The 144179-nt window shown below is 42.3% G+C and overlaps 1 protein-coding gene and 1 long non-coding RNA gene across 3 annotated transcripts; one reads left to right on the top strand and one right to left on the bottom strand.

Annotated features, from left to right (window-relative positions):
* Nucleotides 1-82782: 82782 nt before the first annotated feature.
* Nucleotides 82783-121452, bottom strand: GPAM (glycerol-3-phosphate acyltransferase, mitochondrial). Of its 2 annotated transcripts, none has more exons than XM_014594667.3 (21): nucleotides 121372-121452; nucleotides 119218-119348; nucleotides 117597-117719; nucleotides 113842-113915; nucleotides 108280-108393; nucleotides 107170-107319; nucleotides 106461-106557; nucleotides 105313-105449; nucleotides 103962-104061; nucleotides 102985-103197; nucleotides 102472-102585; nucleotides 100047-100132; nucleotides 98820-98935; nucleotides 97927-97997; nucleotides 96290-96554; nucleotides 95470-95612; nucleotides 93851-93928; nucleotides 89532-89672; nucleotides 88398-88587; nucleotides 88210-88268; nucleotides 82783-86125 (listed from the first exon to the last, which is right to left on the bottom strand). In XM_014594667.3, exons 2-21 carry the CDS (start codon nucleotides 119317-119319, stop codon nucleotides 86012-86014), a joined length of 2487 nt encoding a protein of 828 aa, XP_014450153.1. In that variant the 5' UTR covers nucleotides 119320-119348; nucleotides 121372-121452; the 3' UTR covers nucleotides 82783-86011. The 2 variants fall into 2 exon arrangements, with proteins under 2 accessions (XP_014450153.1, XP_006278024.1); XM_006277962.4 differs by having other exon boundaries at nucleotides 121321-121409.
* Nucleotides 121453-121540: 88 nt separating this feature from the next.
* Nucleotides 121541-143336, top strand: LOC109282823 (uncharacterized). The gene is made up of 3 exons (XR_002089843.2): nucleotides 121541-121662; nucleotides 133868-134592; nucleotides 141669-143336. It is a non-coding gene; the product is annotated as an uncharacterized LOC109282823 (long non-coding RNA).
* Nucleotides 143337-144179: the final 843 nt, after the last annotated feature.

Genomic DNA, 144179 nt, shown 5'->3' with positions numbered 1-144179 from the left:
CTTAAAGCAAACGCAAAAAAACAAGTTACCCCTGCAAAATCTTCTGTGCTGATTAAAGCACCATACATAAATAGCATAGGAAGAGATATATCAGGACAGGTTTATTCAGTAATGGTCACTGAATCATGAGGATCGGGCCCAGAAAAGTTTGGTTGGGCGACAGCTGGCAAGTGTGCTTTTCCGGCAGCTACCCTTGAAACAATAACGGTCAGGATGAAGAGATATTTTTCATGAGTGGCCATGATATGCCATAAAGCCCCAGCTGGATATTGAGCACCAGGAAATGCCCTGCATCAAGGTAATTACTATTGTTGTAAGTAGGGCATATGAATAATAAGATTAAAATAATATAGCTGCACAATGATTACAATTTCTATTCAGGGCTCCTACTCTGCTTGAAATGGTTACATTTTGAAGAGGCTGCTGCACAAAACGGATTCAAAACAAGGATAAAAACAAAATTCTCATCATAAAAAAGCCCTGAGCTACATCTAAGTTGTAAAATAGTGTCTAAAATTGCAGGCTTATTCTGCATTCATTTGTACCAACGGTACCTCCCTCCACTTCTTTGTAATATTAAGAGGCAGGAAAACAATAGGTATATGTACATACACACACACACGAGTCTTCTTTTCACCCGATTTTTGTATAGTTTGTGGCATGGATATCCAGGCCAGTCACTTTCAACACACAGGGTCTGTCTGAAGGATTAAAATTTGAAGCGGGCTGATGACCAAGCAACTTAGTCTAATTGTTCACTGGCTGCATACTCATTTGACTCAAACCCTGTCTTCCCATTTTAAGGTTCCTGTCATTTTTAATTCCTTCTGGGTCTCCAATCACTGTGGTCCTTGCACTTGCTCTCTAGCAGTGGTGTTTCATTAGCCTGAAGTGGCTTGCATAACAGCTGTAGCTTCTTAGCTCCATCATCTTATGATTTCAGCAACTTAGCACCCTCCACCTTTCCTATCCCCTTTCCTTCCAGCTCAATGATCCCAGACAGTTGCTTATTTTAACCACCGAAATTTCTTTAGCATTTGGTATTGCTGGGATTCCCCAAATTTAAGCAGAAACAAACTAGATTACTGAAGTATACTCTTTGTTCCTTTAAACTGAATGTGTGCATACCTAACCAACAGGTCTCTCCATTTTTTTCTACAAAGCCCAGTGCTGCAGTATTGAAATGCTGCTCAGATGTCATCTCTCCTGCTCGTGTCTGTGGAATTTATTGATACATGCAATAAGGTTTCTGTGGGACTTGTTGATACAAATTTTGACCCAGCTGAAGCGATGCCCAACAATGCAAGTTATGCTGAATGCTGTGTCTCAGTAAAGCTGTAGAAAGAATTGGGTCATACCTAACTTAAAAAACCATCACAGGACTCTAGGATTAGCAGACCTGATTTGTGCAAAGTCTTTTGCAGTCTTTAAGAGACATAAGAACTGAAGACCCTGGATTAGCATATCATTTTAAGACAACTGTCCCTACTGAAATCAATGGGTGTTTTGCTGTTGACTTTCAGGGAGCCAGAATTTCACCTTCCAAGCAGCCCCAGGGTAGCTCCAAAACACTGGATTTGTGGAAAGGCATAGCTACAGTTATCCATGCTAGCACTGCAGATTGTGAACACATGCCTGACCACCTCTGAAACCCACACATCCTATCTTTGAAGCTATGGGAAAACTCAGAGCCTCTATTACAACGAGACTCCTACTGAGAAAGAGAAAGAAAAAAAAATCGTAAATGTTAGTTATTTCTGATTTGCAGCATTAGATCAATAGTTTTCCAAAATCTGAAAGAAAGGGTTGATTTTCACAGCAGTTTTATACACCAAAGGGTTCTTTTATATGATGAATGTAGTCATTGTGGGAGATGATAGATTGTCAACTCTAGAAAATAAACCTTAATTTTTTTTTTCCAGAACTAGACACTGCCTGTGCTGCTAGCATCTCCACGCCAGTAATTTACAGTCACCGAGTCTAGGTATTTTTATTTTCTATGCACATTAATTCACAGAGGAGCCTTTTGGGTGGAAAAAGCACTTAAATCAGACAAATTACAAGGTCTATTCAAGCAAAAGTGGCTAATTATAATTATTGTCAAACCTTATATTATGAGCAGTTACAGTACATCTGCTCGTTGAAATGACAGAAGTACTTTATAGTTAAACATTTTTGACTGAAATGGCTTCCAAAAACATTTTTTTTGCAGGATAATAGTGTATTATAAGTATTATAGTGGTCTCTAGAGGCCCCAACTTTATGCCTTATTGTCTTAATCACATACAAACACACACACACACACACACGTTGTAAGAGAGAGTCCCTGACCCAAAGAACCAGGTAGATGATAAAAGCAAAAGATGAGAGCTCAAATGATATCATCACCATTGTACAAATGGCAAAATGCACATGGTGAGATTCAGTGACTCCGGGTATGCCTGGACAGCCTGGTTGCTGCTCAAGGCTGGATCAGGTAGATAGCTTGGGTCCAATTTGAGATAACTGGATAAACTTTTAGACCACTGAGCTCCACGCTGGTCCAACAGCACTGCCCTCTGCAGCTGAGCAAGCTACGTTAAAGGTAGCTCAGATGCATCTGCATGAGTTGAGATCAGTCTCTTGGATTGCAATGTAGATGTAGCCTTCATTAAGGTCACACGAGGATTGTACGGCGAAGCATGGAACTGAATCTAGACCTCCCAAGCCCCAGTTCTCAAGTCAGCGCTTCGTCCTTCACAATATTTTAACAGAAGCACTACAGGAAGTAGTATGTTGTATTTTTCAGTTATTTCCCCTACTGAAAAGTCCTTTGCCACCACTTTTTGCTTTGTTTTGCCGTTACAGTATATTTCCCTTCTAAAATGTTGGTAGATGCCACAAGAAATACTGTATAATGATGCACCTTCAATAGAACAGGTTCAGAATCACGATATACACCTGATCCATTAAAAGCAAAATGTCTGTACAAACTAGTGCTGGAAGCACTCCCTTTTAATGCTTCAGTTACACAAGTGCTTCCAGGCTAAAGGACATGATCATCATCTTCTTGGGCATCTATAAAAATGACCTATGTTGCCAGACTTACTGTCTCTCTATACACCATCAGCGGTGAACCATTCTTGGTCTAGTACTTTCATTCTCTTTATAAAGTCCTGTAATATCCCCTGAAAGTCCCTGTCCACATGGAATATGCTTAAGTGGTCTGTAGGCAGGGCTGGATGCTGATCACAAGAGTCTCTTTAAACAGCTGCTTGCAAATAACAGCCTGCTTGATTATCTTCCCCGCGTCGGTCTAGCCACAGTTTAAGAAAAATATCTCCATGCAATGCTTTTTTCATGAGCAGACTCCTAAATGAACTGCAGGAGTCAGAGGGCTGAGAATAAAAAGTTCAAAGCAGAATTCTTAATGGAATAATTACCAAGTCGTGCATTGCCAGCTCTGCTGCTGGGGTGGATGGAAGACGTAATGACATGAGGTGCATGGGCAACCTAGAGGGGCGATGCCAGCCAAGAAGTAACCACGTGAGCTGCAAACCAGATCTGATCTCCGTTCCTAACACATACAAATCACCTTGTTCGCCAGTCTTTCTGATCTGAGTTTAAACGCTGCCATTTTGCCACTTCCTGTATTTGCCACTACAGGACTGATTTGGATCCCAGGCTGGTTTCACGCGGATTTGTCTCCTTTACCTTCAATGGATCTATTTTTACTTGCATCCATGTCATCCATTTATATCACCATAACTCATCTTATATGCTACTCATGAGATTAATCTCATCCTTCTATGTATTTAACATCACAGATCCAGTTAAATCTACATTGTTCTACTTAATTGCTTAGACCCTGAATCAGCAAGGTACTTAAGCTTTCTTGGGAGGTGCGCGGGGGGCGGCAACTTTCTTACTTAAAGTTTTGCGAAAGTAGTCAGCTCACTCAATAAAGTACTGCTTCTGATCTACTGAAGCATCCGATAATCCACTGCGCCTGTCAATACTGCCCCTCAAGTCTTTACAAAGGCTTTTTTCTCCATCCACTATGATTACGTTCTATCAAAAGCAACTGCCAGTTTTTGTCTAGCAAAATCTGACCTGTATACATCCACACAGCTTATTGCTTATAGCTAATAGTGTCCAGTGCCAATTTAATGAATTCTTCTCTGGGCATTTGTTCCAGTATATATATTTTTGGATTGCAGGGGACAGCTAGCTTTAGCAGACAGGAAAATCACTGTCTCTCTCTCTCTCCAACATAACACAGCTCAGCATTACATTTGCCTTTCCGATTCAGAGGGAACTCCCACCCCCCACACCCTATTTCCAATGGTTTTCCAAAATAGGATTTGCAAAGTGAAGTAGTATCTTTTATTGAACCAATGTGTTTGCTTGGCAGAGGTGTCAGACAAGTTTCCAAGCACCCATTAGGAGGTCAGGAAATGAAGCACTTACAGCCCAGCCAAGATGATGGAGTGATAGTCTTCTCCGGCAGTGTCTCTGACCGCAGTCCTTGTCCTCAAAAGAAACCAGCACAACGTCTTCAGAAGATGGATCTGGAAAAAGAAATTCATTACTTTACTGGGCAAGTTTTAAAACAGAGGTAGGGTTTTATGGCTCATTATAGCTCTTATTCCTTCCTCTGCTAATTCCTCTTTGCTTCACAGGTGTGAAGTGTCCACTTCCCTTTGAAGTGGTCAAAGACATCAAGTAAATTAGGCCAAACTAAAACATTTTTTGTTTTACTGATGTTTAGTTTGAACTGTGACTGTTTCTTTCCAACCCTGATGAAGGGCACTTGATGCATATCCCAGCTGTACAAGGTAACCCAATAAAAGATATTACCTCCCCTCACAAATCTTATATCCCATCGGGGCTGCAACACCACTACATTTTTTTAAACAAGTTATGAGCTGTACCATTTAATTAGCTGCAAATTCATTAGGATGAACACAAGCATCTAGGCAAGGAAGCCCGAGCGTGTGTGTATGTGCACACGCGCATATGTGCACGTGTGTCTTGTGAGACCAGTGTCTTTTATGCCTTTCTACCACTACCTAGATCATAAGTAACATGAAAGAGCAGCTTTTGTGCTGCTTCACAGGAACAGGTTGGGAAAAATAAATTCAGCATCACAGGTTTTCCATTGCAAAATGCAGTTCTATCAAAGGTCAAAGTATTTCACAGAAAAGTGTTGTTATCAAAGGGATTTCAAATAGGAGAGTGTCAAAACAAATAGTCTCTTCTAGGGAAAGTGCAGTAATATGGTCCTGCCTGTGCAGGGCTCCTGGCAATGCCCGGACCGAGTCGTGCATGCTCAAGTTGCATAGCACAGAGGTGTAACTAGGGGGTGGGGAGTGGGCGCCAGTGGGGAGGGTGGGAATGGCAGGAAAAAATGCTGCTGCCAGAGTGGCACAACGATGCCCTGTGTGCAATAGTTGCCCTGGGCATTTGGCCGTATCATTACACCTCTGAAGCTGCATTCATTTTTCCTCGTGCTTTATGAGAGTTGAGGGCAGTCCTACAGCTCCACATAATTCAACGTCACCCAACTCCACTGAAATTAAAAATGCAACCCGTGCCTTAGCTCCACTAGGATGTTTAGTGAGAAAGCCATCTCCGGTTGGCTATCACATGCTTTTTTGGCACGGGAAATGTAACTGGCATTACTTTGCTTAGCATTTTCACCTGCTTTTATCTTTTCCCTGGAATCCTTAATTGACTGGCATTCTTGCCATTGCCATTTTTCCCCACCTTGATAACATTGTATGCATGTGAAAGAGAAACAGAGGCAGGTCTCAGGAATTCAGGCTAGGTACAGACATTCAAAAAGGCCGGGTTAGATTCATACTAACTTTTGTGGCTTTTTCTAAGTGCCCCAGAATACATTGGGAGTGGACGGACTTATGTTTGCTCTTTGGGGATGAGTAGGTGGCCTGCGCTAGCCACGGGCAGGAGGCTGGGGGTGTTCTCACGCCTCCCCGAAGGCTGCTGGAGAATCCCGAGCCCAGCCGAGCCGCTGAGCAGCCGGACACACTTGATGGGCCAGCGTGGCCCCTCTCCCCAACCCTGCCCCCTGCCAGCTGTGTTGGGGGGGGGGGCAGTTCCTGGCCCGTGAACAGCCACAGCCAGGAGCCATGAAGCTACACGACTGTCAGGCGGGTTGGGTGGGGGGTGCACGGGCCCCCCAGCTGTGCTGGTTCGGGGACAAACCCACACTGCAGGGGGGTCTCCCCTCCCTCCACACAACCCACCTGACATTGGCAGCCTGACAGCTCCCTCGGAGAGGGGAGGGGGCAAGTGGTGCCCCCCACTCTGTGGACCTGGCCCAGCTCCCCCACCCAGACCCAAGACAAAGACAGCAAGCTGGGGGGGCCTACATGGTGGAGGGATCGCTCCCCTGCCCTCTCTGCACCCAGTTCCCAGCACCAGGAGTTGTCAGGAGCATCAAGCAGGGGTGGGGGAATGTAGCCGTGCCCCAGCATACTCCCCTCACTGTGCTGGCTCGGGGCCTGGGCCATGCAGTGTGGGGCTCCATCCCCTTCCTCCCCTCCTCCCCCAGCTGGCCACGCAGGCAGGAGACAGGATTTTCTGACTTCTGTCTGTAACACCCTGGGGATGGGGCTGGCCTGGTGCTCACCCAGAGCCAATGAGCACTGGCTGAGGGCAGCATGCCACCCTGCAAGGGGCATCTGGGATGCTGAAGGACAGCAAACTAAAGTGATTCACTATGAGTTCTGGGACAGAAGTTCAATATAGCACTCTAACCTAAACCAGTTAAGTCTCATTCTATATCCATCCAGATCTGTCTTAGACTGGGTTTTGCCATTTCCAAACCAGTCTGTGTGTGCTGAACTTTTGTTCAGTTACAGGCTTAGACCAGTTTCCCATCACTGATACTGGTTTATGTGCAATGTCTGCACCAAGCCTAAGGGTGCCTGTAGACATGCGGGGATGCTACACTGATGTGCTGTAATTACTCAATTAATTGAGGTTGCTGGAGTCTGTTAATTAGCATGCTCCAGCAGCCTCTGGGTTTTTTCCCCCCCACACTTCAAAATGGTGGCCAGGGCATTTTGAACAAGCTTTAGTTAAAGTGCCCCCACCATCATTTTGAAATGCAGAATGCTGAATATATGAGATGCTGTGGGTGCTTTAATTAGAGTCCCTTTTATTAGCATTAATATTAATATTATAATTAATAATAATTAAAACATTGTTTATTGTTAATCATTCATATTAATCATTCAAGCAGCAGTGCATGGCAGAGGCAATGAGGAAACGCATGGCCAGGAAAACAAGGACCTCTCATGTCCAGTCCTCATCGCTCCTCTGCCCCTGCTGCAGCAGATTGTTTAGGGCAAAGATTGGACTTATAAATCACCTACGTACCCATGCAACCTAGCCCCTACCCCTCTCCTCTCTCTCGCCCCTCCTCTTTCCTCCCTCCCTTTTCTTTCCCACTTTCTTTCTCTCTTCTCCCCCAACCTTATCCATTGAGGTATCTTCACTCACAAAGGATGAACAACCAGACCAGTATTAATATTAATACTAATACTAATACTCACTAATAATCTAGAATCACTGAAGTATTCTAGGGTTCTAATACTAGATTTTACTCACTAGCTAACTAAACAGCTCTAAATGTATCTTCACTAGGCGTTCCAGTGTAGCTCTGACTACTTAAAACTTTCATCTTCATTTCAGCAACAGCTGCAGATTTCTTTTTTCTTTTTTTTTTTTTTTTTTTGAAATGAGGGATGTGGAATGGAGAGTAGTTGTATAAAGAAAAATCAATAAATACAATACCTCATTTCTTCTCCAGTCCTACTGTGTCATATCCTGAATGTTACACTTCTACACCTTAAACCACAGCTCCAATTGAAAATAATAGAATCTTATGATACTTTTCAATGTCTGCACTAGTATTTCTTGTAGCCAAGTTCATGCCCTGCCCCTCCCCACACCCGCCCACCCCTGCATTGCCATGTAATCAGCACTTGTTCCTCATAGGGCTTCCAATTTTGGCCTTTATTAAGATTTGTGTTTGAATACTTATTTGTGACGATAAATGACAACTGACCCCAGTGTTCACTTGCCTCCTTAGAAGGCCAAACATAGAACTGAACAAAAATGTCAATATTTGCCCCCAACATTAGTCCCGTTGAGATTTCAAGGTTCAGAGAAAGCTTCTGATTGAGTGATGCACAGTCTACCTGTTCCTGATCTGTAAAAGGGAGAAGAGTATTTCTCATGTGAAACAACCTTTGTTTGCTTTTAATTTCTCCTCTTCAGATGAAACAAGGGAAGATGAGGGGCTTGCTTCTGGCTTATATAAGTGTAGCCATTGCCTACAGCCTGTGAAAGTCCCTGTCCAAACTCTAGCTATAGAATGGAGAAAGATGTTACTGTTTCCTCTACAGTGGGGAATCTGCTCAATGGCCAACAACATTCTTTTGTCTGGCCACCAATATGTTGATGCAATTGTCACGGGATGGGGTCCTGCAGGATGGCCATGATCTCCCCAAGGCCCCCTTACTATGCCAAGTGGGCCCAATGGGCACCCTATATTCTCGCCCGCCACATCTTTGATCGAATGATTGATAGGGAGGCTGCCTTTCAGTCCTCTTGGACACAGTCTTGCTTGACTCTCTGGACCCCGTGGGTTTCCAAACCCCTGACAGGTCCTGCTCTAAAATAGATGTCACAATGGGTGTTTCGGGGCACCCTAGCCTTATGGGCTATGCGTGGCACCAACCACCCCTTTACCACGCCCCAAGCCTCGCAGATGGTACCGACATTGTTCGGTCTGGCCCTTATTGCAATTTGGCTCCTTTGTCCTCCCTGGGCTCTCCGTGGCCCTGTCTCGCTCGGTGCCTCACTGGCGCTTGGGTTCTCCATGGCCCTGAAAAGTGCTACACCCTCTCTGGCGCCTGGGATTTCTGCAGCCCTACAAAGTGCTGCATCCTCTCTGGTGCTGGGGTTGGTGCACCCCAAATGCTGCGCCCTCTCTGGCGCTGGGGTCCCCATGCTGCTGTGGGTCCCCTATGAGGCCTCCTCCTTCCCCTAATAGCTTCACCCAAACCACCAGGGTTATACAACAATAAACAAAATACAAGTCCCTGGGCTGTAACAAACTTAATCCGCCCTGCTATAACGTCATTCAAACCCTACCGGGGAATACTCCATCCCACAAGAGTATCAGGAGCTGCTCGTGCAGTCAGACCTCTCCCCTTTGCTTGCTCTGGGAGAGCTCCTTCCCCCTTGGCTGCCAGCAGGGAACTGCCTTCCTGGCCCCAGCCCTGGGGTTTATATATGAGCCAGGCCCTGCCTCTTCCGGTCAGCTGACCACTGGCAGGTGTGGGCCACTAGCTCGTTCTAGCTGTCCTGGTAACCAGCAGCTGGGGCTCCCCACTCACTGCTAGGGCTCTTCCCCTAGCAGGTTGAGCTCTGTAAAGGAACAGGGCACCCAGGTGCCCTGTGACACCAATACCAAGTGTTGTGTTAGGGTATCCACACTTAGAAATCACTGGAACTGAACATCCATCTTCGTTTCCATTAGATGGTCAGTTCGAGAGTCCACAACACCTGACAAAAAGAATCACATGAAAGTGGGACGGCTCCTGGGACAAATTTGGCCTCAGGGATTGGGAAATAAAGGGTGTATCCCATCTAGTGGCTTAGAAGCAAGCAAGAGTGTTAAGCAGATCTCCATTTCACTTGTTTAAAAAAATTATAATAATTATCCAATAATCTTATTTGTCATGAGCAGGGATCCTGGTTTTCTCCAATTTAAAAAAAATCCCCAATTTTCAGCTGAAAAAAAGTAACTTAAAATCCACATTTTTCTGTGATTAAAATGAAACACCACTACTATACCATCACAGGATGGGGTCCTCAAGGATGGCTGTGTGACCTGTAAGGCCCCTCGACCGTGCCAGTTTGGCCCACTGGGGCACCCTCTATTCTTTCCCACCACATCTTGATGTAATTGTAATGACTAGGGAGGCTGCCTTTAAGCCTGCTTGGGCACAGTCTGAATGGACTTCCCTAAACCCCATGGGTCCCAGACCACTTGTGGGTCCCATTTCAAAATAGATGTCCTGGGGCACCCCAGCCTTATGGGCTATATGCGTGGCTCCAAACCACCCCTCTACCACGCCCCAAACCTCACAGATGGCACCGACATTGTCTTGTCTAGGCCTTGCTGCAATTTGGGCTCCTTTGTCCTCCCTGGGCTCCCTGCAGCCTGGTCTCTGCAGTCCTGTCTCTGTGCCCCTCATGCCATGCCCTCTCTGGCACCAGGATCTGTGCCCCCTGAAATGCCACACTCTCTCTGGAGCAAGGGTCTGTGCCCTGCCCCCCCCAATGCTGTGCCCTCTCTGGTGCTGGGGTCTGTGCCCCCCCAAATGCTGTGCCCTCTCTGGTGCTGGGGTCCCCATGCTGCAGTGGGCCCCCAATGAGGCCTCCTCCTTCCCAAAATAGCCTCACCCAAACCACCAGTGTTATAAACAGCAAACAAACGTATGCCTCTGGACTATAACATAATACAAACGACCAGGGTGTGCTCTGCCCCTTTAAAAGCATTGAACCTCATTCCCGGCACTAAGTGTCTAGTAGGCAAGGGTACCTGCAGAGCTCATGGAGCCCCATTAGCCCTAGGTGCAACATATCAGGCAGTTGCTGCGTCACTGGGCACTTCCTTCCTGGAGGCTCCTTCCCCTCTGGCTGCTAGCAGGGAATTGCCCTCTCTAGTTCCAGCCTGGGGTTTATATGGGCCCACAGTCCTGCCCCTTCTGGTCGGCTGACCATGTGCAGGTGCAGGCTAATTTGCCCTCTGGCTTGTTGCCCTGGTAACCTGCACCTGGGCTTCTGTCTTTCTCTTTGGGCTCTCTCCCCAGGCAGTTTCTGCTTTTCTAGGAGCGGGCACCTTAATGCCCTGTGACATATACATATAGCTATATATAGTAGTGGCGTTTCATTTTTTCCCACTTTTTTCATTTCACCGGAGAAAAGGGGATTTTTTTTTTTTAATTGGAGAAAGCCAGGATCCCCGGTCATCGGTGTGAGACATGTGACTGTGTTGAATTTGCATGTGTGAATCTTAAATTACTTTCTGTTGAAAATGCTGATCCCAATGTATGTATGGTTTGACTTTATATCTACAAAACGTTCTATGTCTGCTCATCTGGCGGTTTCCCACATTTGTGGCTGGAGTTATTTATGTGTGAATGTCTTGGACAAATGTACCACTGAGTCCCACAACTCTCATGGCCAGGCTGACAAATTGAAACCTAATACAAGTGGCCATCAAAGCAGAACAGAAGCACTGCACTTCTTGATGGAATCAACACAATGCAAGTTGTCATCACAGTTATCTTTTTGACTTGCAAAGCAGAAAAATAAGATCTAGGAGCCTTATTGTATTATCATACTGCAGCCAAAAGTCAAATAACTGATCTGTCTGAGGTACTTTCTCCCCTACATATTTGACAAAATTAAATGGGACATCGTTTCTTGTAGTGAAAGCTCCATCTGTTCTATTGCTAGCACAACACAAACAAGTGCTTTCATAGGGTAAGGGCAATATATTCAAGGAACCAAGCCAATTATACCTGAACAAGTATAATCTATCCCGATACCATGTATGGGTCCTGTCTCATTTCCAGTATGGTAATGTAGCCATTTACACCCAATTAAATTTTTGTCCTGACATCTCTAATAGATAAGGAATGCGTCTTCCATTTCTGTAATGAACACTTATACACAGTTGCAGTGCACCGGGACAGCTGTTTAAATGTTGCAATCCCTCTATACATTTCTATATAAAATCATTAGCATCGCCACCAAAGAGGCTCTAACAAAAGCACTAAAATGTAAGGTTTGTCAGCTGCAAGGCTCTGCTGCCTCTGATGGGTTGGACTACCTGCTCCAAGTTAAAGCCACACCCAACCCGTAGGGCTAGTGTGGTTAAGACGTGCCACCAGCTACAGAAATTGGCATGCAAGAAATCACTGTGTTCATGATGAGATCCCAGCCTGAATGACCTGGCATTGATTTACAATGGGACCCTCTGGAATAAATCCAGTACAGGTCTCAAACTCCTGCTTATGCACCCATAGCGAGACGCCTTCAACACCATAACAGCCTGGCAGTAACCATTCAGCAATCTACTAGGGCTGGCAAGAAAGGGAAAGACTTCAAATACCCTGGGGGTAGCAAGTTAAGCAGTTACAACTCCAAATGAAAAACAAACACCAGCTCTCATTTGGGCCCCAACAGCCCTGTCTAGTAGGGGATTGGGGCTCTTCAGGCATGCTGGTCTACTGAAAGCACATGGAAATCTCCAGGTCAGAATCAGTCAGTGGTGCACTTCACTGGGGTATCTCTGCCACTTCCCCCAGAAGGCCTATCAGCTGCAGCATCCAATAAATATATCTATTCCATGTGCAATTTCCTTACCTTCTTCCCCAGCCTGATCTGGATTCATGTCCTTGACAATTTCTTCTGTATCCAGCTCCCCTGCCAGACCTGGTTCCTCTTTCACCACTATTTCACCCCAGGAAAAGAGGACATACCTGCGAGATTACAGAGAAACCATAGATTACTAGAGTTGCAATTTTTGGATATGCTGGTTTCTAGGGCTGAGCAAAGCTTTGAGTGCTGATTCCATTCGGAGGAGATTCGACCCGATTTGGTGGCCAAATCTCCAAATCCAAATCGAATCGGGGACCAGTAAAAAGGTCCAAATTGATTCGAAGCTCTCTGAATCGATTCAGAAAAGATTCATTGAGCTTCAACGATTCGGGCAGTCCCCCGTTGCTGCAGCTGGGAGCTGGAGTGGGACTCTGAGCTGGTAAGTAGTGGGCAGGGGAAGGGAGGCTGGAGAGGGGAGAGAGGACTATTGGGGGGCCCCTGCCAGGCCCCATCCCCTGCCTGCTCTCCCAGCCCCGCTCATGGCTGCCCCACCTGCCCCAGCTCCTAGCCCTTTAAATAAAAGCCTGCACTCACCGGGTGCTGCCTGGTGGGGGGTGATCCCTGTTGCCCCTCACTGCCCCATGCTGCATGGGGGGCTCTTCCATAACCCCCCCCACTGGCTGAGCCCCCCCATGGCTGCCCCGTCTGCCCCAGCTCCAGGCCTTTAAGGAAAAAAACCCCCCTGGACTCACTGCCCACTGCAGCAGCCTCAGGGCTTTGGGAGGGCTTGTGCAGAGCCCCCATGTGCCATAGGGCAGTGGAGGGCAGCGAGGATTGCTCCCCTGCCAGGCAGGAACCAGTGAGTCCAGGGGTTTGGGGGGGGGTTCTTAAAGGGGTAGGCGGGGCAGCCATGGGGGGCTGGGAGAGTGGGCAGGGGTCAGGGGCTCGTGCAGAGCCCCCCCACGCAGTGTGGGGCAGTGGGGGACAGCAGGGATCGCCCCCCTGCCAGGCAGACACTGAGTGGGGGGGGTTCAAAGTGTGGGGAGCTGGGGGGGGTGAGGCACCTATTGCCAGGCTCGGAAAGCAGGTTGGGGGTGGGCCTGGGTGATCTGGAGATTCGGACATTTGGCAGCAGCCGTATCTCCGAATCACATTTGGCCGAATTGATTTGGGACAGCGATTCGAATCACCGAATCAAATCACAGTCCCCCGAACTGGCTGAGTCCAAAGCGAATGCTAGCTGCTTCACACAGGCCTACTGGTTTCATGCCTAGTCTACTGGTCACAACTCTATCTCGAGTACCTGTAACTCAGTCAGTCAACAACCTTGGCCCAACCACATGCTGAGTGCATGACAATGCAGATTGTCAACAGGACAGTGATGAAATTACAAAGGTGTATTGGACTCTCAGCTTGTCTAAGCCACAAGCCCAGAGTCTCTGGAGATTAGTGAGGCTCCCCCCTTCCCCAAAACACACACAGCTTGGACAAAAACAAAGCCTTTGGTGCCAGCAGTCTACAGTCCACCACTGCCTGGCCACCAGTATCTCTAGAGCCATCACATTTACTTTTTTGTTTAATATTACTACTGGTATTTAATTTAACTAATAGAATTAATCACATTTGCAAACTGGGGCCTTTGCAGCAACTGTAGAGAAAAAAAAATTGTTCCTGTTTACTTTTTAAAGTGTACAAGTGCTGCACCCCTACTTGGTCACCACAATAACAGGCCATGAAAGAGAGACTATTGTTTTTTTTGTGGGGGAAACCTGGTTTATCATCCAGTTCTATACATTTCACATCTGTATCATCTTGGCCAACTGTTGAGATTTTATTTTTTATATCATCACCTCACTCACAGCTGGAGGCCGTTCTTTGCTTGTGGCAGAGACAAGTAGCAACATCAACTCTGAAGATCTCCTGAGGAGGAAAGCTGGAGGTAAAGAGGAGATGAACAGAAGGGAAATGTCACACAATGGGGCTTCAAACCTCAGGGAACAGGAGAAGAAGTGAGAAGAAAAACACAAAGGCTGAGGCCCTCGAGATGAAGAGCCAGAACTGAGGAAGGAAACAGAAACGGGAAAGAGAAAGGCGTGTTTCAGGGACAGGAAGGAACATTAGAGAGGGAGAGGAGGGACATCTCTAATTTTTTACCTTCTAATTCTACAAGGTCAGAGAGAAACTAAGCTTACCATCTGCCCATTGAAAAGAGTAAAAGTTGGGTTTTTTTTTTTTAAAACACTCCCTATTATTAGCATGCAAATATTATGCAAATATGCACACTTTTTCTTGGCTTTCCCCTATGTCTAGGGAAATCTGTTGTGAAATTGGAAGTGCTTATTTAAGATCACGGTAGGGGGAAAAAATCCCTGGGGTAACAACAAAAAATAAATTTGGAGAGAAGTGAAGGCTAGAAAGATTTTGGTTTGCAATAAAATCATTTCCACTAAATAAGTCATTCTGTCAATAGTAAATACAATTGATAGTTGTATTTTCAGAGCATCCCAGGAAGAAATTCCCCTTTGAATCCTCTCAGATGATACGTTGTTCTTGGTTCACAGACAACATATTCCACCCTTGTGCAGGGAAATGAAACATCCATTAATGAGGCATGCCAGCCTGAGAGTTTTTCTGTTATGTTAACTTATCTGTAGAAAACGCAGGAGAGCCCATCAGAAAATCCGGAGAAATGTTATTAGTAAAATGCAAGGGAATGCTTTCACTGTCAGCGTCTTGGATTCTTTCTAAGTGTTATTTTCCAGGCTGTGAAATTCAAGAAGCGAAGTCAGCAGTGCTAGAGCTTACCTTGGACTATGTCAGAGGGAGAGAGTTGGGTGCACCAGTATCGACCCTGTCTAATTGCTAGGCTTGGGTTAGGACAAAATGGGCGAGACTGGTGTTTTCATGGCAGTTTGAGGACTGGCGGGGTGCTGCGCAGACATAACTCTGGACTTTACAAAAGATATGTACACTGTAGCCCTGGGAGGCTGAGTTTTTCAATACCGCTGCTTGCATCTGGTTGCTGCTAGCCCAGTAGGGAAGATACCTGCCTTCAAACCCTAATTCCCTTGTAAACAGGCTGGAATAGGGCTGGTTTGACCCTGGCTGCAGCTGTTCTTGTTCTATGGGATGGATCAATTTGATTTGTGGATGGTCTTTAACGATCATTCTCTCAGAGGCAGATACTTTGGGTGCCAGATCATGTATCCTTCATGTAAGAAGTGTCTCTGGAAAGAAGTTCAGCGCTTGGGACCAAGAAGGTACCAATAGAGTGACCAGGTAAACTGAGTCAAACACACGTTTTCTTACCATTAAAAGAAGATATTTCCCACCTCTGCCACAGTAATATCTGCGCCTGGATGAAAATGCCCCCACTGAAGTGGGATGCACATTTTACAAATGAAGAAATGTTTGTTTGCCCCCTTCCATGTTCTTTTATGGACGTTTCTTATTTTAGTCAATATAAGAGCTCTAAATGAGTTGTAAATCATTACCTTCCCAATAGGACTGATATTCTACTGAGATAAACTGGAAAAATAACAGTTATGGTGCAGTTCCCGGCGTAGCCACTGCTGACGGGAACACTATTGGCTCAAATGCAGCTTATACCCGTCAGCGGTGCTAGGGTCTGCATGACTCAAAGAATGTATAGACTATGCCATCTCTTTGCATATTGCTAGGGTATGAAAACATAGGAATAAAGCATGACTCAATGGAGTATTTCGGAGGCAGGATGTTTTTCTGGACATCCCTTGGGAGCGGTGATGCTTTCACATTATGCATTAAGGCTGGGCCTGAGGTCACAATTCTGATCCCATCTATACGGAGGAGTTTCCTACCATATCTGTTCCAGCAAAGCTTCCACTTAGAGTTCACCCAGGGTATTTTCTCACTATATCTCTGCCTCAGTGCCATGCAAATGCATAGAGATCTTAATTTCAAGATGAGGAAAAGGTAGCTTTAAAATGAAGAGGGAAAGAAGGAACAACTGGAGGATTAATAAACAGGGCTGTGTATAAGATAACAGTGGGATTTAGAAGCAACTAATCACCTGATAAGTTGCACATAATTATTTACTGTTATTAAAAAAGGATAGTCGCTATGGCAACTAGAGAAGCTAATGGTTACGATTTCTCTGAGACACAGAACACCTTATGGAAATGCACCTAGTGGATCGCCAAAGAATCAGTGCTTTTTCAGCGTTTGCAAGGAAATATTTCCTTTAGTTTTTCGTTATAATGCTGACTAAGCTGTTCTTTTGCATGACAGCTGTTGTTCCTGACTTCTTTCCCCTTCCTCCTTCCTCTCATCTTAATAAAAAAAAAAAGAGAGAAGCAGGTCAAGGTTGGTAGGTTTATAATTAGACTCATGGTACCAGCTGTGTTTTGGATTGAGCCCAAAAAGAGAGATTACAGTATTTTCCACTAATGACTACCAGTACTGAAGAATACATGAGCCTTTAAGTCAATTTTGGAGCTTTTACTGTAGAATAATTCAGCAAGTAGTAGTTTTTAAGGATAAGACATGTCTTTCTATTATAGTCAAATCTGCCAAGAAGATGCAAAATGATTAAGAGGTACTTAAGAGTCAAGCAGTTGTGCATTTCAAATGGGAATTCAGGATACGAGAGAGCAGCTGGGTCAGTCCCAAATGTCCCAAAATAGAAGGCAAAATGTCCCAAACAGGGGGACTACACAGCTGCCTCCTGTGGACTGGTTTGGAAACATCCCATTCGAAATCGCAGCAACATAACTGAGGGGCATAAGAAAGTGGTGGTCAGATAGCATAGCGAGCCAGTATAGCTAGACACGTTAAAACCCATGAGAAATCCACATCTAGCCTAAAGATGTTTCCCCCCAGCATTTCTTTCGCATCGGTCGAGTCTGCTTATAGATGAGGACTCAGCTTAATCTGCATTTGTTTCAGACCTAGAAAGCAAAGCTCTTCACAGCAGCTCTTCCTGTGAGAGTCTGTCAGCTCATTTTGCACAAGTTTCATATCTTATGCAATTAAGATTTCCTCCCATTTTGAGATTGTAATAAGGCAGAGTACTTGAGAAATTGATGAGCCATTAAATTTGCATCATCTGACCTACTGCATTTGGAATCACCGTTTCTCACGGTCATTAGTAATAAGGATTTGCCTTGCTACTGTCATCTGGTATGTGGGTCCCAAGAATATGAAATTTAGCAGTGGATGAACCTGAAAATGATCAATATCTCAGCAAAAGAAATGTCTAAGGACTCCTATAGACACGCAGCTACGCTGCTTTGATGTGCTGTAAATCCAGCGTGTCGGAGCAGACTCGATTAATCGAGTGTGCTGGAGCGTGGTCATTGCTACTCTCCAGCAGTCTCCAGTGTCATGTGTGTCAGCATCCCCATACTGAAAAATGGTGGTGGGGCACTTTAAAGCTCATTCGATGTGACACGCGTGATTTTAATTAGCATGGCTTGCTAATGAACCTTTCTACCCCCCCACTTCCCAAAGCATGTCTTTAAACACTCTAAGGAACGGTGTGAATAAGCACTATTTTTTATTACAAAAACCTCGGACAATAAGGCTGTTTCACAAAGTGGCCAGTAATTTCTGATTTCTAGCGGGTTAAAAATATTATTAAATTAGCACCTCTGATAAGGATTCTGCTTTACCATATATACTGGAAGTTAGGAAGTGCAGGAGGGTTTGAAAAATTCTGTGAACATCAGAAGTATTCAATTTGGTTCAAAATGGTGACAACGCCTTAATTAAAGAGTTTCTTTAATTTACCCTGATCCTCAGTTTCCTAGTTTTCGATGCAGCCATTTCCTCCCCCTCTCTCTACCCTTCGCTTTACTGGGAAAGAAATAGACATCTTCAACTTACTCAACTTTTTACATCCTCCAAATTCTAAGCAGTAGCTTAACGACAGAGAGAGGATGGTGTATGCCAAAAAAGGTTAATGGCCTTGCTTCTTTGGGTGCTTTTTATATGAAGTACCTTATTGACTAAGAAGCCCAAATGAAGAACTTAATAGATTCTGAAGCTCTGGGATCTATTATTGTTTCTTTTGGATGAATAGCTTCCAGTCTGGCAGGAGGTTTCAGGAGACTAATATAGGGACAGAGTTCAAGCAGAAACAAAATTTGATTTTTTTTTTAATTACTCCTCAAGCCTTTCTTTAATTGGTAGGAAACTACAGAGAAGTTTGGCTTTTTTTCAGAGGACAGCTGCTCAGACCTTTTAGCAAAAAAAATTGGCCTCTCTCAAGATATCCAGAAGTGGTCCCCAAAACAGTAAGCACCATAATTCAGTAGAAGTCTATTAATATTTTGACCACAGTTACTGAAAGAGATACCGAGAGCATCTTTCCTTTTCCTCTTACATGTAAGCACGTAAATGCATTCTACTTATTGTCAACCCCATTTCATCTCCTTCCACCAATTAACAATATTGTGAGACCCTTATTAGAGTAGATGCCAGAGTACCTAAGATGGTGGTGACTCAACACTTATCAGAGCATCAACTCGGCTAGCACCCCATCTAATCTGGAACGCTCAATGTGGCAGAAGGCTACCTCTGTTTCTCCCCAAAAACTCTGCTCTGTGACAATTTGGCTAGGATGGGCCCAGCAGAGGGTACACACCTTACCTTATCTCTTTAGGTAACCTGAGCTGGATAGAGTCCTGCTTGAGGGAGGGGGAAAAATTACTCCCTCTGCCTACGTGACTGGCATCACATACCTGAGTGAAGGGCTTGGGCACCCTGGTGGGCTAGAGACTGCCAGTCTATCCAACAACCAGTGATGCATTTCAACTTGATTGGCTGACAGCCAACAGGTGCTGGCCTCCATTGGACCAGGGAAATGAGGTCATAAGGGCTATATAAGTTAAGGACTGCCCAGGAGGAAGGAGCAGCAGCCATGAGGAAAACTGAGAGAGAGAGAGAGAGAGGAGCTGGACCTTCTGAAACTTGCTCTCTCTCTCAAAACTCATGATCAAGGAACTTCCTGCCTCCAGAGGGAATCTCCACCTGCCTCTGGATGATACTTGTGAGTAAGCTACCTGAGATCTAACTAGATATATAGCTTGCAGTAACTAAGATGTGTGATCAAAGGCTACCCAGCCACCCTGTTTGCAATATGGGATTTCTCTGATACTACTCAACTCTGTACCCTATTCCAACCCTACTCCTTGTAACCAATAAAGTTCTCCTTTGTACCTAGCATGGGAGACTTATTGGGAGTGGGTCTAGATTATGCCTTGGGGTCCCCTTGGTTCGGCTGACTAAGGGAGATTACTACTTGTGCTTCTGACTGAGGGAAGCATCCCAAGTTCTTGAAGTGAGTCAAGTAATCTCAAGGGCTACTAGGCCTCTGTTTCCCAGGAGGTGCAGATCCAGAATCAAGCCCATCCCTGGGTGGTAGCAGCTCTACCCCCCAGGCTAGCTGGTGTGCTCCAGGAAGGGGGTCGGCCAGATGTGAGGCACCCCCAGGGAGGCACTCAGAGCCTGGAAGGTGGTCGGGGCAGTGAGGTGGATGGCTCAATGTAGGAGCACCCCCTACTGGCCCACCGCAGGTACTTCAAGTAAATTTGACCCCCTTATAGCAACAATGGGAGAACCTTTTCACTAGTCCCCGGATGAGAAGAAGGCCAGAAAGAGGGAGCCAGAATCTGTACGAATGTTTGGCAGTAGAACTGTATGGATTACCAATGGGCAGAGTCGACAGCAGTGCTTTATTCTATAACAGAAATTTTAGCTTCTGGATCAGTGATATTAGTATTACCAAGTCTTGTGATTCATTGAACCCTCAGATTAATTTTAGCCCTGTGTGGAGAAACAACCTCTGACCTACTGCTCACTTCACTTCCTTCTTCGCTCGTATACTTCATTTCCCCTTCTATGCATCATGAACATGGTGAAGCCACACAACTGCTTTATCGTTGATGCTTGCCAGGTCCTCATCCCGGGTGCGTGGATGTGCTATACACATGAGGAGGTAGTCAGTAGTCTGTGGTGCATTATCACACTCATATATTGGGCTGTCCTTTCAACTGACCTACTTCATTTCCTGACCTCCTAAGATAGGGGCAATCAGTGCTACCCAGGAAGAAAAGGCAGAGTGCTCCTCAATCCAAATAACAATTTGCCACCATTCATAAGGGAGAGGAAAAGGGAACAGGAATAGCCAAGCAGCTCAGGAGCTCTGCCCCATCTCAGCCAGAGGCAGGTCCTCCACTCCCCCCTGCTTGGAGCTACCCCTCTCTCCAGATAGGAAGGGGAAAGAGGTGCCCTGCTGCAGCCTCTTTAGGACTGGAAGAGTATTATTTCAGGAGAAGCAAAACTGATGCATTGGTGAGCACTGAGAAGATAGGGAAACAGAATTAATTACTGGATACAACACGGGCAACTACGAGGTGTGAGACTTCCTATTGTGCCAAATCACCCATCCCTCGACAAATATGTGAGCAACATAATTCAATCATCATACAAAGTAGGGACATATGAAAGAGAGACCAAAACATTATATCTATACACACAAACATACACAACCTTGAGAGATCAAACATCATGAATGAGGCCTCTAAAAATCATGGGGTTTTAAACAGAAACAGAAATAGAAACTTGATCTCTCGGGATTGTCAGTGTTGCGGTACAGAGTGATAAATCTGAACCATAGATGTTTTTCATGTCACGTTGCAGAGAGGATGGCTTTATTCTCCAGGAAGTTAGAACACTTAACCAAAAGATGAAGCAAGCAAACATTTTGTCCATTATCCATCTATTTTTCACACAGGTTATTGCTTTCACTTCCCATCTGAGACATCTCTCAAGTGAACAACTTGGATGAAAATGACTGTTTGATGTTGTACAACACATTACCGCGTAACGTCAACATCCAAATCTGTTTGTCTCGGGGAGGACAGAAATATCTTTCTTGTATTTGGCCCCAAGCTCTAACTATATCTATTTGTCATCGCTCTCTTTCAGATACTAGTTGTATAGTAAAGAACAGCCTTCTGCCAAAACTGAAAAACAACCCATGGAGAACGGCTTTATTGCCCTTTGCCATATGAACGCCCCAGATCTCTTCTGCTGTGGGTATGGTTTCTCTGGAGCTTACTCCTCCTTATACAGCTGTATAATATTATCAACTGACAAGTGCCTCTGCAATATTAGTTTCATGCACTGGACAGCTGGCCTCAAAAGAATTACAGCAAGAGAATGAACTAGTCAGTCCTCCCTCACTGACCAGAAAAATAGCGTGGAAATGCTACTTGCTTGCAAATACATCTGGAAGAGTCCAGAGGGAAGTCAGAGTTTAGGTGGGAGAAAATAAAATTAATATTAGACATCATTCAGCTATAGAAGCAAACTGAAAGTGTCATTCTGTTTTCTATTTCATAGCTCTACACAACCAACTTGCCCAGTGGAAAAAGATTGACAGGACAATTAATAAGCAAGACACCAGGTGTTATGGTCTTGGTAGCTTTGAACGATGCCTTACCTGATTTTATTGACTGATCACATCGAAAAACTTCTGAAAGTGGCTTTCCTTCTCTGTGGATATCACATCTTCACACACAAGGCCCACTTCTTCCAAAGAGTCTCATGCTCCAAATGTTTGGCACCCTCTTGTTGGAGAATTTGCAATCAATCACCAGAAAGAGGCAGTTGACACAGTAACCCAAAGATGTGTCAACCCTTCCCTCTTGCCCAACCAAAAATAGGGGCATTCCCATTATGTGCACCCCATTTTCAGCAGGCTGGAAAGACCTCCCGCACCAGCCCCAAGGTGGACCATCCCAGCTCCAGAATCTGAAAACCCACAAACTGTTAAAGAATGAGAAGAGGGTCAGCTCAAAAACAGCATGGGAGAGATACAAGCTGTCATCCTAACACCCCCTCAAAGGACCAGTTCCCCTAGCAGCAAATGTTATTGCCCCCCTTCCCAACAGGGCAGCTACAAACCTTCCTGGAATCCACCTTTGTGCACAGCTGCCCGGTGTTTCTTTCTCCTAAATAGATCCATCAGTGGTAGAACTTGTATGCATGACCTTTTGCAACCTGTGAAACCAGTTACAGGAGACTCCAATTTGTGATCGTGGGAATACAGAAGTACAATGCAGAGTGATTTCTTTTTTTGATGGAAAGTGTGCAAAAACATGAACGCTGAAAGCGTCAAATATGTTGCAACCTTCTGTTTGAGTAAGCCATCTGGAATAGTAGCATGTTTGTTTTTCGGAAAGACTATTGTATACTTTGGGTTAGGTTTACAAAATTATTCACCGTAGGCCACTTCTTCCAAGCAAATCAAATAATTAGCAGTCTTTGTGTTCTATATACAATTTCAGAGCTTAAAATCGTATGTATTCAGAGCTTTTTCACCGACAAAAGCTGTGAGAAGCTTTTAAACAGACAAAAATATGGCAAGGTTGAATCTGAATACAAAGCTTCAGCATTAAGTTTAACATAAGCAGTCAGGAGGGTAATTAGTGTTTGTATAGGATTTTGAAATGGGGAACGTGCTAATTGTTGTTATTTCTTTTATGTTAAATTGCTCTAGAAGTAGCTTTGTGTTAAAATACGTCTAAAGATATATTTCAATTCAGGTATTGTTTCAATATAATTGAAATGCAGCCTTAGAATTAATTGCCGCAGAGGGGATTGGTAACTACTATATTATTCTGGTGCTTTTTCTTAAAGAATAATTTCCACAGCTACCCACAAAACAGCCAGTGTTTCTAAACTGCACAATTATCTGCAAATGCACTAATTTATCTGTTTTAAAAGTCATTTCCTAAGCAGTTCTGTTTCCTAAACGGTCCCTGACCCCCAGTGTGAACAGACTTTTGGACTGCACGTAATGCCCTCTTCTGTTCTCTGATCACAACAACTGAAGCATTGGCCAAGGAAATTAATCCAAAAGGGATTTCAGTTTCATGTGGAGATAAAACACATGGAAAGAAAAAGAACTTTCCATTAGATAATGGTTAGATGAAATCTGCATTGAGCACCTGCTCTCAATCCATTGCCCATCAGCACAGCAGATCCATTTCTTGCATGGGGAGCATACAAAGACACACGGGGATGGGTTAGTAGCTCATTAGATGGTGCTCTTCTGAAGCAGTCCAGTGCCAGTAGCCCAACACATGTGGAAACTATGTCACTAGAAGCGCCGCTGCCTTTCCACTTATACATACAACAAGGAATCAGACTCAATGATCTCGGGTCAGACTCGATTATCTGTTGAGGTCCCTTTCCAGCCCTAGCATCTATGGATCTGACTTCTTCTGGCCATTTAAGTTCCCGTGAGAGTTTTCACAAGTAGTAGAATAGCCGGTACCAGTGTTTTGGCCAAATGACAATTTCAGCTAGGTACAGACATTCAAAAAGCTTGGAGGCAGAATCGATTTAAGTTACATGATTCTCTGTAAGTGGAGTAGTTTAGATCAGTAGTGAACACAATACATATTTGCTGGGATGGGAGGAGGAAAGGGAAGCAAATCTTAGACTGGGTTCCACCCATTTAAACCAGTCTGTGTGTGCTGAACTTTTCTATTATGGGTACAGATCAGTTTTGTGTGGAAAACTTCTGTTCTGTTATGGGTATGGATCAGTTTCCAATCCCTTGTACTGGTAAAAACATAATGTCTGTACCTGGCTTTGAATACCATATTCTGCCTGGCTACATTCTTGCTGCAGATTCAGTTAACCTACTTCAGATCCTAAATACTCACTGCAGCTTGTTAAGCAGCTGGCATATACTTCAGGATGTGGAAGAAGTGACACCTCAACAGCTGTAGAATGAAAGCTAGTCGGAGCTTGAACGTGGGAGCTACAATTACAAACTCTCTCTCAGGATTGAGCCTGATCTGAATAAAGGTTGTGACAGTGCGAAGGAGACAGGAGGTTTCATCCCATTCATCTCCAAAAGACAAAGATACTACATTCTTCTCCCCTCGTTTTGTTCACTTTTCTCTTCCCTTCTCTACCCAACTCCACACTGTAGCCATCTACAGGAAACTGAAAGCTGCTATTTTAGATGGGAAGTGTAGGAAGCAACTCAAATGGCCCTGGAAGGGAAACTCTTGGGCTTGGGACAGAAATTACACACAATGGTATAAATGATCGGAAACTGGTTCAAACCTGTAACACGGCAGAAGTTCAGTGCACGTCAACTGCTTTCAGAATGGCTGAAACTGGTTTAAGCTAAACCTGGATGGATGTAGTATCAGACTTCACTGATTTTAGGTTATATTGGTTTGTTACACTTCTGATCCCCTCCAGATTCAAGTTAACTAACAGTCCCCCAGCATCCCAGGATGCTTTGCACCTCCCCCGCAACCCCACTCCCCCCTTGCAGGTTGGGCAGGCTAGCTTTAGTCGAAGCTGTCTACTCCAATCAAACAGAGGGGTGTGCTGCAGCGCCCCCTGATGTTTGTCCTGGGCCACTGCAGGCATATGGCTGCATTCCTGGGATCAAAAGTGAATGTTTGTTTGCTTGCTCATCAGTTCAATCTACACAGCTTAGACTAACCTGTGAAGATTAAATCGATTCAGCCTCAGGCTTTTTGACCATCTGTATTTAACCCTGATGAGTAGCATGTGGACCTCTTTTTGATTTTCTGTGCAGGACAAAAATAATGCATGTAATAACGAGTGCTGTGAGAAGGCTTAGCTATATATACTTACAGGTTCATAATACCCATTTCACCACTGTCAGTAGCTGCTTTCATAAGTAAATCAAAACCAGTTGCCTGCTAATAATTTATGTGCTGCATTTTCAGAGGAGGATATCACTACCACCAAAATATCTGTGTATCTGGAGTGTATACCTCCAGTATGACCTTCAGACCATGAATGTGTCTGATTTAGTCCATCCATTATTCCATCCAGCAAGGGACCCTGATACACAAATTTGTTTGCTATTTATTACAAGTGTCACATCCCAACTAAAAAGAGGATGGCAATCTCACTTGCAAATACATCATAATTAAGAACTTAATCTTTTCTTCTTTAAAAAGGTTAAAATACTTTTCTGCCCCATTTCTCATGCAGGAGAATGGCACGTTATATAAACATATATACTGATTTATGCTTGTTAAAACTTCAGCTCTGTTGTTTAGCTGTTGTTTTGTGCTAATTAAAATACTGTATGCAGTTTGAGTCGACACTGTCAATGATACTACACTGAAGACTTCTTAGCAATTCATCAGACTGCTAAAATATGCAGGTATGTTGCTCAACGGTACACTGGTTCCTTTCTAATTTACAAGTGAATTAGGTGTTGCTGTGTGTCTGTGCTCCAGAGATAATTGCAAGACACTTTGCTTTGCTTTCTGTGTTTTCAATTTATGATTACTGCAACAAATTTAATGTCAGCATTCATTCCACCTGGTTCCATAAGATTCCCTGAGGGCCAAACCAGAATGCAGCTTTCTCTTCAAAGGACGTCATGATGCTACCCCTTGTTTGCTCTCGAGATCAAGGCATAGAACAAACACGGAATAAGATATGATTAAGAACTCTTTTGCAAAAAAAACCATTTCCGTCAGGATGCTAGTCAGGAGTGCTTCAATATAAGTGATGAAGGCGGGTTCGTGGTCAAGAAGCAAGAGAGAAATTAATGGCCCTTGTCTATTGTCTGTCCAATGTAGAATAGACTCTTTAAGTAAAACACAACAGTTACCAGGTTGCTTTATGCATGATCACAATGTTCAGCACACTCCTGGAACCTGCTCGAACAGCCCTGTGATAGGAGCAGAAAAAGGACTTTAAAAGAATGGAAACGGGAAAGAAAACTGAGTGTTGAGTGGATTTTTAACAAAAACTCATTGTTGGTCAGTTTGCTGCAAATGAAATCAATAGAAGTTCAACATTAGCTTGAATCATGTTAAACCGGCAAAGCAAAACAGACAGCTATGAGTCTTGTCATTTGTTTTAAACAGGCACTTATGCTCAGTGATTCAGTGGCTTTTACTGTAGTATACCTATAATGTTTCCCATACTTCGCAATTAATGATCATGTCTTTATGGAAGCAGTGGAAATGTAGGCAAGGTTCTCCAGCTGTTGATGTGGCAGGTCAGAGTCCACCCTGCAGTGTGCCATGTACTATTAGTTAAAAAGAAGACAAGGGCTGGACAACATTATCTTCCTCAACAGTCAAGTAATGGGTGCCAGAGGGCAGATATCTACCGACAGCAGTGATGGCTGGATCTCCAAGAGCCCAGCTGTTCAGCTGGAAGAAACATTCTGATTCGAAGCTTATCCAGTTTCTTTGACGTGAGAATCTCATTGACAAGGCTTTTTTTTTTTTTACTTGTGTTTCCAACATTGTATTTCCTGGACTTTCGTTTCAGCAAACTCAACATGGAGAGTGCTGGAAAGCACCAGGCAAGAGGCACAAGCCATACGTGCGTCGGTGACACAGGAGCAACCTAACAACAGCACTAACCTTGTAATCGCCTCTTCTGAACACCACCAAGAGCTGCTGCTTTACCCTCAGCTAGGAGGCTCAGCCGGTGAGATGAGAGATCTCCTTGTCTGGCCACAGCGGCCTGGTGTTAGAGTCTTATTGTTACCAGTGCATAGACCGCATGGTATGACGTGATCCAGCTCTGTGCTTCTGAAAGCATTTTGCAGTGTTTTTCAGTTGTCTTTCCCTTTGCCTTTCCATTGCATTAACTCTGTTCTGTCAGGCTTCAAACTCTCTACTTTTAGGTAAAAACATACAACTCTCTGTATTCTACATGAAAGAGTATCTACCAGGGCTCTGGCACTGGAGTATCTAAATAATTATGGAGCACTTGTGACATAGATGAAAGAGAGGAAAGGATGAACAAACAATATTTCTCCTTGCAGTCAAGGCAAACGCACATTCACAGAGCAAAGAGCAGCGGTGGGAATAAAGCCCACTGCCAGAGGACTACAACAGAATTATACATCAAACGCCACCCCCGTCAGAACAGAGTGCAACCTTCACCGTGAACACGAACAGACACGCAGGCGTTCCCTCTGAGCCCTCGTCCGAACAAGCTACTCATGGAAGAGTGAGTATAAACATATTTCAAATCTAATCAAAACACAATCAAGAAAATTAGATCAACACCTGCCAGGCCCAGAGAGACTGGAACTGGAATAGAGACGCTCTTGTATTAATACAGAAGAACAGAATTCAGGACACCGGAGTTATTTTCCCTGCTCCCTATGTGATGGTGGGTGAGTAATTAGCACCTCCATGTTGCATTTTTACACACAAAAAAATGAATGCATTTTCATTGGTCTACTCCTTCGATAGACGGCAGCTCACATCCTTAGCTCCAGGTGTTTTCTGCTGCATTTTAAAAGTGCATTATAAATACAGTCCCATAATGGTAATAATGAACTCTCTAATTGGTCTGCAAGCCTGCTTTAAAATGCTCAGAAGTTGTTATGCAGGTGGAAATATTCCTAGAAAGAAATGAGATGGGACTAATTTATCCTGCAGAGTCTTCATTTTCTGATAGTGATCTACAAAACATAGTATCATAGTACTTAGGGTCGGAAGGGACCTAAACATATCATCGGGTCCGACCCTCTACCCCGGGCAGGAATGGGTGCCGGGGTCATATCACCCCGGGAATGGGAGAAGACCTCTCACAACTCTGACGAAATCGGTGCGCTTGTCAAATATTCGAAACACAAGCCTCCCACATTTGACCTGGACTTGTGAAGAGACAAATACAGAACCCTACAGTGAGGTTTGGGTGGAGTGACTTTTGTGACTTCTTAGATACAAAACGGAGGAGTTCGAGAGCCCTCAGGACTGCCATCACTGAGTTTGAGAGAAATACAAAAGGAAAGAAACAGCTCTCTTAAAGGGAAGCGCATTTAAACATGTCTTGGACTACAAGTGTTAAAAGCAAAGGAAATTGTTCTGAGATACATTACAGAGATGGAGATATTGGAATGTAAAAAATAATAAATCCCTTTATGCGAGTGAGAGTGGGTTTTTTTTGTTTTTTTTAATTAAGAAGGGAAGAAGTAAATGAAAAATATATATCTAAAACAGGAAAAAAAGCTTTCTTTAAGCAAATTAATTTCCCTTGGCATAAAAAATGTTATGTTTACCTTTCGCTTTTGCTAGAACTAATTTGTTACTTTGGATTAGCAATACATAGAGTCACGTGGTTGCTAGTTTCATAACGTTGTTATGCAAAGCTTTCAAAGATTTGTTGGAGAACCAAATGCTTGTAAGCCTTGAGTATAAACCTATAGAGAGAAATCAGTAAAAATTAAAATCCCTGGATTTAGTATTTAGCTATAGCCTGATATATTCTAACCAGATACTGGAAAATTTAGCAAGGGATGGCACAGTCAGATTGAATGAAATGCCTTGCCTACACATTGGGTATGGGTTCAGTGTACCCCGCTCGGAAACTATGCAATGAAGACAATGTGCTTAGACAATTTCAAATGACTAAAATAGCTAAATCACTCTCACCAGAAGGATATGTAAAATAGAGATGTCACTTCCCACAGTAGGATGTGATAGAATCATAGATGTATATGCGATGTAGAGTCTCACAGAAAAGTAGGGCTGGGAGAGACCTCATCAGGTCAACTAGTCCAGCCACTTGCTCCGGGCAGGAGCATCCCAAACCTTCCCAGCTCAATGTCCATCTAATCTGCTTTTAAGAACTTCCAAAGATGGAGATCCCACAACCTCTTCCAATGCTCAGCTATACTCAGAGTGAGAAAGCTCTGTTATTAAATCCCCCAGTCTTTTCTTCACCCAAGTAAATAATCCCAGGGGAGCAGCTCATCAATAACAGGATGGATGCAAACAGAAGAAACTTAAGCCAAAGTGGTGGGATTTTACCCTGGATTCTTTCAAGAGTCATTCTTAACCAGTTTGGTTGAAGTTACGCTGGTTGAGAGATTTACATCATCTGTCCGTTCCTTGTTCACACTGGTTTTATGCTAATTTGCCCAATGTAAATATTTCAGCTGTCCACACCTGTCTGCATTTAACTGACCACCGGCTCTACAAACAGCAGAAAGCTTCAACCTATATCAACTTTCCAAACTCTCCTTTCTATTGCTCCTTTCTTTAAATTCCAAGTACCACAGCAGGGAGCCTCTGATAGGGGTGGGTAGCAACCAATTTTCTCATCCCTCTAAGCCAATGGTTCCCAACCTTTTTTTGCCGTGACCCGTTGCTGGGAGTGGAGTGAGGCGGCAGCGGTGGCCTGGGGGTGAGGGAGCTTCCAGCAGTCCTTTGTGTGCAGCGCCACCGGCATTGCCCCCACGACCCTCATTTGGGTCGCGACCCGTGGTTGGGAACCACTGCTTTAAGCTCTGAGATTTCATGACTTCTCTTGTTCCAAATGTTGGCCTTAGTTTCATCCCAAAGATTTGACAACATTGGGAGAAAGATGCCAGTCTCCCCAAATGCTAATAGCCTGGTAATTAGGGAACTCACCTAAGGTGTGGTCTGAACCTGTGTTCAATCCTCCCGAGCATCCCTGGTACAAAAGTATTAGTTATTCTGTGGTGCCCCTCTCTTGCATTTGGTCTCAAAAGTCCCATCCCAGACTTCCTGCAATGCCAGCTTCATACAAATCTGTACGCCACCAAAAATCTCACATCTACATTTTTTTAACAAAAATATCAGGAAAAAACCCTATGAGTTTTATTTCCTCACAGTAAAAATAGTCCTTCTTAAGCCTTATTTAACCCTCTCATGGCACTCAACACTTTTCTAAGGTCAGACACATAAGGTCTCCATTTGATAGCTATCTGCACTGAATCCCTACAGAGTTCATAGGCAAATATATTAAAAGATATATTCAAATACTGTAAAAATGGGACAGGCTAGTCTTACCTGGAGAGGGAATATTAAAGTTCCTCTAATCTTTGTAATGAATAAGCAGGGACTCTGTTACGTATGTTCCCACCAAATGAGCAGAAGTAGGACAGCAAAGGCAAGTGAACAACAGTAGGTTTTCTGTGCGTGCAATTACTAAGAAGCTGACTACTTTCAAAAAGCAGGAGGTCAGGCCGACCCCTTTCTTTGGAGCTTAAAAGAAACAGTTTTATTTAATCTCACATCTGATCCAATGTGCTGCCTAGAAAAATTGCTTTTTAAGTGTTTACTGTGTATGTATTTTTAAGTTCCTAACTCACTCAGTTTGAATCATTTGTATTTCACTGGGAGCTAGCTGTATGTCACATACGCATAAGCTTTGATTGGACATATTTTCCGTGGTAATAAGAACTGTTCCTGGGCAAAGTCTTCTATCTTTAACTTCCATTTTTGTACCTTGTACTCAATGCACGTCTCCACTTTCCCTGATGCCTTCCTCATCTATTTCAGATGTTTTTCAGATAAGCCCCAGTACAATCCCTCAATGTGTACCTCCAATGTTCCTGCAAATAATAAAATTCGTACATTAATCAGGGGTTGCTCAGGATGTTGTTATTTAAAGCAGTGCTGTAACTGTGCAAAGTGCTTTAGAGGTACAGAAAACAAGGTGGCACATCTAATTTAGGAACCAGCGTCCCAGATTTATCCACCATTGCATGGGATGTAGAAGCTAACGACAAGCTTCCCACCTAACACACTCAGAGACCTAGCTGATAGGGTTTGCGCTCTGGATAGCCTGAGAACTACTGGGTTGCACTACTGGGTATGCAGTAGCCCCAGTCATCTTGTCTGCCTCGCGTCTCTTCCCCACTCCTGGGCAGGGCTCACAGTAGAGACGATCTCTATTATTAGACCAACCAGATTTTTGCAAAAAAAAAAAAAGAAGAAGAAATGGAGTTAATTGCAAGCTTTTGGGCACAAACACCCTTCATCAGGCATTGGAGAAAAGATTGTAAAAGGTCTCCTGGGTGGAAATGAAAGTTCAGAGAAATAAAAGTTTCATTTCTACCCAGGAGAACTTACAAGCTTTTCTCCAATGCCTGATGAAAGGTATTTGTGCCCGAAAGCTTGCAATTAAAGAATTTCTTTTGCAAAAATCTTGCTTTATGAGCCCCGATTGCTTTTTCCTCTAGATCAATACGGCTACCGACCACTCCTGGGGAGACACTCTTGCTGCAGAGGGAGGTGTCAGTGCAGCCAGGAAGTGAATGCAACCAATGCCAGGTGCAAAGACCCTCTCACAATCCCCTGCTCACCCGCTTTACCCACCTACTGCGACCACGAAAGAGATGAGAAGCTGACAAGGGACATGGGGCTTGGCCAGCTGTGAGTGTGTCCTGCTCCCTCTCCCTATGGCCAAAGCCTAGGGCTGACTCTGATCTCCACCACATCCAAATGCCACCAATTTTTGGTGGCACTGACAAGGGACACCAGAAGATTCAGCAACCCAGTGCCCCCTTTAAGTCCATTCTGGCTACCTATTTAAATCAGTTCCCAGGACTCATTCTCTGGTTGCCCACCCCTTGTTGTGCTACTGAATACACTGGTCAGAGCGTGCTTTTGCTACATCCAGTTCAAACACAGAGACTCTTAACATCTTGCAGGTTTGTACACAGATTTGTAGCCCTAGGTATCCCCAGCTCAACCCCCTGCAGTCTAACTCTGTAGTTGTCAGATAGGCAACCCAGGGGCAGGGTACTAGTCTATCCTGTAAGGTGCCAAACAAGCAAACAGTGCTCATTAGATACCAGCCCAGCTAAATTTGTGACTAAATTCCCATCTACTTGTGTTACCCAAAATGTCTTTCTTAGCGATCATCATCACCTGTACTCCTACACACATACACCTTGAGGATTAACAGAGGGAAAATAATCCATGTCTTTTATGAACAACCATGACACCCTGGATTCACATTTTCAGAAATATGGACTTTGATGTGATCCCCACACTGTTTCATCCCCCAAGCTGAATTAACCCTACAGTTAAGATGATACTTAAAGACATAACTGTTGCACGTAAACTATTCTAAGGGTATTCGTTTCTTCTTTTCTAAGCTCCTCATCCCATGTCGGCATAAAATAAAATATTTAAAATAAAAGATATTTCACCTGTCATCTTTTGTTTTGCAAACACACTGGAAATATTGGGGTAAAGATTTTTTTTCCCCCATCAGCCAAGAGAGCAATTCCTACTTGATAAAATACAGTCACAAACAGATGCGCACATTTTCTGGCAAGTACATTTTTGTACCACTAGGTCAAGATGTAACGGAAAAAACACTGCCGGTCACATCATTTTATAATTTACAAACTAGAACATGGCTTGAAGGAGAATATAAAAAAATTAGAGATACTGGTTCCTTACAGTGTATACAGGTATTTGGTAGTCTCCGGAAGTTCATTCAGATAACCAAAAGTGCTAGTGCCTATACAGACCTGTCTGAAGTACCCTGAAACTCATGCAAAACAGGGATGATAACACTCTCAAAAACAGATTTGTTGCTGACAGATACAATATTTTCTTCTCTGACTGAGCTGAAATACCATATGGACAGCTGCTTTTACACTATTCCATTTTAAATCCGCTTAAGAAAAGCAACATCAGGATTTATGTTTCCCTTTAAACATGTGGCTTGCTTCATCCCATAATGAATACCCAAATGAAGAAGAAATCTTTTTTATTTTCCCCGTTTTATCAGTCTTTTTTCATGTCGAACATTTGCAGCATGTTCCAGGAAGGCAAAGTGATATAAAAACAGTTACGGTAACAAGCTGGAAGTCAAGGCATACATATGTTCTCTCTCTTGACTGCTCCGGCTTTGCTGCATGATTTTGGACAATTTCCATAGCCCTTAATTTCCCCTGTCTAGAAAATGGAGATAATACTAGCTCCCATCGGTATAGCATGCTCATGGTAGGAAAGGCCTCAATCGTGCAGGTTGATCAGTACTGACAGCCCTCTACGAGTGAATGAGCGCTGTCCAATTTGTATCTCCATAGGTACATCCCTTCCTAGGCAAAGCAGCCTAGTGGATTGGGACAGTTTTTTCCCCCTTTTTCATTGTCAGTTGCTGCCGATGAGTCCTTTTTCTGTATTCTTAAATATACCTCAAGCTCATGCTTACCTTTAAGTGCCTGCTTAAATACTATTACAATCAATGAGGCTACTGAATAGGCATGATTTGCTGAATCAGGGCCAAAAACAGGAAAGAAAAGAATATGTATTTTAAATTTAAAACCTCTCATTTACCAAGATAAGAGGTAGAAATACGAGCACATTAAAAATAGATATCTAACCTTCTACTGCCTCTCCAAAGTGGGTGGGTATCAAAGAAAAGAGATGGCTGTAAGGAGTGAAAGGAAAATGGTGTCAATTATTCATCAGTTCTATTATAGCAAGTGAAAAAAAAATCTGCATAGTCTTAAACATTGCCCCAAGTGAACTGCTCTTGAAGAATTTGATTTATTAGCACATCTAATTAACATCCACTCTTTTATTGCCTTTACACTGCTGTAGAAACCAATGTTGCAACTGGGGTGAGGTTATCTCATTTTTGTTAATTGCCCAGTTCAGCCCTAGCAAGTAATGGTGTCTGAAATAATTCCCTTGTAAGCACTTTATACAGTACTGATTTCTAGTTTAAAACTGGAAGGGTAAAAGGATAAGAGAGAATTCAGATTGGTCATGAATTCCTTTGTAAGTGAAACATAACATTTAAAGACTCCTACGCATTTTAACAAAGGCCGTATTTTCAAAAGATACCTATATTCTGCTGGAAAAATACCCGGGCCCAGCAAACAATTAGCTCGTTACATATCCCAAACTAGCTGAGGCATTCAAACACAGTAGGTGTCATTTCAGGAACAACTTTTTCCAGGATACTTTTGCCACCTTCAGCTCATAACTTTGCCCTTTGTACTAACAAGGCCTAATACTTCCCACATACACACCCTGCTATCCACCGGCCCATATTCAACACTAAAGAGATTTGATGTCTACTAATGGGGGGTTATGACAGATATTAAACTGGCATACAGGTCTGAGCTGTGGATGATGTACAATACAGGAGATCATAGGAATCAGTAGAGAAAATTAGACGGAGGATTTATATTGAACTGTTGCTGGCCAGATCCTGATGCTGGAAAAGATGTACAAATATTTAACAGCTAATTATGGAATACAGGGCCAAGGAGAAGGAAGTTTCCTATTGCTATTCACTCAGAAACTGGTTCAGTCTCTGAAATGCAGAGATTTAGGCTCCTTGTAAAATTACTCATGCTTATCTGATGTGGAAAGCCTCACTATTCACAAGAACTTAGTACATTAAAACCATATTGATAGGTTCTTAACCTCAATAAAATCTTGTGGCAATGAGTTTCATAGGTTATTTTTATATGATGTGAAGCAGTATTTTCTTTTGTTGGTAATAAATATAATCACTTTCAACTTCAAGAAATGGCTCTCATCCTTTATTGTACAACACGTAATTGAGAGTGGCCAAGTTATGTATTCTATTCATTTTATATCCTCTCTTTATGGTCCTTCTTATACGTCTCCTTTTAAATCTATCCCAACCTCTTTAGTCTTTCTGTGTCATTAATCACTCCCCTAGATTATCTTTAAAATCTCATTTATTTCTGCTGTTTGTTTTTCAAGGGAAACTGGCTGGATCTAAATGTAGTACTCTAAGCAATGGCATTTATTCATTCATGGGTGGAACATGTCCCAGTAAGCCAACTTCATCCATAGTGACTTAAATCGGGACAAAAAAAATCTATGTAATATATCTGAATTGTTTTGTCCATGTTTAGGCTATTTGTAGACAAAAGCACCCATTGTGTCTCTCAGATAAGCACCAAGCATATTACCATAAACACCGTATCATGTTGCAGAAAAAGCAGAAGCCTTCTGCTGAAAATTTAGGCCCTGTCTTTGCTGGGTTAATGGATGGCTCTACAATGGGAGAGACAAAATAGTTCTGCTGTCCCTACTCTCTTCAATCAATAGAGGCTTTTGTTAAGGATTTTATAACACAACCCAAATGATCAACTGAGTTTTGGTATTACAGCATCAAAAAGGGTCCAACAACAGAAGAGGCACTTTCTTTCCAACCCGTGCAATGAGAAGAAGGTGCTAATGATTCATAGCTGTTAATAACTTTTCCAATGACTTTTTCCTCCAATACTGTTTTATACCATTTATTGCTTGCAATTTGGCTTGCTTAGCCCACGCTGATATCTTCTTATTTGCTCCAGCATGCAGATTTACACATACTTAGTATCTTTGCTGTTGCATAAGCAGAGAGCTGCCATCTAACCATTAACACTGGCTCGCTTTCTTAGGTAACGAAAAAGCCGGATAGAAAGTTTTAACTGCAAGTATAGCTTAATAGTCTCGTGATTGCTGAAACATTGAAAGGGTTTCTTGTATTAAATATTTAAAGAAGATTACCCAGCACAATTCTGTAGGAAGTCAGTCAGGAGAAATTTAAATTTCCAGGTTGGAAAACCCAGAGAGTAATTATGTGGGCTGAAATGCACATGTAGACGATGACCAGGGCTGGCTGAGGCACGAGGGTGCTAAAGTGCAGGGACTGCCCACTGCCTAGCCCCATACTTTTGCAACCTTGCGCCCCAGCCAGCCCCTTGGCTGCCCGATGCCACCACCCAGAAGCCAGGGCTGACCTCCAGATCCCTCTGCCAACCTGGGGTTGCTCTGCCTTGGCTCAAAGTGCTGCAGTCCTGGGTGCACATGTAGACACTGCACCCAGGAGCAGCTGACTCCAGCCCAAGCTGCGCCAGAGTTTATTTCTTCATCTTAATAGCACTTATAGATGTGCACACAGTGTCTAGAATTTGCCCATAACTATTTTGTGAAGGAGAGTGACTGAGATGCAGTGTTCATCTGATGCAGTTGTCTCCTAAATGTTCTGGGTGGTTTTAACAGCGTATTTTTTTTATGTCTGACTAAAGTCAGTGAACAAAATCTTCCTTTTCTATTTAGCACATTCATTTGCAACCTTGAAAGCTTTTTCATTTGGTGGAAGTTGGACGACAACAGTAATGGATGTAAAGATGTTCTGTATAGAACAATGCTCTATGCGCTGCGTCTTTTTCTTATGAAATAGCACAAATACATTAATTTAGTTACGGGAGAGTTAGCACCATGTGTACAAGGGGATATTTTCAGTCACTTTTTATTATTTTTTTTCATCATTTATTTGGCCAACTTTGGGAGACTGGTGAACTGTCTGTCTTGATTTTTATAATGTGTTTTTTGGGAAGTAAATTACCTGTTAGTTTTACCTGCTTCCATGTGCACCACTTTCACACTACAAAGAAAGGACTTTGCTATGGTAGCGATAAGCATTTAAAATATCCACACCTTTCCTTTGCCGCCATCTCCCTGCTGCACCTCGCCTCCTTAGCACCTGAAGAGGTAACTGAATTGGGACCCAGGTCTTCAACCCACAGCCATGGAGGTTGCTCTCATCAGAGGGGTTCAGTTGCACAAGGCTGCAGCAGCAGTCTAGGGGAGTGTGCATTCCCTACGCACAACCGTGCTCTGCAGAGATGCCCTAAAAGCTTCCCCTCTGGGAGAGGTGGGAGACAGCATGCTTTAACCAAGAGAACAATGGAGCCAGGCCAGAGACCTTGCTGCGATACTCTAGCAGCAGCTGACAAATGAGACCAAGCATGGACAAGATCCCCCTCCCTGGCCACCATTCCAGTCCAGCATTTGGCCCAGGTACAAAGTCACTGTCCGCTTCCCTTTTGTTACCATTCCTCTGGAGAGTTTTGCTGAGCTGTTATACAACAAAAGACCTCCTACTAGGCTAATCTTGTATGAAGCCTTCAGTTCATCTGATGCCGATTATCATAGAATCAGAGAAAATGAGGGTTGGAAGGGACCTCAGGAGGTCACATTTGGATCAACCAGCTGCTCAAAGCAAGACCATCTCCAACTAGATCATCCCAGCCAAAGATTTGTCTACCCAGATCATAAAACCTCCAAGGATGGGAAGTCCACTGCCTCAACCTGTTCCGGTGTTTTACTACTCTCCTAGTGAGAAAGTTCTTCCTAATATGTAAGCTAAACTTCCCTTGCTGCAGCATGAGCCCATTGCTCCTTGTTCTGCCATCTGCAACCACTGAGAAGAGTCCAGCTCCATCCTCTTTCAAACTCCCCCAGTTGAAGGCTGCTACAGTCCCCCTACGGTCTTCTCTTCTCTAGACTAAATAAGCCCCATTTCCCAGTCCCCCAGTTCCCTCCCTACAGTTCTCATACATTTAATATTCCCTACCCCGGACCTCTGACCTAGCCACAAAAAGCATATTATTCATAATCAATTAATGAACTTAAGTGACAACTATACCCCACCTTATACAACATCGCCTTATTTCAATTTAATTTGACTTAACACAGGGTTTTATGAAGGCCATGCAACAGACTTGAGCAAGAGGCACTCCACAGAATTCAACCACTTCAGAAATGTCTTAGCCTAATTCCTAGTAAAGGAACCAATTTAAATAAAAAAGATTTTCTAATCAAATGAAGTTGTTTTCTTCCAAAAAAAAAGGCCCCCCTCCTTATCAGATAACAATTTCCATTTATCTCATACCTGAGGCAAGCTAGTTATGAACATTGCCTGTGACAGCGCACCATCCATTATGTAAAAATCCATAATGCTACAATGTATTATGCCTAATATTTAACATATTCCTTTTCATCTAAGAGTTAGGAATGCATCTGAACATTTCTAATAGCACAGACCTTAATTGAGGAACATGCATTAAATTCTGTTAAGCAATAGTCTTGCTGAAAGTGTTTTTGCTATTAACAGAAAGAAACATTTTTCAAAAGTAATAGTAATAGCCAAAGGTTTCATTTTAACTAACACATTGATTAAGAAGACAAGGGTGGGGGGGCATCTGTTAGAAGTTAAGGATTCATAATTAAGTGGATAATAAGTGGGAGAAATGCAATTTAATATTTGAAAGAGAGACTCTATATTGAGTAATGTGTATATACTGTATATATAGTATATATACACCTATACACACACACACACATATACATATGCACCCCCTATATATATACCTATATATATACACACCTATATCTATCTATCTATATATACCTATATATACACACACACACACACACACACACACACCCCTATATATTGTATATATGCACCTATATCTGAGAGATGATTGAACAATTTGCAGAGAAGGTATTCACTGAGTTCTGCCCTTTCCTGCTTCTGGATCATTGTGATAGGTCAGGAGGTGGGTACTTCCACCCCTGTAGTCTCCACTCTACACAGGAACACCCGGTAGTCTCTCGCCTGATGCACAGGGAAAGTCCCCACTATACCCTAAACAGATATCCCATCTGGCACCATGGTTCGTCCTGCTCCCCTGGGTCTCTGCCCAGAGCCTTGAATGGCAAGGGGGACAAGGCAGGAAGCCTTGTCCCCTCATAGGTCTATATGACCACTTCCAGCCTCACTCCCTCTGGAAGCCTTCACCTCCCGCCCTGTCTCTGGCTTCTCTTTTCCACCTTCCTTCACTGCTGCATGTTTGTCTCTGACACCTCTGGTCCTTGAGGCCAGCCACAGGCCCTCACCTGCAGCCTTTCCGCAGTCCCTTCCAGGGACATCTTGACCTTTCCCGGGAGCTGTCCAGCAGCACTCTCCAGCCAGGAACCTCTTCCTCTACAGCTGCCCAGCCTGGAACGACTTCTTTTCCTTGTCTCCCACTTTTGATAGCCTTAAGGGGGCACAGCTAGAAGTCTTCATAGTCTAAAGGGGTCCTCTGCCATGGCCTGCGTACCTTTGTCATGTTGATGGAGGAACCCCGCTAGAATTTGAAGTTCTTGGCTGTGCCGCCCTCAGTTAGTCACACTTCTTTAAAATCGCGCACACCACTCATTCACATCACTCTGTGATCATCAGGCAAATTATTCTGTGGAATCAACCAGTTGGCACGAGAACCAATTCGATTTGAATCTTAGCATCCTCCAGCTCAAAGCTCATCTTGTAACTTCTTCCAGCTTAGCCCTGCAGGGCTACCTTTTTTTAATGCCAAGCCCTGATTCTGTTTTGTGTTCTGAAACCGAGCTTGTGTATTGTGCAGTGTTTCCCTCCATGACGTCATGCCCTTCAGTTCATTATGGGATTTATTTGATCTTTGGTTCTACTCTCATTCTAGTTGCTTTGTACTCTTTTCAGTTTCTATAAGATCCCATAATATTCCTATAACACATTAATCATGCTTTCTGTGGACAGACTCTTTGATTAAATAACCTCAGAACAGATCTAGTTAAAAACTCAGATCATGTTGCTAGCTGCTCAATGGTTAATTAGAAAACGTGGCCTTGTCTTTACACCTCTACCCGTGTTCTCTCTACCACCTGAATATAAATGATGCAGAGAGGGGGAGGGACCCTAGCAGCTCCTGAAAAGGAACAAAATGACTGAAACTCTCCACCTCTGTTTCCTATAGCTAGCACTAATGCAACAAAATAAAAGGAAACGGTGCCAGGTTTCACCCCCCGATGGGTTGAAACCGCACAAAGAAGACGCTCAAAGAACCGCTCAAAGAACCATTGAGCAGCTAGCAACATGATCTGAGTTTTGAACTAGGTCTGTTCTGAGGTTATTTAATCAAAGAGTCTGTCCACAGAAGATTTCTCACTTGGACTCACTTGTGAAACATTTTGGAAAATAAAGTTGGCAATTAGAGGTCCTATTTCCTCCATCTGGAAGATTACAAAGAGATATAAAGAGTACTGCTACTGTAAGCAAGCTATTGGAGACTTTCCCTTAAATTGTAACGGGCCAGCATTATGGATGAGAAAGCTGAAACCTCTGCATGCGAATAGTTATCTACTTACTTACAGTTAGAGTTGAGAGACAGCTCATGGCTTCCTATAAAGCTTATCACTCACATTTCTGAGGCCTGGAGCTGTACCGAGCAAAGTCCACAGCAAACCTTCTGGAGGGAGCCTTGAGTGTTCGCTGTGAATGACAGCAGAGATCATTAATCAGCATTCCTGGGCTGACAATCTTGTAAAAATAAATAAAAGTGATGCTGTTAATACTCTTACATAGATTCTCACCTGCTATCGCTGCTCATAAGGACATACATCTGTAACAGGTGATCAAGTTTATCTTGAGATGAATTTAATGTGGATGCAGACTCCCTATGAAAGGCCTTATCCAAAAAGGGATTTGGGTACCACAACACTGAGCATTGCAACACCTAACTTTTAATTTCCTGACCCCCAACCTGGAATGTGGAAGCAGCAAAATAGTGGGCTCCTGTTACTGAGCTAAAAAGACCAATTCATAGAAAGCTGATAGCAGGGATTGCTGCTAGTTGACTGATTGACAGTTATGGGACACAGCACATGGATAATTGAATACAGGAGGCCAGATAGGACCATTATATCACCCAATCTGGCTATAATATATCAATCTGAGGAGGAGAAACAAGTAGTGTACAGGCCCACAGGCAACTGCGCACTTCCTTGCTACACAGTCCTGATGCATTTACCATTACGATGACTTACTGTTTGCACTAGCGTGACAAAAACATACATAGAGTCCCCCCATTATCCGACACACCACTTCAGAGGAGATGGTGCACTTTGCAAAGGCCTTACAAACTAGAGTGGGTTTGCAGATGTCTATTTATGTCCATCAATTCAGAGCTTCAATCACACATTTGCAGGCTTGAAGGTTTCAAATCTTTGAAATGTGGATCTGCAGAGCAGGCCAACATTGTTTGTAAAATCTCTTTTAATCAAAAAAGTGACTTTTGAAAACCAGGAAAAAAATGTTGCAAAGGTTTCTAAGATTTTCCTTTTCCAGGAGCCAACAAAATGAAACTTCTTAAAATTTAAGTTTTTCTTTTCTTTAATTTTATTTATTCTCTTTTCTAATTCTGTTGCACAATGGAGGGGCTGGATGGACACTAGCCTCCCCCTCCCCACTACCTGCACAGAATATAAAATAGGTAAAAAAATGTTCCACTTTAAAACCAGTAAGATATTTTGTAGGATTTCGGCAATCTTCCCCATAATTGAAACAGCCGTGACATTTCGTTTGAATATAAATACAAATAAAAATCATAATCAATTCAGCTAGTTAGTATCAGCTTGCTACTTCCTACGGGCATCACAGAAAGCAGTTTCTAGCAAATTGAAATATTGTCTGCAAAAAAACATTTCTACCAGCTCTAATGAGCTTTTTAGTAATAATCATGACCCATAGGAGTAGGAGAGATTCTTTAGTAGCAACAGGAATGAGTTAGGCTGAGACACAGCTGTCTTATTACTTGTGGGTCTTGTGATGCGAAACAGAAATCCATCACGTTACTTTAACTGCAAAATCCAAAGTCCTGGGAACAAATGCATTTCCACTCATCTACCTACCACTCCCAGGTGTGTTTCCCAAAGGAAGGGGCGAGAAGGGAGACACGGGGTTAGCTTTTGTTCTCTAGGAAAGAGTTGATTATGTGCTGAGCTTGAGGGCAAGTCACAGCAGCCTCCGCGTTGCTCCAGCATGGACCAGCTGGCAGCAGCCCTGATCAATAGCTGAACAGAACCAGAGCAGGATGTACTCTGGGCCTCCTCTCCCGGCAGGCATCGAGACCACCACTGAAGGCTGTATAAACTGATCCTGTTGACCCTGTTCTCTCTGGGGACTCTCCCTTCCCAGGACTGTTCCCAATTAAAGACAATTTATACCCCCTTTAAGGCTACAGAAGGAGAACCTGGCCTGTAACGTTAAAAAATCTACAACTCAATAAAACGCGACGCATCTTTTCACAACTTCTGCCAGTTTTTCTCCCCCTCTGGCTTCTAATGCCACCTTACGCTCCTTTTAATTATCTTCCCTATTAATATGAACATAATCTCTGTATACTTTCAGCCCCCCCTGTCAACTTCATGCGTTTCCTCCTTGAATAACTACCAGAATCATTAAACATCTCAGCTCTCTGTTTCTCAGCCAGAATTAATTGCTTTATGTTCTGCACAGGGTTTTTGTTTTGTTGTAGGGGGTTTTTTTTGGCCTAATTAAAAAAAGAAAAGGAATACAGTATTTCTGTTACTGTTTTCAGCTAAATAGCTTTCCATGTTCTGTATATTATCGGGCAAATGGTTGCTTCACTTGATAATTATAAAACAAATTTGAAAATTAATATAAGCTGGTAAATGTGGCAACAAAAATAATTAACAACACTGCAGTAAATGACAAGTAAAAGCCTGACAACCCACACATTGCCCTAGGAGTTATGTTGTCCCTTTTTTTAAAAAGATCTTTTTGCTTAAGATTTTAAATAAAACTGACTTTCAAAATATTGAGTGGAAATGCATCTGATTGCCCTTAGATGGGGAGAACGGATGGAGATTAAGCAATGGCAGAAATACAAATTCAGGTTCACAGCAGACATTTGTATATGGTCATTGGTTGTCTGATGGGTCAAGAAAAAAATAATGGATTCATATTTTACTTGGATTTGGGGCTTCAAATCCAATTTGTAGTTCATTTTTCAAGCAGTTTCTCATAAAGACATATCTCTAAGTACAGGACACGCTATTTTATGGCTTGTAGGTAGGTCACATTCACCCCATAAAGGTGTATCAGCATCTTTTGGCCACTTCTTTCATGCCATAGCAATCCACACCTGACCCAATTGTAAGCTCAACCAATGAAATGCCCTATTCCTAGAATGGCAAAAGCTCTCATTGGCAGAGCTGGCAGGTAGGCCTTTTCAACAAGCCAGAGCAATTAAAACAAATATCTGTGCTCCATTAACCATAGTAGTTCCCCCTCCAGTGCTGATTTAAATCTGCCTATATCTATTGATTTTAGTGGCCCAGTACGATTTACAGTACAGTATCTGCCACAACTGTAGTTCTTACTCTTAGACCATGTTTATGCAGGCAAAAATATCGGCCCCAAAACAAGCCCCAACCCTTCATTTCCATTTTGCATACACCTGTGCCCAGCAGTTAGGTAAAATAAATGAGGTAGAGTCATGTTTCGGTGCCTTCCAAGGCAGAGAGCTTGAGAGCATGCTGGAATAAATAGCAGGGGGATCTTAATTTTCAACAGTGGTTATAAGCATGGCAGGGACACCTGGCCTTTTGGGGATCCCCCCAACTTCGCTTAATGCATCAACCTGCCGCTGCGCCAACACAGGCTGGAATTAGCCAAAGTCAAACACCACGCTAATGCAGATGCGCTGCTTCGGAGATCTAACCTTGCTGGGTACCTCTGCGTAGCACTGCATTGTGCTATTTAGTTACCCTAAATCCTTTTGTGTGCAAAAGTATGGGGTATTTTGAATAAATGTAAGTTGCTTGGGCATCACAGGAATTAGGGATGGGTCTCTTTCTGATTCTGACCACAGGAGCTGTTGGGAAAATAGAGTTGCTAGGTCATTCACAATGCTTTTATTCTAACAACTTCTTTTCATCCCTACATGGGACAAAATCAAATACTGACAATTTTTGTGGAATAGAAAGTGAAAAAGAATGAGTGCAATAAGCTCAAAACAAAACAAAAAAAAATCAACATCTGGGGAGGTTTTTTGTTTTTCTCCCCAGAATTTTCCCATTGAAAAGCAGAAAACAGAAAGCAAGCCAGCCAGCCCTATAGTTGTTAGGGTCAGAAAGGACCTGAGCAGATCAAGTCCAACCCCCTGTGAATGCTGGGATCAAATGACCACAGCTAGGTGATTCTCTAGCCTCCTTTTGAAGACCCCCAAGGTAGAAGCGAGCACCGCTATGTTTTGTCAGACAAAACTTCTTGGTCAGAAAACTTCTGGAAGCTCTATTTGTCATTGTATTTAAAAGGAAATACACTTTCCCTTTCATTTGGTAGAGTTGAATCTTTGCTACGTCTTTCTCAATTATTCTACCCGCTCTAAGTTCTGGAGATGTACGTGGATCCAAATGTTGGAGGGGGCAGGAGACACACTTCCCTGGGTGACCTGAAAGTCATCTTTTGTTTGTTTCTTTGTTCGCTCTCCTTACCCCAGCTTCTTTATTTTAGAGGTAGAGGATTTCCGACTGTGTGTTTTACTGTCACTAGCACAAAAGGAGACCAGGACTAGTTAGGAAGGTGTCGGCATTGCTGTAAAGCAAACGTTGCAGCAACCACAGTGTACATAAAAAAAGGAGGATGCTCTGTAATTAAAGCTGCCAGAGCGACTCTTCGGGCTTGCTCAGTCCTTCGTGCCACTTTTCTAGATCACAAAAGTTAAGAGGGTCCTTTCTATGCTAATGTCTCATGCGGCTGCATAATGCCACTAGACTAATGCCAGGGATGAATTTGGCCCATTTAGTGGCCAATTAGTCACTCCTCCCCCACCCATGCACTTTTTCTTTAATGTGATATAAAACTAATTCCTTGTTCCTCTTTCAATAAAGTGTGAAATTGTTTTCTCAGGTAATTAGCACATGGTGGCTAAAGGAAGGATTAGTTATATCTGCAGTATAGCAATTGGCACCACAAATATGCCCTAAGAATCAGCTGCAGATCTGTTGTTGAACTACCCACTTAAAACATGATCATGGATTGAGCCAAAACGGACAATGAAGCCTGCAATGGAGAACAACAGTAAAAATGATTTAAGTAGTCATATATATGAAGCTACTGTTATTAAGTTTAAAGCCGAGATTATTTTTCTTGATTACGGCCTGTGGTTAGCAAGATACACCGCACAAGTGAGATCTGTCTCTTCAGTGCCTCTAGCTGTCTCCCGTCTGGAAAGTAAGAAAGGAGTTGACTCAGAGATGCACTGGCTTCCCATTGCTACAAGAGAGGCATCAAGATGTTGTTTCCCCCACAAATCCCACTCCTAATCAAAAGCCATCGGGTGAGCTAGAAACAGAGGAGAAGCTCTTCAAAGTCTAAGAAGGCTGCTCAAATGACTATCAGGCCTTAGGCAAGCAATCCCATGTTGTCAAATAGTGCTCCCTCGGCTCCAATTATTGATATGTTGTGGACTACACAGCCATCTGATATTATGTGTGATATTTCATTAACGCTGAAATGAATTATTAGCAAGGGAGGACAAACAAATCTTTTTTTTTCCTGCCTACCCTTTCTAAGATTTTTCACTCCTTCACAGCTTTCAGAAACCTTCCCCTTTTGCTGGGGCCCACTTGCTCTATAATTAAGTTAAGGCTGTTCTTGTAAAGTTGCCAAGTAAAGATGTTCATCTGAATACTTTCTCTCCCCCTCCCCCCATGCTCAATACATCTCTAAAACGCCCTGATTTTCTTTCCAGGAATTGGAAATGCTCTTTAACTAATCAAAATGCACTGTGTTCAGATATGCAGCTGGGGGAAGCTGAGGACGCTGCCCTGACATCAAGGGAATACTTGCGCTCCAATTTAAAATCCAGCGGCGGACACGTATTTGGTCAAAGCCCATTTTTAAGGGGTCACACCATAGCCAGGCAGCATGGGCTTTCTGCAGACCCGGCCTGTGGAGAAGACTGGGGGATCAATAAGACAGACCAAACAACAAAACATTGAGAGAATATTTCATGACAGCAGGACAGTGGTTCTGCAGCAAAATTATTGTGGTTTGCCCTAAATTCATTTAAAGACCACCACAAGAAATAGGTGGGCAGAAGCTCTCCTTCCTTCTTGGCCATTTCAGAGTGTTCTTCTTGCCGGTGGTGTTGCGCTTGTCTCCTTCAGGCTGAAGTTTAACTCTTGGTCTCTTGGGTTTTTTCTATCTCTGCCTTTTGCAATCCTCTGCTATGAACCAACCAGATGCATTTAGCAGCTGAGCTGTCTTTGCTTCTCTGGGGTCTTGGCCCCTCAGAATACTACCCGATATAACCAGTGTATGTGCAGTTGCTGAAACCCTGGTATACAAATACTCCACAACTTCCAAGCTAAGGAAGTACAGGTAGAGAAGCAACTTCCAAGTACAGGTATAGAAGCATATAGAAAACAGCAAACATAAAAAGCAGCACTTCTGTAGCAAGGAGGAGACAGTCCTGGATCTCTCTCTTCCTATGGCTATGGAGTGATGACAGTGTCCGTCTGTTCTGGAAAGGAGAAAAAGTTTTGGGAACTTGGTATTCCCCTCAGAGTAGTCCTATCAAACAGGGGAGGAGCTGAATAGGAAGGACCTAGAACATGCATCAAAGGGGTGTACAGATGTTAGCAGCTTTATGCACTAGTCTTTTGCCAAATCTATACTATAAACCTCTGTTGCTACCAATCATGGATACATAGAAAAGTAGGACTGGAAGAGACCTCTCAAGATCATCTAGTTGAGGGGTGCTCAGCCTCTAACCTATAGGCTACAGTTGGCCTGCAGAGCTAAGCCATTTGGCCTGCAGAGCCCCCATGGATCCGAAAATTTGGCAGCAGGGGAGCAGTGGCAGCAATTCCCGTTCCCCTGCTACCACATTTCCAGAGCCATGGGGCCTGGATAGCACACTGGATCAGTGCACAGAGGTGGTCCAGGACCTGATCTAGGCACACGGGGGCTGACTGAAGGTGGTGCAGGGTTAAGCTAAGGCAGCACAGACCCCAATCCAGCTTGCAGACCGGCTCACACCATTCATTAGGCCGCGGCACCAAAAGGTGAAGCACCACTGATCTAGTCCAACCCCTTGCCTGAGGCTGGATCATCCCTATTCAAACAGTCCCAAGCAAATCCTTGTCTAACCTATTACTAAAACTACCAGGTGATCCTGGCACATGACCACAAGCACAGCACCCTAGCTTGCCACAGGTAAAATAGGGTAAAGCAATATGATCCCTTGCCAACAGCTTGACCAGCAAATCTGTGCTTTTACTATGTAAAGCCTCTGGCTTGTGTCAGGTAGTTTTAATATAGCACTGCAAAGAAGTATGATATGAGCTGCATCTACATTTGGAGTACAGCTGTGGGTACTCCACTACTGTACCAGCAAAGTACTTTTAGCCTGGCTATACGTAACAGCACACTGAAAACAGTTGAATGCATTTGTGGTATTGCTCACAGTACTTGGGAAATGACGTTTTCCCTGTGAAAGCTTTGGGGTTTTCGGCATAAACCCAAACAGAAATGTTTTGAAGGAGATTAGCAAAACCCCAAGGGGTGCACCCAGACAAGCACAGTCGTGCAGTATGTGGCACCACACCTGCCGCACGTGCAGTGTTCCCTGTGCTGCTACTTGGCCTTAAAAAACACAGGGTGGTGCACGTGATGGCAGCACACGCCAACCAAAACCAGAGCCTGGCTGCCCAGAGCCAAGCTCCAGCTGCCGGCCAGGCTCCCTGCAGCAGGAACCCTGTGTCTGCAGCTCCCAAAGGCCCCCAGGACCCCAGTTAGGCTGCAGAAGCCAGCACACTTGCTGGCCCCAGCCTTCCCTACCCCACCTGGGGCAACAAGGCACAAGAGTGCCCGTGGCATGGGTGTTTCCCGGGGACAAGTAGCAGTGAGTGGCACAGGCATTGCTACTTGTCCCTGGAGAAATGCATGTTCCTACTCAAAGAGCTTAAAACATGGATTTTTTTTTGGTGTAGGCATTTGGTAGGAAGCTTTTAACCAACTCTAGTCAGTGTGTGCGTCTTCAACATTTATTATTATTTTTTCTCTTATTTTATTCGCACCTTAAATGAGCTCCATTGACTTTCATGGAGTTACACCAGTGTGAAAGCAGAATTAGGATGCTTTGTATGTGGAACTTCTACCACCCTCTGTGATAGTCCCAGGTCTCCTGATGTGTCGCCGCTCATGGTGCGACTCTTCCATTCACTTGAAAAAAAGAAAATTTAAGTAGGATAACATAGCTGCCAGTTTAAAAACAGAAGACAAATTACCTTAAACTTTATCAGCTCTCCAAGATCTTGCTAACATACGCAAAGGCTTGCTTGGCTGCAACTGCTTCTTATTTTGTGAAGTATATGAGTATTTAGGGAATGCGTCAGCAAATAAAAAATGATAATCAGTTAGACAGATAATACAGCTAATAGTTCACAAAAGCAGGGAGTCCTCATTTCTCATTGTTAGTGCTCAATTGGGTCACCTGTTGACTGAGTTATTGTCTATAAAGGCATTTGGATTGATTAGCTGTTGCACTACCTTCGGAGCTGTTTGAATCAATATACATTAATTACAGGTTCTTTAACACAACGCATCCTGTATTAGGTACACAAAAGGTATGTACATGAAGACCTTACTGGAAATCTATTAGAGATTATCTGTAATACTTAAGTGAGTGCTATTGATCCCTGTGTGTGTGCCTGAGAGGTATTCTAAAGGTACGTGCAACCCCTCTATTAAATAATTGTTTCGTTTTACAGATAAAGACCTGAGACACAATGAGGTTTTTTCCTACAGAAAGTTCTGGCTCAGAGCTGGGAATTCAGCTCAAATCACTTGACTGCTTTTTCAGTAAATGAACAGCTACATTGCAGACTTTAGTAACTGGCAGACCAAGTGTTTACTGCTACAAAATTTATAACATCATTAATTAAGGCAAGAAAAGCAATGTTAGTTAAGAGGACGTTCCCTTTGGCTTAATCCAAGAGACTAATTGATGTTTTAAGCTTATAAAGTCTTAGCCATGTTAATGTGCAAAATAGCACGGGCAGTTTCTAGACTTTGTCAATTGGCTAACTCCATTCTTGGAGCTGACCACCAGTTGAGAGACACTAGGACTCTGAAGGAGGATCCAGGGAACTACAGACCACTCAACCTCACCTCAGTTCCTGGAAAAATCATGGAGCAGTTCCTCAAGGAATGTATTTCTAAGCACTTGGAAAAAAAGAAGGTGATTAAGAACAGTCAGCATGGATTCACCAAGAGCAAGGCATGCCTGACCTGATTGACTTCTATAATGAGATGACTGGCTCTGTGGATGCAGGAAGACCAGAGGATGTAATATGCCTTCACTTCATCAAGGCTTTTGATACGGTCTCCCACAACATTCTTGCAAGTAAGCTAAGGAAGTACGGGTTGGATGAATGGATTGTAAAGTGGATAGAAACTTGGTGGATCATCAGGCTCAGAGAGTAGTAGTCAACGGGCTGGAGTCTAGTTGGCAGCCGGTATCAAGTAGAGTGCCCCAGGGGTCAGTCCTGGGGCTGGTTTTGTTCAGTGTCTTCATCAACGACCTGGAAGATGACATAGAGTGCACCCTCAGCAAGTCTGCAGACGACACCAAGCTGGGGGGGAGTAGTAGATACGCTGGAGGGTAGGGCTAGGATTCAGAGTGACCTAGACAAATTGGAGGATTGGGCCAAAAGAAATCTCATGAGGTTCAACAAGGACAAGTGCAGTCATGCACTTAGGACAGAACAATCCCATTCACTGCTACAGGCTGGGCACTGACTGGCTAAGCAGCAGCTCTGCAGAAAAGGACCTAAGGTTTCAGTGGACAATACACTGAATATGAGCCAACAGTGTGCTCTTGTTGCCAAGAAGGCTAACAGCATCCTGGGCTGCGTTGGTAGGAGCGTTGCCAGCAGATCATGGCACATGATTATTCTCCTGTCTTCAGCACTGGTGAGTCCACATCTGGAGTACTGTGTTCAGTTTTGGGCTCCCCACTACGGAAAGGATGTGGACAAATTGGAGAGAGTCTATCAGAAGGCAACAAAAATGGTTAGGGGGTTGGGGCATGTGACCTCTGAGGAAAGGCTGAGGGAGGGGTGGTTCCAGAGAGGATGGAGCTGGACTGTCATCAGTGGGGAAAGATGATAGGACAAGGAGCAATGGGCTCAAGATTAAGCAAGGCAATTTTAGGTTAGATATTAGGATAAACCTTCTCACCAGGAGGGTAGTAAAGCACTGGAACAGGTTGCCCAGGGAGTTGGTGGAGCCTCCATCCTTGGAGGTTTTTAAGACCCTACTAGACAAAGTCCTGCCTGGGATGATGTAGTTGGGGCTGGTCCTGCTTTGAGCAGGGGGTTGGACTAGATGTGACCTCCTGAGGTCCCTTTCAACTCTAATTTTCCACGATTCTGTGATTGTCAAAGATACTGCTCCGATCGCTAGTGAGGATATATTCCAGGCATTACAAGCAAGAGATCCTGGGTCATTACTGCGTGTCCTCAAGCCAATCATCTGCCTTCTATAGGCTAGTGGTCAGGACAATTTTCTGGGAAATGAAAGATGTAAGCTTGAGTCTCTTCAGGCTGAGGAAGGCCTAGAACCCAGATCTCTCACTTCCCAGCAAAGGTATCCTACCACTAGGCTGTTGAGCAAAAGGTGGGCACCACTGGCTATAACTAAGAGTAAAGGGGGTCATGAGATACTGCACTTTATACTAGATTTGGTGCAAGTCTCTATATGCACTATGTGCCCCCCTTCCAGATGTTCACATAACAGAGGTGCCTGATGTGAAGCCCTCAATCAGACACTCCTCTGAGGAAAGGTGAGCGTTCCTATTATCTATGGGCTTCCTCCACCCACCTCCCAGCTCAATGCCAAGCCATTCTAGGTTGCTCTTTGGAGGTGTCCCAACTTCCCCACTGACTGTGTAAGAACCCGAGGCACCTGGCCCGGCCAATCTAGATCATTCTCCTGGGATAAGTATCTAATTGTCATCACAGATGCCCAAGTAGAGACATCTATAAGAACAAAGTAGCTCTAACCCAAAAATACATAAAGATATATTTCCAGGCCTAACTTTTGTTTATAAAATGATCCTTAATCCTGTAATGAAAGGTACAAAAAAAGTATTACTATTCTGTTCTGCTGTAAAATACTCAGAAAATTGACCTGTACAGAAAAGTTTGTGCAGTTCTTTTCAATGTGTTAAGTTATCACAAAAAGGTATTGATGGAGAAAAATAAAATCTAGCCTTTGGGATGGTTATTGTAAGGTCTCTCAAGGAAGTATAGTAATTTCAACACTCAAGTTGTTTCACAATTAATATGATAATCAAACTTCTACAGATCAATTAAAAAAGAAAAAAAGTGGTCTTATTTAGGGGCCTCTCAGGCATGGCAGAGTCTGTTCAAGTATTTGTTCACTCTCTTGCTTTCATTAATAGGAAATTAGGTTTGTCAGAAACAGTAAAGGAAACAATTTCGTTTAAAAAAACTTCATCTGACAAAAGATCAATATGAAAACTGCAGAAACAAACCATTTTTTCACAGGAGTAATAAAAGTCTCTTTCAACGACAAATGCAAAATACATCTTTAAAATCACCTGTGAAAATAAATGTGTTGCGGAGTAGAGGTGAAAGCTCACAATTTTGATAGGTGGTGTCCTAAGATTTGCTCTTCTGTTTTCTCTGCATTATGCCGAGTGATTTTGAAAGCACTGTTTGTTTTTCCAGCAGGGCCCAGTAATAAAACCTCAGATCAGACATGATCTATTCAAAGCAGTCAGCTTATATTCATATCCCCAACTATTTCTACATTAAATGGATTTGTGAATTCAGTGTTAATTGCTACAACGGGCATCTTAGATTGTGCAAAAGCTACAAAGAGACTGCAATAAGCTTGCCTAGTATTGCACATTACAGTCCTCAGTCAAAAGCTTAGCATTAAAGTGAGACCATTATTTACTAGACTTATTATACATGTCATTATTTCCTATGCTCCCTCATCTGCCTGGTACAGTCTCCCATTGTTTCTCATCTTATAACTTAGATGATTAACTCTTTGCAGCATATTAAGTTAATTTCAGTGGAATAACTGGGTGCCAGAGACTCAACAAGACCCAAGCACAATGCAACGCTAAATAGTTAAGTATCATGTGGGATTTTGAATACAGAGGCCTTGCCCTCCTTAGTCCCGAGGCAATAAACCACCATTAAAAATCTATTTAAACTTAATGAAAGATACAGAAAAAGAAAGAATAACCAATGCATGTATAATGTAAAGTAGTAAGGTTTTCACTTGAGCAATTTCTCTTACGTGCCTTCTCTTTCAGTGGAGAAAGCTTTTATAAAGGAAGAATTGTTTGTCAGTGGTATTAACCATGGTGATAACTGTTCTTTATGGGAAAGAAGATGCGAATTGCAATGGGGCTGCTCTTGTGCCTTCTGCTGTTCAAGTCTGATCCTGCTCCCTTCAAGACAAAACATAACAGGGGACAGAAAACACCAGTAGAAGTTAAGAAAATGCAACCGCTGTCTTTTGACTTGCAACATGGCCAGCAGACAAACACAACCACGGCACATGGTCTTCTCAATCACTTCAGGATCTGCCAATCATATAGCAACAGCACACTCTTAGCTTCCTCGCTAAGATCAGGGGATCACATCAGATTGTCAAGAAAGCTCATCAGACTCTCATAAGAGATGAGATGAGAAAATAGGTGAGGAAAGTAAAAGGTAGGCGTTGAGAGCAGAACCCTACATCTCACGTTCCAGGTGGCATTCAAGAGTTAGTCAACACTGGCAGAGGTGGTTAGGCTATCTGAATCTTTCTCTCTGGTCTGGTCAGGTCGAATCCAGGACAGTGAAAGGCAGTGTCCTGGTAGACTCTGATATCCCTGAATCCAGTGGGGGCGGCAGCCATAAAGGTAGAACATATTCCTTCCAATTCTCCATCTCCCAGCATCATTTTGAATTCTGCAAGGCTGTATTTTGGGAGGAGGGTTTGGGGAGGGAGGGAGGCTGCCCAGGAATCGGAAAAGAAGGATATAGGAAGCAGGCACGTCCTCTCATGTTTTGTTGAGCTAGCAATTATTTATGCTACACCTGAGATTTTGAGCTCAACGTCAAGCACATGGCACTACCATTTCGATATTGGGCGGTGGGATGTTCACAGCCACTTGAAGGCTGTGGCTGTTGGAGTCCTATTCAATGTACAGGGAACAGGGTTACTTCAAAATAGTTCAGCCCACCATAAGGCAAAGCTACACACAAGAGTCGGACACACAAAGAGAAACGTGCTTTCAGGTTTGTGAAAGTAAAACCTCTAGGACCTGGTGAAAGATGTCGATGGGACTGACTGGACTTTCCCATTACTTTAACATAATTATTCCTGCAATTCATATGCTGTTTGGGCTGAGTGAAGATGTGGCAATGAAGCAACAAAAAACTGGGAATACCTCTGAGAGAGGGGAAGTCCAGGCTAGATCCTGTTTGACTTATTAGGTGTTTCCATGGCCCTTAGGCTTCTAATCATGGTCCTGTTTTGCCCACTTGTTCATGTAAAAGGTTCACTGTTTTTTGAGACTTAGTCTTAAGGCCAAGATGAAGGCACATTACAACAGTGGGGGTTTTTTCAAAAGACCAGGGAGCGTGGAAGATGATCACCTTTGCAATAGATTTCAATTGCTGTTCATTGGTTTCTAGAGATTTCAAACAACTTCCCTTTGCCCCAAAGTTTTATGGCCTTCTTTTCTTTAAGTGACCATTTTCACTTCTATAAAAAAGTCATTGTTTTCCATGGTATTCAGGTGGGACTGTATCTACTTCATTCCCAGACTTGAGGAAGGGCATTTTGTGCCCAAAAGCTTACCTAATCTCTCCCCCAACTCCATAGTCAGTGCAATAAAAGATACTAGCAAACAAATCTTACTTCTTGCATATTCCCTGGGCTATCACAGCCACAAAAACACTATAGCAAACTTCAAAGTTTGGGCTTCCAAGGGAGGTGGTGACCTCCCCTAACCTTAGGGGGCTTTGAAAGGAGACTGGACTAGCACCTGGTTGGGGTCATCTGACCCCAGGGCTCTTTCCTACCCAGGGCAGGAGTCGGACTCAATGATCTACTGAGGTTTCTTCCGACCCAAAAATATCTATGAAACCTATGAAAGTATAAAAACAACAGGTCTGCCTAATAGAAAGGCTTTGTTTGTAGCTGAGTTTTGCTATCTTCTGAAGAAAGGAACTCATCTCCCTGAACCTTCATGTCCCTGAGCCCCCTTTGTTTTCCCAGGTAAAACACCTCTCGGGACGCAGCTAGAAGTAACTCAAGCACGAATAGCAGTTACTAACATTAGTGAAGCTCATGATACCTCCAGGCAAAAAGCAGAGGCCATGGAGGCTTAAGGGACTGATCTGCATCAGTTCACTGTTGAGGTGGGAATGAAATCTAGGAGCTTCGTTCTTAGGCAACAGGACCCAACACCTTCCACGAACAGAAATGCTGGCTCCTAACATCAGTGTAACATGCAGCACTGCAAGGAGAGAATTACAGCTCATGTATTTTAAAATAGTAGTTAAATCAATGGGCCAGGCTCATTTATGATGTATCCTCACAGGCTCAGCGGCTTGACACAAGGGATGAATTTGACCCAGTGACTTTTACTCCTAGGCGATTACTGTGAAAAGGTAGGTGGATTTATGCAGTCATTTAGACTAATGGCACATGAGTCCAGTAGTTCTGCAGGACGAAGAAGCGAGGCTAGAGAGGAATAAAGGGATAAAAGAACAACATATTCCTGAACTCCAACTTTAGTTTTAAAAGAAGTGCTAAATCCACCCTAAATGCAGCAGCAGGCAATAACGCTGCTTTATGAAAGCTACCGCATCGCCGTGCAAGATCACCAGGTCTGATGGGGCCACTATATGACCTGCTAAAAGCAGGTGGGGGGCATTATGTGAGATTGTCTGCTCCTCTGTTTGCACAACCGCTACATGCCTCTGGTTTAAATTCAAGGCCCATCCACCCTGTTGGAATGAATGTCATCGCTCAGCAAGAGGTTTGCATGTCAGTCCCTGAAGTGCTGCTTTAAGAAAAAGATCTTCACAGAGACCAGCTTCTATCATCAATAAAACCTTCCCATTTTCAGAAATAATGACTGCATTAGAACTTGCTTTAAAACTATTCCCAAACTTCATTTAAAAACTATGGGTAATATTTGACTCTATAGACACTCTACAGCATATGAGAGACCAAAGGAAACTTGATTAGGGAAAAAAAGGAGTGGCACACCTCAATCTGTCTTTATGAATGGTAAATAAGACACTCCCCTTGCTAGTTTTGGAAGTAGTCCAATAACTTGGTTTCCCCACCCACTGCTGCAACTGTCCAGCAGACAAATGCACCCCTACAACCTTCCCCTTCCATCATCCCCAGACAGTTGGGTGTCTGCAGCAGTGGCGTCCGTGTCCGCAGTCCTGACGTGCACTCAAGACTTGCCTGTCTTCAGTCCTTGGGGAGTGCAGCTTGATTCCACTGAGATTCTTTTATCTCACCCAGGTGCAGTGATTTAAGGGGTTTTTGGTGGCTGGGTTAGAGAGATCTCACCAGAGTCTGCCCACCTCTGCTGCTGCCTTTAGCTTCAGCAAGCACCCCTCTCTTCACCGTATGCTATTGAAGGACCAGCTGGAGCTACGCTGAAGACTCCCCACAAGAGATTAACATCTGCAGGAGACTAGCGTGTGACTGTTGAGCAGAGTCCTTACCTCAAAGAAAATGCTTCTGGCTACTCAAACAAATGCCATTTTTGTCCTCTAACAATTCGGTTCTGCTCCCCAGCGGCGGCAGTCTCTCCCAAAGTGTCACCGAGGGAACTCTGCGTAGACTGCCTATGCAACTGGGGTCCTCTGTTGCCATCCATTCATCCCTCCTCTTAACACCCTGGGGAACAATATAACTTTCTTTCTCCCTCTGAACAATCAGACCTGTAGATAGACGGTCAGAGTTGATTTCCCCATTGTGTATGAACACATTTCTACACCGTTCGAGTCTAGCCCTGTTTGAAACCATAAGCCTCATTTGGTCCTGACTACATCCCCTTTCCACTGTGGTGGGCATCAATAATTAAGGTTTCACGCACTCTATTATCTTTAAAGGACATAGGAATTGATGCTCTCTTGTGTCATCCCACAGCACAAGTGGCATTTGACTTTCAGTGTACTTCTAGTACTACCACTGGTGTATCAAATGTAGTTGTCGAAAAATCAACAGGGTTTGACAGCAGTGTGAATGAATTCAATGGAAATTAAACAAACTATAGTCGTCAGTAGATACATTCTAGCCTTTGTTCTATAGGGCAATAGGACTCTAGAAAAAGGTATAAAATGGCCCTTGTAGAAGATGCTTTGCAAATCTCTACTAATCTATATCCAGTATTTCTGCTCTATTTTTTCTTGGAGAGATCCATAAGTTCCCAACCCCAATCAGAAACCCAAATATTTCTGACCAGTCAACAGAATTTTACACAGGAAACTCTGCACAGAAGAGTCCTATTTAAATGCAGATAAATGAAATGCCAGGAGCTCTGAAAGCAAATATAGCTCTTTTTGGACAGTAGTACCTGATAATATTTTTTTTTCCAGAAGTACTTCCCCCTCAGATCCTGGCATTCAAATCTTTCAAGGGGTTGGCATGAAGAAAAACTTAATTGCCTGAGAACATTGCTTTTTTCTCTGATGTTTTATCACCTGTGTAGAGCCAATGCAAGTCAAGCCAAGCACAGTGACAAACTCTCCTATAGTTGGGCTCATCATCCATCTATCTTGTGGGAATATGTAAGAAGTTACCATGTGAGGAGAAGAAAAAAGCTGCTTGGAAGAGCCAGAGACTTGCATTTTTCTTTCAGCCCTGCAGTAAAAATCATTATTTTCTATTTAACCACAAGACAAGTAAAGGCAAAAGTAACACAAAGTCTCTCTGTGCTGCCCTGCCACAACCCATCAACTTATCACAGGGGTGGACTTCCAATGTGTAAGAAAAGTTCAGGGTCTGTTTTCACATGGGTTTGGACACCTTGATGGCTGTCTTGGAAGTGAGGTCAGTTGGCGGCAGGTTTGTCAGTGTTTTTTTGCAATGCATTCACCCATCCACAAGGAACTGAACTGAGACTCTCCACTTAATCCAACACGGGCCGCTAAGCAGTCAGATGGTAATGCTCTGCAGTCACTGACCTGTGACACAATCTCGATGAGAAAGCTGTTTCTTTTCTGGCCTTTCATGCTCTCATCAGTCAGATTACATTACTGATCAAACAGGCCTGCTCTCACTTGTGGCATAAAAAACATTGGTGCAACTGGCTAGTTTCATGATCAAAACATCCCTTTGAAACCTGGCACCTTCATGTAACCGAGGGCATCTAGACAGGCTGCAATAAGGAAGCAGGCAGTCTTTGTTCAGGGCTCCTTTCCAGAGCCAGGAAATAACCAGACCACTTGGAACGCCCTTGGTACAGGGGAGCCTCTTGGGTCGAACAGGATAGATTTAATGGGCATATATTATTTTGTAGCCTCCTATAGGCTGATATGTCAGTATGGATGTATCCCTGCCAGGGATCAGGGCCTAGGTTCACCCTATGGCTCCTCTGGTCCCCAAGTTTGGACAGCATACAGCCCTGCAGGCAGCATGGGATCCATCATAATTAAGCCACTTTATTAAATGGGAAAAGATTTGGAAAACAAAACAGTAAGTCCTACACCCTCCCTGCCCACTGATTCGTTTATCAGCATGTCTGTCTGCTTTGCTGCAGAGGCAGAATAGATCCCACTGATAGCAGTCTCCCACTGGAAAGTATACCTTGCAAGGGGTACTCAATACATTTTGAGCTGTAAATCCCTGTTATGAACTATTTAGGCTTCCAAGGAGGAGAGTAAGAATGAAAGTGCTAAAGGTATAGCGCGTAGAATAATTAACCATGGAGAAAAGAGACATCAAACTCTCTTATTTACCTCCTTAGGAGAGAAAGAAGATATCAGTTAAAATGAACAAAACTAACCAAAACCACATAAAAGTAATGCATTGTTTTGTATGTTTTAAAGGCAACATTTAACTTGTGGAACTCGTTGCCACAAGGTGTCATTGAAGCCAAGAGTCTGAGGAGCAAAGAAAACCCCTCATGCTTCAAGGCATAAAAAAATTACTTACATAGGGGGTTTAAAATAACCAAATGTGCCCCAGGTCTCATCTTGCAGGTTGGTTCTGATGTTTGAGGAGGAATTATAGAGTTACATAAGGAGTATGCTATCCGCGAACTGCTAATGCATGTATGATGTGTTTAAACCATTATGCCCACCGTTAGTGTATTGCTCATTCACCCAGACCTTTTGTGAAATATTTCACTGTGCAAAACAAAGCTGAAACCCCCCCAGTGAGGTGTGGTGTGTGCAGTGACATCTTTTAGATGCGCTCCCACCTGAGTGAGCAACGCCGGTCTACTTGCGAGACTGGTTTCCACTCCTGGCAGGTTGCATCTGAACAACATCCTTGCTCCACTGTTGCATAACTTCTTCATGTTCTTGGCAAGAGTCAACCACCAAACAGTATGTGGAGGGGGCAAGCGCATCTTCAGAATGCCAGGGGGGTTTAATGGAAATACGTCTTAGGAGACCTGGAAAGGATAAGCGATTTGAAAAAGAAAAGACTAGTGACATTTGCTACTTACTGAGGCTCAATAGTTTTCTGCTATTTTACCCAATTGTAGGACTATTATCAGGAATGAGGAAAAAGGGCTAAAATCATTACTGAAATCTTAGTTCCAAGAACCATTTCAGAAGCACTATTTCTTTTCAATAAGCCTACACAATATAAGCAGAGTTGTAATGCCACTGAAATCAGCTGTAGAACTGTCCGTTCATTTGAAAGAGCTGCTAAGTAAGTTGCTAAACTGGAAAGTTTGGGGTTTAGATTACATCTGAAACTAGAGTTATATCTTTGGAGCCCATTGTTGCGTTCTTTGCTTATGCCAAATTCCCATTAATTGTGAAGGATATTAGAGAACATGGAATAAGCTTGACACTCTACTTGCTTCTATAGGGCATCCAATATAAAACGTATCTTCCCAACAGGTCTGTAGGATAAACACTTAGGGGTGTAGCTAACAACCAGCTTTATTTTCAGTGCATTAGATGAGAACTGTTATAGTTCTCCGTGGACAAAAGTTAAACAAATCCAATTGTGTAGCTCAAGTCCAATCACTTTTATTTTGAAGAAAACAAGTAGAGATAACAAAGTGCATGTATTCTTTATAACAGGCCCCAGAATATCTGAGGGCAAAATGGTTATAAGCAGGCTAAATATTGCCAATTCCAAACATAGGGAAAGGAAAAAGATTCAGTCTCCCCTATGATGAGACTAGGTTGTTTTGAAAGATCAGAAATTTTTCCATTTTAGGGTTTTCTTCTTTGCCTTCTAGTCTCAGAACCTTAGAGGAACACTTTTACCATGGTTTCAAAGGTTTTGCCATTATCGGGCTGCATTTAGGAGGTGGGGAATGGTGAATCCTCATAGAATTTTCTCAATTCCAGCACCTGGTGCTTAAAAACTGCTCTTAAATATCAAGAAACTCACAATAAAAAAATTGCAAGAGTTGGCAACCCCATTACTTCCTTAGTATTTTAATAAGGTGCAGTAAACGGAAAACAAAGACACTGTAGACTGCTTAAGCTTAATTTGATCCAAACCATAGCAATCAATTAGTGTTAAATTCAATCTCTTGCAATATTTTTAGTGGAATTATTGATTAATTCAATTGCTTGCTATGAAAATGTGGAAAAACAAGATGAGTCAAGAGTCAAAAGACTGGTAGGGAAAAACAGTGCTGGAAAGTGACTGCAAGCTTCGTTCACTGAGATTGGGAGAAGCCAATGTAAAAAGTGGGAGGGAAAGGCCATGAAGGAAAATGGATGAGTTATATTACATTCCTTTAGCACCCTTTCTCCTGCCCTTTCTTGTGGTCACGCCTGTCAGCTGCAAAGATCCCTTCTGGACCAGGGAGAGGGAGTCGTTACTAGGCCTGTGTGAAATGGTTCCGTTTCACCTTGAGTTTCGAGGGTTTGAGGGAACAGTGTTTCATCTTGAATTTCATTTTGAGTCGAAACAGCTGTTCTGTTCTGTTCCATTGAAACAGAAAGGCTGTTTTTACACTGTTTGATGCTGTTTTGAGTTTTGCTGGGGATGGGAAGTCAAATGGGGGGGTTGGGAGGCAGCCCCCACTTGGGCTGCCTCCTGCCCCAGCGCAATCTAGCATGGGGAACCGGGAAGCAGCCCCATTGGGCTGCCTCCTGCCCCCGGTGCAATCAAGTGCAGGGGACGGGGAAGCAGCCCAGTGGGGCTACCTCCCACCCCTGATGTGATGAAGCGCAGGGGTTGGGGAAGCAGCCCTCCTGGGCTGTCTCCCACCCCTGGCACAACAAAGCACGGGGGTTGGGGAAGCAGCCCCGCTGGGCTGCCTCCTGCCCCCGGCATAATCTAGCATGAGGCACTGGGAAACAGTCCCACTGGGCTGCCTCCTGCCCCCTGCGATCAAGCACAGGGGATGGGAAAGAAGCCCAGTGGGGCTGTCTCCCACCCCTGACACGATGAAGCACGGGGGGGTCAGGAAAGCAGCCCCACTGGGCTGCCTCACAGTGTGATCTAGCATGGAGGATGGGGAAGCAGCTCAGTGGGGCTGCCTCCCATACCCAGCACAATCAAGTGTGGCGGGGTTAGGGAAGCAGCCCAGCTGGGCTGCTTCCCACCCCGGTGCAATCTAGCACGGGGCACCAGGAAGCATCCCCCTGCTGGATCTTGCGCTGGTGATGGGAAATCAGGCTAGCTGGACTAGATTCCCATCCTATGGTCAAAACGTTTTGACTTTCAAAATGTTTTGATCAGCCTCGTTTTGTTTCAAGGCTATTTCAAAAGCCTTTGTTTCATTCTGATTTTCCCGTCTTGACCTCGAAATTGGACAAAACTGTGTCAGAACGAAACGGCCGGCGAAATTTCCTCAGCCCTAGTTAATACTTTAATGTGTTGGCTTCAGCCAGCCTGACCTTATCTGTTAGCTCAGGAGGCGATTTGTTTTGGGCCGTTTGCCCAGATGGATTCCCATCAAGGAGTCTTTCCTTTAGGCCAGGAGAAGAAAAATAAAGGGCCTGTTATATATATATATATATATATATATGTCTGCAAGTCAACTTTGCAGAATTCACTGGAAGGCAATTAGGCCAAAAGGCTTTAAGAATTAGAAACCATTGGAACAGTAAGTGAGAGATTTCTACTAAGCCATTAGGTTCAGAAATATCATGCTCAAGAGGAGGAAAAAATTTCAGTAAAATACAGTTTCAGCATCTTATGTAAAATATGCAGCTCCTTCTTGATTTCCTTTTTCCTGTCTGACAAAAGCCATTAAAAGTGTGTCATTCCTCCTATTTCAGAAATACCTGGAAGTCAGTCAGGATCAACACTGAGACTGCAGGGATTTCATTGAGCTTGGATTATTTGTTTGAAATAAATCTGCCATTCACCTGAAAAACTTCACACCAACAATCTAGAAAAGAAGGGAGCATGTCGTTTACCTGAGCTAATGATGAATCTAAACCAGCCCTTACAGTGGAAGGCAAGCCATCAATATCTTATTGAACTGATATTAAGAGAGAGAAGCATGACTCTCAGGGTTAAAAGCATCGAACAACCTTCATTGTATTCAGATGTATTTGAATGCATGGAATTCTTTACACACACTATTCAAAATAAGTTCTGCCAAAACAAAGCTAGCAAACTCACATTAAATTCAAACTCAGCAGGGGAGCATGTGTATGTGATGGAGGGGGGAAGAATTAAAATAAGAAAACCAATTTCACTGTTATGCTTCCAAAGGGGGAAGACAATAATGACTTTTAAATGGTCTTCAGAGGTTTTAAACATACTTTGACAATGCGTATTTCTGTGCCTCAAATATATTTATGTCTGTTGATTTGTTCTATTTAAATAAAACATACAGGACGGAAGTATAATTGTCCACTGACTCCCATTCTTTCAGTGCTGGTGACTATAGCAATTACCAACAGCAAACAAAGGAACCACAAATTGAAATACAATGTGTTTCTCTTCTCAAACTGAATTTTAATATCTTATCCTCAGTATTTCTTTACTCGATTTTTGTTTCAATAAATCAGTAAGGCAACGAAACTGTGGTTCAACAATGCTGCTTGCCATCAATCACCCTAGTGGTATAAGAAGAATGAAGGTGGTTTTATGATACCTTTGTAAATTTTATAAATCATTATGTTTTCTGCACACCCCACACCCTTATTTTTCTGCCAGTCTTCAGGAGTTCAGAGACCTTTGGGGTTGTCTGCTGTAGGACTGTGCATTGTTGGAGAAGTGAGCTTCAGTCTTCGGTTTGCGGTACTAACACCTGTCAATTGTGTATTTGTATATTCAGTGTGAAGAGACACAATGGTTAGAAAATAAAACTTTGGAGATACAACTGTGAAGGGGTGTATCAAATAAACTGACCAGTATGAAATAACTAGGTGTAGGAATGATATGCTATGGTTTATTTCACTTGTGCAAGAAGGTTTCATGCAAGTCGTGAGCACCACCAGTAGATCAGCTTGGGATTTGGGCATGTCACTTCAATTCAGGAGAAAGAAATTCCCATCCCCAAATTCCATGCGTGAACAAGACTCATGGTTTACAGTTAAAAAAAGAAAGAAAAAAAGGCAATCAAAAGATATATTGGCCTTTAAATATAAAAGCAGCTTTAGAGTAGCTCTGGAATATGTTATATAATTAAGTCTAATTATATGCAACTTAGAAGGCATCAAAGATGGTCAAGCATCTTCAGGCTTGAAAGTCTACAACTGAGTCAAAGCCATGTTTTTGTGAACTAGTCTATTATAAAAAAGACCTCCTTCCTGCTTTCATACTTATAATTTATCTGATCAAATAATTGCCTTCTTCTCAGGGGCTTATGATTAGTATTAGGATCCACCTCCAGTGTCATTTGTCCGTACTTTTCTAATGTAAGGGCAAAAGGAGACTTAATTAAAGAAGACAATAATGAGTAATCAAGCTGCAAAGAAAGACTGTTTGAAAGCACGGAGATCAAAAAACAGACTCACTGTGATCATTATTGTGAGCCATCATCACAGCTGCGGAACAGTTTGCTTAAAAGAATATAGGCATAACTTGAGTTAAAAATGAGAAATTAGGGCCTTCTCCAACATCCATTGCAGTCACTGGGAAATCAATGGCCTTCAGATTATCCTTTTGGTGGCAGTCAGACATGAAGAGAGCAATATAAAGATAGCTTTTGGTTTGAACCAGGGGTGGGGGAAACCTGAAGGAGTCTGGCTAACCCAAATATGTCCAAATCCAAGCTGTGTGGATAGAGTGTTTGGGTCCATCTTTCCAGATGTGAGTGAGAAAGGCCAAGTGCCCAACATCCTAGGTTTAAACAATGTCAGTACAGACAACAGCAATTCAAGGCTCTCTTACTAGATTCTTCCAGCCAATATGCCTCCAGCCCCCTGCTACTTGGAGACAACTTGGAGAAACGTTTGGGCTCAATGGTTCTCCAGCCTCTCAGCTACCAAGATGCAAGCGGTTACAATGATGGCAGGAGGGAAGGGGTCATTTGGCCTGTGGTTGTCCAGATGGGTCTAGAAAGTTGGCAGCCAGGGAGTGATGGCAGGATCCCACCTGCAGTGTTAATTAGCAGTGTTCATTGTTGGGGCTCTGGGAGAGATGGCAAGTAATGCTACTTCTGCTGTCCTTCGGCCAAAGTTGCAGATCCTTGGAGTGCTGTGCATGCCGGATGATGCGGCCTTAAGTGCCAAATTGTGAGAGTCTGCGGGATCCAGCCATGATTGGATTAAGCATGCAGAGCCAGGCTGGCATTTGCTCTGCGGCTGGATCCAGCTGGATGCTCTGTGGCTGGAGTACGGTCGGGCTGGCATGCAGTTGGGTCACACCAGTGCACCAACCCTATATACCAATCGTGCGCTGGATCAGGTCCATGGACTAGTCCCATGCCACTCATCCTGCCCTTAGGTTCAGATAGGTTGAACACCACTGCTATAAACTGTTCAATAGCCCTTGGATGGTAACCCTTGTAGCCCCTGCTAGCTCTGAACCAGACCAGAACATCCTTAGCCCCTTAAAGCTGTAACATGTAGTAACAGTTCCTTCAATCTAAGGCACAAGGTGGATCTCTGCAAACCCCACAGACTGCTTGCACACGCTTTCCTTTACTCCCACAAAACGTGAAGGATTTGATATGGTTAAAAGGAGCTGAATAGTGTCTCCCAAAGGAGCTGGACTTCCTCAGGTACTGCTATGAACTGGTGAGACCTTAGTGAAAAACCACAAAATCTGAGCCACTAAAATGAAGATGAGCTCATACTCAAATATACAAATCTATTCGCTCTCTTCCTCAGAATAAAAAGGTCTTCAAGGCACCAGCCTATAAAGTTTGATTCATTATCATTAACTTTACATTTGTAGAGAAATCAATTAAAGATGCCTGGATGGCAGTCTTCATCGTTGCCAGGAATTAAACAAAAGACCTTTAGAGCAACGAGCATGAGGTGCTCTGGCTTGAGCTAAAGAAGAGTTAGCTGGGGCTGGAACAGACTAATTTCCTGCATTGATCAGGCGGAGGGAGATCTAACACACTCATTTCCGGGTTACTCCTGCAGATCTCAGGTGTCGCTATCGAAGCCTTTCCTTCTACATTAGTTCATATCTAGCTTAGGTCAACAAAACTGCGTTTGCCCAATATCCATTGTAAGACCTAGTTGAAATAAAACAATGGTCTGCCTGTTTCCTAGCAAACCCCTTGTGTACATATCAGTAGCTGCGATAGAAAGGTGCCAACCGATGTTAGTCAAGGATGTGTAGTATAATTAATGTGCAATGCAAATGGCTTCTGTTTGCTCAGGTTGTAACAGCTCCACAAAATTAAAAAGCTGATGCATGCAAATACAATGACTTTTGTCTGTACTGTACCTTCAAATCTCTATGTGCCATTTTCTAAGGCACCACTGATGTGGCAGGTGATGGAGTAGACACGCTGCGCACTTTCCCTGAAACATCTAGAGAAGCTTTTCTGCTGGGGAAATCTATCCAGGGCCATTCACAGGAGCCAACTGAACTAGAGCATCATAAATAACACACATTTGTCTAAGAGACGAAGAACGCAAATAAATGATTAATGCTTCTCTCCGTGTTTACAGAATGCAGCTAACTCGGACCAAATCCCCCAATCAGTAGGAGAAAGGTTGTTTTAGTCGAGGAGTAGGAACATGAATGCATCACACCGTGGTAACGCAGCCCTCGAGCAGAAAACCAGGAGGCCAGAGATGCACATCTGGACTGGGCTAGCACTTTATTTGTCACAGAAAAGCTTTGATTAAGATGCTTTGTTACTCAGAGGGGCTGCCCTGAATGGAAGGGGAGCAACAGAAGAGACCCTCTCCAACTTTGGGTCTGCTCTTTGTCCCATGTTTTAGGTTTAGCTCCTTTGATCTCTCCCTCCCTCTCATTTCCTACCCTGATCCCTCACCTCACCAGCTGTTACCAACCTGCCTGGGTCTTAGCACACCAGACTTCAGAAGAGAATGTGGATTGGAAACTTGGCCTGATTCTGATTTTCCCCATTAGCTCAGTGTCTTTTGCAATACGGGGATGGTCTACAAGGCTCTGAAATCACCCTCCTCTCACCCCTTACACTGAAGTTTCAAGTTGATTCACTGCACTGCTGCTGTTTAGTGTTGCTGTCCCTTGCGAAGCATTTTCCAGTTTCACTCCAATGCTAGGTGGAGCGATTCTGTTTTTTGCCTAATTTATAGCAACTTCAGGAGGTATCATTAAAATGTATAAAGCATTTGCGATCCTCACATGAAATAGAGGGTGAAAGAAATTCTCCACCAAAATAAACAAGTAAATAAGCCTTTGCAAGATCTGAAGGGTGTATGGGAGTTGGGGTTGAAGGCACGACCCCTTGTCCCTCCTTAGCTTCTTTATAATGACACAACTCCTAAGAGGAATTGGAGAGCAATGATTGGATTGCTACGTTGCACTAGCATTGCATGCAAAGGATGGGGAGTTTCCAGCCAAGGAGACTGAAAAACATCACTTACCCTTATAAAAAAGAACATTAGAGCTGGGCAGAAAACACTTTTCAGGTTTCATCTACAAAGTAGAAAGAAATCAGAGGGAAAGAAAATGTGCGTGCTTGTGCCCATTTCTGCTCTTCTGGACTGGAAGGGAGAGAAGTAGTCATCCAGAGTGTAGATCTGACTAATGGGAAGTGATTTAATGGCATATGGCAATATTCAGTGAATGACCCGAGGCAGACTCTGAGCACGGAAGCACGGCAGAGCTGCACCATCAGAGCTCCCTTCTATTTCTCATAGGAAGGACTGCAAACGTGTGAGGCTTATCTTCCCACAACAGGGAGCAAATCCCCTGCCATGTGACTAAAATACAGCTCCTAGCCCTAAATGTGGAGTCCAGGGTATAAAGCAGCTGCTGGTGAGACACTAACTTACAGCTATTTTCTTTCTTTTTTTTTTCTTGATAGTTTTAAGTCAGTCTGGGAAGGCCAGTAGATGACAAAGCAAGACTCTCAGAGACAGTTTTCTGCAGCCATTCCCAACTGAGGCTCACGTGGCTTGAGCTGATGCTCTGCTTCAAAGGACCCATGGATTAGGCACTTCGTCTTCTCAGCCAGGCAGTGGCTGGCTGCTTTGCTGGGATAGCCGACGATCATGCAATTGTGTTCCTGCTTCTGAGAATATCCATCCGTTTCAATGGGTTTTGGATCTTTCCCTTCAACTCTCACCTCTTTGTAGGAGCATCCAGGTTCAGTCTAAGTCTTGCAGATTCTTTCTGTGTAAAATATCTATCATTGACCCTCTTCCCGGATACTGAAGGCCCGGTACTTCTGAACCCAACCATATCTTCACAACAGAGAAACTTGGGTCTCTTATGTGGCGACTTGTAGCCCTATTTGACTTTTAAAAAATCCATTCTGGAAACAGCATTCTCTTTCTTCTGTCCTTGCAGAGATACAGTCATGTCTAGGAGGTCACAATGTCTTGACTCTAATCTACTCGTTCTCAATCTGAAATAGTTGTGCTTAAAACAAATGCTTCTTCTGTTCCACAACCCCAGCCTGAGCTAAACTCAGCGAGATGTTTCTGTGCCATGCTTCTGTTGGGATTTGAATCCAAGTAACCAATCAAAGTCCCAGCAGAAAGAAAGGCAAGAGGTGCTAACCCAGGCCTGGAGACAACAAAGGGACTTTGGTAATGTTTAGTGGCACTACCTGCCCATGCTGCCTCACTGAAGATTATATCTTAAGCCATAGAATCAAAGAGTTGAAGGACCAGAAGGGACCTTCACGATCATCAAGTCCGGTCTCCTGCCATGGGCTCAAACAAGCTCAACAAGGTGCTTATCCATCCTCATCTTGCACACCTCCAAGGATGGCAACTGCACCACCTCTGCTGGGAGTGTGTTCCAGATTCTAGTTACCTTTATGGAAAAGGTTTTTCTTATGTCCAGCCTAAATTTTCCCTCCATTAGCTTGTGCCCATTTGTCCTCTTCCTCCCTTGAGGTGCCTTCCTGAGGAGTTGCTCCAATAGATCTTGTTGCTCACCCCTGACGTACTTGTAGGAGGCTATCAAGTCACCGCTCAGCCTTCTCTTACCCAGAATGAACAGGCCCAGTTCCCGGAGTCTCTCCTCATACGGCCTATCCTCCAGGCCCCTAATCATATGGCTGGCCCTTGTGTGAAGTAGCATTAGAAAAAAAACCCTAATGTGCGGATGCTATTGGGCAGTAACTGGCATTACTACAGAGTCATTTAGTACTTGGTTATGCACAGTCCACCATTCATGTAGACACGGCCACTGAGTAGGGAGCCATCTACCCTAGCCAATAGGACAGGAGTGTGTCTGGGCTCCTTTCCCACCTTCCTTGTGGGGCAAACTCCCAATCCTCAGCCTGGCACTTCTCCTGAGAGCAGGCACCTACAACCTTTCTTTCAAAGTAGTAATCAGGACTCACTCCCTTCTTCTGAAACACAACCAGAGATGAAAGAGGAGGAGGTGACACTGATGACATCCACTTTTTATATAATAGCCAGCAAGTGGAAGAGCCAGGTTTGGTCATATATCCCCCCCACCCACCCACCCGCCATGAGTACCTTAACACCACAGCTATTTACAATAAATAGTCATCAAATAAAAGTTACAGAAATGCCCTCACAGAGCAGGGACTGGAACCAAGGACAGCCCCTTCCCTGCTGAATGCTCTGACAAGTAGCCTGCAATCATGCTTTATGTTGTACTCTCTGCCTCAAAAAAGCTTATGTTCCTTCCTGACCCATGGCCTAGCTTTAACAGGAAGGGTCAAGAGTGCTCTCCCCCAGACTCTATGGGATAAGTAAGTCACTGAACTCATGTCTCTTGCTTCCTGGGCAAATATTGTAGTGTCTAGACTTCTCTTCAAGGGGTAGGCACCGGTGGTTTAGAAGCACCATCTGCAAGCACCATTTGTAGGGATCCTAATCCTGGCAGGGTGTCTAAACTGGGCTCAGATCACACAAATGGGATCAGGTACCCATATTTGAATAGGATGAATGTATTCTAGCTAGGAATTCATAGGCATTCGGACTGGAAGGGACCTCGGAAGATCATCAAGTCCAGCCCCCTGCCCCAGGGGCAGGAAGTCAGCTGAGGTCACAAGATCCCAGCAATACAAACATCCAACTGACTCTTAAAGGAGTCCAGAGTAGGTGCTTGCACCACCTCCGGCGGCAGTCTATTCCAGGCCTTGCGGGCTTGGACAGTAAAGAAGTTCTTCCTTATGTCCAGCCTGAAATGGTCTCGGAGAAGTTTGTGACTGTTTGACCATGGAGTGCTCTGGTGAACAGGCGTTCCCTCAGATCCTGATGCACACCCCTTATATACTTAGGATTCAGCTAGTCATTCTGTAAGCTGAATCTAAAAAACTGCCTACAGGAAGCACTGTAGGCAGTGCTCTAGGGATATTTAGCCTGTGCCAGATTTAACTATGTTGGGGGAAAGGATATAAGTCTCTCAAAGGGAGTGTCATTCTAATGGAAATGGCCATTCCTTGTTTAGTGGGTTGGATATGTTGGAAGTAACTGGCTGCAGCTGACTGAGAAAAAAAAATGATATGGTGTAAAGCAGTTATCCATTATAATAATAAGGAAATACAGCTGCAAGACAAATGATTAGAACATTGTTTAATGGAAGAGCAAACTATGGCCAGGCAATCCAGCCAACTGCTTACCCAGCCCTTCTTTCCAAAAATTACAGTTACTTCCAAAACCTGAAAGTCAGAGCAGCAGCCTTTGTCAGGGAAGTGTCATCTCGTGCACTCAGTCGTGCTTTTCTTGTCTCTGGGAGAGATTATTTTAAGCCTTTACCATCAATCATGCCAGGATGTCTGCTAAACTGGATGCAGGTAGCATTCAGCCCTGCCATCAGCCTTGTTAGCAGGACTTGAGCTACTGCTCATAATTTCCAAGTATTGCTTAGAAGCCTTTACCTTGGCTGCTTCTCAGAGGAAGAGAATTGATTTCCAAATGCTTCCTGATGAGCTGGCCTTGTTTTTATTTATGTTGCTGACCTTAGAGCACTACAGCCCAAGCTTTTAAATCATCTGCAAGTGGGTACTGCCTGGCAACTGGGGCCAAAGCTTTTGATAGCTATTCTCCTAGGCTCTGAATTTCTACAGCCTGCCTTTGCTTTAAGGACAGCAGGATCTGTGTTGGGCAGTTGGACTATTGATCATATGGTAGCTTCTGCCAATGGTTTTAGTTCGGGAGGTGCCTGCTGAGTTCTAGTCCGTGTCGTGCCAAATCAGACCCAACTTCAGAAGTGGGACATTGCAATAGCAGTCTGTGGTTCTTTGTCCTCCTCTGCCACCTACACCTTTCAGAGTTTTATGAGTTCAATACTACGACAGAACCGACCTGGTCCCTTAACTCAGGCAACAGAGGCTCATACTTATCAGAGCTACTGCAGTTTGACTCCTGCAAATGACTCTGCATGAAGTGACTCAGCCAAAGGTTGAACCAGGCAGAGCTGGTAACTGAGCTCAGATGGCTTGTATCTTTGCAACAAGAGATGCTGTGGCCTTTGCACAATGGTAGAAAGAAAGAAAAAAACTCCAAGAGATTTCTGCTGGGAAAGAGTCTGGGGGTTTGCTACCTCGCCGAGACATGGGTAAAGCTTGGCAGAAAACATAAAAATTATATTCCTCATCTCCCCACTCTCAAGACAGATACTCATCCAGAGATGAGTATAAGAGATGAGTGTTTTCCTGTTTTGACTTAAAACCTACTTCATAATCTGAAAACAGCTTGGGAAAGTCGAGATTTATCATTTGTTTTACAACTGGATCCAATGCAAGTAAGAATGATGTTACAGCATAGAACTGTGCACTATTCTCTGGAGCCCCATCCAGCTGCTCCTCTAGCAGCTTTACAAATAACCAGGCAGGCACAAAGTCCTCTTCTTCCCAGATAAACACTGCAGCTAATTATGATTGTGATCATAGCAGGTCCACAATGTACAAGACTCTTATGACAATACACACAGGGCCCCTAGGCAGGCAAAAGCCATGTCAGAAAATAGACCACAAGTCATAAAATCATAGGAAGTTAGGGTTGGAAGAGACTTCAGGAGATCTAGCCCAGCCCCCTGCTCAAAACAGGACCAAGCCCAACTAGATCGTTCCAGCCAAGGCTTGGTCTAGCCGGGTCTTGTAAACCTCCAAGGACGGAGTTTCACCACCTCTCCGGGTAACCTGCTCCACTGTTTTACTACCCTTCTAGTCAGAAAATTCTTCCTAATATCTAACCTCAACTTCCCTTGCTGCAACTTGAGCCCATTGCTCCTTGTTCTGTCATCTGCCACTGCTGAGAACGGTCCAGCTCCATCCTCTTTCAAGCCTCCCTTCAAGTAGTTGAAGGCTGCTAATAAGTCTCCTCTCGGTATCCTCTTCTCCAGACTAAATTATCCCAGTTCCCTCAGTCTTTCCTCATAAGTCATGTCCCTCAGTCCCTGAACCATTTTAGCTACCCTCCACTGGACTCTCTCCAGTTTGTCCACATCCTTTCTGTAGTGAGGGGCCTAAAACTGATCACAGGACTCCAGATGTGGCCTCACCAGTGCTGAATGGAGGGGAAGAATTACTGCCCTTGATCTACTGGCAACACACCTACCAATGCAGCCCAGGATGCTACTAGCCTTCTTGGCAAAAAGGGCACACTCCTGGCTCCTATTTAGCTTCTTGTGCGCTCTAACCCCCAGGTCCTTTTCTGCTGAGCTGCTGCCCAGCCAGTCAGCCCCCAGCCTATACTGGTGCATGGGATTGTTTTGTCCTAAGTGCAGGACTTTGCACTTGTCTTTGTTGAACCTCATGAGATTCCTTTTGGCCCAATCCTCCGATTCATCTAGGTCACTCTGAATCACTCTGAATCCTAGCCCTACCCTCCAGCGTATCTACTACTCCCCCCAGCTTGGTGTTATCTGCAGGCTTGCTGATGGTGCACTCTATGCCATCTTCCAGGTCACTAATGAAGACACTGAACAAAACCAGCTCCTGGACTGACCTCTGGGGGCCTTCACTTGATACCAGCTGCCAACTAGACATTGAGCCATTGATTACTACTCTATGAGCCTGATGCTCCAGCCAGTTTTCTATCCACCTTACAGTCTTTCATCTAGCCTGTACTTCCTTAGCTTGCCTGCGAGAATGTTGTGAGAGACCATATCAAAAGCCTTGCTAAAATCAAGATACACCACATCCACTGGTCCTCCCTCATCCAGAGACAGTCACATCATCACAGAAGGCAATCAGGTGTGTCAGGCATGACTTGCCCCTGGTGAATCCATGCTGACTGTTCCCAATCACCTTCTTCTCCGAGTGCTTAGAAATGGATTCCTTGAGGATCTGCTCCACAATTTCTCCAGGGACTGAGGTGTGGCTGAGTGGTCTGTAGTTCATATAATAATCACTGTAGCTGTGAGGGTACACAAAGTCCTGTCCATGAAGGAATCATTGCAGGATCAGGCCCTACAAATCAGACTTGTTGGAGCTTGCTACATCTTACTGTTATGGTATGGAATAAATTCTGTAGGCACCCCTCTGTCACTAAGTGCTGTCCATTTGTTAGCAAGGCTAACACTCGGCTTTCACAGCTTCAGTTAGCAGGGCCACAAAGTCATCCATGAGTCTATCACTATTCAAGGGCCATTGATAAGCGACAGCGGACATTCACCAAGGCATCTGGGATGCTCAGACATGCAATTCTACTTGGTCTTGGTTCATCTTTAATGTGGAAGAATCCTTGTCACTTCTGGTTTGGATTTCAAACACTTCTGTCCTGAATACAAATCACCTATCGCCTTGAACAACGCTGTTTTGGTTGGCAAATGCAGAGTTCGTTCAAGTCGTCGGGAAAGGTCCACAGAAAGTACTTGACTCGCTGTGCTTGGAGAGCAGGCAGTTAGGCACTCCAAGGCTGGGGAAGCATGTTCATGTGCTGAAGTTAATTTAAAAATAGAGTCGACTACACAACTGCTGGGGGGGAGTGGAGTAGAGGTGAGAAGGCTGTGATCCCAGATACCCAGAGGGCTGCTGATGGATAGCACTGAAAATGTTGGAATAAGAGACAGGAAACCTGCAAGAACAAAAGGCTGGTTGCAAGAGGCTTAGGATCGAGACTCGGTAGTGAATCGTTCTAGGAGAAATTAGCTATTCTAAGGGGAGTTGCGAATTTAAAAACTGCCCTCCAGTGGCTAAATCAGCCAAATATCCCTAGAGCTTAATTAGTTTATACTTCAGCCGCAGAGCAAGTTAAAAACTGTCAAGGTTTTACTTACATTTAAGCTGCTCTTTTTCCACCGAAATCAAGGGTTGTAGGCAATCTGGCCCAGGGGTTAGGCCACCAAAGGAGGACCAGATGTGGGGGCAGAATCCAAAACAGACCAAGTCAGGGGTCAGGAATTAGGGACTAGGGTACCACATCCACAGGGAACAGGCAAAAAGCCAGGGTCCAGAAAGAGCTGAGCAGGGTCAGAAATCAAGGGAGCACAGGACTGAAGCAGACTTTCAGAAGAGCTGTGGCTGGCTTCCAGCTTCTTGCCACAGGTGCAGTTGAATGGGGTCCCTGGCACACAACCAGGAGGCCGAGACAGTGGCCAGGTGATTCATTAGCTGCCAGTCAGAGTCCCATGGCAGGTGTGGCCAACTAGGCAGTTAGCCTTGGCTGGGCTGCCTGTTCAAAATGAAGCTTTATAGTGATAAATCTGGCTGTGAGCAGACGATATCAACCCCAGAGGTCCAGCCTGCTCCAGGGAGAGGTGTCAGTGCAGACAGCACCCAGGGGGAAGTCAGCTTCATGCCCTAATCCCTCTGTGAAGAGCCGCCGTGGGGGTCAGGGTCGAAGACAGCAGAGTTCAAAGCAGCCTTGTGCTGCTGTGGGTGGGGAGGGAGGTGACACACCCAGCAGCTACTGGAGCAGCTACGGAGCGAGAGACCCTTGCCCCTATTGCAACCACTGCTGAAATTCATCACAAACAGCAATCTGGAAAAGGGAAAGTTGGTGAAAATAATCAGCAGCTGCAGTAGGGGAAGAGCCAGACTTGGCATTTGGTCTATTAGCCCCTAGCTGGTGGATGCAACGACCCCACCTCCTTAGCAGACCTTCAGCTCTAGTGACATCGCCTCGCTCTGCACCCAAGGCTCTCCGACACCAAGTCACGCCCCGACCAGCCCCAAAACACAGAAAGGGTTAAATCTGGCCCTGTCTAGTTCAAAGCTCACCTCTAGGTGTGGGAAAACCAGAAGCATAAAGTCAGAACGGCCTGTTCTTTCTCTTGTAAGTCATCTTTAAGATACCAGTAGTAATGAGCAGTCTTGAATGATTCATGTCTAGGCCACTGTTTGAACCAGGCTGTGCTAAGTACGGGGTCCAGAAAAGGAGTAGCAAGAGCAAATCATACACCATGCTTTTTCCTCACTCCTCACTTTTAGGGCTTAGCTGGTAGCTGCTTGGATTTCCTTTGCAACTTGAAGCTGCCTCACTTGGTTATTCACCAGCTGAGAGTACTCCGTAGCACTCTGCACTCTCCCGACGCAAGTTTAGCACCAATGAAACTGAATCTACTCTGCTAGAGAAGGAGTTCGTGCTTCAGGGAGATCCATAGCGTCATGTCTGCTTTGAGCTACTGCATCAACTAAGGAAACACCGTGCCAGAATTGAAGTTGCCAGCCATTATTCTTCCAGAGGTATTGGTTCAGAGTGCCTCATAATCAATGGTCCTTATTTGGAAAACTGTCTCCCCCTGAAGATTTTTTTTTTTTAATTAAATTTGAGGTCTGCAGAGTCCTGCGGAGAACCTAGCATCTATGAGAAGACTCGGTGTGCACACCGATTTCCGATCTCAAGGACCCTGCCATTCCTTCAAGGGTGGTGGTATTTAGGAGAGAGGGTTTTATCTTTTTTTTTTTTTAAGTAAAGAAAAAAAGAAGCAGTTTGAGAATTTGGTTCTTGGCTGGCAATCCTGGATGTCTCTATCTGTACACAACAAGGCAAGGATACACAGCGCTCACTTTTGCTCAGGCCAGAAACGAACAAGTGAGAATTCAACCATGTAACTTTGCATGCAATTTTGCTGGAGGGGCTTTCATGTTATTCAAAGGGGACCAAAAAAAATTGGTGCAAGCTACAGTGCTCCAATGACAGATGTCAAACCCCTCAGAAACAAGGGTGTTCAGAGGCAGACATTGTGTGTGGGATTATCCTCTGTAAATCCATATATGGGATCACAGAAAAGGAAATGCTGCTACTACGCCCTTATCTCTATTCCTCAGATTTATTTTTAATCTCAGAGTAAGAGCAGTTTAAGTGCAAATGCATATTTGTAGGAGTTAGAGTAATGCTGCCCATCTTTCCTTAAAAGTTGGTGATCCCAGGTGCCACTGCTCATGCAATTTTCCTACGGCTGTCTGGCTCCTGTGCTTCTAAAAATCAGTAATAGCTACAGATAAAATCAGCTCCAAACCAAACGCTTTCTGTGTTAAGCAAACACTATAGCTGGTTGCCAAGGGGATAATTTTTTTAAAAAAATGAGTGGCCTTTAGAGTGCCACGTGCTGCCACTGTTGCCCTCCGATCTGACAGGGAGGCAGCGGTAGATGAAACCTCATTGCCACCTAGTGGGCAGAACAAATCCATTCTGAATAACACAGCTTGGATTTCAATAATGGAAAAGCAATCCAACATCCTGGTGGAGAAATGGGTAACAGAAGAAGCATGCTTTTTAAAAGTGCAGAGGCCAAATCCCCACCCCTCGCCAGCCAACAGGAGTGTTGCTACTGACTGAGGACCAAGATTTGGTTCTTGGGGTTGCTTTATAACATGTGGAATGGCACAGCTAGTTAAGAATTGTGACTGCCAAAAGAGGACACCTACCCTGGTTAAAAATACATGCTGCCCACCCCCATCCTCTCAATAATTACTTATATTTGAGTAGCACCTAAGGTCTCCAACTAAGACTGGGCATACTTTTTCCTAAGGCTTGTACAACCACACTCAAAAAGCTTGCCCTCTACTCAAACCCACAAAAAGGCTGGAGGAAAGGATGCGTTATTGGGCAACATTTTTTCAAAATGCCAAGGTGACTTCGGTGCCTACGGACCAGGCTTTCAAGAGTATTTAGGCACCTCTCTCCCCTGGGAACAGAATAAGAAATATGGATTTGGGGGCTTTAGAAACTTGTATGGATGATCTCTATTTTGACAGAGGGGAAATTGAGAGTGAGAGAGACGATTCTCCCAAAGTTGCATGGATTATATCAGAACAGCACAATACAGTGCTGCACACAGATACCTGAATTAGCTCTGAGCAAGGCAGTTCAGGTACTGGAAGTGGTATAGATGCACTTATATGGCCTCCACCTGGCAAGCAGAGCTTATTAGCTTGGGCTTATACCAGCACTAACCACACTAGCACAGCTCTACCACTTCCAGTCCTGGTTAGTCATTGCTAACATGGCTGTCCTTTCATGGCACTACGTTATGCCACATAGAGTGATCCAAGAACCTACCCAGAGCAAAAGGTGTATTGCTCATTGCAGTCCATGCTTATATCATTCGGATGAATCCATGCTTGCATAAATAATAAAGGCCTGGAGGCAGAAATCAGACTCTTTCACTAGTCTGGTGAAGAACCAGCTTGCTTGGCACAACAGGTGGCTATCTGGACAGTTCAGCTAGGTTTGAATCATGGCACCAAACTGCAAGACTTGCATTGAGAATCTAGTACCAGATACTCCAGTTTTCTCCAAATATTGCAAGAGATTGCATGTTCAGTGTTGACCCGCTTGCTGCCTTATCTTGAGCTCTGAGTCATGCAGAATGTGCTAGGAGGTTATTGCCACAGCAGTGGCCAAGCTCTGTTGCAGAGCTTGCATCAGATTCCTTAATAAAAATGAAGAAGTGGGGCATTAATAAAAGATAAGGGAACGTCACTGTACATCGCTGAGCTTATTCTTTTAAATGTTTCCAACCGATGGACAAGTTGCTCCAATTCCTATCTAGTATATAACTTTTGCTCTGAAATATTAATAACCAATTTATATTTAATTTACTTAGTACAGGAGATGAACTACATGTTTCCTTAGATGAAGAGTTTGACATTTTTCAATTTTATTGCCTTCTGCCTCAGTCAGGAGAAAACTTTGTATAAATTAATGAAAAACAAATTTTGATGTGCTCTTTAAGCTCTCATTAAAGGAATACATCCCAAAACACTGGTTAATCAATCTGTGGGCTTTGGGGTTTTTTGCTTCACATTTTTCTCATCTAATACTTGGGTTAATGGTTATAGCTTGTATATAGGTAACACTTTTCAAAATGCCTAAATGATTTTAGGAGTAAATCCGACTGCGAGCTGTAATTTCCATCTCACAGGAAAGTCTGATATTGCATATCTGTTTGCACTCCAAATTGGAATGAGCAGCAGAAATGTTGATATTTTCTGCAAAATGAAATTTCTGAAAAATTTTGATATGGTTAAAAAATCATAACATAACTTAAAAGATGAAATACAATACATTGCATAGTAAATGTATTGCATTTAATGTCTTAATGGAAATATGGAAACAAAGCATTTCAATATTTTTAAACAAAATGAGAAAGGACAAACTTTTCCCCCACATCATAAATTCTATTAAAATTATCGCACAAATTATCGCTTCTAAAATAATATTATTATTTATCGCACAAACAAATTATTGCTTATGACAAAACTGCATTTTCCAGGGAAAATGGTTCCTTCAAATTTTTGTTTCTATCCGCTCCATTGAAGAGTCTCTATTCAGCTCTCAAAAGTGTCTTAGCCTATTGAAAAATCTTACCCTTCAGAACCCAAGCGGTCTAATAATTTTTTAAACTTAAGCAATAAGGATCTATGTAATTTAGGAGATTTTGAAAATGTTACCCTAACTCTTACTGCTAGTCACAGTATATGTAGCTTGGGTAGCATTAGCATTGTATTTACAACAAGGTACTGAGCATGGACCAGTTGACCTCGGTTCCCCATCTATAAAAGGTGCAGAACATTTATTTAAATGTGTATTATTCAAGTTTTTTAAGGCATTTGAAAGATGCCATGCAAGATACTGGCAACACACTTTTACTTTCTCAAGCATTTGATGATAAACACATAGGGCATGGGCAGTCCTCAAATTCATGTTGGTGCATTTATGTAAGTTAACATTTTACTTAGGAAAAATATTACTAGATTAGTTCTGATCCTTCCAAAAAGGAAGTGGTATGCATTTCCTCTTCTGTTTCTCACGTACCACTGTTTGAAAAATGAAAATTGCAACTGGCTCTAATTTTAATGTCTGGAGCTTCGTTTCTCCATTAGAAAAAATATATTTGAAAAGTTGGCTCAAGGAAAGAACTAAAGCAAGAAGAGGCACTTACATCACTGAAGTGAAGGGTAGTCAAAGGATCACAAGATCTGATATTCAGGAGAAGGAGAAAGTTTGGTAGTGGAAACTGGAGGCTATAAATGGCTGACAGGATGCAAACAGGAGAGTTCTGGAGTCAGATGTGTTAGGTCATGACAATTAACTGTAATTAAGAGGAAATATCAACATCGAAGACTTCAGACTGGTAGGTTAATTGGTCTCCTCCATCCTGTGGAGATAACATAGGAAGTCTGATCCCAGAAGGTGCCAAATATGCTGCTACGAAAATTAAGCCTCAGCTATATTTAGGGAAAGCATGCATTAATATCGCCAGGTGTGGCTGGGAAAATTTCCACAGGCTAGATTACAAGCAAGGTGCTTAGCAGGAAAAAAGCAATGGCTCAGCAGCCCTTTACTAATCTCCTCTGAATCTTACTCATAAACAGGAATGTAGGTGTATGTCTTTAGTCAAAGGCTAGACTACAGCCCAAAAATGCCTGAGCTACCTTTAAGATAGCCAGCTGATAGCAACATAGCTCAGCACAAAGCTCAGCGTGTGCAAGATACTGACGGTCCCAGCTTGGTATTACAGCCTATACTGAATCCTTTGCTGCCCCTGCTGCTATTGCTACCTATCTAACTAGTTTAAACTTTGCTCTGCTGTTTGATGTGTAGACACAACTCGAGTCTCAAAACGGTTAGTGGCATGTCTTCTATTTGTGTGACTGGTTAAGGAATTGGGGGTGGTGGTATTTAACCACAGAACTCCCACTAATTTTGATGGGATTTGAATAGCTAGACCTACTCGCTCAGTGGCTTTGAAAATGTAAGCCATTGTCTATTTATGACCACTATATATATATATATAGATGACTAGAAACGTGCTGGGAACTTTACAGATCATAAATAGACAATGGCATACATTTTCAAAGCCACCGAGTGAGTAGGTCTAGCTATTCAAATCCCATTCCCTTAAACAGTCACTGGAAGCCCCCAAAAGGGTCAAGTTAAAAACAACCCGCCTATAATTTTCTTCACGTGGTATTCAGTGATTTTTGGAAGGTTCAGAGCAGATAGGACTGGTCTGTATGTATGTTTGCTTAAAATTCGAGAATGGCTGGTCCTATCAACTCTACCTTCCAAAATTACTGAATAATACCTGAAGAAAATTATAGACAGGTTATTTTTCACTTGACCCTTTGGGGGCTTCCAGTGACTATTGAAGGGAACGATGCTTTTCACATGGACAGTTATATGTGGTAGTCGAAGAGGGTTGTATATTCTGGTGCCAACAGGAAACACTGCAAACATTGTTTATCAAGAAGTTCTACAATAAAGATAATTCATTTGGATGTCATTTGAAATGTCACTCTATGTTAAATATTAAATGTGTTGTACTATATTCTTTAAAAATAAACAATATTTTTGACCTAAATGTGTTGTACTAAGTTCTTTGAAAATAAATAAACACTGCAATTACAAAAATAATGGCCTGGGAGAAGAACGGGTCCTTCCGGCAGTTGTTAATAAATCAGAGGACATTTTCCCTACTTCTCTTCGAAGTGTAAAAACTCTTGAAGGGTTTGGAACGGTGTAGCATTGTTTCCTTGAAACTGGAATTTGTCTCTATATGCATAACCTGATGTGCCTCTCTAACAGCTCTGATGGAGCAGAGCCCTTTTATTCTACTCCAGACGTGAAATAATCTCCCAGATGTGTCACCACAGTGCCATAGCATAACTAATACTAATGCAAAGAAAGTGATCAATTATATGGATACTAAGCTACATTCTTTGACAGGTGACACTCAACTAGCAAAATCATTTGAGGTCTCTCTTCAGATTGTGCTGCTCTCCTTTGCCACAAGAAGGCTACATAGGACAGTGGGTAAGGCCAGGAGTCTGGATACCTGAGTTCAATTCAGATTTCCTGCTGCTTAACCTTGGGCATGCACCTCTGTGTCTTTTGCTGCAAAATGAGCATCTGCAAAACGCTGCTGTTTTGTAATGCACTAATTCAGGGGTGTTTAAACCTCTGGCCTGCAGGCCAGATCCAGCCCACTCAACCTGCAGGGGTCTCCCTGGGTCTTAAAATTTGGAAGGGGGGAAGTGGTGGCACCAACTGCCCCCTTTCCTGCTGCGAAATTTCTGGACCCTCAGGGAGCCCCCAAGGCAGACTGCACACTGGATTGAGGTGTGGGAGGTGACCCAGGGTCTGATCTGGGCACACTGTGGCCAGCGGAAGGCAGTGTCGGGCCCCAGGGAGGCAGCACAGGCTCCAAAGGGACAGCGCAGGGTCCAGGGAGGCAATGCCAGGTCCTGATCCAGCGGCACAGAACCTTAGTGAAGCAGCGCAAAGCTGAAGGAGGCAGTGCTGGGACCTGATCTGGTGGCATGGGGCCAATGGAGGCAGCACAGGCTTAATCCTGGTGCATGGGGTCCAATCCAGCCTACAAACTGGCCCTGCACCACTCTTCTGGCCCACAGCCCCAAAAGGTTGAGCACCACTGTGCTAGTTGATGTACAAGGAAACCGTTCTTTCAACAGAGGCACTATGATTTCTATGCTGAGTCCCACCTCTACACAAATCACTTGTAGAACTTATTTCAATGGTACCTGCTAAAATCAGGTACATTACGCACCTGCTTTACTTTTCTGTAATTTTCAGGGAAAAAAGGTAGATGGATTTTAAAATCCTGGTACGACCCACCTGCAAAATGCTGGGCACAAACTGTTACACACTATTCCTGCAGCGGACAGAATTATTCTTCATTTGAGTCAGAAATTTCTCCGTTCTAATCCCAGCACTGGCAACGTCAGCCTCTTAGAAAGATTTCGTAACAGATGGGGCAGCTGGCCAGAAAAATTAAATGGGGATAATACTTCAGGCCCTGGAGAGATGCGAGGCCTAATTAATGTTTGCAAAGACATTTGAAAAAAGAACTATTATTCAGGACAACATGGATCTCTTAGCTTTTTAAAAGCAAAGGGCAGCTGAGAACATGCCCTTGTCTACAAGAGAACATAATGCACAGCTCCAATTAAGTGATCCTTTTAAATCAGCTTGATGAGATGTTATTACAAGCAAAATTAAATTAAGAAAAAAATGGAGATAAGGCATTTAATTTGAAATTTTAAATAGATTGGGAAATAGAAAGATATTTACACAGAAAATAACCCACATGTAAGGTTATCACTGATAAAAATTAGGTTTTAGACAAACCCTGGGAGATAATTGATTTTTAGTTCCCTATCTAAGCCAAGATTTCTCAATTAATTTCTTTTTAGCCTTGCTTGCATGAGGTCTCTTACAAACATCAGTTACAGTCAAAGTTTGATTCATTCTCCAATCAGAGTACAACAAAAAAAAGCTCCAAGTAGAAATCTGCTCTGTAGGTTTTACTGCATTGAAGTCTCATGCAGATGTATTTGGTTATTCGCTGGGAGCCGTCAGACTTACGGCACAACACGGATTGTTCAGTGACAGAGTTTTGAATAGCCATACAAAGAACTGATCTGGAAGAACAGAATTAGGAGTTTCACAGCTTCCTCAAACTCAGATTAGGAGTTTAGTGACCCCTTTGGACAAGCAAACAGAACTGTGTAGGACTCCAAAAGGGAACAGCAGAGTGGTGGAGCAACCTTTGACTGGAAGGCAATAAAAGAGGTACAAGAACAGCACTATTCAGTGACAAGATGCAGCAGCAACCCAAAAGGATTTGGAGCTAATTTTACAGCCTTTTGAAATAGTTCATGCACCTAGCACAGGAGAAAGTCTCATCATCTCCAGTCCCATCATCTCCAAGGCCCACTCAGCAAACAATTGTCATCCCTTCTCCAACTACTTTAACACCAATGCCACCCCATGTAAGGTCTCTTGCTTTAATCCACATCCCACAATCCGTTGCAGCAACAAAAACTTGTAGAATATGATACAACTGACTTTTCCTTGTGCCAAAGAAAGGTTGCACCCACTGTACACAGTGCTCCGACTGAACTTCAAGTAAAAGTTTTATTCCTGTTCTAAGCCATTCCACCCATTCCTATGCAGCAAGAAGACTGTATTCAGCACTGTACGGTAGCAATGCCTTAACGTGCTTAAAGGTGAACAACAAAACTGAAGACATAAACTACTGGCTGGATATTAGAAAACACCATTAAGGGTTCCAAACTCAACCCGCTTTTACAGACTGGGCTGAAAGGAAATGTGTTGTCTTCTAGACGCCCACATTTTCAGAACCCACAGGGAAATAACTAAGTGGCATCAGGCCCATAAAAATTGGCCGTGACATTGTTATCACTGGACACCGTACAGGTAGGTTTGTTCATCAGATTTTGTGTTATGGTCTTTTAGTCCTCTTCCTTATCTTCTGCAGCTCCCCACCGAACCCCGTGCTTTGGACCCATCCACTTTTAATATCTCCAGTTATAAGGCTCATATCTTGTTTGGGAGATTAATTGTAAGAAAAAAGACATTGCTTGAGGTTCAGTGGAAGTTTACCTTTTCTTGTTAGACTCTCATGGTTTCTTGTACCATCCTATACTATTCTCTACACACAAGCATAGGAACTGACATGCCAGATCAGACAGTGGTCCTTCTTGCTCAGTATTCCAACTGCTCTTTAAGAAACAATGCAATGGACAACAAGGAAATTATAAACCGGCAGAATAAACTGGTATAAAAATTCTCCTGAATCCCAAACTGTTATGAGATTCCTTTCTATTACTTCATAATACCTGTCAAGATAGAAAATATTTGGTGAAGAAGGAAGTCTTAAAGACTTATTTTACTACATTATTTCTTAACAAAATCTACAAGTTGTCAAATGCTGTATTAGCACAAAACAGTTTAATTTATTAAAATAAAACTACAGTTCACCTTTGTGCTTCTTACAATAGATACAGTATTACATGGAACAAGCAACAAAATGTGTTAACATTTTCATGGAAGTAAGTGTCAAAGCTCACGGACACACAGTTGCAGTCATATTTAACAGCACTTCCAGGCTGAATATTCTTTTAAATAAGATCATTCTGACATGTCTTTACAGAGAAGGCAGTTAGTTAAATTCAAGTGTATGCACTTTCAAACTGAAGATATTAGAATTAAGTCCCGTATTGCCAAAGAGAAGGATTGTATGTTTAATACAGTTATTGGTAAGGCGCAAATGTGTCCACAAATTTACAGGCTCTTGAAAAAGGGAAAAAAGGGAGGTTTTAAATCTCAGTTATTGCAAAATAAAATTCACAGAACTAACACGGAAAGATTTATCATCTTGTTCATGCTTCAATAGATCCTGATCCTACAAAGCCTTTAAGCACGTAAGTATCTACCAGTATGCTCAGAAGAGCACGGTGATTTGTGAGACTATATTTTTTAAAGAAGTAAACTGTTAACAAATACATTTGTGGCATTCAGGGCCAACCTCCTGTCATTTGTATTGATATGAAAATTAATCGGTAAAAGGAGGCTTGAGAAGTTAAAGACTGTAGTAGGCCAAATCCAGTGTAAAAGTGTTTTTACTATTACAGCCTGCTAGTCTTTAAAGATATTTTACTTTTAGGGAAAAGCATAGCCATCACACATCTTATCTGCACATACACATGCATACATACAGAAGACACACTTGCCACAAAAAGGAAAAGCTTCTTAGGCAAGCACGTCATTCATTACACATAATTTCCCTACACATTGAGGTTTTCAAATTAAAATTCCATACTAGTTTTAAAGGCATACCCTCCCTCGGTGTATGACAAATATTAATATTTATTTACATGCATATTACACCACCCACTCACTGCCTTAGATAAGCCAGTTTTTCATAGTCTAACAGATAAACTGTCTTCTGTTGTAACATTTAGCAATTACATTCGGGTCTCCAAGCTAGCTCCTGGATCTTCTATCTAGTATCTCTCAATTAGGCAGAATATTGTCATTAAAACCTAGTTTCATTTGCTTCATATTGCTTGGGTTTTATTTTTCAGTTTATTTTATACACACACTGCTATTATATACACTTCAAAATTTACTGAAGTGCAGTAAACTATGAGACGTTATAGATTTACAAGCACCTAGTCTTGGTTGACTTTAAGTGGAAGTCATCAGCCACCTTAACAATTGCTATGGAGAGAGTACATCTGGTTACGAAACAATGCACGATTACTCGGATAAGATGAAATTGCTCTCTAAATAGCTGGTCAATTTTAGTAGAAAAAACCCGGCTATCCTGCTGGAGACGGTAAAGGACGTAAAAGCAAAAGCAATTTTATGGTCAGTTTCCTTCCCTGTGTTGATGCAACTTTGGTTCAGATTCTTTTCTTTTAAATGTTGAAGAGCACCTAGTTTAGTGACAGCACACATGCAATGCCTCACAGTGGTAAGTGATGCTGCTAACAAACCATACACTGCAACTTTCAACTGTTAATAGCATTTAACCAGTCAATTCATAGAAATATTTTTGTTAATAAATGTACAGTTAAACACAATCTACTCTGAATGCAGACTCAAATTGCATATAGCAGTGACTGTGCAAAGCCTGTCATTCAGGTAGTCTCTTCCAACATTAAATTAAACAACATGGATTTTCATAAATGTAGTGTTTGTTTTACCTGCAAGGATGAGATGGAACAATCACATGAAACATTACTGGGGCAGAAATGTTTGATTTTTCTCAGGAGTTAGAAAAATCAAATGAGGAAACACACATTTCACAAGCAAACTGGCTTTGTGCCTCACAGACTTATTGCTTCAACTCGTATCGAGTGAGCGAAAGTGCAAGATCGCAGCTTGCAATCTGATATGTGCCAGCATAGAGTTAAAACTGATGCCCACAAGGGCTCTGGATGTGAATGAACCTCTGCTCAAACAGCAGGCTGCAAGACCAGGGTGTTCTTGTGTTAAAAGACAGAACCCCTTAATGAACATTTCAAAGCCCAAACTGGGTCACAATCAAAAAATGTGTGTGTTTTAGCAAAGGTTGCCAGTGCATCACAAGCTAAATCTGCTCAGCAGCAAAAGGCAGCATGGGAATATGCTCTTCTGGAGTTTAACAGGGGTTGGAGAATTCAATTCTGCAAGATTGCCATGTTATTGCTGATTTTTTTACAGTCAAAATGAAAAGACAATGCCATCCAGTAAGCAATACGCACTAAGAACCTGAGAGTTCATCTCTCACTCTTAAAATACTCTAATTCAAAAAACATAAAATCTGTCACAGTATTATCTAAAATCATCAATGTCTTCTTATCTTTTTGTAGTAAATACAAAATCTAAATGGTTAGAATACATTCATGTTTTAGGAAAATTATTTTCTTATTTCTATCAAAGGTTAGAACAACAACCCATGATAAAAAATGCTACTACTCTGTTCTATCATGATAACAGAGACTAATGCAATTTACTATTGCACTACGCAGACTGAATAGTGCTAGTGTGTGTCCAGTAACAGATCATTTTACAATCAACTGCTATTCAACTGACTATTATTCTCAAGTGTCCATACCTGTTATTCTCATTAGGATTTTGGCATTTATGTTACATTCTAACATTTATGAAAAACTATGGCTTTTTCCCCACAGAGTATACATGGACTATGCAAATCTTTATAAACCATTTACTTTAAACAATAAACTGGGCTGAAATGGGGATTACTTGATGATGTCAGAAGCAGCGTTTCCACTAAACTCAAGTTCTCAGGGTCAGATCACAATTATCTGCATTTGTGCATCTGTCACAGTCAGTTTTTAAAAGTAGTTATGCAAAATGTAACACTGATAAAATTCCAGTTTTCTAGCTTTAGTCTGATATTTTTTTTTATTTTTATTTTTTGCAAACATGGTTAATCACTTGTATCCAAAGTGTCATCTGTGCGTAACTGAATTATAACCGGATTGGGACTGTAAGAAATCCACACATCTAAGAAGGCACTTGTCTTCCAGTGATTCAAGTCAGATAAGGCCTTACCAAATCAGTCGCACCTTACACTCTGAATGCCCTCAGGCTCTGCAACAGTCTCCAAACCTGTTTCCACTTCACTAGCAAAAGATACTAAACGTGGTTTACAGTACAACAAAGCTCAAAATGAATTCCAGCAGCTTTTGTCGGTTGTGCTGAGGTAGGAAAGTACTGCTCAGTTCCAAAATAGTCTCCCTCTGTTTGGTCTCCTTGAAAACCTAAAGCACAGGGACGAAGACATGGATGTTACTGAACACCTTCAAGCAAAGTCCCTTATTATTTGTAATGGAGAATGTAGAGAAGTTTATGAGTTTCTTACAACAGCTGCTCACTACAATCAAGCATACACTATAGCAAATGATATGGATTTTTCTCTCTTTCTAGCACAAGAGCTGACAGTCTTCTAGATATCTTTTGAGTCCACTTATCATTGAGGCATAAAACAGCATGGAAGAAAGAGGAAGTTTGACACAGAGAGAAGCTGTAATTTGGAAGAAAGGTCTGGAAAACCCATCTTTTGAAAGATTCTTTCTAAGCAAGGGAGCATTAACATTAGTCAATTGAAACTAGAGTTGGCAAGCCAGTCAGCCGACGGGTCAAATACTGTCGACTGACTAGGTCAATTGGCTATATATTTTTTGACCAGTCAAAGATTATAGCAATTTTACAAAAAAATCACTACTTTTTTGTAGTTTTCTTGATAGAAATATTTTTTTTTGTTGTTTTTTGACACACTTCTTAATGGAAAGTTTGTTCCTTTTTCTGTGTCTTATTTGGACCTACTGGCATTTTTTTACAATTTTTAATTGATATTTGACTGGTCAATTGACCAAGCTTTATTTGACCAGTGAAATACCCAACAGAAGTATTAAAAAATGATGGAATTCAAAAACAAACTGCAACGTCTCCTGTAAGGAAAACCTTGGCAGGCAGGACTTTTTTGTTCTCCATCTGCAAGCACCTTGTTTATGAGAAACTCTTTGTGGAAAAGCGTGCAGTGTATGATAATCAGACTAGTACTCACAGCTGTTATGGGATACAATGTGATTGAAGGCAATGTGTAATTCAAACTCAGTTGTCTACTTTTAAAAACAAGGGTTTGAATTAAATGCTACGAGCAGATGCAAGAACAGATGTCACCTAGTACCATTATCCAAACAGCACTGCAATATGCTAGGTTTGATGAATGCTTTCATAAAAGCAGCTTCCCAAAATACATTTAACAGTCTCTAGAAACTTGCCTTCATTCCACTAGCTCATTTAAAACTCAAGAAATCAGGACCAAAGACTTGAAAGGTGTTTAATAACTCTTACTTAGTATTCTTTTGCCTAAACTCAAACTTTCAAAATAGGGGGAAAAAAGGTCTTCATCTTACACTCAAGAAGTCCGTAAGATTGCACAGCAGTAGACAAAAATACTGCTGTGGAAAATCCAGACAGGCAGTTCACAATTCAAGGTGTTAGAGATCATTTCAGATGTCCTACATGTACCAGTTATGCAAGAGACCAATTCTATCATGATTTTCCCTTGAAATGTGAGGTTCACAGGGATGGTCTACTAGCTTTCCCACCATCTCATCGACCAAGACATGGCAGCACCACAGTCCACCATGAAAGTTTCTCACTTCTTGTCACTCAATTTTTCTCAGCAGCGGTAAGGGCAATGTTACCCTTCCCCTGAAGCCCTAAAATCTATAGAATGGGAATCTCCAAGGATGACAGGCTTCTTGGACACTGGCTGCAAACAGATGCTGCTTTTGTGCCAGCATACATTTTTTTATGGTGGCACAAAATCCAAACTAACACCCTTGTTCCTTGTTGCATCACATATGACCAACATTTCTAGTACAGTAATTGTTTGTGCACTTTTTGCAGCGGATGTCTGTTCATTTATGGTGCGGTTTATACTTCCGCCCCAGCCACCTGGACAGGAAGTTCTGGGGATTCAGAGTCCCAATCCTACAGGACAATGGCCCCAGGCAATGCTGGTCACGGCCCATCAATTGGATTAGCTGTGCTGGGACACAACCCAGCACGACTGACCCTGCCAAAAAGACTAAGTGTGTTGCTTGCAGCCTATTTTTCCAGGATTTTCTCTAGTGCAAAGAGTCAGATATAACTCTTTTCTACTTTCTGCCTTTCAAAAACAAGATGCATGTCTTATTTGGGGGCGTGAAGTACGCAAGAAAATGCAGAACTAAAGCCTGTCATTGCACAGGATTCCTGGGCAGTCAGTCTGGATTTTATTAGGTCACCTTTGAATGGATTCTGCTGTATCAAGTTTTGACTATAAAACACTTACCCCCATATCCTTGAAGACTTTCACAGCATTTTTCACAAGGCAATAGGTAGCACTCTCAGCTATGAGATGGTAGGGGAGAAAACATTTGTGGTTACATTTGGGACACTGATGTAATGAGGAATGATAGAAATAAAATCAACAAATGAAATCATGACTCGTTTTTTTCAGGGAGATGCTGTCAGACTTACCATACATCGCAACATTTTTCTCTGTCCTGCTTATTAAGTATTTGTGTAGCTTTTGTAGATACTCCCTTTCTGATACAGGGCCGCTAAAGTTGTGGATAAAGGCAGCAGCAGAGCTGTACGCCTCCAATAAAGGCCCCAACAGCCTTTGCAGGAAGGTGATGTACTGCTGGTGTTCCTGAGACTGGCTCACCTAAGTAGAGGCAATGGCAACACATGTGAATGAAGCTGGCGGAAGTGAAAAGGTGAACAGAGATACACTAAACACCAAAATAGTACACATGGGTGGGTTATAGCCAGTCGCTAGGAATTCTGGGAGACAGTACACGAAATATGACTGCTCATTATTACTGTAAATGAAAACGCAGATGTTTAAACATAAAGAAAACCACTCTACAAAACACACATATAGTCACACACATTCCCCACCCTCCTCAGGCCATTAACTGTGTAATATTATTTTACTAGTTAAAAACAGTTAGAGGCCATTATGCTTCGCAATAAATAGCACAATCACATTTCATTGTTTTAGAGATGAGCGCTGGCTTCCAAGTACTAATATCTCAACTGTACTTCCATTAGGTCAACAAGAAAATTAATAATTTATTTTCCAATAAACAACGGAATCAGGTTTCTAGCCAGGATGTATGCAGTGGTATTTGTAACCGGAAACCTTATTTTCAGGGATGGTTTGGGTCACTAATTACTTTGTGTACACACATACATACACACCATAAAAATACAGTATACATATGGAATAACACACCACGAATCAGAAAAATACACACTAACAGTGTATGCCCACCTTTGGTGCATGTGTTATTAGTAATATAGTACAATCTTTAGGACCCTTTGGGATACTAAAGCCTGTAGCAGCTTTCACCACATTGGCCATTCCACCCCAAGTTATGTAGACTTTGCCAGCAGATTATCTGAAGTTTCCTCAGAGAGCTGGTCTTTTTCAGGGAAAAAAGGAGGTTTTACTGATTGTAGCAGACTATTGCTGACTTTAATGCTGGGAATGATCAGAAAGAGAAGTCTTATTATTTTCCCCCAACTGAACTGATAAGCTGAGAGTTACTTAACTTTAACTCTAAAAACATGCCTCGCTCTTGTTGATAACCTTAAATACGGTACCTTGAGATAACAGTCCCTTTGTTCTTCTCCGAAGTCACTATCTTCATCCTCCTCATCACTCCTCCAAGACAAAGGTTCAGGAAGTTTTTTATCCCATTGCTGCTCTGTAAGACTTGGGCTAAGATCCTCCTGATCATCCTGCTAAAATTCAGAAGGACAAAGGGGTAAATACACAGAAAAACAAACTCTGACTCTTAAATCGTACATGGCCCAGTCAGTTTGGTGACTTGTAAGTTCTTAATGCACTGGATAGTGCAACAAGAAACAGCTGGCTGAGATACTATTGAGACCAGACTAAGGTACGTGGAAGATTGTTTTTGCTCCTTTGAATGGAAAAGGTGCCCCATCCAACTTGCTCCGGCAATTCCAAGTACCAAAAAAAACTAAGACATGTCCTTCCTCTGTGTTTAGGTGGGAGGTTAAGAGTTTATTTGGACATGGACTTTGTAACAATTGCCCATAACTATCAACTCAAGGATGAAATGCTGAACTGGACTTACATGCTGCTATATATGCAGACCACTTTGGAAATTCAGCTAGTACAGAACACAGCCATAAGCTTGCAAGTAGTAATTACAATTATCTCTTAGCTTTGCAGTAGCTGAAAACGCCAAGAGTTGATTTTAATCTAAATGGTTTGAATCCTGCCTACCTGAGATATAACATCTCTCTGTACAGTGTATCACATCTACTTGAGCAGGTAGCATTCAGGTCTAACATGGCAATGCATTTTCAGAGGAAGTCTCGACTCTAACTTACTTGCCTGTTTGCAGTCTCTGTGCTGATCATCAGAGCATGCTAGTGTATCCTTCCTCTAGCTTTAGATGGGATGCATGTTTGGCAATGCTTTCAGTAAAGTGATCTTTATACTTCTGAAAAGGTGAGGGACTGGGGAGATTTCATAATTTCCCTAACTTTTAAGAATTTTTCTCTAACATAGAACTAGGACAGGGACATATTTAGACATCCAAAAAATGAAGACATGCAAACAAGTAACTGAGCTGCCATAAGACACTAAGGTTTTCAGCTGGGTAACTTCTGACAAAGCAGTATGTCCAGATTATACTGTGAAGTGCAGCAGCCTTCTTATGACTCTGAATACACTGCATTAACACTATACACAACGCATTCTTATGCAATTGTGTTAACCAAAAATATAATCTCAGAGGATAGGCTTCCTTTGGTTCTGTTGTTAACACTGCTGATTTTTTTTGCAATTAATTTAGGCTGAACTGCTGTATCTTACATTTCCTAATAATGTACCCTTAACTGAAGCTGGCTGCATAGAGGAACGGGCATTTTACTGACTTAGAAAGGCACGATGTCAGTTGTAGATCAACTCTTGTACTTAAGCAAGAAAATGTCTACCTGCAACAAGAAGGGGTTTCAGATTTTTTTGAGACTAAATAGTCTCAAATCTGTAAGCAGGTGTGTTGTTCTTGTGTTAAAGAGCATTATACTCACTGACATGAAATTTTTACAAAGGCTGGTAAAGTAATTGGAGGGCTTGTATAAAGTCGATATAATTTAGAAGCAGACCCTGGTGTCAAGAAAAGGACTGAAGATATCCAAAGTAAATGAGAAAAGTGAGTTAAGGAGCTGATTAAGTTAAATGACCCTGGAAGAGCTTTAGGCGATGATGGAAATGGCTGAAATTTAACAGTGTAGGAGGAGCTTTTGAAGAAATTCATGATGAAACACTGAAAACCTGTCCTAGCAAAAAAAAAAAGCATTTTAACAAGGTGACATAGTCTGTAGGTAAATGAAGAGGTAACCTAGTGAGGTACAATACAAGTCAAAAGTATCCAAGGATCAGTATGTTGATAAATAGCCAATTGAGAGGACATAGTATGAAAACAACTGATATTTTATATCCTCAGATACAAACCCCTGGAAATGTTAAGCACATGTTCAAGAGAAAAAAAGTAATTTCAATCCCAATGTTTTACACACACATTTGTTTGAAAAATGCTTTAAGATCTAATGAGTGACAAGTATATGGAGACAGACTCCACAACAATTCTTATGCTGAAAAGCATGATTAAAGCCCAGATTTACCTGAGAGAAGCAACAAAAGCAGCAGAAAAGGGAAAAAAAAGAACTGAAAAAAAATAATGTTATGTAAGGAGTGTTTCAGCTCATAATGGACAACAGAGGCGGCACTGGAATAAAAGGGGAAAAGGAACCATGAAAACGTACAAATAGCACTAGCAAGTTCAACTGACTAGGAAATTTATGTATATTTTATGGTATCCACCATAAAGAAATCAAATGTAATAATCAAAAGATGCTAAAGTAGAAATCTCTCTGAGAGATAAGGCTTAGAAAGTACCAAGAAAATATATCCAAAACTGTGGGGAACAATCCGCTTTTCACAATTTGCTGCTGACAGCAAAATAAATTGGAAATCAACATCTGTATCCTTTTCTTCTAGTCGATAAAAAATATTTACACTATACAGTGGCCTTGCTGAGTGAATTAAGGAGAAACGCACAGGGCAAGACAGCACATGGGTTTTGCAGAAAAGTAAGTAATGTAACCACGGTAGGTACGCTATCTATGTCAGATGAAGACTGAAAGCACCAGAATAGAAAATGTGAGCATAAAACACATTTAAAAAGTAGTGGAGTGGCTTGGAGACAGTAATGAGGATACCTTTCAGAAAGTGGCAGATCTAATAGATCGAGAGATTATATTAGGACAATTGCACAGAATAGTCGAGAGATAAGGATATCAACATGTCTGAACTGATACAGTAAACAAAGATGCTAAGGTAGAAGAGTCTGTTCTCATTTTGGTCAAGGGAAGCACCACAAAAAATGAGTAAAAACATCCAAAAATTCAATGTCAGGAACAGCAATACAAAAGCCCGCATAAAAGAAACAGGAGACAATTGAAATGGTACTGTTTTAGTCTAAGAAATCTGATGATGGGAACAATATTCTCTTTTTCTAGCATTCAGATACCACAGTAAGGGGTCTACTATAAGAACCCAGACGGATGATGCGTGTCACCATTATTTTAGCTTTCGGGGCAGCGTGCAGCCAAAGGTCAGTAAAAGGACTGGATCAGGGAAGAGGCTACTCAATGTTATGGCACAAGGATGAAACTGCGATAGAACACACCAGAGAATAAAAACAAAGGGTGATGGCAACAGGATCACAAAATCAGTGCCAGAACTAGCACAGCTTCCTGCAGGATTAAGTGTTAATTGTAAGCAAGATGCTTTCAGTAAAACTCCCTAATGGCTGGTCAGAATACAGGGTATTAAGGATGTTTTGCACAGTAAATAGACAGGGATTAAAGACACCACAAGGAATCTGATATTAGATAGTTAAGTTGAGAGATGGTTCAAACTTGAGTGTTACCCATGCAACTACGTGATGCTAAAAATGAACCTGGGACAGAACAAAAGGCTGTTAAATGTGGTGTAGATACACGAGGAGAAGAAGAACAAGAGGCACAAATGGAAAGAACAGACCAAAGGCCATCAAAAAGAGGATGTTGATCCTGCTTCCTTACAGACTGGAGAGCTGCAGAAAAAAAGTGGTCACATATGTGTTAAGTTTCCAAATTTAAAATAGTTGTGGTGCTGTGACTCAATTCTGACAGGTTAGAAAAATGCAAAATTGTCAGTCACTTTTAGTTAATAAAAATAGTTTGGTTAATGGAGCCTTTGGGCTTAAATCTGGAAGCTAAGAATGTACTGCCCTCATGCATGGGACCAGCCAAGGTGCATCTATACCACACAGAAGAGCAAGGGAAGCAAACATATTCTGAGCCTCCCGTCCTTTAGCCCCAGGAACAAACCAGGATATCACGTTAATGTCACAGCGCATCTGCATGTGCGCTAATGCGACTTAGCTATTTGCACCTAAATTTAACGTGCCGTAATGCATGTTAGCATGTTCACATGTAGACATGCATCTAAAATCGCCTTAATGCACCTTAAGCAAAGGCATGTTAAATTTAGGTGTGCGTAAATACGCATGTAGACATGCCCAGAGTGGCTCAAATTTACAAAGGCTCATGTATCAAATCACTCTAAAGAAGTACTGTAAAATATTCCTCACATTCAGAATTAATGTTAAGGGCTTCCTGGACCTATGAATAACATCATCCACATCATCAGAATGAGATTGTACCAAAAATACCTTGTTCTTAGGAAGTGGAGACATTTCACTTCAGGGTTTCCTTAATTTTTCTATATATCAAGTGATAAATTAGAACTTAACGTAACTCTTACAGCTAGTAAAGAGCCAAGGATTCCAGGCTAAGATGAGAACAAAAAACAAGTTTTAATATCTCCATCACCTTACCTCAGCCACCAAAAGAATTCCATACTGTATAAACCTTTCGACTACCTCATGGCAAACTTGATATAACATCTGGCAGGGCTGGATGAAAATAAAAGAAGTACTATAGTAAAGAAATAAACAAACAATTCTGTATAGTTCCCTCCCTTCCTGCTCAATGAAACTGTTACTTGGCATATTGGTGTTTTCCCTTTTAAGCAAGTTCCCATTGCCCCTGTCCCTACTTCATTACTGCATTTTTTATTCCTCGGTTGCACCGACACATGCTTCAAAATTCTAGGGCAGTGGGATATTTAAATTAGATAATACAAAGAGTATGAGAAATGCACATTCCTGTACTGGTAAGAAGATGGATCAGCTGACCAAAACAGTTATTTTCCATCTTGCTATGATTTTGTTAAATGAATCAATACTAATCATTGAACAGCTTTAAACAAAAAACTTCATAAATCTGTAAGGTAAGATCTAAAAACTAAAAACTCCCCTACAGTTTAAACAAACAATTAAGAAGCTTAGAACCAAAAGTGACTTCCTTCCCAGTGGCTATAATCTGGTAGGGAATGTCCAGCGGATTAAGGAAACAACCTGTCATTAAGTCTAAAGGCAGAATGAGCACAAGGTTACTAATAAGCTCCATTTCACAAACCATACTGCTGTCGTGAAGAAAAAATAAATGGTTTACGCTCAATTAACAAGCAAACAAAAAAAGCCAAATATCCCATGGTGCACACAGTGAGGAGGAGGGGGTGAGGAAACAGAAATGCTTGCCAGCATGAGAAGTAAAGCAGTAGGGAAAGGACACAGTTTCTCAGGTTCCAAATAGGCATTTGCAAATAGCAAGGAAAAACAGATTGGTTTTGTTGTTTTTAAAGATATACAATAAATTAATAATGCTAAAGTCGAGATACCTACCAGTAATCCTCTACTGGTTTGAAATCAAAATACGTTATGTCAGACCATACATATAATTGCTAATAGATGTTAGGAATGGCAAAGCATAACTATTGCAGTGTTTGATAAATTCCCTAAATTCTGGAGGCCTGATTTCAGCTTTGCTTCCAGCCACATATGCAATGGCTCTGGTGGTCTTAATTTCAGTTTTAAGTTTATTAAGGTCACAAAGACATCACACAGCTTGGCAGCATGATACAGACTGGCAGATTTTGTTTAGCAGAGGTCTGTTACTAAAATAACAGGCAAGTTCCAGGCTCACTGCCAGTATTAGCACTTTGTCATTTATAGAAGCAACAAGCATTCACTAAACATGCCTTCAAATCCTCCAAGCATGTTGTAAGCACCATACCCATTGATATCATATCATCTGGCTGTGAAAAACTGGTAAACTGACTGGTTATATTCATATCATGTTGGTTGGTTCATATGATTTCAAGTACACTACTCTAATTAACTATGTTAATTCAAATGTAGAGGCATTGTGTTGAAACAACTACAAGCAATGGTATTTTCCTTCTTTTTATGGATGCCCCCACCCAGCCATAGAATGAATCAAAATAAAGTAAATATTAGAAAAAAAGAAAACTCTGTCCCTCTAAAATAATGAAAGCAGACATTGGCAGAACAGACTTTAAGACATGGAAAATGCTACAGTGGAATTCACCTACCAGGGAGACAGGGCCTTCATTGGAAAGCAAGTAACACAAGCTGGCAGCTTTGCGGATCAGTTGTTCTTGGCTAATCATATTGGGAGAAGTACCATTGATTCCATTTCGAAGCCTTTTACTTTGTACTGCGTGAAGACTGCAGGCTACAGCAGACATGTGAACACAAAAGCAGTTTGTTTTCATTACGGATTTTCTAATAAAGCAAATTTAAGCTTGACAACAAGTAAATTCTGAGCTCTAAAACTGGCAATGATTAAAGCACGCAATTGAAAAGTCTATCAATTAATAAAAATAAAATTATTCTATATACAATATGAACACATGAACCACTCTGCTGTGTAATTGAAGATCCCAGAATTCAAAAGATAACGTGAAGTAAAGTAAAAGATTACATATCACAGTCTCTAAGTTAAGTAAGGAAGCTCGTAACTGTGATCTGGATCAAATCATTAATAAGCATTAAGAATAGTGTGGAATACAAGCTGAAAGAGGAAGCTGCTAACCCATCCATGACCAGCTAATGAAAAGTAAAACAAAATATTATCTTATTAAAATATTTTAAGATGAAACAAAGCATTGGTCTGTATAGTCAGATATCCTGCTTTTGGCAGTAATCAATACATGGATCCTTTCAAGTAAGGCTGGGCAAAAAGGAACTTGGAATGCATTCGACTATTTGTGCTTTGTGAACATGGGGTGAAGCACGGAGGGAATAAGTTTCTGACCCTAAATAACTTAATGATGTAGGAAGAGCTCTATAAAAAGAATCATAAAGCAATAATAAAGTTCCAGCTAGATTTGCTGAAATATAAACACATACCAATAATGGCTTCATTAATGAAGACGTGGAGTACTCCATTGCTGTAGAAGTTGAGCTCAAAGACAGCAGGGATAGTTGTGCTGGGAGTGATGAAGAACTCATTGTTTCGGCTGGTATTCGTGATAGTGACACAGTTCCCCAGCAGGTGGATAGCATGCATGACAACATCCTCAGAATTCCCGGAAAATCCCAAGTCAAAGTCACGGGCCAGGACCTCTTCCTTCATGGAGAAGAAGTCTTCCACCAACTTGGACAGATCAATTCCCTGAACAACCAGAGCCACAAGGTTAAAAAAACAAACTGTGCAAGACAGAATTTTAAAAGACTGGCTAAACCTACCTGCAGCCCCAAACACAGTAGATAAATCATGAAGGCATAATTTATCATCAATAATCTAAACCACAACTGAGTCTCTTCTTTTAGCACAGATTTTGCTGATGTAACTCATGATTTTTTTCACCTCTGACCAGACATGTGCACATAACTTAAAAGCCCACAGCAACTGCAGCTAGTGCAGGACGTGACTGTTTTGTTTGCTAAGTAGTTTATCGCTATAAAACCTTATCTTTACCTTAACCTGGATACTTCAGAGATCTCGTCTTCTCTCTGTGCCCCAGTGTCATAATTACCCAAGATAACTTAGCTGACAGACCTTTTATTTAATCGGCATTGGGCTTGAGGATTTCCTTGTCTAGTTTCAAGAACACGTAAAACCAGGGGTGCTCAACCTCTGGCCGGCAGGTCAAATGTGACCTACGAAGCTATCACAGCTGGTCCAGGGGCTTCCCACTGGCTGGGAAATTTGGCAGTAGGGGAGCAGTGGCCAGTAATATGGTCACCCTCCCCCATCAAATTCCCAAACCCCAAGCCTAGCACTGCCAGTTGCAGCCAGGCCATGCCTCCTCCCCTGCACCTGAATCAGGGCCAGGCTATACTCCCTTTCCCCCTCTGCATGGCCAAATGGTGTCCACTGCTCCATCCCCAATGCCAGATCAGAACATCCAACAGGATCTGGAAAACAGGCGGATGGGGCACTGCCCATCCAGCCCACCAGGGAAAAAATGTTGAGCACCACTGGGTTAGACCAAGGCTTACACAGAACATTTTAATCAGGGATAATCCTGCCTTGAGCAGGGTACGGACTAGATCACTTCCTGAGGTCCCTTCCCACCTCACTTTTCCAGACCATTTTAACAGAAGCTGTATTCCACATGTTCAGATGTAGCTCAAAAACACCCTTTTCCTTCAGGGTCTCTAGAGGAAAAGGGAACGAATGTTTTGAACTGGATGGAGAGAAAGTCCTAATTGCGAAGGATTCTATATGTTGGCCATTTCTTCCTATGTGTATGTTGTATACTTCCAGTCCTTTACATGCACAAAGAGCTCTGGATTACAGATAGAATAGATTTTTTTTTTTTTTTATAAAAAGGAAATAACAACTGCATCTCAGCAAAATTCAATAATTTTCAGTAATTTAATAAACACATGCACCGCCATCTGGAATGCTTATTGAAGTATACTAGCTCCAATATATTTCACATATTCCTTACTTCTAAAACACTACTAAAACGCACACATCACTGCCATTTTGCAAGCCTGAATGACAATAACGTATTGCAGCAGCACTGCAGTCTTACCTGCCTATGTCGGTAGAGCAGCAAACAGGCAACTATATGCGTTGACATCACAGCACATGACTTGTTAGCAGCTAGAAGCAAACAAAATAAAATAAAGCTATGCGGCACTTTGTTAGAAATCAGGGAATCATTAGGAACAATACAACAGCCATAAATTAACTAATAATCATAATCAGCTATCATTGTAGGGGTCTTGACATTTCCAATGGGTTGCAGTCAACTTCAAGGAACTAATCAATAGGCAAGAAGTGAGAAGTCACTCAAAAATGCAACTCCACCCAATCATTAATTTTTTGCATGGTCTTTGTAAGTTGCATATAAAATATGATCATCCTCACACTCGCCTTTCTGGCAGAGGTAAAGTATTCTACATAAAGCATTTCCTAAAATATATAACAACTAAATACCATTTTACATGCATCTTGGTGCACAAATCAGCTCCAGTGCTTATACCACTTATTTTCCAACGCACAAAACCTGGCAATGTGGGATAATCAGACAAGCTAACTCTAGTAATTCTTAAAAGCTTTTTGTATTCAACAGCTCTGTTTCAAGGAGCAACTTTCTATGGTCCAGGGGAAAAAAAACCTAACTATACCAAAGAGGGGGGCACAAGCTTATGGGCATAGAAAGTGAGCGTTCCGGCACAGAAACTTAAACATCACAGAGGTTTCAAAGCAAGTGAAATAAAAGTCCTGTAAAGAGTCCAAGTCCACTACATAAGAGAAGGGGAAGAAAAAGAGGAGAAAAACAATGTCAGGAAAATTCATGTCTGAAAGGGCAAAAACAAAGAAGTCTCCTTAAGTCACATAAAAAGATACCAAACAGACAAGCAGTGTATGAGGCTGGAGGACCAAAATCAACAGGCACTGTATGACTATTTGAATACTTACTGAACAATATATGCTCAGCCAAATTGGCTATCAACTGTCTTCTAAAATGTTCATTACTTATGTCCCTGGAGTTTGGCAGTGCAGCCTCTGTACCTTCTTCCTCAACATCATTAGGCCTGAAGATGGAATGGAAATAATTTATGGTGTGAAATATCCAACTCTTGGCTAAAACATTAAAAACCTATGTATTTATGGTCCTCTATAAGCACTAAATGAACACACACAAAAAAATGAAGACACTTTTAACAGAGTGCACAAAATCTTAAAAACACTCTTAAGTTCCATTATATCCACGATAACAGCGTCTCTACATGTATTCTAAATTCCTTCCCACATCAATCAGAATCCTAGTTCTACTTTAAAAAAAGCAATACCAAACATTGACACTATGCTCTACTGCTATTGATTTCTCCACTACATCAGACATGGCGCACAGCCTTTCCTCTTCAGTGAATATGGGCGACAAAAAGCATATTATGCAAACCTTCTCAGAAGGCAGTTTTCAGTCCAGCAGTTTTGCATATTAAAGCAAGGGTTTAGTTATGACGTGACAACTCTTTCAGGATAAAAGAGTTTATTCAGATTATTTCTAAACACATCTAGTGGTTCCTTAGAGGCTTACATAAATTATGCATATTATTCAAATATACTAAAACTGTCTGAGAAAGGTAGGTATATGTCCACATAACTATTTCATAGTTTGAGCACAATTTAAAATTCTTGGGTATGATAGCAAGTAATATTGGTAATATTAATAATAAGAGCAGAAACAATCATAATACAGTCCTGAATTAGAAAACATCAGGAGGTAAAGGAATATTAAGCATTTTACCTTGATGTCATAAAAAAATCAAATCTAGTTTATGTGGAGAATTTAATTTATAAACTTTTTTCCTCAATCCCAAAAATGTTCTATAGAATTTTAAATTAATTAAACCTAGAAACATTCATGAGAAAGTACTCTAAAATACAGAATTTAATATCTTGATATATTTCTGCTGCAGAATACTATTTTTCTAATAAATTCTATGGCATAATGAAAAAAAAAATCACTGTAAAATTATTGCCTGTAATAAAATTATTGCCTTTGGTTATTCTTCATGAATTTTCCACAAGGCTTGCAAGTAAAATATTCTGACTGCTCTTAAGGCTATAGCTGCCAAGCACTATTTAAAATATATTCTACTAAAAAAAATACTCTCAAAAAGTTTTGGGACAACATCCTACCTTGATGGAAGTAGAGCTGGTAATAGAGCTTGTTCCAAAGAAAGTGAAGCAGGTGCAGGTTTCTGATGTTGGCTGTCTACAAATTCCTGTATATAGAAGAATTGTGGTTTGTATGTTCCCACTGTTACATGCAACATCCAATAGCCAACCTAGCTATCCCATTTGTATGAGAAAAGGAAGCCTTGCAGGAGAGCAAGTAAATTCAAAAGTGATTTTAAGAAAATGAATGAAATAAATAGTAGGGTTTTGGGAAAGAGAAAATTGCTAGTTTATTCACTGGCATATAGATGGGTTTGGAATTAGGCAGAAAGGAAATACACTTCCAATGTGAACAGGATTCTTACTTGGAGGAAAGCACAACAATAAAAAAGCACCTATGGAGATATTCCCCTCACCTCCACTGCTCTGGCAACATTTCCCTTAGGGTTAGATTCTGTAGCAATAAAATTAATAGTAGTTTTTACTGAGGAATAGGAACAAAATCGAAGTGCCTGTGCATCATACGGATGTCAGTGATGGTGCAAAAGGGCTCTCTTAACAAACCCCAGCAGAGAGGACATCTTCACTGTAGGAAATTTGGCTCTGACATAACCCACAGTACTGTCAATAAAGCTCAGAAACCAGGTGTCTCCTTTGCTTTGTGCCTTCAACCTTGTGCCATCAAGGAGGTGCAGCGCACAGTTGGAATGAATGAAGGCCCAGTTTTTCAAGACTAAGTAAAGCTTCTATCTTTAAAGGTTTACTTTGGCCATTCAGTCTTCAGGACATAATATTCCTCTAGTTCCTGTACAGATTGGCTCACAAAACCAGGAAACTTAGCCTGCACATGCAGTAAGCATTCCTCTTACAGAAAAGCTGTTTTTAAGATAAAATTTTCACAGCAAAGTTACCACTTACTTTCCACTTCTATAGCCACAAGATTGCACGAGCTCAAACTGATGCTGAAATGCTTGTCTACACTAGAAAACCTACTCAGGTCAAATTAAATTGATTTAATAGCTGTATTTATTGCAAACCTTTAAACACAGACATGCTTAAAGAAGTTTCTTTCACATTTAACCCATTGTAGAGTGCAAGTATCTTAACACAAACAGGGCATAAAAGAAGTCACTAGCCATGTTATGGTTAAAGAATAGATACAGGCCAATTTTGTATTTCAAAAGCGTAAGAAGGCACAAATGATCTATGGACAACTGCTAACTTCATGCCACGAATAGCTTGGAAGGGATCCGAACTTTTTATGTAGAAGTGTATTAACAGCTCTGTTGTCTACTGTTAACTACAATGCATTATATTGTTTGGAGAGTAACTAACACTCAAAATTCTCCCACATAAGTCTTTTCTACAAGAATGAGTAGAAGGAAGAACACCTAAGGAATCAGAAGTCTGACTGTTCAAGTGCTTAATGTCATTAAAGTCACAGACTGTGGCAATTCAGCAAAAAATGTCTCTACTCTCAAATAATCTGCATAAAATGCTAGCAAGCTTTCCTCACACCTCAGTAAGATACCCTATTAAGTTATACTTTGACAACATACCAAACATTTGACATACTGGCACATTCAGCATTATCATAACAATGTACTGTGAGAATCAATATACATAAGCATGAAGGGCACCTATACAGGTGCAGAGATGCCGCTCCGATGCACTGTAATTACATTGTGTAGGGGCCAGCTGAGGTCACATGGGCCCAATCTGGGGATGTGAGCCCATTACCGGTGGATGGGGCCATGCCACTTATCTGGCCCATGAGGCCAAAATGCTAAGCACCACTGTACTAGCCCCAACAAAAAACCCTTTTTTGGTGGGGATACATTGTTTTTTCTAGGCTTGTAAAAGAGAGAAGTGCCTTTAAAGAAAAAAAAAAAACCCTAATATTATTTAAAGTTAAATGTTTCCGAAAATAAAATTTAGCTATTCTGCTGTAACTGGGATGGGAGGGAGGAAACTAAGCAGACATGTAAAAATCCTTTGATATTTCAAAGTTTGGAATGTCAAACTGAAGTTCTATATATTAAATGCACATGGCAGAATGGATCCAAGGATACAAAAACATCTATTTGCAAGTCAGCTATTGCATAGCACTACTATTTTTGAACTGCACAACTAGTCAGATGCATCACGGGAAATTTTATTTGCTTCTAAAGTATTTGTTATTGCTAACTCTTGAAGGCAAGACACTAGCGTGAACTAGTTTGAGATCTTATCTCCTTTATCAGAATATTTATATTTTAGAGAACACGTACAGCTCTATATGAACGTACTAGTAAGTATCAGCCAGTGGGTTTCTGGAAAAAAATCATCACTCTATTGATGGGTTGAAGTAGTGCTTGTGGACCGAGAGAACTCGCTTGCAGCTCTTCTGAATTACTAATAACTCAGAGTTCATAGGAGATGGATGTTTCCATGGTATCAAACTTACTTTTAGAGAAAATGGCTGTGCAAAGTCTACTCTGACACACCCATAATTCTTCCGCAGCATTCTGAAAACCCCTCTAGCTATGCTCCAAAGGCTTTCATTCTTCTTAGGTTTGCCCTGCAAAACATTATAAAGCACAACCAATATTCATCTGCAGTGAAAAGCTTTTTGATTTTTTACAGAATCAAGAACACGGTTAAAATCAATCCAAATTTCTTGACATGTATTTAATCTATAAAAGAGTATAGCCATCATCATAACCTCAGGAATCTTTTGGGTTTTTTAGCTTATACAACTGTGTTTATTGTTTGCTATGTGATAAAGTTGTATCTAGAAGTGTGACAGACAAATATCAACTCTGTCCCTGGCACAGACAGCTATATTTCTTTGCATTTAACTTGTACACAATATGAAGGCACCGATGGTAAACCAGTGCTGAACCAAAAAATAGATAGGAGTTTACTGAATATAAACAAACTCCCCTAAAAATAGCACTAAGTTTTCAGTTGTCCTTACCAGCTGTTCACTGTTATAGTGACCTTCAATGATGCGATCATACGAAATTCCCACAGGTATAATTAGTACATCAGGGGTGGCATTTGCAAAAAGAGCATCTACAACCACAGACAGGAGACCTGCTCTGGCATTGGATGTTTTTCCACTGCGAGACCGTGTACCTTCCAGGAATATCTCTAGGAACTGCTGCTGTCTGAGCAATTCCTCAATGTGCTAAATGGATGGCAAATACAAAGGAGAAAAAACAAATATCTAATTATACAATCTAATCTAATGAGTTGCAATAAACTCATTGTTCCAGATCACCAATAGCCTTCTATTTAAAAAAAAGGCGGGAAATATTTAAAATATACAGAAAACTACATGAATAATCTGGAGTAATAATTTGTGTTTGATAGATAAGCAGCCCAAACTCTGATTTCATTTCTATTAATATAAGTTGAGCACTTCTACAAAGACAAAAGGAAGCAACCTAACAATAGCTGTATATTTTTAAACCATCTAAGCTCTTCTCTTTTATTGTTTCCCACTGTACCCCATCTTCTAAATTGCAATTATCTGTTTTTCTATATTGAAAGCACAGAAAATATAAGCAGAAATAGGTTAACTTCAGCTGAGCCAATGGAGTTACAAGAAATGTACATCGCTGCAAAAGGAATCTCAGTCTGGCTCCTAGAGTTGATTTTGTAGAATCATTCATAAGGACAGCAGGGAGTGAAAAATTAACTTACCTTAAAAAGTACCAGATGTTCTCAACTCCCACATGCTTGATGGGTAAAATAAGCAGGAAATTTTCTTCCAAAAACACATTACAGAAATCAATATAATTCACAGATCTATCAAAGTTGGTCAAATTAATTAAGGTTTAAAAAGCTACTGAAAATATCCCCTTGTAGACACAGTGCAGACTCTCCCATCTATCAGATAACTGAAACTAAATTAATGTATTTATGTTAATTCAGAAGAAAAATACATACCACATAGAGTAATGCTCTATATAGGGCATCTTTACGTCCATTAGTGTTCTCATCCAACTTCCGCCGAATAAAAAAGCCTCCAAGGTTGCGGATTAACGTGCTACATAGGAAAAAGAAAGATACGGTTTGCTAACTTTAGTCAGACATAAAAAGAATACATTGTTAAAACCACCCAGAACATTTAAGAGATGACTGCATCAGATGAACGCTGCATCTCAGTCACTCTCCCTGACAAAGTATTGATGGAAAAATTCTAGACACTGTGTTAATAACCCAATTTGAAAAACTCAGGTCAGTGATCTCAACCTTCAGATACTTCACTCCTCCTAATTAGCGATGTACCAAAATTAGCCTCTTTACCCCTTGGGGAAACTCCAAAAGCCCTTGGGGAAAACAGATTGCTTTTGAATCCGTGGATAAAAAAAACCAAAAACAACATGCTTATGGTTTCAATTATGATTGGACTAAGCCAGATGGGGCATTTTCTAGTTTGCATGCAACTGAACTCCTTTATGAATCCTTCTTCTTATAGGAGACAGATAACAGAGCAGAGTAGCACCTTAGAGACTAATAGTTCAGAAAGGCATTTTAGGAAATCTGTGGTGTCTTTCAAATAGCTGACAGCTAGTCACTAAGTAAAGTGACTCAAGACACTGAAATTTTCGAAATCACAAGATTAGGCAGAATCATATTTAAACCTGCCATATGCCCTAATCAAGGCTCAAATATCACCGATTCATTCCCTCTAGCCAAAACTCCTTAATGAACTTTTCTGTTCTCTACATAAACTGTTAAGGTACTTACTGGTCCCTGAAGCATTACCACACAGATCCCACTGGAAGTTCCAGTACCATGGAACCTATCCAACTCATTCTACCACTGTGTTACACTGCACTTTTCTCATCATTTTACACCTTCCATGCTGTTTCACAGGTGAATACTACAGAATTTAAGAAAGAAAACAGGACTTTGAACAGCCTCATCTCTATCACTTTCCTATTGCATGGTCACCTACTTCACAGCCTATGCATTCCACTTCCTAATAGCACCCCCCTGATTCCCAATGACTCTCTGTAGATGAAGGGGGAAAGAATTTCCCTCAAGCTTGTGCAACCCCATTTCTCTGTGAAGAATCTCTGTAAGGATTTTGCAAGACTTTTCTTGAGCATGCTGGGTCAGAACCAAACACATTCAAGCAACGTGAACACAATGCCCAGATCACTATGTACCTGCATTCACTGGAGCAGATCCTCAGCTGATGTGGAGCCATGGCAATTCATACCAGCTGAGGATCTTCACTAGTGGCTTTATTTTTGAGAGCAACTGGAAGCTTAGCTCCAACTGTCCTTACCTGAAGATGGGGATATTGAGGTTATTCCCTGCAGCAATGTATGGTGCTTTGATGTTATGGCAGAAAAGAATGAATGTGAGGAGCAGGTAGTCAATGTGAGATTTGTGAACAGGCAAGAAGATGAGAGGTAAATTCATCTATTTGAGGGGGAAACAAAAGATATGACAAAGTTAACAGAAGTTCAATTTCCCCCTACCTTTCTTTAATGAGATTGCTAGAAACACCTTAAATTAGTAAAACTTAAGAACTTCTAAAATTTCATCTCTCTACTGCTTTGCTCTTATCTTTCATCAGCTCGCAATGAGAACAGATTCTTATTTTTCAGGCACTAACAGTGTTTAAATTGTAGTTACTATGGGAAAGTACCATATTCACACTTTCTAAAGATACATAGTATCAGACAGTTTATTGAGGGGATGTACCAGAATTGTCTCTGCCACTGCCCAAAAGTTGCTGAGTTAATGTAGAAGATGCAACAAACCTCAATAGAAAGCTATAGGAAACTTATCTACAGCCAGCCAAATTGTACCAGAATGACTCTGATCACTCATTTCAGAGGATTTATTTATATTAATGCTGTATACTATCCATACTTCACTTTTCTGAAGTATTTTCTCATGGAAGAAATAGAAAGTTCAGAATATTGCAAAAATGGTCTTTTAAGAGTAATGCCTCCCTTGGGTAGAGAGAACGGTAGAATCAGACAGGCTGCTTTTATTAATGTAAATAAATGAGCAATCAGCTAGACACTTTGCTGACAAGTATGAAGATAAGGTCATCCTCGGATGACCAAGGTAAAAGCAATTTTGAAAGTTTAAAAAACTAGTAAAGTATTAACCTGCTTTTGCACTGGATTGGGAATAAAAAAGGGTCAATCATTCCGCAAGCAGGTCATACCAAATAACCTGACCGTTTATGGCCTTCAGAGTATATGGTTACACAGTACTTAAAAATATTGCACAATTCCTAAAATTATCTAATAAAGTCACAGAGTCTGTTGAAAGGGCACACAGGACTTGAAACTGAAGCCTGCTTTTGGTCTCATTTAGACTAATAACACTCCACTGAATTCAGTGAAATAACTGGTTTACACTAGCATGGGCAACATCAGAAACTTTCCCAGTTTCAAGAATCTATTTTTGTCTTACCTCAGTTGCGGCTTTGACCATTTCCAGTTGACCTTTGTGGATCTGAACGTTCCAAAAGAAGCTGTTAAATAATTTCAGCAGCACCCAACCAGTCAACCTGACGAAGAAAAATGTCAAATCCCAGGGAAGTTAAAGTTTCCTTCACAGTTACCTTCTTTTGGTGTCAGCTTGATAAAGTTGATAGATACAATGGCAGGACTTTGTAATTCTGTCAAACAGCAATATAGGAGTAGATACTACCACCTCAATTCACTAGTCAATGAAGGCTTTAGAGAATTCCTGCCTAACCTATTAGTGACTATTTAGATACTGCAGCATGACTTTATTTCCATCTTAAGAGTCATAACTAGAAAATAATATTATTAAATTGCCTGACAATAAGAGCTTGCAGAGCTTAAGTTACTGAGACAAGGTACTTTAAACTGATTCAGGCAAAAACTATTAGCTACACTGAGCTGATAATATGGAGCTTAGCTTCACAGGGAAAAGTACACTCATTTCACTGTATCATAACGTTTGTTGAAAAGTCTGCAAATACTCCTGTATCTGACAGGAAGTCAGGTTACATTTCATTTTTCAGAACAATCCTGGTGTTCTTTGATATCATTAAAAGTGGGTTTTGTGAGGCAGTAAGGAATTGCCACTCTGAAGTATTTGTACAGAGCTTGCAGAGCCTCAGCAGAAATCTCTGGTGAACTATTTTTATTACCTGATCAAAGCAGGTGAGACAGTTGCTACCATTTCCTGCAGAATCTTCCTTGCTTTCTTCTTCACCTTGCTGATGGCCTTGGGGTCCACCTGAGCGAAGCTCCCTGATGTACTTGTTTCAGTAGCCTCCTCTACAATGGCCTTCTGCACTCTGATTTTAAAAGAAAAATATATAAAATGGTGCTATAACAAAAGAGCACGGTAGATAATTTCAGTTCACAAGCAAGCTGGTATAAGCTGGTCAATGATTTTCAGAAACAGAAAATAAGAAGTAAAATAAAGAGCGCAAATTGCCTTTCACCATCTTCAATCAACCAGGACCAACCTGCTTTGGAAAAAGCCTCAGTTTAAGACCAAAGCACCCAACACTCCCAACTCTGATTAACTGTAGGGTAGAGGGCACTTAGCACCTTATAGAACTGGCCTGGAAGGCAAAATATGTGCTAGAGCTTTCTTGCACTCAACCTCAAGAGAATGAATACCTTGATTTCAACAACTTGGAAGAGACCAGACAAATCATCTGGGGTAGGTATGTCAGTGGAGACAGAAGAGAATTCTCCCATTTCTAAAAGATTAAACCAGCTCCATGAAAATGGTTCTTGTTGGGTGAAACGCAAAGCAAACGCTTCCCTCTCCCACCTTCAGAACAGTCAGCATATCTGATATGTTATAAAGTATGAACTAGATTAATCTGGACAGTAATATGAAAGTCTACCTTACTATTTTTAAAATGTAAGCAACATACAACAACCTCAGCTGATCCCTTACAATTGGTGGATGTAGCATAGCACTTCTCAGAATTGGGTAACAAAAGCTGAAAAGGTGAAAAGCTATTCATAATATTTTGTATTCAGCTCCTTGCATGTCTACCTGTAGCCACTCTAAGGACGTGAAGGCTAAGATGTGTAAGCCCTGCTCCCACAACTGTTCTAAACAAAAAATATATAGCTAAAAGGCGAAGCTGCCATAAAGATACTGTACTTTATCTTACTTTAAGCAAACCTGCTTCCAGCATTTGTTGCACACATTTTGTAGCAGCTTTACAACAACATTCTGCATGAATCTGGAAAGTCAAATCTTAACAATGGTGGTTTACTTTGCAATATCTTACCTGCCACTGTTTAAAACATTTTCCGTCAGATTCTTGGCAAACATACCCTTATGCACATCACGTTCTTGCACAAAGAGAACGTAACAGAGACGTCTTGCGAGCCACCCTCTGTACCTGCAACATTAAAAGGCTATGTAGCAAGCCAAAAAAATAAATCACTTTAAAAAAAATCTTTATTCTCAAATATATTCACACGAATCCAATCAAGGCAAAAGGAGGTCAAACTCTTTAAGTATTTTCATAATATCTTCTGAAAAATTCTAGTATGAGTCTGGAAACAATGTTACAGGCGTAAGAACAAATATGTATCAAGAGCTATAAGAAAACAGCAGCAACATGAACAACCCAACCCCCCCCCCCAAGTCCAAGCAATAAAGAATGGGTGATGCTGGCATCAGGTAGCACTGTATCACCAATCAAACCTCAGTATAAAGCCATGTACTTTCTGGGGGGTGGTTCTTAGTTACATTTGAGAACTGATATGCTTTGCAAATGTCTTCCAAGACCTGCCTACACAATTCAATAAGGATGGGGAACCCACACAGCATCAATGCTTAACAATCAGCACGCTTGCTCAGAGTGGCTCAAGTGAATCAACTTACTAAGAAGAAAAAAGGCTGAGGCTAAGACTGGCAGAACTGTCTAAGCCACATCAAAACTCAGTAACATTTGTGAGTATCTTGTCAAAATCTTGGCCCAAATCTTCCACATGGTCATAAAGAACAATTCCACCATTTTATATACTTCAATATGTGTCCTTCCAAAACTTACCCACGTGAGTAGTCCCAGTGAATAAACAGGGCTCCTCACAAGTGCAACTATTTGCAGGATGCCAAGTTATCTTAATTCTTGTGATCTTTTCCGGTTCTTTATTCCTCTTCCTTTCCTTGCTCTAAATCCTTTCCCTGTCCAGACAGGTCAGCAAATCTTCCCTTCCTAAAATGATGGCTGTACACTAATACTACGTGCAAGAAAAAACACATCTGTGCTAAAAAGCCACCGCTTCCATTGCATTCTGCTGCTCAGCACTTTTGAGTATCAGACGTCATGTCTCAATTTGCCTGGAGAAACAGAGGACCACACAAATGGAGAACACCTGACACTTCTCTTTTAAAGAGCTTGCCTGGAATCGCATAAGAACTCTGGGCCAGAGGAAGGGATAAAAGCCAGGCCTTGAAGGAGCAATCAAGTTCCTTCACCACAAAACCATAGATTCATAGATGCTAGGGTCGGAAGGGACCTCAATAGATCATTGAGTCCGACCCTCTGCATAGGCAGGAAAGAGTGCTGGGTTTAGATGACCCCAGCTAGATGCCTATCTAGCTTCCTCTTGAAGACCCCCAGGGTAGGGGAGAGCACCACCTCCCTTGGGAGCCCGTTCCAGACCTTGGCCACGCTAACTGTGAAGAAGTTCTTCCTAAAGTCTAGTCTAAATCTGCTCTCTGCTAGCTTGTGGTCATTATTTCTTGTAACACCCAGGGGCGCCTTAGTGAGTAAAGCCTCACCAATTCCCTTCTGTGCCCCCATGATGAACTTATAGGCAGCCACAAGGTCACCTCTCAACCTTCTCTTGCGGAGGCTGAAGAGGTCCAGGTGCCCTAGTCTCTCTTCATAGGGCTTGGTGTGCAAGCCCTTAACCATACAAGTGGCCCTTCTCTGGACCCTCCACAGGTTATCCACATCCCTCTTGAAGTGCGGCGCCCAAAATTGCAAGCAGTACTCCAACTGCGGTCTGACCAGCGCCCAATAGAGGGGAATTATCACCTCCTTGGTTCTGTTCGTCATGCATCTGCCGATGCACGATAAAGTGCCATTAGCTTTCCTGATGACTTCGTCACGCTGACGACTCATGTTCATCTTGGAGTCCACCATCTTTGCTCCTCTTGTAGCTCCCATCTCATTCTGTCTCAAGATAGACAAGGTCTTGCAAATAAGTACTTTTCCAACATAGCCCCAAACTACTCTATACGCCCAACCCTGATCCCTTCACAGGACCTCAGGAATTCTGTGGTCATGTAATTAAGGAGTAACATAATAACGGGCGGCCCACATTCTAACGTACCTAAATTCTGCATGCTTGAACTTTTAATATTTTTTGATAAAATTCCGTTTTTAAAAGAAAAAATGGTCAAAACCAAATTCAATCGCATGCACCTATAATAACCCCCACTTTTGTGTATCATTGACCGCTTATCATTGACAGCACCTTCAACACTGCAATAAAGCTTCATCTACAAAGCTCAAACCATTAGCTGGCAGCAGCAGAAGGATGTTATCCTGAACAGGCTATGGCCACAGGCAGGCTTGGGGCAGGAACAAGGGCAGCCCGGCCTTCTCTGTCTCTCTCTCCCACATCCCCACTAGGTCATCTAGCGAATATACTTCTCTCGTGTGTTGAACCTTGGGAGAGGAGTAAAAGATAACAAAGCAGGGAAGTGCAGGGTATAGTGACCCTTTCCAGCTTCTTGTAAAGTTGGAACTTTGGCGTTTGCCCAAAAATGTCACTGACAATATAAATCATAAAACAGAAATAGCAGGTTCCTCTCTCTCAATCACACCTGAATATAATTTCATGGGACAAAAGAAAAAAAAAAAAAGGCAATTCTTTTGGTCCTCAAGCTGGCCCCTGACAAATTTCAAAATCCAAAGGCAAACAAGAGAAGTGCTTGTGCTTACCAAGAATCACTAAAAGCATCTGTCGCAATGGAAAGTGTCAGGCAAATAAATACAAAGGTCATGGCATTTCAAAGTTAGGCTGTTCAAAAAACGGTGCATGTATATGCATGCAGGGCAAGCACACACACAAAGCAAGCAGGTATGTAATAATGCTATCAATTTTAATTAGTTATTCTGGGGACAAAAAGCCTTCATTAGCCCACTGAAAAGAACCTCTCTCTAAACTCTCTGGTGTCCATGTTTCCATTGCCTTTCTAATTTTTTTCTTTTAAACGGGCATTTTTCCAGTTAATCCCAGGGCAAAGCTGAGGAGATGGGTTAGTCACTGGTAAATAGTTAGGCAGCTGAGAAATCTGTCTTCAAATTAATGCTGAGGTATTCGAACAGCCTGTCAGAGTAGAAAGATTTGCATTTGCAATGCGTGCCCTAGAAAAAACTGTAAGCTAATTATGCAAATCTATACTATCTAATTTGGTAGTGATGACAGAGGAAACTGAAAACTGCATACAGACCGAGGGTTCATTATGTGAATACCAGCAGCTAATCAGAGCACATGGATTTTTACAGCTAAGGAAAAAACAATGCCTAAGTAACTACCTTGTATTCTTGGAATCTATTTGGTTGAGATCATTCATTTTCAATATAATACTAAATACTCTGCTGAAGAAAGAGGGGATGAAACACAATGATAAGGATGATACACATTCATGAGTTCTAAAGGAATTTGAAATGGCTGGTTGGCTTCTAAACAAAAGTGTACGCTCTTTATTTAAACAGGTGAATCTCATTACTGTCCACTGGCAATTAGGAAAATCATTGTTTGACTCAAACTGAAAAAACAGTCACAGCAATAAGACATATAGAGCACCACAACTTCCTCTATAACTATAAGCATAAAGTTATGTGCACACTTTTTCATCTTAGAATTTCAAGTATTTTTCAGCATTCTGGGATGCTGGTTAAACCCCCTCTCCCCATTTCTCCCCCCACAAATAATCAATTTTATCAAGAAGAAACAGTCTCTAGAACTAGGTTCTGAATTTTCTCTCCTACTCAAACAAGACACAATACTGTCTTTCTTTCACTCAGACATTTTGGCTCATTTCCTTCAGCCTACAGGCCTGTTCTTGTTCGGTCTGAATGTACAATGAATACTACTACTGAATTTCCTTATCTTAATGATTATTGTAAAAATATTAACTGTCAAAAGAATCAACTTCTCAGGCAACATAATAACAAAACATTTTCATTTACTTTGAAAGAAGTTTCATATTGTGAGATGCGAAACCAATTAAAGTAGAACAAATTTGACAGAACAGTTTAATACCTCATGCACCCTGTACTGAGGGACTGCATTCTGTCATGAAAGCAGCAAGGTCTCAAGCTGACGCCGTTTTCATCTATAACTGTTATTCTAACTATTATCCTCTGGTTATCATCTGCAAAAGTGGAGATTGTCTGCTAAACTGCAATAAATTGCATGTTGCAGACTTCAATCATGCAAACTGGTGAGCACAAGAATGCCTGATTAGTTTCATCTCTAGTTTCTGGATGCTTACCTTTAATTTGATGTAAAAATCTAACCATTCAAATCAAAGTATTGTAGGTACCCTGGGATTCTCCCTCACCCCTTATTAAACATGAACTATGTTCTATTCCAGGGGTGTCAAACTCATCTGGCCTGGTACCAAACTGGTCCACAGGCCAGAGGAATTTGTGGGGCTGGCCCCACGGGCCAGATTAGGCCCAAAGACACCCCCTCCACCCCTGTATGACAGATCCAGCACCCATGGCACCTGCTCTGGCCAGTCTGGGCCCAGCACCTGTGCAGTGCAGGTTCTGGACCGGCTGCAATTGGTCCTGGGCCTGGTACGAGGACAACTCATGGACAACATTCCCCCCATCCCCACTGCATGCCAGATCCAATGCATCCTCTGGCCAGTCTGGGACCACACCCCACATGGATCCTTTTTGGGGACCTATGCAGCACACAGCACTCACCCCAGACTGGGTGATGCAGGTGCCACATGCAACTGATGTCCTGGACTGGCCAGAGTAGGTGCTGAGGCTGCTGGATTCAACATGGTAGAGGAGAGAGGGAGAGGGTTCAGGACTGGCCCTAACATGGGTGTTGCATGCAGCATGGGTCCCAGAGCAAATGCCATGCACAGCACATGTCCTGACCCTAGTGCGCACAGCCAGTGCACCAGAGCCAGTATTGGGAGCCAAATGATGTGGCTCCACAGGACAAATCTGGCCCACAGGCAATGTCTTTGACAACCCCTGCTCTACTTAAGGCAAACTGAGTGTGAGCCTCAGCAGTAGGTGTATTGCTTCAAAATATACCCACAGTTTGCCAAAATGACATCTCTTCTTTGCTATAAAGTCAGAATGATTCCTGCTCATCATGGTCTCAAGGTATCCCTCAGGAGGTTGTTTAATCCGTCTTCAAGATTTTCATGACAAGAGATCCAAAGCACAAGACAGCCTATGCCACACAGAGCAGGTTTGCCCCACATGCGGGCTGGTTGATTGATACCTCTTGCTTATGTCAACTATCGTCAGATACTGTGCTATTAGAAGCCCTGAAACTAGCCATGGCCTATTTCACAGCTGCTATTAGAGACAAGGCATGAAAACATAAGGAGCATTAAGGAGATGCCAAAGCCTGAAAAGAGGCTGCTCCCACACAAATTAGCAGACACTTCAAATCAGCTTAAACAGTGCCTTTGATATCAAAACCAATGGTATCTGTCACATGGTCAGTGCCATTTGCAGGATTTAAATGGCTGTCCACTACACCTATGGACATCAAGTGGCTTATGCTGTAACATTTAAAGAAAAAGAAAATGCCATGAATTAAAATGGAGACAGCTGGTTACTTACCTTGTGTGTGTTTCATTGATGTAGATGACATTGCGTAAGCCCAAAGAAGGAATACTAGCATTGAAGAGCTTATCCTACAGAAACAAAACAAGTGAAAAAACTTAATTGGAAGGCTTCATATTAACTAAAAGACAGCAGTGGTCATTTCTTCATATTAACAAAAACATTTAAGATCAAAGAGGAAGACATTCAGTCTAAGACAGAAAAAGCAATGCAAGATTAATTAAGTAGTTTCTCCATGACCAGAGAAGTTGGTATCAGAGCTGTGATGAAAACGCAGGAGCATCCTGGCTCCGTATACACTGGTCCGACTGCACTCATCCTCAAGTGCACGCATAACCAGTCCTTTCAGTAGACATCGGTGCACAATGAAGTCATCAGTGGGTGCATCTACACAAGACATTTACACATACGGGGCATTTACTGTGCGGTAAATCAGTCTACAGAGCACTTAGCTAGCACCTGTAAATACAGTTACTAGATTAACTGTGCAGTAGTTACTGTGCGGTAGTGCTCGTGTACACGCTGACCAGGAACACATTTGCTACAGGTCAGCCCCACCAGCAGAGGGCCACAGAGGATGGGGAAGTTCTCTGTCCCTGGTCCTGGTGCTGCTCAGCTCCTGGCTCCCCCCTGGAGCTGGGAGCCAATCAGCATTGAGACGGGGTACCTCTCTGCTTCCCTCTTCTCTCCCATCCTAGCACTGTGCAGTTCCAGCCCCTCACAGGAGCAACCCAAGCAGCACTGGGACTGGAGAGCTCTCTGCTTCCCTGCTCAGTCAGGAGCTCACCAGCAGCTGTCCTGTTTATGGGGCAGCTGTCAATGAGCCCTCTCCTGGGTAGGGAAACCACACTGGACACCAGTGGGCACTGGGCACCAGGCTCACTGGCAGCTGTGGGTCCCAATGTGCGCATGCAAGCTGCATGCATCTCCCAGCCCCATGCACATTAGGACCCCTCCCAATGTGCATGAAGCCAGGAGATAGCTGTCACTGCAACCGGCAAAGCTCTCCTGGCCCCAGGCCCAACAGGACTGGCCCCCATGCTTCCTGCCAGCCCCCAAGCTAGCACCCTGGGGGAGCCTGGAGCTCCCCCTGGCTGCTGCAGGAGGGCAGAGCAGGGCAGGAGCAGCCCTGTACTGAGCTGCTCCCAACAGGTTGCATGTGGAGACACATTCCCAGGGAAGGCTTATTGCACAAAAAGCAAGAAATGCTATTAGTGACAGTTTAAGTACATATGCCCCCTGTAAAAGGAAAGAATCTTTTTTTCCCCAAAAGGTGAAGTTAGTCAGTCAGTAAAAAACACAGAAGAACCAAAGAAAGATAAGTTTTATCTAGCTCAGCCAGTCTGAGCACACAGAATAGATATTACAGAAAATCTGACCATTGGCCAGGGTCATGGAGCTGAGTTTGCCCACTTCATTGCATGTGTACCACAAACAATGATCTTTTTCCTTAAGCAGAAATATCAAGTGATTTTTTTTTTTAAAGATATCAGGGAGTTTAGAGTGTATTTACAAAGCTGGAACATTTTACTATGAGCAAACTATGAAGTTGTGCAAAGACAAATAAAGAGGCAGTGTTTCAAGACTGGTAATTTTGAGGCCACATTCAGATGGCTGAAAATTTAAAAGCACTGTGGCTCAAGCAAAGAGTCTCTACAAAGATTAGAGTTTGCACTACAGCCTGTTTCTCTAATCAGTAACTGATGCTGATCTTCCCTTGAGTTGAAACATCCGTTGTAACAAGACAAAAACAGAACCCTGTATTTTGTTATGGACAAACGAATACATGTATGTGGATCATTCAGGCCCTGAGAAAAAAGAACTCACTCCTAAAGGATTCACAATACAATCAAGTCTCTTATCAGCTCCTACCCCAAACTGAAAATGCCACTGCCGCAGCAGATACCAACAAAACAGGCAATACCAGGTGTTATATTCTTTATTGCTAAACTGGTCAAGCAAGTTACTAATTAATTCTATTTTTGGTAGAAAGACTCAGGAACGTGGCTGAAATAGGGACAGGAAAAAACTACAGGGAGGAACAATGCAAAGTGAGGGAGAAACACAGCATGTGAAGAGATGCACTAGGCTCATGAATAAACCAAATGACTGGGACTCAGAAGACTCAAATTCTATTCCTGGATCTGCCACTGAGTGACCCTGGGCAAGTCCAGCCTCCTCGGTTCCTAGGTTTTCTTATTCACCTTCATTAATAAAGCACTGTGCAATTCACCAATGAAAACCCCTGCATATGAAATTAGGCATTAGAACTATTTGCGATTCTCCTTCCAGCAGCAGGAAGCAAGAAGTGACCCAGCATGTTATAAAACTGTGCTTTAATGCTAAATGCAATGCATGTGTATCCATTGCTACCCTTCCAAACACATTATTCAACACAGTTTGTAAAGGATGTAGAACACCCTGATGTTGCCATTCCCCTCAAATCAGACCTGGCATAAAAATCTGGATAAAAAAAATCACTGGACTGGAATCCAATGATTAAGTATTTTCTCTGTCACCTTCAATTGAGGTTCTCATGTGAAAGGACTGTAAAAAAAATGGCATGGAGCCCATATACATTCCATCTGGAGAAGCATTAAATCCTTAGTTTACGTATATAATTCTTCCACAGTCCCACTAGTTACAGCATTCATCTAGGCCAAGGGTAGCCAATCTGTGGCATGTGTGCCAAAAATGGCACAGGCAGCCTCTCTGTGTGGCTGAGTCTGAAACAGGAAAAGCAAGGATTTGAAACTGGGTGCCCCCACATCCAGGTGAGCACCCTAAGCAGTCAGCTACTGGCTGTTATGGGGTGCCTAAGTCCCTATCTCTCCAAAAAACTTTAAAGTCTTGGTTATATCCTGACAAGGAATTAAAAAGGAACTGTGACATTTTTGCAGAACATTTTTCTTACCCAGCTCTAAAATAACTAAACCCCTTAGGTATGTGTCACAAGCTCAACTTAGTTACTTATATTTATACCCTACACCCAGGACAGTCTGTCATAATGCATTTACAGTTTTATCCCGTGCCTATTTGTTGTTATTGCTCATTCCTGCACCAGTGACAGGAATTAAAGGGAAGCAAAAATTTTCTCTTGTCAAAGACCTCAGCAAATGGGCACACATCTATTTAGCCATACAGAGGTTATTGGGCTTGATACAGAATTAACTACACAGCAGCAAGGACCTGTGCTGCAGGCTCAGTAAGCAAGTCTGGAATTGTCTGGTTCTAGAAACTCAGCTGCCTATCAAATCCCAGAAGTTGCTTTATGAGGTCAGAGGTGCAACATATAGCTGGGATGTGACTAATGCTCTGGCTGTACATACTTGAATCTTAGAACTATTCATTTTAATTCCTTTCCATGAGCACCAGATTCACATGAATAACATGCACCATAACTCATCTTAGATATCAGATAAGGAACCCCTGCATCTCGAAGTTTTCATAGCTCAAAGCCCAGCCCTGCTGGGATTTGTCAAAGTTGGACAACTTATTGCAAGGAAACATTTGGCACTGGAAGACAAAGAGAAAAGATGACTCGCTGGCCTTTTCCATCTCTAAACATTATGATAATTTTTAACACAGTAGAACCACAAGGCAAATAAGAAAAGTGAGAATTGTTGTCCCAGGACAAATTAGAACACAGTGACCTTAATCTGAAAGTGAGGAAAGTGTTGAACTCTGTTGCGCTGTGATCATGTGCTTCAGTTTCTTATTGTCAAACATAACCTAGTTCATAATCTTCTTACCCGGCTTTGAGGAGTGCACACATAGCAACAGCGCCCCACAAATGGCCTTTTTCTGCTTAGCAGGGTCTCCTTCCATTTTAAAGTGGCAGATCGAAAGACGGTAGGCCTGGAATTGCACTCTCCCTAGGAAATCACAAAACACTATGTGAAGACTTACAAAAGTGATGCATTTCCCATTGATAAAAATTTTAAGTTTTAAATGGACATGTTAACATTTCTTAAACAAAATCTATATATTTTCCCATGTTTTTTTTCCCCCTAAAAATGTAATTGCCCTAATTGAAAACACACACATGTACCCACACTCAGTCTGCTATGCTATTTGTCTCTCCCACACTGCGGAATTTTTCAGGTATATGATTATAGCGAATACAAATGGGAAACAAGTGGAAAATTAACTGTGCATTTCATTTTTGGACAGTAGCGAAATGCAAAAAGCAAACCAAAAACGGAATGACCAGTGAGTTATATTTAATTTTAATAACTAAAAGTTGTTAATTATGTAAAAATCAAAAACAAAAACCTACTTTCTCAAGCATGTCCTTTAAAATTGTAGTAATACTAAACATACAAAACCACAATCAGATCTATGGTCTTTATCAGTAATGTTCCAACTGTCACATGCAAATGTACAAACAGAGCTATTATGTTAAAGCCTTCTTGAAAATTAGGCTATTTTTTAAAGACTGGAAGTACAGAATATCATATATAATTACAGGAACAAGAAAGCTAGAAAGCTAGAGTTCTCTTGTATATGGCATATTGAAAACCAGTATCATGACACACCGTTCTTTACAGGACTAGCCAAGTTAGACATGCTAAAACCCATCTCTAGTTTCCCAAGAAAAATTCCTTCCTTTCCATTTTAACTGCCAAAATAGAATCTCTGTTCTCTCATAAACTCGCCTCAGTGGCTACAGCCTGCCCTCTCTCATCTCTCCTGCCTCTAGATGGATCCAGTACACAATTGTCAAAATAATAATCCTTTCCCCCAACTCTGACCATGCTTTCAACTCTTCTTCTGTACCAAGTTCAAATCCCTCCTCTTCAGCTCACTGAACAGTTTCATTGTGCATATGCAATTAACTCAGATCCTCTTACACCCCCCAATCTTGCTCTTTTTGCTCCACCCAAGCTTTTACACTCACTGCCCCCTTTGCTCCAAACCCAGAGTCACCACACAATGCCCTGTATGCTTAAAAAAGCCTTCCTTTTAATTTCTACTAAATTCCCTCCATCTCTGCTAAGAAACCATTGATATTCACCTATTCCCTAAAAAACCCAAGCTATTGTTTTTACATTCCACAATCCCTGATCCATCTTGGTCTTTTTCTTTTCTTTTGTGTCTTTCGAACAAGTCCACTCTTAACTGGTTCCCACACTAAGCTTCTTAGGACCATTACAATAATTATGTACACAATTACAATAATTATACATACAATAATTATACTAGTCTTAGGCACTCCCTTATGCTATTGGTTCATCACCAGGTCCTCAGCCAAAGACAGCCAGAACTGGTGCAATGCACAAGAGAGAGAAAATTCCTTTCCTTGCTTTCAGCTGTTAAAAAAAAAAGTACTCTCTTATAGAAAGAAATTACTGAAGCCATATTTTTACTTACCCACTCTTCACTGGGGTGCTTACATCTCCCCACACTGTATTCCGTGGAAGTGGACAAATAGGAAACATCTATTGTTCCCAGGGACAGAGCCGCCTCATCCATGACAAAAGAGTTAAATTTAGAACCATGGGCTACAAAGCAAAAGGCATATTTATAGTGAAGAATAATTAACCGATCTCCTCATTCCCAAATAACCTGGCATCCAATCTAATTCAGACGTTCCAGCTGGACTCTGCACTCTGCTCATAAAAAGTCAGCAGTTAGCCAGAACAGTAAACTGACAATATTTGGTTGGTGTCCATACAGGAGACGCGTTATCCACTTGTCTGTACTTTTGCTCTCATCCTCCCCTTGCTTACTCTTATGCTCCCTCTGTGCTTCTCAAGCCATCCTCTTCCCAGCTGCCTTTGAATCCTTCAAAATCACAAGGCCTTTACACTTCCAGGTACTTATCCTTTTGCAATGCAGGACCTTGCTCCCTTTTATCAAGTCTCCCTGGTAGACACCTTCCTCCCATAAAACCTGTCAGCAATGCTCTTTTCTGCAATGTCATCCAGAGTATACCACGTGTCTGTCCTAGGTAGCATCTAAACCAGATTTTAAATTCCTTGGGGCAAGGGACGCTATGCAAACAAACCGAACTATTGCCATGCAATAACTATTGCAATCCAACAAGCTCAAGCTGCACACAGAACAAATCCACATTTGGACATTTATCTTGCTGGGATCCTCTGACCCCAGCTGACTTCCTGCCCCTGGGGCAGGGGGCTGGACTGGATGATCCTCTGAGGTCCCTTCCAGCCCTATGAAATATCTATGAAACACTAAGGGCATTCTTGTAAACTGAAATATTTCAGATATTAGCACGATAAAGTCCATGAATGCTGCCCCATTAAATAATAAGCAGATAAGTCAAAATCATTACAACAAAAAAGCACTGAGATGTGAGGGGTTGTTTTTACATTTAACCAACCACTAGTATTCACTACAATGTGAACTATGCTCCATAGTAAATCAGTTTATTGAAAAGCCCAAATTACACAGGATCAAATCAATGCTACCCCTCATGTCTGTCATCTCAGAGAAATTATATTTCAACTCCAAAGTCCTGCAAATACATAGGCCCTTGCCACTGACCCCAATGTTTTATTCTTGCAAAGGACTGCACGATTACAGCCTAAATCCCTCATCCAGGATTTGACTTTATTTCATCTACATCCCAATAAAGCAATGCACCCACCAGCCCCTACTAGGCAGAAAGTTTCCAACTTGCACGAGAGTTTTAAACACAGACAGCTTGCAGCATTCGGGCCTGTACAGATTTATAGGCAGAGTTAACCTTACACCTTATTGCTTATGCTACCGACGTAGCCGGGCAAAGCTTTCCCGGCTCCCGATCTTCAGCTGCCTTTGGCTTTCCTGAGGCTCCTGCCTGCTGCTAATCTCCGACCTATTCCCCTTAGCAACACTGCAGGGGTCACAATCAGACACGTCCCCTACACCCTTTCCAAGGTCACCTTGGCCACACTGGCACGTGCGACCAACCTTCGCTCGGCAAAGCGAGCCGCGAACTGCAGCCAAAAAACAGACTCGGCCGCCACGCGACCTCGTACATCCGCTTCCAGCGCCTCCTCTGAACCGACCTCACGGGGAGCAAAAACACATGGCGGGCTCCAAAAACATAAATACATGTACATGTACAACATGAATACACGTACAACCGCAGAGGTGAACGGCAGCCACGCGCCACACCGGGGCTCCCGTGAAGGTGACAGGAGGAGGAGAAGGAGGGAAGCCCGTTGTCACAAGCACGGCATGCCCTGTCAGGGTGTGAGGTGCGACGACCCCCACGGACGAGGACTTAGGGCTCCTGCAGCAGGCGCGCGTGGTCGCCGTCCGCACGCGCATAGCGCTTCTGGAGACGGCGCGCGCTGCCGCCCTCTGCACGCATGAGGGGGGGTGATGCTGAGGAAAGGCGGGGGAGGGGGGGGGCAGCTTAGGGACCCCCTTCCCCAAACCGCTCTATTAATAGGGGGGTCCGGCTATTTTCTCTGTCATGCACCTGCCAAGGGGGGGCCGCGAGGGTGGTGCGGTCCTACTCACACTCGCACGTAGCCGTGCGCACACTCTGTCACACGCGCACGCGGGCGGTACCTCAGTGCAGGCTCCCGGCTCCGCTACTGCTGCCGGCGCCTCACGCGGGGCCCGCGCGGGATGGCGGCGGCGCCGGCGCCGGGCCTGACGCGACTTCCTGAGCGCCCGTCGCCATGGCCGCCCGCACACGCGCACACCCACACTCACCTACACACACTTACTCACTCACTCACTCACACCCCCCGCGTGACGCAGACACACCCCGAGGGCAGCCCGCGCCTCCCCCCAAGACAGAGCCCGGCCTGAGGAGGGGCGCTAGGCCCGCCGCCCGCCCTGCTTCCTCCAATGTAGGTAAGCACAGCCCCCAATAAACACAATTAAAGCAGCCCTCAGTGTGTCCCCCGACCCGCAGACACCACATCGCACCGCCACAAACACACCCAAACTACACAGACGCCCCAAAACAACCCTCAGCCCCTGCGCGTGCACGGCCCCGCGACCCCCAAATAATATACGCTCCCCAAAAACATGCATCGCCCTATATGCACACTGCAACGCTTTAGCCTGAAATAAGCTACCGCCCCCCCCCCCCCGACGAGACACACACGGACACCCTGAATTTACAGCCAGCGCTTGAGCGGTAGCCGATCCCCCCGCCGCACGCCCTGGGGTTTCTCCAGCCGCCTTCCCCGTAACATCGCTTTAGGGGCCCCCAAAAGACACACGTGTACACGTGCAGTCACACGGCACCTCCGTCCTCCTATTCCAACGTTAATCCACGTGCTGCAGCACTTCCAAATTCCCTTCACAGCCCATCTATACTGCGCACCGCCTCCATCCCCAAAATGTCTAGGCTGGATCCGGATCCAACCTCCTCCTTCGCAGTCACCCAGGCTGCCTGGCACTCGCCCTCCGTCTTCTCACCCGCAGTCCTGCACCGGACACGCCGTTTCCTCCTCCGATTAACATCGGCCTCCTCCGTCAGAGCCATCCTGCTCGCCTCTCATCCCAACACCCAAAACTAACCTCCTGCTTAGCACCAAGACTCTCCCTCCCCGACCCTTTCTGTGACTTCGTTTGCACTTTGTATAAACACCTAACGCAATAAAGTTAGGCGTAATAATAATTGTAGCCCGCCCTCAGAAGGTACCAGGATTTTAGCCACCGAACGAAAGCTGACCGGATGCCTCAAGAAGCTGTGTGTGCTGCCGCTTAGGACCTTTCCTTAATTATATTAAGGCCAAGCGTCAATACTCTAAGGTCCTAGAAAATGGAGGAAATCATCATATTTGTTCACAACGCCACCCTCCCCTGCATGGTGAGAATTACCTGAATTACCTTTTTCAGCTCGCCCAGTTCTGTACACTGTGAAACAGCGATAGCAATACTGATGGCTACACAAAGCGCCTCTATTTCTTCATACTCGACGATGTGTCCAAAACGATTAATCCAACATAATTAACCTCTGTAACGATTAATCCTCCATAGTTGACAGGGCAGTACAGCCCAAGCTATCGCATTTCAGCATGATTATTTTCAGTACGGTTTCTAAAGATTGTTTTTCTATCTCCACCTTCCTTAGCAATAATCAGATCTGATTATAGAATGTTTTTTCAAAGGTAATAGGATGGTAATGGCAACCAAGTAATAAATAAGAAAGTGTACTCTTATTAGCAGCAGCACTGCCATAGGGTTTTGAGGCCTTCAAAGTTTATGCACTTGGTTCTGCATAAACACATGGCAAGAGTTAACTCATTGTCCAGCTTTTGGAAATGCTGAGCATTCACAGCTTCCACTGATTTTCCTGCCCTCTTTCAAAATCTGACCATTAATGACAACCCCAGCTATAATACACAGCACAGTAAAATAATTTAGTGTGGTTAGTGTTTTAAAGAAATGCATTGTTGTATAGCCTTGCATACAGTATAATAGTAATAATCTTTAATAAAGTTACGCAGTTTGTAGATTTCAGAAATCACGAAAAATTCTACATCACCCGGACAGGGGTGAATTGAGTCACACATTCTTGAGGCACTGATAAGATCAGTAAATACCGTGGGCAAATATTACTGACACACTAAATAGGTTCTTGCTGTTTTGATTTCAAAGCAGAAATGCTGAATTATTTGAAAGATATATTGCAATATGATGTTTTCACCTGTTTATGGTGATTTAACAGACCTGAAAATCAGAAAAGAAGCAATTACACAGACTTCAAAACGTTGACGAAGTCTCTATCCTTGTGACAGAGAAGAGAAGGAACTAAGGTTTACTAAATACAGTAAATTTATGTTTACAGAGCTTATTGGATACAAAAAAAACCCTTATACCTGTTGTCGGTGCTGGCTTTAGAGGGCCTAGACTATATTCTAGTCTATGCTAATTATCCATGGGCATTGATTCTACCTTACTCATTTGAAAGTCTGATACTCTACTCTTTTCCTCTGTGTGTCGCCATTTAAATCTATGCAAAGTGGGTCCTAAGTGTTTTGAAATCAAAAACAACAAGCAGCTTTCACTCTACATAGGATACAAAAGAATCAGCTTGTTTGTGAGAGCTTCCAAAAACAACCCAACATTTCAACTACATTCACGCTAGCTAAAATGTCCATAGATAATACCAGTCCCTGTGTATCTGAATAGCTTTGCTTTCCCACAGCTGGAAACCCGCAGAATAACGCTGTGGTGTTGTCAATACCTAGTGGACAGTCTCCTTTACTCATTGACAAAGATGCTGCTTTTGGAAGCAAGTTTCTATCACTGCACAAAAGGCTATGAAAGACAATTTGTTTTTTAGGTTGCAAAAATGGAATGTGAGCGAGTGATTTGGTGAAGCATTGGTATTTTCAGCAAAGGAAAGGCACGTTAGCCGATGATCAAAATAATATTTCACAGAGAAAGTTCTTTATCCCAAATTAGAACATATGTGTTTCCTGTAGTTAATTTTAACAATGAATTAGAGCTTAATTTTCAAAAGCTGCCAACTGCTCCCTCAAATCCTGGTCCCTGAGAGACACCTCAAAAATCAGGTACCCAAAAATCACTTGTCATTTAAAAAAATGTAGCCCCATCAGTTTACTGATCTTGGCTTTATAACACGTATTTCTTGGGAACAGACTAAAGGATTTCAGCAAGAAGGGACTCTTCTTTCTCTTTTAGCTACTGAAGCCAGAAGAGTTACTTTGAATTTACACTTACTATAACAGTGATTGGTATCTAACTGTCAGCTTAATTACATTATAAGAAAATGTGTGAAAATGTGTGACTTTCACTGATACCTGTTGTTTGCCAGTAGTGCCCTCTCAGTTACACTTCTCGCATTCTCATCTCACTTTCACTTACGCCACTCCAGTCTCATTGAGTTCAGTGCAACTGAGCAGGGCATACAATAAGGAAGGGAATTATTTGCCCTTTTGAGTGTCAACCAAATTCAGAGTCAAGTCTAAGTGAATTTAAAGTAGACTCTAGGCTGTTGTCTTTTAGACTTTCTCCCTGATCATTTACAAGGTAAATTACACTAACTTCAATTCTCCACCTCTCTCCTGATTCAGAGTCAGCTGGTGTAGGCTCCTAAATTAAGCTATGGTCATGCACTTACCACTGGGCAATTTGTATTTTCTTACACATCATCACTGAATTTAACGAAAGAGTTTAACTAACTCCATAGGAATCTAAGCGGCAATTTACATGTCAAGAGGCCAGAAGACATGGGTATAGCTGGAAAAGCAGCATATGTAAAAAGTGTAAGAGAAGAGAAATTTAATGTAGCCATACCATTTTCCTGCCTCACCCTTCTCTTTTAGCCCCTTAACAGGCACATTTCACCAACACAGATTTTTCAGAATCTGGTTCTTTATCACAAGCTGCATGTTTTAACATAAGCTGTTGTTCATACTTAAGTCCTCTTTCTTTTAATGATACAGACATGTAAAGGATTGCTTTCCCTAACGGAAGATGCTGCAGAAGAAATGCAAGAGAGCCGAACTGAGCTATCTTAAAACAATGGCAAAAATCAATCATATTTTTTTATTAATTCTGGAAATCTAAGATTGCAATAGTTGTATTCAAGTAGTATTTGCAGCTGCCAGAAAGGAATCAAAACACAGGAGTTTCAAAGGGGGCATTATATTAATCAAAAGCATATCAAAGCTGAACCAATACATACAAAGATTGCAAGAGCAAAAAACCAAAGATATCTAGCAAAATGACCTTGAATTAGAACAAGCCAATGTATTGGGCCAAATTCTGCATTCAGTTATAAAGATGCAAGTCACCTGGTTCGTGGGATCTGAGGGCAGAACAAACACTTTACCAAACCCATAAAACTGACATCCCACATAGTATCAGTTATTTCCACAGCACCTCTGGATTATGTAATATTTCACAAGCAACAGAGGTCCCTGCCCAAAAAGCATACAACATAAGGGCTCTATTGTGTCATTATACACGTGTTGAATAGCAACTGCTGCAGCAAATTGCTTTACCGGGGCAAGTTGGGGAGCCCGTAAAGGTGTCTGACTTCACATCTAAGTCACATCTTAGTGAAAAATGATTCTATAACTGGATCATGTGAAAACTAACATATGAAGAAGAGTTAAAAGTATTTCTGAATGTCATGTGAATTTTTATATCTACAGTTTAATAACGTGTGAAATGCAATAGAATTAAAAACTTCATCCATATTACCTAATCATTTCTAAATTTTATGGCATTTAATTTTTATAATGGAAGTTTCCAGTAGATGGTCTTGTAGGATAAATTATCTGGTACCCTTAACATTATCAAATAAACAGACTCACCAGCTATAGATTTCCTTCCTTATTTCCTCTCTTATAGTTTTGATTCCCACCCCCATTTCAAACAGCATTTACTGTCATATTATGAGACCACTTAGTGTTCTTGGTTTTGTTTGTATGACTACAGAGAAACCCTACCAAATGCCCAAATGTCACTGATGTAACAAAATCATAATCTTACCCATGGAACATAATAGAAATGGTGGATGCCATTTCATTCCTGTATTTAGGAGGAACTGCCAATCCTTGGAAGCAAATTTTTATCTTATTTATACTGATTTTATAAATCAGGTAAAATACTGATTTTACACGTTTTTTATTTATTTTACACAAACATTTTTATATGTTCTGTTGATTACAGAATTGAGACATGTATACTAATATAAGTAATAGGAAATGATATGACAGTCTTACTGGCTTAACTATTATTTTATGACACATTTAGTGATTACTCCACATTTAGTAAATATATATTTGGGGGCAGAAAATGGTTACTCTACTCTCTCCCCATCTGAAAGAGGAAGAAATAGGATGCTTTACATCCTAAGCAAAAAAAAAAAGTTCAAGTGTACTTTATTCTATGTAATACTATCATTCCAAAAAGAGCCTTTGAGTTAATTGCTGGTGTGGTTTTTAAATGATTTCTCCTTGTTTTGAAACAGTACTGCAGTATAGTTTCACTGTAAAAGGAATCCAAGATAATTCCATCACTCCTCTGAAAGGGAGCTAGTACTTTAGAAAATAAAGCTCTTTGGAAAATAAAGTACTTTGAACAGGATACACTTGCCTAAATCCTCAGTTTGAGTAGTAAAACCTCAGTTCAGTATTCCACCCGTGTCAGTTATGTGTTGTTGCTATGGAATCGAGCAAATAGGAATAGTTTCGGAGTGCCCTGTGAAAGGCAGGACTTTCAGGGCTGTATCTGTTCCAAAAATGCAAACACTATTGACCATTGGCACCAGAAAGCAGGGCCTCTATCCTCCTTCCACTGAAGTCAAAGGGTGTTTTGCCATTGATTTAATTCAAAACAGAGGTGAGGGTACATTTTGCCCTCCCCCTCACCCCGTCTTAAAAAGATGTATTTTCAGTGAGTTCATTTGCATAAAGTAGCAAATTGGCATTCTCCTTGCCTTGTGTGAGAATTTTGCAAAACGCTTTGTGATTTTCTCAGGAAAACAAAGCTGGTAAAATGGCTATTTTATTTTGTAATCATTTCTAAAATTCTTGATTAGTCCTTCACCCTACATATGTGCGATTCAATTAATCCTGAAAACGTCCAACATAAAGCAAGACAGACAGTATGTCTGTTTGAGAGGGAAACACTGTTTTTTAAAATAAAATCTATCCCTATTATGTGCCCCTGAGTAGTTTTTAGTGATTCCCATCATGTCTCCTTTACTAATGGAGACATGTTTATAAAAGAGCACACAGTATCCTGCTGAAAAAGAAACTTTCAAACCAGGGAGTGTTACAGAAGTTTGGAAACTAAAAGCCCTGTGATGAGAGAGTAAAGTTATATACAAAGATCCTTTGTTTTTAGTGACCAGGCTTGACCTCACATGACTATAAACAATAACGGATATGTAATTTGGCAGTGGAAAGTTTCAATATCAGCATTATTTCTTTTTCTATATAATATATTTGGAATATTTGACCATGGCAAAGGGCCATGAACTTGACTGATAAGATTGTAGGCAGTAATGGTTCAGCTATCCATTATACCTCCTTTTAAGACAGCTGATTCCTTTTAATCTATTTCATCTTCCTTATCCTGAAAACAAATACCAAATTAATTAAGACTACAGCAAATTTCTCCTAGATAACATAGCACATCGCATAGCCAAAGGATTTTTTTCCCCTCCCAAATATCATCTTTGTTAATGTAATTTTAAAAGATAAAGGTCATTTTAGTCATCAGAGCTATTCCTACCTTTTCCCTTACTTGTTACTCACTTTGCTTAAGCACAAGGAAGACTTTTGTTCTAACAGAAAGCATTACTGGATTAAAACCAGCATTGCAGATAGTACAGAATGATTAACTCTTAAACTTGCAATCACAGCATTGGTCACCCATTAAGTTGTTGGAGCAAAAATATTTACAAAGTCTTAGCTTTCCATAGGAATTTCTTAGCATTCTTAATTCAGTGCTAGTCACTGACACCATTTCAGACAAGTCTTCTTGAGCCAAGTTGTTCGTCCTTTGAGTTGGAAGATGACTATGACATCACTTTTGAACACGAGTGGCTGATCAGGCCAATTTGTGCTTTGAACTGTCACTCTGTGGCACACTGAGCAAGAGATGCTGCTTTGGGTTGCTTGATCAACAGCGGACATGCTGCTGTTTGCACTTCTGTTCTGCCTTAGCAGTCCTTCTCTGCTTATAGACTGGTAGCTCCAGTAGGGATGAGGCTTTGCCAGGTGGAATGATTATGAACGAGATCTTCTCAGGGCTTCAGGTCAATGTTGAAATGTTTCAGGGATGACTTGAGGGGGTCCTTGAAGCATTTCTTCCTCCTTTGGCTCACCATAAAGGATCTTCTTTGGCAGTCGCTCATCTGACATCCCGGTGACATAGCCTACCCATCTCAACTGTGATTTCATCAACAGAGTATGGCTGCTTAGAATACCTGCCCGAGTAAGAACCTCAGTGTCTTGTCTTGCCATCTTAGCCTCATCAGTTTCCTGAGACAGCCCATGTGAAAGCAGCCCAGCTTCATAGCATGGCGTTTGTACACGGTCCAGATTTCGCATGCATACATCAGGATTGGTAATGCTTGGTAGGTTGTGTAAAAATACAAGCTTCCCAATCCTCTTTGCTTTTACCCTTTCTGGAGACGCCCTGCTAAGAACAAAGACACAGCTTATAAACACTCCATGTACTTCTTGTCTTTCTTTGTTGAGACCACTTGCAAAGATCTCAGTCACTGCTACTAGTAGTTGTGATCTTTTTTTTTTTTTTTTTTTTTGGTATGAATATGTAGAAAAAAATAGTTAACTGAAACTACCATACAGGCCACTAAATATCTAGGGACGGCAAAGAATCATATTCATAGTTCCCTTTGACATCCAGTTGTAAATCAGTTAAAGATTGGTGTATTTATGAGACTTTGGGCATATTATGGGTAAATCTGTTTTTTTTTATTAGTTCACAGATATTCCAAATTCCAGTAAATACCTTGTGTTGAACTCCAACTCGCTGCCAAGCCCCCCTGCAGGAGGCACCGTAACTGTTTACTTCTCTTTCAGCTGCCTGGCACCTTGGCAGAAAATGCAAAGCTGTCTCTTTTCCTCCAGGGATACTATTATGGAGACTATATGATTAAGAAGCTTAAAAGCTGGAGGCAGTACAGATCATTTTGCAAAAAAATGCACAAGTGAGTCACAAATCTATGATTTTATCAAAATTTGCCATGACTCATCTACCACTGATTACAACAGTGCTATGGCAGAGCACAGCTCCTAATTACAGATTGACATTAGACAAGTCATTTGTCAGACGTGAAGGTCTTAAAAAGCAGGACAGTTTTCTTAGTGTTGCTTTAATGTGGGATTTTAAGGGTTTTCCCCTGATTTTTCTTTGTAATTACATAAGAAATCTGTTAGATTTATAAACTGCAAGTTAGGATCTTTTTGTTTGGCTTGCTGGGGAATCTTCTCAAGAAGAGAATGAAAAGATTATTGGAAATATTTGGGGAGAATTAGGAAAAATCTCTGCGTAAGTATAATAATTCTTCCACAGACCATTGCAGCTTTTAAAATCCACATAAATCCAGAATTAGGGCACTATAATCCTAGCATTTTCCAATCCTATATCTCATCCACTATGTTATAAAGGACATGAGAAATGTCCAAAAGCCAAGAAATAGGGAGATTCAAATTTAATTTCCTATGATACCTATGTACACGTTAACATATACCTGCATTAAATGACTTGACCAATGCACGATTTTGTAAAAGGTACAGGAATAAGAATTCCCATCAATGTTTTTATTTAATCTTTTTTTGTAAATAAACTGTACTGCAACTATACTTCAAGGATCTCTGGGTTAAATTATTCATAACTAGCTACAGTTTAACTCCACTTAAATGAAGTTTTTGTCTGTAAATATAAGCAAATATATTACAAAATATGAATAATGATGAAGTTTGTTTCTGCATCTACAAACTAAGCCACCAGAAAAGCTACGTTCATTTTCTCCCTTTGACCTTCCCTTTTTCATGTATCTAAGTACACCACTAGTTACATTTCAGGTCTAGTATGCAAACTGTCAAACATTGTTCCCATGGTCTCCGTTAATCTGTGCTTCCCAAACAAAAGGGTTTTTTTCCCCCCCTTTTCTCTCTTGTGTCTCCTGGACTTGAGAAATATAGAGATTAAAAGGACAGTACTATGAAACCTAAGGCTGGACAGGTGACAGTTTTATGGCTCTACATTTCACAAACCTTTAAAGGTCTGTAAGTCTGAGCACTTTCAGTACCAGTTACTCATACACAATCATACCTGGCCAGTTATTACTTTTAGATACTAAAACTCACAACATTATAAAATCCTACTCAGATATTTCTTGCAGTTTAAGACTAAGGCTTTATTTCATTCCTGAGCCACCTCCACCTTCAAAACTGTAGGAGCATTTTGCGTGAACATCAGGATATTGGGCTGTTTTGTAATCCCAGGGAGGGGAGGGATAGGCTGCTGCATGGAGGAGCCATGCTGTTTAGAGTATTGTATTTAGAAATGTCATATGCAATAATGGCCCAATTTTGCCTTCAGGTATGTCTGCACACAGATCCACTTGGGCCCTGTCATTATTAGCACAAACTTTTTTTTCTTACATGCAGACCCTAATCCCCTTGCACACTGCAGTTTTACATCAGAAAGGGATGGCACACTCAGGCTGCAGCATGAGAGGTACAACATGGGGCAGCACAGAGTTAGCACTGAATTTTCCATAGGTACATGACAGCTAAGCTAATATAGGTTCACAAGCTCCTTTCCTTTCCTTACTCAACAATTTTCTCCATTCCTTTAATAAATCTCCCACTGGCAACAGCAGTGCCTCCATTCAAGGATGATCTGTACCATAGTTTATTGATGGGTCTTGAAGTGACTTAAATGCCCAGTCCCTGAGCCACAGGTCTGTTCACAGAAGTTGCAGGTCTTTCCACAGGGCAGAGCAGACTGTAGGCTGAGATGTCTCTCCTTCTTCCTCTGCTCTCTCTTGTCTGCTTTGAGGGCAAGTTGCTTTACCTTGAAGCAGGCTGCTGCTTCGTTGAGGTTGTGGTGCTATTGGAGTTGGTTAGTATCCTTTATGTCAGCATCCATTTTCTTAAAGTATGCCTTCAATGTGTCCTTGTTGTATTTCTTCTGGCCATCACGAGATCTCAGGCTACAATCAACCTGGGAATAGAGCACTTGTTTTGGGTGTTAAAAGTCAGTATGCATCTACACATAATGTCTGGTTCAGTGTGCTTGAGGATCACTGACTCAGTGCTGGTAATCTGGTATCAGCAAGAATACTGGCGTTTGTACAACAGTCTTCCCATTTAATGCAGAGGACTTTCCAGAGGCATCATTGGTGATACCTCTCCAGGCTCTTGAGATGGCAAATGGTAGGTCTCCCATGTTTCATATCAGTAGAGGAGAGTAAGGATGATAACTGTGTTGTAAACCTGGATCTTGGTGTCTTTCCAGGGATCACAATCAATAAAAACACACCTGAAGAAAATCCCAGATCCTGAAATGGATCTCCTCATTAATCCTGTAGTGAATCACCTCTGAGAAAGGTAGCTACAGAGGTAAGGGAGGTGCTCATCTACCTCCACGGTCTTTCCTCAATGGGAAGTTGAGGGGGGTGGTCATATTCGTGCCCTGAGCAAGCTGATAAAACACTTTAGTCTTCTTGATGTTGAGAGAGGCCCAAAGTTTGGTAGGCTTTTGTAAGGCGATCCAGCACTGCCTGGAGGTTTTCCTCAATGTGTACAAGGATGGCACATTTCTCATTGTATTGAAGGTCAGGGTTCTTTGGTTTGAATACTTTGGTCTTTGAGTTTAAACATCCCAGGCCGAAAAGCCCTCCATCTGTTCAGTATTCAGTGTCGATTCCAGAACGGGAATGGTCCTTACAAGAACGAGGATGACAGTCAAAAAAAATGGAAAACAGAATTTGGGGGATGACATATCCTGACTTGACCCCAGGTCAGATGACAAATGGACCTGGCTCCAATCCACTACAAAAAATAGTCTTAGTCATCTGGTTGCAGAGAAGCCTCAGGACTTTGATGTATTTTCTAAGCCTCTACACGGAGGAGATAATGCATAGGGTTCTTTGTATGGGAGAGCAAGGTCTTTTTGTGGTATTTTTTATTGGATCAACTGTATAGTTGAGAGAGAGGCTAGATAAACTTTTGGGAACAAGCCGTCCTTCCTTTAAAGCAGTGGTTTGCAACCTGTGGACCCCTAACATTTTTTGAAGGGAGGTACAGACCCCTTTTCTCAACTTCTTTCCCAACTACATAGTTGGTCCAATAAAAGATATCACAAACCCTACTCACTTCTCATGCATTTCCTGCACAGAGGGATTGTTCTGTTGCAAAGAACTCAGAAAACCCACAGCAGGTCAGAATGTTTTAACACTATTGACTCCTATTTGAAATATCTGGGTATATCTTGTGAATCATGTTAGCACACTTAACGGTGATAATATCACGTGGCACCCTTGAAAGGATCTCAAGGCACCCCAGGCTGTCATGTCTCCCTAATCGAGAATCACCGATCTATTCCATCATCCTATCCTGAGGTAGGATCAACTGTACCTAAATTAATCCCAAGAATTAGCACTCCCATAAAACTACATCCAATCCTGTCACCCATGTTAAAGAAAAGATGGATTCAAAATAATTCAAGGTGCAGAGGAGGGCTAGGATAATCAGGGAAATGGAGAAGAGAGAACACTAGTGGTATGTCATCATGGCATAATACAGAGTTGTGCAGAAATATCTGAAGTACCCATTACCCCCCACAAGCTCCAACACCTGCAAATGCACTAATGACGTCATTCTGGGACAGCAAACTCATGACTCCCATTTCCAGAATGCTACAGGGCAGCCCCTGCAGATGGCACTGGGGCAACTCAGCCTTGCTCTCTTGAAAGCTTTTGAGTGACTTTGTGACATGAATCATAGGTTAGAACAGCTAATGGATCTTAACCGAGTGAGTGCCAAAGGGCAAGGGCTAATACTCCATGCAGCAAGGCACTGAATAAAGTACTACGACCATCAGGGCCAAGCCTGATCTCAACATCAGGACAGCAACGTGCAAAATAATGAATGGAAAAGAAAGCAAATGGTGTTCCCTTGCATAAACATCTAGATGGTAATCAGTGAGTCCATGACAAAACCTTCAAAGGCACTTAGAAAAGAAAATAGAACTCATAAAAGATCGGGTATTTATATGTATGTCAGAAACATCCACAATTGCATTCCATAGACATTAAAAAAAAAAAAAAAAAAAGAAAGGCTAAAAAGCACATACGTGTCAGGAGCTGCTAAGGACCAGAATCTGGCGTCTCTACTCTGAAGAATCCTCAATTCTGAATATAATCCCTACCAAAGTCAAGAGGAGTCCTCGCAGACTGGCATAGCCCTCAATATGAAGGTGGTGGAATCTTGTTCTCAGCTGGGGAGGCTAGGTAGCAATTTCCCTATGGGCAGGTTTTTTTTAATAACATAATAAAAAAAAACCTTTCATTTTCCATTGGCAGGTTTCCTTGAACACTCCTCTGAAGCAGCTGGGATGGGCCACGATGGTGATCTATAATTGGTATGAGAGAAGATGCTCAACAGAGGTCTGCTTCCTTCAGTGTCTCAGCTCCAAATGCCTTCGAGTTACACAACAAGCCTCTGCATTACATCACACGAGGCTCTTGAAAGGTCATGCATCTTCCGTTCCCAATCAAACTTCAGAACACCAAAGAATAAGCAACCTTTATAGAACAGAATTATAAATACTCATAACCAGCCTACAAACTAATCTGACTAACAATGTTGAATTAGCCTATCGGGCACCCATCAGGGATTTCAGAACCTGTTCTCAAGAAACAGAAAGTCCATTTGTTTTGCCATGTCCTGGGCCTCATCTCTCCTCATCTGCTGTGACTGTTGCCTTCTTGAGGCCTTCTTGAGCAAAAAACAGCCCATGCAATTATCTTTATTCTCTCACTTCTGGAAGCGATAGAAGGTGTTACCAATTCCTCTCCCTGGGGTGCCCGTGGGCCACTTCTTGGACTAGACAGCCCGCCGTTCTTTTCCATCATAAAGAGTCCTTTGTTCTGGTGTCTAACAGCATTTGGAAATGATTTCAATTTCAAACCCAATTATGAGGCATTGCATGTAATCAGTCAGGTAGGGAATGAAAAATAAAAGGAAATGAATGAACTGCAAATTTTTATCAAGATGGTCAAGGCTACTTTAGCCACCCGTTTACCAGGTAAGGCAAGGTTATCATTCCGCATACTCATTCCCTTTAGCTGGTTTAAAGGGGATCTCTTTAAAACCTTTTCATCTTATATGGTTTTACTGGAAGCAGAAAACAGCCTTATTTTACTATTTAAAAATATGTCTTTTCTTCCCACTTTTGTTTCACTGTCTGAGATATACACCTAGTTCAAAGGTTTCTCAGTCCTATCTGCATCTTATCCTGGCCTCAATCCTGCTCATTAAGACCTTTCATATATTTAATATTAAGCCACTAGGTAAGTGTTTGCTCGATTGGACATTAGAGCTACTTTTTAATGCCTTTGCCATAGCGTGAGTTGTAAGTTATTTTCATGACATCCTTTGACTCACTCTCTCCAACACCGACCTTGCTCCAACATAATTAGAGTCAAAGCCTTAGAGAGAGAGTTAACACTTGGTGCAGCACAAAACTCAACCGCCTTGTGATCTTCTACTGTATAACCCTTATCTCCTCATCTCCTCCTGCAGTTTTGTCCAACCTAAATGAAACTCTTTGGGGTGTAGACTTCTGGCTCCCCTGAAGTCAACGGTAAAACATGCATTGACTTCAGAGCAGCCAAGCTTCCACCTATAGTTCTAGCTGTCTATATAAATTCCTATAACTCTGGATGATAATAAAACAATGATAATATGAAAATGAGATAAACCACCTGGGACCCATCTTAAATTTACACCTCCATTAAATTTTAAGCAAAGCATATGTGTAGGTGAGGATTTTAATGACTAAAAAGTTGTTCAATTAGTCAAAACCTTTGAAAAACAGGCTCTCGTTATTAGTCGGGCCCTGAGCAAGACAGTTTACGTAGCTGCAATCTTCATGCCATTATATAATATACCTTAATAATAAAGAATCTGTTATGTAGCCACACAAAGAGCGCAAGCAAACAATACATTATACCATCAGACAGCATCTTGAGTCATGGCTGCAAGCACGGGCAAAAAAACAACTTCCAAATATGTTGATATAGAAAGGGATTTTCAGAAGCTGTAGTGCTAATCTACAGTCCCAAGGCTGAGATTACTATCAGAAGGGTCAGTTTAATAAAAATTTCTTATCAGAGAAAATACCTGAATGACAAAATGAATAAACCTTTCTGGAAAACATATCTTTATGAAGTTCTTAATTTGCAAATTCTCCTCCATTTAAAGCAACACATATTTCTCTCTCTCTGTCCCTTTGATAAATATCTTCTCTTTTGGATTACAAACCTAGTCTCCCAGACTGCAGCATTTTGTTCTAAATGTCAAATAGATACACCAGTATGTGTGTCCTGAATACAGACGTCCCAGTCCTACTATCACTTATGCACTTAACTTCAGCTGGATGATATTTAAAGTTATAAATATGCATTAAAAGTTTGCAGGATCAGGGTCTGGATTACAACTTCTTTGATCCTAATGAGGATACAGAAACTATCTCATTGCTCTGAAGTGTTATTTCTTTGGTAAAATTTAAGAAATTAATATTAGGTCCAGTGGATATTCCTGAGCCTTTTCATCCTAAATTTAGGCACCATGCTTCAGTGCATTCAACTTGAATACTATCTTGCACCAAGCATGATGCCCAAACTTAGGCACATTAGGCACCTATACACATGCAGCGAGGCTGCTCCGATGCACTGTAATTACAGCACGATGGAGAAACTCGATTTATTGTGTCTACTGGAGTGTGGTAATTGCCACACTCTAACAGACTCCACCATCACGTATATTAGCATTCCCACACTGAAAAATGGAGGCAGGGGCACTTTAACGATCATTCGACGAGCTTTAATTGAAGTGCCCCCACCACCATTTTTCAGCATGTGGACGCTAATACACATGATGCTCTCGGCACTTTAATTAAAAAGTGCCAATTAAACCTGCCTCCCCACCTCCCGCCACTCCCGGGCACATGTATAAATGCCCATTAATTCAATATATAGACCTAAATATGGCCTACTTGTTGGAGATGCTAAACACTCTCATTTTCCATTGACTTTAAATGACCAAAAATTAAAATTGAAATATTGAAAATTTCTTTCTAATGTTATGAGAAACAAAACTAATTGTATGTGGAATGGGCTTTTTTTAAGACACCTGCCAGAAAATGTACTCTCTGTTATTTAGAGAGACTATACAGAGTTCAGTTAAGGGCCAGTTTTCAGAGACCAGGTAGGTTATATGAGCCCCTGGTTCTTAACCAAGGACTTAACAGTGATATTGGTTTTATGGCTGATTACAACCTACCTGATCCCTGAATTCTCCCCACACATGAAAGGTAAGAAAGACCCCCTCCCTTTTGATAGGTCTTGATATCCCAGTAATCAGCTTCTTTTCTTCTGCGAATTGTTTGCCAGTTATCCCTGGGAATTTCTTACCCCCCCTACCCCCTTACTGTTTTCTTACTAAGCTGTGCTGGCTCTCACTGCTCAGACCTGATGAAGAATGGCTTGCTTTCTAAAGCTTGTCTATTTCTATCCCAACTAGTCAGTTGGTTCAGTCCAAGATATCAGCCTAAGAAATCCTTGCCTCTTAAGCAAGGTATGTGAAACAATGCAGGTATCATCCCCTTGTCTTCATTTAGGAGTATTACATGACGCTTCATAGGGAGAGTGGCTGATGGGCAGCATTTGATGAAGCAAGTTTACACTATGCATTTCTGAGGGTGCATCTGCGTGTGCAACTCATTTGAAGCAGTAAGTTTATTGCTCCCAGGCATTGTATTTGAATGTGCACCCATGGCTGCAGCACTTTGAACTAGGTCAAAGCAGCTCCAGCTGGCACAGGGCCCAGGGGGGTCAGCCTGCCAACCCCAGGGTGCTCCAACCCGGCTCAATGCGCTGCAAAGGGGCTCAGTGTGGCACGAAGGTGCTCCAGTGCGGGGCTAGCCTGCAGGCAGTCCCATCAGTGTCTGCATGTGTGTTGTGGTGCAGCAAATAACTCCACTGCAGGATAGTACTTGTGTTTACAAGTAGTGGAGTTTATTAGTTTACTGCAGCCTAACAGGGCCACACATGTAGAGGCTGAGACTTACTGTGGAGCTAATTAGTCAGCTCTGCAGTAAACATTTCATGTAGATTTAGTTAGTCTGTAAGGTATACATTTACCCTGCCTTCTGCCTGACTTTAGACTAACATGGCTATTTCATTCTGATCTGAGCGAGCCAGAACAACAGCAGAAAGGGGTAACATGAAATGAAATCCTACAGGCAGGCAGGCTCAGGGTGTAGCAATATGCTCTACAGCGAGGAGGCTGGTTATCTCAAAACATTTTATCTGTTCAAAGGGAACAGCAGTGCTAGGGAGGGAAAACCTCCGATTTTTTCCTTGTTCACATCGTGACAAGACTTAGGCAGTCCAACTTTGCTTTTAGCTTCCTTCGCTATTTTTAGAGAGATCTTTTATACCACATCTTAGAGCCTCTCTCTCACCAAGTCTCAATCTCTGGAAACACTTGAGCCACTAATTTAGCAGCTCCATCCAATCACTGCAGAAGTCAGCCGAAACAAAAAGACAAGCTATATGAATTACCTGAGAACCTGACTCCTCATAACTCACTGATTTTTTTCTTTTTTTCCTCACAAGAGAGAAGAAAAAAAAACCCACTTCTACTCTGATCTTCTTTTTTTTTTGGCTGTAACAGGCAGAACATGAAATGCCTTAATTGCTCTATTCTCAGGGAATTTATGTATGAAAAGAGAGATACGTATCATATCTCTATACATGTATCTAGATATATTCACCTACTCTGCAGGCAAGAATAGATGGCTGCCAGTTAGAAGCAATTTATTTATTTTCCTCACATCCAGTCCTAGCATAACCTGTGCATTGAAAAAGCCATGTCTTTGGTTTGTTTGCCCACAGCCATAGAAAGAGGAAACAGCTTAGCACTGTCATCTGTATCTAAAAAGTTTGGTAAAATGACTAATAATCAAAATAGTAATCAAGCTCAGAGATTACAAGGTGCCCTAAGGGTCAGACTTAATTGGATAAACCTTAATTCTTCGACATAATTGTCTTACAAACTGGAAACCTTTCTTAGTAAAAAGCAGAGTTGTTTTATGCCAGGGGTGCTCAACATTCTGGCCCCATGGACTAGATGGGTGATGTGGGATGTGACAGGTGGCCGTCTCAAGGTCAGTCCAGTCATTGGCCCACCCACCTGTCTAGGGCAGTCTGCCCATCTGCCTTGCCTGCCATGCCTTTGATGCAACTCATAAGTTGTTTCTAGGTGGGGGGGCTGCCCATTTAATGCCCAATGTCAATGGCATAATACATGGTTCCATCCCATCCCTACACTGCGTCCCATGCCTTACAGATGGCATCATTATATGGCTTCAGCTCCATACTGGGCCTAACTATATGCTTGCCTAATGTTCAGACCCAACCTGGATCCCTCCTGCTCACGCGACCCAATCTCTGCCTTTATTCTGGGCTGCAAAACTCCCTAGACCTCTTTCCCTCTCATCAGTGGCTCACTCTCGGACCTTTGGCCTTACAGGCCCTGGCCTCACCTCTAGGCCAGTTGGAACTCCAGGCCCTTGGCTCTGGCCATCCCTTGCAGTGGGTGTCCTCGCCCCTTGACTGTTCTGGTTCTGGTCCCAGCATGGGCCAGCCAAGGTTTTTCTGGCTAGGTTTAGAACAGCTAGCCCTCTCCCCCATATGGGTCCACCTTCTCGGGCCCCTCCAAACACTGTCCCCACTCTCTGTGCTTGTTGGCCACATAGTCACTCCAGACCCCTCCTAGGTCCACTGTTGTACCCACACTGGATTCACTTGGTCTCTACCCCTTACTAAGTCTCTACTCCAGCTGGCCTATGCACAGTCCTTCAGGCCCCCCCATGGACCCTACTCTATGCAGCCTACCACTTTTACCTTGCCCCCTCACTGGGGCTTCTACTCTGCCCCTTGACTGGGGCTCCTGGGCCTGATGTCCCTTGGGCCTCAGGTCTCTGATAACATGCCATCACCTTCCCCCTCTATGAGGTAACCCACCAGGTCATGGGGGCTGAGGCTGTGTGGCGCCCCATCCTCACCTTTCACTGGGGAGGTACAGGTGTGGCATTTCCTGGAGACTGTCCCACCACACCATCCAACCCCAGCAGGTATAGTTTTAGCTCATGCCCCAGGACCAGGAACCTCCTCCATCCCAACAGTTTTACCCTGACCTCCAGGCTGTTCTAGGAGCAGATCTCCAGCTGGGCAATGTTGTCCCTCTGGTTCCCTCCAATAATTGCCAGCTCTGGTTATTAATTCATATAATTTACCGTGTCTTATATGCAGGGTACCCTCTTGTGGTCATGTGACCACCTAATTAGGCCTCGCACCTGCCAGCTGTTCCACAGCCTGCTCAAACCTCTTAAAGTGATAGGCACAACATGTGGTCTGCCACAGGAGTCAGTCCAGCTTTTGGTTGGTGTGTGGGGCCATGTCATCCAGTCCACAGGGCTCCTTTACACATCTGGAAATTTGGTGGCAGGGAAGCAGGCGCAGCATTAAGTGCTGCAGTTCTGGAAGCCGTGGCAATTAATGCTGCCACCACTTCCCTACTGGTAAATTTCTGGCCACATGGGGAGTCCCGTATGTCAGATGCTATCACCCTGAAGACTAGATTTGGCCTGCAGGGCAGCGGTTGAACACTACTGTTTTATGGCATGGATTTATACCTTATGTGTTGACTCTTTTTTGTCCTGGAAAGGTAGGTGTTTTCTGTGGAGGAGTTCATACCTATACTTAGAAAAAAATAGGCTTTTTATAAGGATCCTGTAGTTCTTTGAGTTAAACTAGGCTCATTCACAAGTGATTAGAGAATGTCTTAAACATTCAAGCTTTCAAAATATGCTATGCCACGATATACATGTTTAAAAAGGACAGAGGCACAGATATTTTTAATTTAAAGCAACTTTTTTTTGGTTTAACTATAACCTAGCATTTTCAAATTTCACTTGTAATGAGCCTTTGATGTAAGAAAGCCCAGAAAAATATTCTTCAGCTACATTGGCGTTAGTAGGAAGAAGCACTAAGCAGGTGCTTTTCCTGGATACTTTCCTAAATGTGAAATTTTGCTTCTACTTAGGTCTCGCCCACACAATCTTATTCCAGCATAATTTTGTCAGTAATGCTTGTGGTTTTTTTAACCAATGCACTTATACCAGTACAGGCCATAGCATTGATGTCCTACATAATTATACCTTATTCATCTCATGCTACAGGGAGTTTTTACCACTTGGTATAGTTAAGGTGGTATATTTTGTGTTTAGACAAGTGTTCAGAAAGTTTGGGCATTTGTGGTGGAACCTTTTTAAAATATTCCTTGATTTCCTGAGATTTCCTTTTTTCATAGTTTCATAGTAACTAGGGTCAGGAGGGACCTGAACAGATCATCTAGCCTGACCCCCTGCCACAGGCGGGAATGAATGCTGGGCTCACAAGACCCCAGACAGGTGATCATCCAACCTCCTCTTGAATTTGCCCAAGGTAGGGGCGAGGACCACTTCCTTGGGAAGTTGGTTCCAGATTTTGGCCACCCTAACTGTAAAATATTGCCTTCTGATCTCTAACCTAAACCTGTTCTCCATCAGCTTATTACCATTGTTCCTCGTCACCCCAGGTGGTGCTGGGGAGAATAGGGATCTTCCTATTTGCTGATAATCTCCCCTGATGAGTTTGTAGGCAGCCACCAGGTCCCCCCTCAGCCTTCTCTTGCTGAGGCTGTACAGGTTCAGGTCCCTCAGTCTCTCCTCATAGGGCCTGTCCTCCTGCCCTCTCACCAAGCGGGTGGCCCTCCTTTTAACCCTCTCCAGGCTGGCCACATCCTTTTTAAACTGTGGCACCCAGTACTGGACACAGTACTCCAACTGTAGCCTAACCAATGTCACATAGAGGGGGAGTATCACCTCTCTTTAACCCTATTATTACAATATCCTCACTTTTCCAATACTTATGGGGTTTTTTTAATTTGTTTTTCAATTTTCTGTCATCCATAATAGTTTTATAAGGTTGCTTTAAATTAATAATCATCTAGGTACTAATCCAAGTCTAATTCAACTGTATTTTTTTAATTTAGGAAGGATCGGATGCTCCTGCTGATACCGCTCTGCTCTAGAGATGCTACAAAACACTCCAGCTGAATATAGGTAGCCAGAGCTGGATGGCCTCCTTGTTTCTAGGCACTCCTAGATATTATAGTTGGAAAGTCACATATCATCCCAGAAGAGCCTTATACTCTGTATACAAGGCCGTTGGATGTTGGTGAAAAGGAGGCATGGGTTGCAATGTTTTCAGTATACCTCTGACACCCATACCTTTGTATCCATAGTCAATTCCTTTTGATTTATGATTTTGTGCAATGTTTACTTCCTGAGATGATGGCTCAGAGCATTATATCAGCACCTAACAATGCATTTTAGAAATCTGAAAAAGCAACTAAAAAAGTGTCTCATCACATCCAGGCAGTGCTGATGAATGCCTGATCTGTGCTCTGGGCAAGGCAGATGTGAAAACGTAAATTAGTTGCCTGAAGCTTGATACATGATTAGGCAGAGGTGATGCTGGTGTATGGGGAAAGCAGCCAGAAGAAATGGCAAGGATTCCCTCTGCCCCTACCATTTATAAGGTATAACCTCATTTCATTAGTACCTAGAACAGACCTCATGGGATCAGGAGAAAAGTTCATTAAAAAAGAAGACTTTTTATAAAAATGGAGGACATAACATGGAAGACAAATGATTTATGCTGTTAGGATTTTTTAAAGTGGGGTTTACCTGAGGAGGGTTTGTTACAACAACCTCATACTGTCTACGATCCCATTACCTTCTGAACTGAGTGCCTCACAATTTACCTTCACAGCACCTCTGGGGGGCAGGGACACACAAAGAGGTGAAGGAACTTGCCTGAGGTCATTTTGAAGTCTAAAGTGGAGTAAGCCATTGAACTTGGATTCCACCCCCAGAGAGATGGTGGAAGCTCCATCCTTGGAGGTTTTCAAAACCTGGCTAGACAAAGCTTCGGCTGGGATGATCTAGTTAGGGTTGGTCCTGCTTTGAACTAGATGTGACCTGCTACGGTCCCTTCCAACCCTCATTTCTATGAATCTATGATAAGAGGTTATGCCTCTTATCATCCGGTAAATGGATGATGGAATAGAATTGGGCGGCTTGTTTATTGAACTATGCATTTCACCAAAGGCATGTGACTGAAGGTGTCCAGGATAAGCACTGACTGGCTACTGATTTCCAGATGGTTTAGGCTTGTGGTTTTGACTTATACAATCATAAAAATAAAAAAGCTGGTCTTCTTGAGGAACCACCTTTCAAAATACATATGTAATATATTTCTGATCTTGTTCATTTTCTGTATCAGGTAGTGAGATGGCAAAGATTTTTATGGCACCTTGGTCTGTTTGGATCTAAAATGAGTGACACAAGTGGAAGTTAACAGCAAACCGGAAGTACAGAGTAAAGTAGTAGCAATAAATAGAAAGAATGTATTCTTAGGAACTACAGCATTAGTTTAGAAGACACGTGTTGTGAGGTCTACTCTTTGCTGACTCATTTTGTGCCCATTGGCAAGTCACCTAACTTTTGTATACCTGGTTTACTGCAGCTAAGAAAAAATACCTGTTTTAAATGTCTGAGCATAAGTATCCTAGATGAAACATGCTATAAAATTTGTAAGCTTTATAAAGATGAATTATTCTACTTATAAATGAGGAAATAAATACTCACATACCTTGCAGGATGTTGTGACTCATATTTAATTACTGTTTGTATGAGACTTCAAGTTTGCTCCATGAAACTCTCTGTAAATGAAAGAATTGACCATCCCTTAACTAAACCCCTTCAGTTACCATTCTTGTATGCTCAGTAGGATTGTGCAAAGCTTCGGGTGATGATTCGATTTGAAGGAGATTTGGCCCAATTCGGTGGCTGAATCTCCAAATCTGAATTGAATCAGGGGACAGTTAAAAGGTCTGAATCAATTTGAAGCTCTCCAAGTTGATTCAGAAAAGATTTGGAGAGCTTCAGTGATTCAGGCAGTCCCTGCCCGCTGCAGCAGAGAGCTGGACCCAGACTCCATGCTGGTAAGTAGGGGATGAGGGAGGGAAGGCTCGAGGAGGGGGGAGGGGACCATGGGGGGACCCCTGCCAGGCCCCATCCCCTGCCTGCTCCCCCTGCCCCCCAAACACCCCTCCACCCCTACCTGCTCTCCCAGCCCTCCCATGGATATCCCTCCCACCCCAGCTCCCGACCCTTTGAAAAAAAAGAAGAAAAAATAGAGCCTGCACTCACTGGCTGCTGCAGTGGCCTCGGGGCTTCTGGAAGCTCGTGGCAGAGCTCCCCACGCAGCACGGGGCAGTGGGGGGGCAGCGGAAAACACCCCCTCCCCACCCGGTAGGAGCTGGTGAGTCAGGGCTTTTTTTTTCCAAGGGCCGGGAGCTGGGGCAGGCAAAGCAGCTATGGCGGGGCTAGGAGAGTGGGAAGGGGCGTGGGGCCCTGGGGGGAAGCGGGAATCACCCCCCGCCTGGCAGCAACCAGTGAGTGGGGGCTTTTTTTTCAAAGAGCCAGGAGCTGGGGCC

Source organism: Alligator mississippiensis, chromosome 6, assembly GCF_030867095.1.
Source record: "Alligator mississippiensis isolate rAllMis1 chromosome 6, rAllMis1, whole genome shotgun sequence".
Classification (NCBI taxonomy): domain Eukaryota; kingdom Metazoa; phylum Chordata; order Crocodylia; family Alligatoridae; genus Alligator; species Alligator mississippiensis.
The sequence above is the reverse complement of the archived record's forward strand: the minus strand, read 5'-3'. Positions and strand labels throughout refer to the sequence as shown.

What these genes read in the sequence shown, in the direction of transcription:
- GPAM (XM_014594667.3), bottom strand. Translation starts at nt 119,319, where the DNA reads ATGGATGAGGCGGCTCTGTCCCTGGGAACAATAGATGTTTCCTATTTG. An exon ending in ATCAATGAAACACACACAAG is followed by an intron (nt 108,394 to 113,841) that starts GTAAGTAACCAG and finishes TTAATGTTGCAG; the next exon opens with GTACAGAGGGTGGCTCGCAA. An exon ending in AAAGGGACTGTTATCTCAAG is followed by an intron (nt 88,588 to 89,531) that starts GTACCGTATTTA and finishes GCCTCTACTTAG; the next exon opens with GTGAGCCAGTCTCAGGAACA.